General features: G+C 43.7%; 8 protein-coding genes and 1 long non-coding RNA gene across 20 annotated transcripts; 6 read left to right on the top strand and 3 right to left on the bottom strand.

The window, feature by feature from the left end:
* The first annotated feature begins 22,341 nt into the window (after nt 1-22,341).
* On the top strand, nt 22,342-37,012 carry LOC146232692 (kinesin-like protein KIF2A). Of its 2 annotated transcripts, XM_084690197.1 has the most exons (21): nt 22,342-22,554; nt 26,232-26,326; nt 26,874-26,996; nt 27,404-27,458; nt 27,586-27,702; nt 29,160-29,260; nt 29,463-29,558; nt 29,656-29,710; nt 30,104-30,266; nt 30,648-30,738; nt 31,245-31,308; nt 31,410-31,501; nt 31,694-31,836; nt 32,101-32,305; nt 32,863-32,973; nt 33,068-33,135; nt 33,480-33,596; nt 35,000-35,150; nt 35,359-35,460; nt 35,670-35,805; nt 36,024-37,012. In XM_084690197.1, the coding sequence occupies exons 1-21, from the start codon at nt 22,494-22,496 to the stop codon at nt 36,107-36,109; spliced, it is 2,232 nt and encodes a 743-aa protein (XP_084546323.1). In that variant the 5' UTR covers nt 22,342-22,493; the 3' UTR covers nt 36,110-37,012. The 2 variants fall into 2 exon arrangements, with proteins under 2 accessions (XP_084546323.1, XP_084546324.1); XM_084690198.1 differs by lacking the exon at nt 33,480-33,596 and having other exon boundaries at nt 22,343-22,554.
* A 365-nt stretch (nt 37,013-37,377) lies between these two features.
* dimt1l (DIM1 dimethyladenosine transferase 1-like (S. cerevisiae)) lies at nt 37,378-40,537 on the bottom strand. The gene is made up of 12 exons (XM_084690203.1): nt 40,357-40,537; nt 40,095-40,168; nt 39,727-39,813; nt 39,580-39,641; nt 39,386-39,479; nt 39,223-39,272; nt 38,996-39,119; nt 38,658-38,750; nt 38,464-38,528; nt 38,270-38,333; nt 37,960-38,066; nt 37,378-37,879 (listed from the first exon to the last, which is right to left on the bottom strand). The coding sequence occupies exons 1-12, from the start codon at nt 40,412-40,414 to the stop codon at nt 37,837-37,839; spliced, it is 921 nt and encodes a 306-aa protein (XP_084546329.1). The 5' UTR covers nt 40,415-40,537; the 3' UTR covers nt 37,378-37,836.
* A 45-nt stretch (nt 40,538-40,582) lies between these two features.
* dph7 (diphthamide biosynthesis 7) lies at nt 40,583-44,350 on the top strand. Of its 4 annotated transcripts, XM_084690199.1 has the most exons (11): nt 40,583-40,610; nt 40,724-40,781; nt 41,150-41,330; nt 41,482-41,615; nt 41,712-41,799; nt 41,961-42,055; nt 42,213-42,370; nt 42,642-42,714; nt 42,836-42,901; nt 43,030-43,202; nt 43,526-44,350. In XM_084690199.1, exons 3-11 carry the CDS (start codon nt 41,190-41,192, stop codon nt 43,987-43,989), a joined length of 1,392 nt encoding a protein of 463 aa, XP_084546325.1. In that variant the 5' UTR covers nt 40,583-40,610; nt 40,724-40,781; nt 41,150-41,189; the 3' UTR covers nt 43,990-44,350. The 4 variants fall into 4 exon arrangements, with proteins under 4 accessions (XP_084546325.1, XP_084546328.1, XP_084546327.1 ...); XM_084690202.1 differs by lacking the exon at nt 40,724-40,781 and having other exon boundaries at nt 40,589-40,610; XM_084690201.1 differs by lacking the exons at nt 40,583-40,610; nt 40,724-40,781 and adding an exon at nt 40,788-40,971.
* Nucleotides 44,351-44,911: 561 nt separating this feature from the next.
* mrpl41 (mitochondrial ribosomal protein L41) lies at nt 44,912-46,388 on the bottom strand. Of its 3 annotated transcripts, none has more exons than XM_084690364.1 (2): nt 46,319-46,388; nt 44,912-45,475 (listed from the first exon to the last, which is right to left on the bottom strand). In XM_084690364.1, exon 2 carries the CDS (start codon nt 45,452-45,454, stop codon nt 45,047-45,049), a length of 408 nt encoding a protein of 135 aa, XP_084546490.1. In that variant the 5' UTR covers nt 45,455-45,475; nt 46,319-46,388; the 3' UTR covers nt 44,912-45,046. The 3 variants fall into 3 exon arrangements, with proteins under 3 accessions (XP_084546490.1, XP_084546492.1, XP_084546491.1); XM_084690366.1 differs by lacking the exon at nt 46,319-46,388 and adding an exon at nt 46,176-46,285; XM_084690365.1 differs by lacking the exon at nt 46,319-46,388 and adding an exon at nt 46,157-46,272.
* Nucleotides 46,389-46,443: 55 nt separating this feature from the next.
* Nucleotides 46,444-58,375, top strand: pnpla7b (patatin-like phospholipase domain containing 7b). Of its 5 annotated transcripts, none has more exons than XM_084690359.1 (34): nt 46,444-46,530; nt 47,304-47,344; nt 47,515-47,589; nt 47,685-47,772; nt 47,915-47,997; nt 48,484-48,578; nt 48,664-48,807; nt 49,069-49,228; nt 49,345-49,425; nt 49,542-49,670; nt 49,916-49,996; nt 50,116-50,230; nt 50,385-50,468; nt 50,561-50,667; nt 50,777-50,935; nt 51,162-51,239; nt 51,436-51,641; nt 51,788-51,919; nt 52,044-52,357; nt 52,565-52,714; nt 52,799-52,862; nt 52,997-53,165; nt 53,526-53,708; nt 54,002-54,120; nt 54,552-54,708; nt 54,817-54,933; nt 55,088-55,157; nt 55,592-55,708; nt 55,865-56,013; nt 56,133-56,285; nt 56,400-56,516; nt 56,701-56,782; nt 56,962-57,077; nt 57,400-58,375. In XM_084690359.1, the coding sequence occupies exons 2-34, from the start codon at nt 47,306-47,308 to the stop codon at nt 57,463-57,465; spliced, it is 3,999 nt and encodes a 1,332-aa protein (XP_084546485.1). In that variant the 5' UTR covers nt 46,444-46,530; nt 47,304-47,305; the 3' UTR covers nt 57,466-58,375. The 5 variants fall into 5 exon arrangements, with proteins under 5 accessions (XP_084546485.1, XP_084546486.1, XP_084546487.1 ...); XM_084690360.1 differs by having other exon boundaries at nt 46,445-46,530; nt 47,286-47,344; XM_084690361.1 differs by lacking the exons at nt 46,444-46,530; nt 56,133-56,285; nt 56,400-56,516; ... (1 more) ...; nt 56,962-57,077; nt 57,400-58,375 and having other exon boundaries at nt 46,551-47,344; nt 55,819-56,003.
* Nucleotides 58,376-60,627: 2,252 nt separating this feature from the next.
* On the top strand, nt 60,628-67,171 carry LOC146232687 (coiled-coil domain-containing protein 183-like). The gene is made up of 13 exons (XM_084690536.1): nt 60,628-60,802; nt 61,056-61,174; nt 61,356-61,523; nt 61,690-61,794; nt 61,920-62,042; nt 62,286-62,453; nt 62,583-62,640; nt 62,945-63,045; nt 63,410-63,570; nt 64,345-64,507; nt 64,687-64,809; nt 65,893-65,980; nt 66,135-67,171. The coding sequence occupies exons 1-13, from the start codon at nt 60,703-60,705 to the stop codon at nt 66,263-66,265; spliced, it is 1,608 nt and encodes a 535-aa protein (XP_084546662.1). The 5' UTR covers nt 60,628-60,702; the 3' UTR covers nt 66,266-67,171.
* Nucleotides 67,172-70,037: 2,866 nt separating this feature from the next.
* On the top strand, nt 70,038-71,506 carry LOC146232686 (D(1A) dopamine receptor-like). Its single transcript, XM_084690635.1, is given in 1 exon segment — nt 70,038-71,506. A coding segment is annotated over 1 exon segment (816 nt). The 5' UTR covers nt 70,038-70,586; the 3' UTR covers nt 71,403-71,506.
* Nucleotides 71,507-72,825: 1,319 nt separating this feature from the next.
* On the bottom strand, nt 72,826-95,397 carry LOC146232685 (uncharacterized). 2 transcript variants are annotated; one of them, XR_014742317.1, is made up of 3 exons: nt 94,676-95,397; nt 94,428-94,586; nt 72,826-72,951 (listed from the first exon to the last, which is right to left on the bottom strand). It is a non-coding gene; the product is annotated as an uncharacterized LOC146232685 (long non-coding RNA). The 2 variants fall into 2 exon arrangements; XR_014742318.1 differs by having other exon boundaries at nt 94,719-95,397.
* A 758-nt stretch (nt 95,398-96,155) lies between these two features.
* nsmfb (NMDA receptor synaptonuclear signaling and neuronal migration factor b) lies at nt 96,156-116,404 on the top strand. The gene is made up of 16 exons (XM_084690651.1): nt 96,156-96,452; nt 103,575-103,636; nt 104,118-104,248; nt 104,321-104,906; nt 105,274-105,346; nt 108,420-108,488; nt 110,838-110,890; nt 111,306-111,395; nt 112,011-112,138; nt 112,283-112,366; nt 112,577-112,610; nt 112,910-112,980; nt 113,063-113,142; nt 113,233-113,335; nt 115,458-115,533; nt 116,307-116,404. Exons 1-16 carry the CDS (start codon nt 96,382-96,384, stop codon nt 116,402-116,404), a joined length of 1,809 nt encoding a protein of 602 aa, XP_084546777.1. The 5' UTR covers nt 96,156-96,381.
* Nucleotides 116,405-132,435: the final 16,031 nt, after the last annotated feature.

Genomic DNA, 132,435 nt, shown 5'->3' with positions numbered 1-132,435 from the left:
ACACACAGACACACAGACAACAGACGCTTTATCTATCTGGTGTCACACAGTTTAAGCATTCCTTTACAAATCATGGGGCACGCCTCCAATGGGAAAGAAACACCCTTTTGACATTTTGCAACAGATTAAAAAAGATGAGCTCGTTTATCGGTTTCTCCGAAACGTCATCTGTGCATTCACAGAATGTGTGCCAACAGCATTCTGTTAATATCTGAGGGCTTGGTCTCTACTCGCCAGTCAGTCACAACAATTTCCAACTGGCTAAGCAAGGCGGCAAATCTTTTGTGGTGACTTCAGGTACACCTTGTCTTACTGTCAAATTATTTTCATCTCTCCACCCTATGATCATCTTTATTTTTAATCTTTTCGCCACATTCACACCACTTCAGGTGGTGTGGATGTTGCTGTGACTGTACTCGTCTCACAGGATACGCTTGGTCGCACGGCCTTTGTATACAGTTTGGCTGCAAAGGTCCATTCCTTCTGTATCAGGGACCACGTTTAGAGACGTGACATAACCCTGAGGAACACAGAATAGCAAATGCTTCACTCCCTGTTTTGTCCAGGCCCATTAGAGGTTTCTGAGAGCTGGTTTGAAAGTCAGATTTATGGTAATGAGCTGTCCTTTGAAAGGATTTCAAAGACTTACATAATCACATCCCAGCGAGGGGGCAGAATTTTATAGCAGAGTATTTACATGCTAAAGCACAGCTGGTCCATAGTGACGATGCAAACGTAAAAGCCTGTTTCCTCCTAGCTTGTGGAGGTGCAGTTGTTAGCAGGGTTGTTTACCTTGAGTTTACCTAATGTTTACTTTGTGTCACTAACTAAGTGTTCCTTCCCTTTAGATCAAATTGTCTATCATACAGTAAAGAGTTGCAAAGCTCTGTAACCTTAGGTTTTACAGAATTACTGCATTCAGACATTCAGGAGGACTCAATGTGGACCCTTGTGACAAACAAAAGTGGTTGAAATTGAACCACTTTTGAATCAGTCAACTGAAATTGAATCAGTCAACTCAAAAACAAGTCAGATAAGGCTCTCTGCATCGAGCTATTAGAGAAACGGAGATTGAAAACCAGGAGCTGGATGGAACATGTTGTGAGCCGATAGCATACCAAGCAACAAAGATCCACTAGCCAACATCATCCATCAGCACTGCATATTCACACGGTGTCTCTGTCTTTTCACGCCTGGAGCTTCGGATGGGAAGTGATGTCATTGGACCTACTGGAGCTTTTTGAGGATGGCAGCGACCACCTTGAGGTGTCTATGCAAGAAGGAAAGTGAGGAGGCTTATCGTGAATGAACAAATTGGCCGGTCCATTCATTCATTGTGCAGCTCTCTGCGGTTCTCCTGCAGGTATCCATGGTAACAATGTCGGACGTGCTCGGAAAAGGTGATACTGGGACACGTTTCTCCCACCAACCCTCCATACTGGCTAACGACTGAGTCATAGCTGGAGCTGCAACACCACAGCAGGAGAGGTGTTGGAGAGGGGGTATCGACGCAGCCCCCTCCCTCCATCCCTCTCTCGCTCTTTATCCATCTTTCTCTCTATCCATCTGTGTATCAGTGCCTGTGTCTGTCTGTCTGTCCATCTGTCTCATCTGTCTGTCTGTGTGTTTCTATCTGTCTGTGTGTTTCTGTCCAGCTGACAGCCTGTTCACCTATCGGTCGTTCCATCTGTCTCACTCTTGTTTTCTGTCTGTCTGTCTGTCTGTCTGTCTGTTTGTATGTATGTATGTATGTATGTATGTATGTATGTATGTATGTATGTATGTATGTATGTATGTATGTATGTATGTATGTATGTATGTATGTATGTATGTATGTATGTATGTATGTATGTATGTATGTATGTATGTATGTCTGCCTCTGTCACTAACTTTTCTCTATAATAATAATATGCATATAACAGGAGTGCTGCATGGACATGTACCCATTTTTTCTCTCCCTCTGGCAGAGGCAGCTGTCTCCCGAGGAGGCGGGTGTGTGTGTGAAGATGAGACAGAGCTGGGGCTGTGTGTAAAGGCCAGAGTACCACCACCACCCACTCCCTCGGAGCCTGCGGCTCCATTTCACACAACACACAGCTCAACAGTCAGGCTGTCAAACTTCCACACAGCACCCACCACCCCTGTCCCATGTGGCGCTCTACACACACACACACAGGCACATGTGCGTACACGTGCACGTGCGGGGCGCACACGCCAAGTACACACACACGCAGACACTCACCTCTGCTCAAAGTTTGTTAGTGACGTTCAAATAATCCCGGATGCGGACAGACATGTGTACTCTCTCTCTCTCAGATACACACCAATACATACTCTGCTGCCCTTGGTGACTGCACTGGCCTCTCTCATCCAGACAGAGAGTGACATGCAATCACAGCTCGATGAGGCCCAAACAGCGCTGAAGTCCCCATCTCTAGGGAGGAAAACTCTCTTTTCACTCTCTTTTCTCCCGTCTGTGAAAGGTTACATCACTCTCCACGATTCTCTTCTTTCTTTCATCAGGCATTGAACTCAGGGTGTGGCGGAGAAAGCTCCATTTGTAATTGAAAACGGGGAGTTCTCAGGTTTGGTCACATTCCTCAGTGCTTTGGCTGGTCTGATGCGTATGAGTTGATTGGAGTGAGGGAGGATTTGCGGTGCGCTGTATTCCTCCCAAACTTCAGTCACATCTAACTCCATGATGTGAATAGCTACATAATATTACATGAGATTAATGTTTCATTTCCAAGATAAGCTCCCACGTAATTCAAAGTATTCTAAACGACCACTTTAATATGCAGCTTTGTCTATTTTCTTACACTGGTAGGTCAGGTTGTGACAGAACAAAATTAAGTTGCTTCTTACACCAACATAATAAAAACATAAGAGTTGTATGACTAAAGATGATTGACGTCTCAGAATTAAACAGTGACAGATTGTGACAGTGTAAAAAGAGTTACATTTCAATGCAGGGTGCCAGGAGCATGGCTTCCATTATCCTACCCTGGAGCAGTTAATTGCAAAATTATAATTCAACTTCCTCTGATGACTCAATGCCTAGTGGTAATGAAATGTGGAGACAATGCTGTCTGTACAGCGTGAAAAAGAGAGCTTATTAATGCTTTGAACTTTTGTTTCTCAGGTATTGCCTGAGAACATCTTGTTTTTCTTCCAATTTTCTCACTTGCCTCACTTCCTGACGACCATATACAGTATGTGGGAAATAATACGTACAAGCAAGTTAACTCCATGGTGATACAGACAACAACTACGCAAATGCAACTGTAACTACTACAGGTACACTGTACAGTACATCATGTCCAAAAATAAAGTAAATTACAAATGAAGTAAATAAAGTAAATTATAAAGCTCCACATATGAATAGAGTAGCTCAGTCCAGTTAGTTCCTGTTTCCTCTAAACCCACTGGAAGTTTGTCTCAATGCTGACTAAAAGGGTTCAAAGTCATTTTCTTCACGTGAAAGGAAAACCTTTCGATAGTGCATCGACATTTCCCTTCCTCCATGGTTAAATTGTTACCTTGGAAATCTGGGAGAAAAATAGGGGAAATGTTGTTTATGACTTGCTTCAAAACACATGATGTCATCACTCTGCGGTGGCTCTTTGTTTCTGTCAAGACAGCTGTTGCTTAGTGTAGTTCTGAGGGCTGGCTGTGGAGAGCCCCTCACACAGGTAGAGGAGAGCGACTCCCAAGGGAGGGACCGCACACTGCTACTTTCACAGCATTGTTTGCTTTTCCAGCTGCCTGCAGTCGATGAAAACATGGCCCCTCCTCTTCCTCTCCCAACCCCCATTCTCCCTCCTTCCCTCTATATACTCGTTCTCCTTCCTCGACCCCTCACATCCCTGGAAGAATTGCAACATTTGGCCTCAAAGTCTGACCTCACTTATTGTTCACCGGCTAATGCTGACATTGTCAGGCATTGCCACAGAGAATGACGTTGGACTTTAGCTAGCCAATAAACAACGGGAGAGGAAGCTTACTCTGTTTGTTTTGTGTTGAAAACTCATACACAGTCTCACAGTATACTCATGCACAGTCTCTTACACATACTGTTTATTCTCCACTTTGGACATGTAAATGTTTCAAGCCAGGTCATTTGTGTTTGTGGAGTGCATGCAATGCTGACTATCACAAGCGTAGAGGACAGTCTTGAGGAAGTGTGTGCCTGGCCTGAAACAGTGTGTTTCTGTGTGATGGTCTTCCATGTTGCCTTCATGTTCTCCACTTGCCTCTCATAACATGAAAAATGGTTGGTTGGCAGAAAGCCAAACGCTACAAGAGCAACTGAACACAGCCTTATCCTGTTTTGTTTGACTTCAGCTGTGGAAGAGATAAGAGAAGCCTTGCTTGGAAAGGCTGGGAGAACAAGAAGGTTTACCATGTGCACACTTGTTCTTTGGGCTCTGTGACAAAACCATCCACCATCTTGTATCATGGGGCTAACCCTAGAAGTAGTGATCACTAGTCACCTGGCAAAGACTCAAACTTTAACTGTAAGTTATCGAAAGTGTCCCTATGTGAGCAGGCATTGCTACATTCCAGCGTCTTAAGGAGGCTTGTGACACCATTCCATCAAGTCCACATCACTGAGACTGTCATCATGCCCCAGCAAAACACCCCATGCTTGTCAAATATGTAAGACTTCTAAATTGCATAAATAACTGAGAACTATCTTATGGTGAGTCATAAGTTTCAGTATATTTGAAGCACATCAATGAGATAGATAACAAGGGCTTTTTGGTGAGTTTATTTATGACAAAGTACATGCAGAGGTTGTTTGGAAGAGAGTTGAGATGAGTCTCCCTGATTGCCAATCAAGGAAAACAAATATTGCATGTCAGGGAATTGTGTTTTGGCCTAATGGTAGATGTTTGGGTTCCCAAGAACCCAAGCTTGTGGCACAAGCTCATAGAACACTTCACTGTCTGTACTTAAGATGAGTTGAGAACGTTAGCTGACATATGGTGTTCCCCCAGTTCCTGTTGTTTAACACTTAGTCAAGTGTGTGTGTCCCCCAACAGTCCTGCTGAAACACCTAGTCACCAATGTTATCCCGTGACGACATCATCGTCAGGTCCGGCTTCCCTACTCTCACCTAGGAGAGTGTTGGTTAGCAGTCACCAAGATTTACACACATACATATTCAAGCATTGATGCATTGACACACACTAACACACACACATGGACACGCAAACACGTCTACACTTCTCCTGGGCACATTCCTACATGTGTGAAAGGACTCTGACAAGCCAGATGGTGCTGAATGGTGAAAGCAAAGCAGTTCATAGAGAGAATATCTGAAACTGATTGGCTACAATTATACTTTCTCTGATTGATGCATGAACATTTCGTTTCCAGCTGTTCCCTTTCTATGAAGAGAGTATGACATCATTCATGTGTGTCAGGAACTGTACCGTGATTCATTCTCAAATCAGATTTGAGGAAAGAGTTAGAGTTCCTCCTAACCACTTTACAGGAGATCCAAATCCCTCATAACAGCTTAGAACGTGATTGTGTCAAACACCTGATGTGTCCCAACATTCAGTTAAGAAATTGCTTTGATTGAGTCCAGCAACAACACAACAACAGTCAACAAAAACACATCCATCAAGCACAGCCGGGTGCTGCGTGGGTGGTTTGTGGTGGTGCATTCCCTTCAACAGGAAGCCCAAGGTTGGACCACCTTCGTAGGAGGGCTTCCTCTGAAACCAGGCCACCGGTAGCTTTCTCCCACCTGCACGATGACGGGATCCCGATGATTCAACCTCGTTTTAACGAGTTCTTCAGCTCTCAGGCCCAGATCTCTGCCCGGGCTTATAAGCCTGCAGGCTGTCTCTCACTCCTCCCCCGCTTCGTTTAGTCAGAGCTGCATGTGAACACTGAGTCAAGAGCGTTCCCCCAGATCTGAGACGCCTGTGTGGGAGGGAGGTGCCCCCTAGGCTGAGGCACCAGTACTGCAGCTGTGAGCTGCCACAGGAAGGACTCGTCCCAGCTTAGTCTCAGCTGTGGAGGGGAAAAACACCAAAGAACACAAGAGGGCTTTATTTATTTTTTCCCCAATGCCAAGGTAGCCCACTGACGCAAAGCTCAGACAAAGCTCTAAGTCCTTGTCGATTGACATGCAGCGTTTGGTAAAGGAGAAGAGGCTGGGTCTGTGAGGATGCAGGCTTGACACATCTGTTATCAGGAGGGAAGAGGCCAGAGTGTTACAGGTGGACATATCAACAGTAAATCCACTGCAAAATTGACCTCCGTGAAGTCAGGACTTCCTCTTGTGTAACATTTGCTGTACTCGTACAGGGGAAGGGTTAGGCTACACTTATGAACAGAAACCGAGGCCGTTATGCAATTCTGTTAGATTAAAAGACAAAACGTCTTGTTGGCTGTCCAGAAAGCCCAGAACATTTGATTCCCAACGAATCACAGTCATCAACAGAGTCCGCCCGCTGTTCCATAAAGCGAGTTTACCGAATAAGCCAGACTTATGTCAGTTAGTCGGACTCATTTGTAGTTCATTGGGTTCCATAAAGCTAGCTCAGATTTATTTAAAACAATGTCAAAACAGTAAATTTACATGTGTTAAGAGGGTGTCTGTAGGACCTCGACCTACGTAGCCTTCACGTCAATCATGGCGCGTCGTTTCATTTTGATGAAGCGGTGGTTGAGGGAGCCAGTACAAAGCTTAAAGGGAACGTTCTTTCTGGAAGAAGTCACGTGGCCATGTGCATTGCTTTTGCGTGGTGATTTGTATGATCTATGTCCCAACTTTTCGGGCTGTTTACTGAAGAATAGGGTGCACGCGCAATTAGCTTGACTACTTAAATCTGACTTGAATTAATAAGACTGTGTGAGCTGAAATTGGCCTTTATGGAACCGCTTTAGCCCCCTTGACTTGTTAAGCTAATTCAAGTCTGGTTTGGGACCTTAAGTCCAACTTATTTGAGCGGCCTTTATGGAACAGGCCGCTGGTCCTCCGCCAATTAAAGCGTTTTTGAATGTCAAGTTCAAATTAAACAGTTGGTTAGATTCTGTGCATCTGCATGCAAACACGCACACACATAAATCTCTGTACCACACACCTCAGTCCGGACATCCCTGTTGAGCTTGTCTCGGAGGGTGTCGAAGTTAAGGAAAAGAGGAAGCATCTGCAAAGAGGAGGGGAACGGGTGGATGACATCCTTCCTTCTAAGATTGCAGGAAGCAGGAAGTACATGGAGGGAGGGGAGGATGGAGGATGTTAGCCTAAAGGGCAAACATTAGGGATCCAGATAGGATATGGACATGACGCAGACAGATCCTCGGTGGATGGACTAAGACACTTTCCGAAAGAGTCTTTTCGTGTTTCGAGAGACTACTGCTACTTGTCTTACTACTTGTTTCTTATCACTCCTTGTTACAACTTGTCTCACTGTGACTGACGCTTACAACAGGATTTCAGTTGTTAGCTGGTTAAATAATAATGTTGTTGGCAGATGAAATAAAGAATATAAAGATAGGCATTACAAAGAAGCTCAAGCTGTGTCACTGAAAGTAGCTGGAGCTATCTTTAGAAGATGGCAAGTTGGAAGCTGCATTTAGCCTTGTTATTGTTGTGATACGTAATCGGAAATTACCAAGTGCCTCTGATACGCCTGCTGTTTTTTCCCCTTAGTTGATTTCTATTTTAATCTCTGAAATATATGGGCTGTAAGAGCCTGGACAAAGTAGTGGCAGGAAACTGGAGATAAGCAGAGTACAGATGTTACATAGAGACATATAAGTTCTGAAATTCTATGAGATTCATGTGAGAAAAAGTGAATAAATCTACAAAAGGAATTCACCTGACCATTCATATATACTGAAAGTACACACTTTCAGTATATATGAAGGTTTTGAAACCTTTATGAAAATGTATGAAATGCCCAAGTGGGTTGCTAAGCATTGAGTCAACTGAGAGACACAACTATGGCCATTACCAAAGAGAGCGTATCACTTAGCCCCTGTAATAATAAACATTGCTGACATGGCAGCATCTCAATTTTTATTCTAACTCATTTTATTTTAGGGCTGACTGATCACAACAGTTGTCTTTTTTATGTTCGGGCACACAACACAACTCCATCTGTTGTGTACCTGGTCATTAGGAGCTTTCCCACGCCTGGATATAGACGACCAATCGAGAGCCCCCATCCTTACTGAATCAGCATTGGGCTATTGTTCCATATCTTGCAACGTGCAGTAGCACTGGAGCCACACTCAGGCCTGGTTGGTTAGTTCCCCTCAGTCTCCCTGATGCCTGGGAAGTGACCCTGGGCACAGGGAGCATGAGAACATGAAGGAGAGGGGGCTTGCAACATGTGAAGAAAAGTCCTGTTGGACGTTTGATTCATTTTAGAATGGACATGTGAAGACAGAAAATTGGTGCTATTGACCAGAGAGTAGCTGTGCTGAAACATTTGAACTATTTCAAAGATTCCCTGTAGGATCGTAAACGATACAAAAATCAAACAAGCTTGGCAACGCTTTACTTTAGGGTACAGTACGTAACTGCCACTTAAAGGCAGAGTAAGTAATGTTGTTGTTAAACACCATATATGCTGAAATAAACTTCACACTCTGATGGAAACCAATAAATGTAAAGTTTTGACAGTAAAATAAAATAAATCTGATATGTGTGGGCGTTGCAGAACTGTAAACTTGAGGAGTAGCTTTGAATAGAGGCGGTGAGATATTTATTGAATCCATTTGAACTCCAGCTACAATTGCTAAATTCACAAAGCTTACCAATCCTTCCTTCAACTACATAGCAATACCCATGGTACAACATTGTAGTTACACAGGAACTGCTCGGTAGTCTGATGCAAGTTATTTGGTAACACAACCTTCAACTGCCATTTATTTATTTTATTTATTTATTTACTTATTTATATTTATTCATTTATTCCTCGATTCCTTTCCTCAATCTGTGCTTTCTCACTCTTTTGTAATAACCTATACCACTAACACTTAATCCCATTTACACATACACATACCATTAGCACATACACTCCCATGTACTTACAATGTTGTACCACATGTATTGCTATCATAGTTCATGTAACCTTAATGTAAAGTGTTGCCAAAAGCTTTGGTGTTTTGCTTCTCATTAGTCGATTTTACAAGCATGTCATAAATCATTTGAACGCATACATTTTCTCAATGGTCTAGATTGGTCCAGGGAGTTCCAAGTCACTGGACTGTGGTTTAGTTAGACTGTCCATGGGCTGGACCTGGACATGGACCTGGACAGCCCCTGCTCCTTGTCGTACAGGGAGGGGGGAGGTGCTTTCTGCAGTGTTAAGTGCAGCAGCAGACGTGCTCCTGACTGCATCTCAACACCCCTGGGGGGTCATCACTAGAGGAAAGGGGGACATCCTGAGCTCACAGGCCCAGGGGAAGGAAGGGAGTGTGTGTGTGCTTGTGTGTGTGCGCATGTGTGTGGGTGCGCGTGCACGTGTGTGTGTTCATGTTTTTGTGTGTGTGCATTAAGAAAGTTCACAGTGCTGGGAACAGCTGCGGCAGGACTTCCTGTGCTGAACAGGAAACATAACTGAGGGGGAGGGAACCTGGAGAACAATGCTGTGAAAGTGGGACACCGCCCAGGTCAGGGAGGGAGCGACGCGGGAACCCGAGGGAGAGAGAGGTGTCCCAGGGTCTCCATAGGCAGCACATATCGTAACACTTCCCCAACTAAAGACTTGGCATAAACAATCAATTACTCCATAGGCTTTCATGACAGGTATCCATTGGACTTGATGAAGAATCTTGAATTTACAGTATAGAGATAATAAAGGGGGGGTAGCTGGATGGAGGTACCGTACAGTAGTATTATCAATTATTGTACGCTTCACAATACCCAGTGAGTTGTTACTTGCAGTGGTGGCATTTTACTGACTGAATGACAAATCTATTCATAGTATATTTCTTCACTGGCGCTTCAGTTCACTGTACGATTCAATGTTTCATTCACTGTTGGAGAAACAATCAGAGAAGGATATATAAGAATGGCTTTTGTTTCCTTCACATTCCTGGTTTCATTTGGAATAATGACTCTTACATCCCGAAACCAAAGAACCTGTTTGACATAGACATTCTCACGTTTCAAAACTCTTGATGAGAATGGCAATCATGCAAAACCACTTCCCTATTGTACGGATGTTACATTTGACCCTACTGAACAACAATAGGAGACTGGGGTCCCCATGACCTGCAGACTGGGGAAAGTGTCCTCAAGGACCTTCTGGGATGAAGCAAAGATGTGATACCGACCGACTTCAACACACTCACACATACAGACAAGATCCACTTAAAAAAAAAGAAACTTTTGGTACTCAGAGCCACAGTAGGTAGTACTTGGACGATGCTCTCTTTAGCACTGTTTCAGTACTGTTTCAGAACAATTAAGAGCATTGATATAACATGTTCTCCTATCACCACTGTCCCTTTGGAACAACATTCTGGGGGCAGAGAGGAAACCCAGCCAATGGAAACAACCCACTAAAGAAAGTAGACCATTATGCAACACTGCTCCCCAGTGATATCCTTTACCATATCTGAACTGCCTACTCACCCTCTGCTGATGGGGGTGTGCTGTGGAACAGGGCAGGGCTGGAAAACCGGGGGGGATTTTATCAAGAGGAGTGAAAGCAGGGTAGCAGTGTTGGTGCTCCCCCCCTGTAATACCTCACCACACAGAACTCTCCTTGAAATAACTTCAAACCTCAAGCCTTTCAAACCTTGCAGGCCTGCTGAAATGTTGCGTGGTTAGCCTGCTTTCCTGTACAGTAAATTGTTGATGGACCCTGAACAAAGGGCTTATCAATCGTAAAACAAAAAAGCATGTGTGCCGTGTATGGGTTTTTTTCAACCTTGTTCAACCTTACAAACATATAAATCCATACTTGTGAAAATAGCTGATGTTTCCATGAGATCCTCTAATTTACTAAGACATGTAAAAAATGTAAAGCTGTTCAGTGAAGTGACTGGAGGGAAATACAGAATGACTGCATGACTTCCCTGATTCACAGTGAACTGTTATATGGAATGGTCAATAAAACAAAAAGTGGATACTTCTTACCTAAGGAAACTTGTGTGCAGGAAAAGCTTGTGTGAGAGAGAGTATATTTATGTGAGAAATAATTCCTCTTTTGCTCTCTCTCTTTATATCTCTCTGTGTCTGTGTGATTGAAGGCTGTGAGAAAACCTGCTCCAGCAGACATGACTGGAGGGGAGAAAATGGACACAGACGGACACATAGAGATTCTCCCTGGGCTAGACCCTCTGGGAAGACATTCTCGGAATTAAACCGACCTGAACGTCTCTCCTGTCCTTATCTTACCACACAGGTTCCCCGCCTTCCACAAACAGACACTCAGACCCAGATGCACAAACACCTACTCACGTAGATGCACACACACACTCTCTCTCTGTAATCTCCGTCTCTAGACTAGACTGAATAAATCCCTGTCATTATGGTATTGAAAATTGCAACATTGAAATAGTGAGGTGCAGTTGTTTTCAAATGACTTAAGGTGATTTGTGCCAGCCTATTCTAGAGGTGTAAGCTACTGACAGGATAGCAAAAACTAACAAAATTCTCTTTCTCATTGCATTATTCATTGGTGGCATTATCCTTAGCTTCATACGATCATGTTGTATTTAACAGTTATTCATACCATCACTGACCACTATCAAGCTCTTCCAACTGAGCGTCCATACCAGTGGGTAAAAAAACCCTATCATCAAACAATATGTGCAGACTGTAATGCAAATAAATAGGAAAAACTCAATCACACACTCAGTAAACGAGTCAAGGCTCTCTGTGCAGAGTGCTGGTTCAGGGGGTCACATATGGACTACGGATCCCTGTGGAGACAATCACGTGCAACGGTCAGCTGACTTCATGGAGAGAGGAATATCACCCGTCCTGTTGAAAACACAAATTAGGAAGCACTCCCGTTGGGAATAGTTTTTTTCCGTCTTAATACAGCCATGCCAACTGATCTGCCCACTCACCATACTCCAGCATGACATCTACTGTCGGATGGCATCTATAGCTCAGTCTAGTTTGACATCATCATGCACAATATTCCCTTGCCAACGTTCTGTGAGAATATTTTCACTACAAAGTGCGTTAAAATTAGAAACGATATTAGTTTAAAATGTACTCAGAGGGCTGAGTGGTTGGGGAATTGGGCTAGTAATCAGAAGGTTGCCAATTCGATTCCCGGTCGTGCCAAATGACGTTGTGTCCTTGGGCAAGGCACTTCACCGTACTTGCCTCGGGGGAATGTGCGTGTACTTACTGTAAGTCACTCTGGATAAGCACATCTGCTAAATGACTTAATGTAAAATGTGCGGACTCACATCTTCACACTATCCATTGTAGGGAAGGGCATAATCTCCATCTACAGAAGTTGTGTGGGGAATTTTTGAAAGAATACGGATGCTGAACACTAAGTTATTTGTCCTCTGAGTGCAGTTGCTGTACACTGACTGGCAACCAAACAATACATCTGCTCACTGTCCTTCTGCCCACCCTGTAAACCAGTCCTTCTGTGAGAGAACAACACAGGCCTGGTTTGAGCCCACTGTGCATGCTGTGTTGGACAACACCATCCTACAGACCCTCTGTAGCAGTACTGCAAATACCTCCAAAGACCACTTCAAGCAACAATCTGGTTTGAATGTTTTCCGGTAGGATTCAGAGGAAGAGTCTAAATCTATATGGGAGAGGATGTTGTAAAGAAAAGCATTTTGGAAAAAAGATTCTTAATGGTTATTATTTTTAGCGGCTTAGTATGAAACAGTAGGAAATAGGGAGTTTGTAGTTGTGTTTTCCACCCAATACTTCCTCCCTGCTTCCCACTCCCTACATCTCACATGTACTGTCACTGCTGCCCTGATACACACACATACAGGTGCACGCACACGTACACACAACCAGCTACTTCATAAGCAGTGAGTGTCCTCCACAGCAGGGAGTGGGCACACAGAGTGATATAGGGTGGTACAGTGGGCCAGAGGGGAGACAAATAGACTATCAAATAGACAGACAAGTAGGCAGGCAGGAAGGCGGAAAGGCTGGCACAATACTGACTGAAGATGCATGATTGACTGCGTGGGCAGGCTCACATGAGCGCAGGCAGGCAGGAGAGAAAGGTTGAACAAATAGGAAGCAGTTTTAATTCCAACTGTGAAGACAATACTCAGTAAAACCCAATAAACAGAGACCATGTAAGTCCACACTGATGTCAGTTTTTTAAAACTATGGTTTTCATGTATTTTTCAAAGGGGCATGAGTGCTGTTTGTGGCCTAAAGAAAAACATGTTTAAACATGTGTTAAACGTGTGTAAATGTTGCCACAAGAGTTGGCAACATTTAAACATGCACAAACGCAAACCTGGCTTTAATTTCACGTGACCTATGTCTTCAAAGGGACATCATGGTCAGACTACCTCTAAGAAGTGGATGCACTTAGAGTGTGCATGTAGATCACATTCCCAGCGCTGTGTAGTAAACCTACCAGACACAGCCTTGGCTGAAGAGGACACCAAGGAAATGAGGTAAACCAAAGGTCTGTACAGCCACTCTGTACTTCATAGTATGTCTGTACATCTCACTGTGTCATCAGTTTGACAGCCAGGTGTGGTTCCACAGAGTGGATCTCACAGTACACACAAAACGACCAAAAACCCGGCATCAAACAATGTAGGAGGCTGTATAACGGTTGTATAATTTGTCATGTGCAAAAGTGGCATTCTCTTTCACACTCAGATGTCTTTTGGCTTCAGCAGTGATCGTGTGGGTGAGATGTCAAGTGGAAGTGCTCTTCTCTGAGCAACATGGACCGTTTGGGGCGATTAGGAGTTGACTCGCCCTTCCGTTTTTTTGTGTGCTTGTATTGAACAGATGTCGAGACTGTGTACTGTTCCTGTTTTAGATGTACTGTTCCGCAGGTTGCTATGGCGATAGCGTCCCCCTCACAACACGTCATAAAGAGTTGGTGCTTTGTCAGATGTCTATATAAGAGAGTTTCCGACTGACTTCCCTTCGTCTCTATCCTCTTTACCTCATGCCATTGTATTTTCCTGCTATAGGCCAATGCGTTTCCAACAGTGTTGGTACATGGAATCTCTGGATGAGTCATCCATTTTCACCCCCTTTGTGCAACACTGTTGCTTCACTTGTGGCATTTAAGTCTGTGGAGGAGCAATTAAGGAGATTCCGATTAAAGAAGGCAGATTTAAACACAGGCGTTGGAGTGAGCCTTACATGGTTATTTACACAACTTGGATATGTAATTTTGGTTAGAAAATGTGTGGACATGAAAGACAAATGTCTGCTGTGTGACGCAAGTACCATACACACACCTCCACACCTATCAACAGGAGCCCACAGTAGCAAACTGTTCCACAGGAAAGGAGAGGAAATGATTGCGCCCACTCACAATCCTTGCTTCGCTGGTTGTGGGTCCAGGAGCCCTCTTCTCTAATCCACTGGAGAGGTGCAGAGTCACCAAAAGAGGGTCTTTCTCTCTTTCCGTCCATCACTCACTTTCTCCCTCTTACAAATAACCAATGGAGGGGTTTAGAACATGTGTTTCATTATGGTGAGGCAGCACAATGTTGAGAGGTAAGCATGGCCTGCTGTGCTGCCCTGAGGGCCCCAGTATGGGGGGCACACAGCCCGATCTGCTAACTGACAGACTCCGTGACTAGACACGAACATTAATTCAGTCACCTGGCTTCACCTGAGGAAGTGGGAGAACAGCTTGGGCACACCACAATGTTCTAGAACCATGCTCAATACCTGTAACCATATGCAAAGTTTTGCCTCAAATTGATATGGCACAAGGTTTCTCCTTTTGTATTCGACAGTTTGAGGAAGTTTACATTTACATTTATGCATTTAGCAGACGCTTTTATCCAAAGCGACTTCCAAAAGAGAGCTTTACAAAAGTGCATAGGTCACTGATCATGACAAATGAGATAGCCCCAAACATTGCGGGTAATCAAAACATGAAGCATACATTGTGAAAATGAAATAAGTCCCAAAGGGAAGAACCATAAGAGCATATAGTTAAACAAGATACAATTAAACAACATGAACCTTGAAAAGTGCAAGGGTGTACCCATGGAAGAAGCAAGCAACAAAATCATATTACACAGCAAGTACAATAGTTTTAAGTCAGTTACAACCAACCAATAAGAGCAACAGGTCCGTCAATAAGAGTCAGTGTGATCCTGAAGGAAACATCAGGTCCAGACAAACATTCTTAAGTGCCGTTGTACTCCCGTTGTACTCTCAATTTGTCACATGAAGTTGTTTAGAAAATCATAGGGACATTTGGGAAATGTGGTGGCTGGGAATCTAACTCCCTTTGTGCCGTATGTGAAAGTAAGCAGATGACACCCGCACAAAGTCACTTGCAGTAGTAAAGGAGCAGGCCCTTTTATTGATCCCCAAGGGAAAATTGCAGCATTGCAGTCGGAAAGATAAAACATAAGAAATAGGAATACGAGTAGGAAATACAAATAAAAAACTGGTAAAAAAATACAAAATACAAAAAAAAATTAATGCAGGTGACACACCAGGAGACACACAGGTGACAAAGGTAATACTGACTGTACAAAGTGAAGAATAGTATGTGAATAGCATGAACCAATGAACAGCATGTACCAGCAAACTGTACAGATGATAGGAGTATATAAATCCTGAATCCCTAATATTGTGCGAGGTGTACCAAGAACTGTGAGATGTATGGTAATGGAACTAAACAGTGCAACCAGAGCAGCTGATCACCACACCGTCAGACACATAGCTCTGCGGGAACAAGGAACATGACCCAGGAGATCCAAGAGGGCAACCACCTCCATCTGCCTCATCTTCTACCCCAGCAGCTGAGGCTGTATGGTGTAAAGGCCAGGAGAAATCAAGAGGAATGATTCTCACCATGCACCCAGCTCCATAGAGGTGGGGGTCAGCCCTCTGGAGCAGATGGAGGACGGTGTCGTCCACTCTGATAAGATACTGCTAGGATAACTGCAGGGGTTCCATGAAGGCACTGACCAGGCACCTGAGAGAACAAGCCTCTCCAGTCTCTTTATGACGTGGGATGAAAGCGCTACCGGTCTGTAGTCGTTAAGAACATTGGGGTGCCCCTTCTTGGGCACCATGACCAGGTAGGAAGTCTTCCACATCACAGGAACACATTCAATGCTTAGGCTCAGGTTGAATAAATGCTGGAGTACTCTCCACAGCTGGCCGGCGCAGCTCCTCAGCACCCTGGGCCAACATGGACTGATGCCATCATGGCTGGAGGCCTTGCTCCTGTGAAGCTTCCCCAGCACTCTCCTCACCTGGGCAGTGGTGAATAACAGGGGAGCGGTTGTGGTGAGAGATGATGAGGGATCATGGTTGTGGAGGGAGGTAGTGGGGGGATGGTGGGGGCCAATTTGAAGAAAGTGGGGGGAGAGCAGGAAGGGCTTTTATCAAACCTGTTAAAGAATGAGTTTGGCTCATTGGCCCTTTTTAGGCTACCCTCAGCAGGTCCATTCATTCGCTGTCTGAAGCCAGTGATGGTTTTCATCCCCTGCCACACGCCCCTCACCCTGTCCTGCTATAACTGGTCCTCCATCTTGGTCATTTTTTTGCTCTCTTTCCCTCCCGGATCTGCACCTTCAGCCCCTTCTGGACACTCTTCACCTCATCCTCATCACCGACTTCAAATGCACTCTTATTCTCGAGCAGAGCCTTTAGATCACTGGTAATCAAGTGCAAGTTCTTGGGAAAACAGCAAACTTTCCGAGTGGGCACATGATTGTCCTCGTAGTTTATGCAGTCAGTAACTCAGTCACTGAGTGCACTCTCATCTTCTATAGCTCTTTGCCAATAAACTAATGTTAATACAGCATATACGCTTTTTTTTTAACCAAAAATGTAATCAATGGTTTCAGATGCTCTTTCCCTGAGTGTGTATCCTGTTTTCTAGAGAATAATGAAATGATGACCCTGACCTGGGACATATTCAGGTCTCTCGGATCAAGGCTACACAGGGACAGAGGTTGCATGATGTGTCCCTCAGCTTGCATCAACATCTAGTTTAACCTCTCCACGTAAAGCATGTGTTTGAGAAGACTTTGACCATTCATACTGTGTGCTTCAAATCCATGTTGAGACCATACATCAGTCACAGGAGAGGAAGGAGCGCCCACACACATATCTGCTCTACGTGCTTTTCCATGTCTGGGTTGCAGTAAAATCAGATAATTATGCACATTTTAAGGGCCTGTCATAAGCTGAGTAAGCGGTGTTGCATGTGTGGGGGAGAGAGTCAATGATGATTTTGATTTAATACATCACACATCTATCATCTGCAATTGCAATATATGTCACAATAATATTTGAATTGAAACACGTGGGTCTCCTGCAAGAGTGCTGTCTGTCCAGTCGCATTTTGTTTGTTGTAGGTATTTTGTTCTCTTCTCACATAACTGGAGCTAAAACCCTCTACTTTCTGAACAATATTGACTCCGCTTTAAACCCCCACAAACTTTTTTCTACCTTCTCTGCCCTTCTTAACCTTCCCTTAACACTACAGACCAGTATCACTGTTGCCCTTCTTATCAAAACAATTGAATGTGTTGTATCTAACCAACTGTCAAACTTCGTCTCCCAGAACAACCTGCTTGACCCCAACCAATCGGTCTTGAAAACTGGCCACTCCACAGAGACTGCCCTCCTTTCAGTCACCACTGCCCTCCAGTCTGCCAGAGCGTCTTCCAGGTCATCCGTCATTATTCTGCTGGACCTTTCTGCAGCGTTTGATATCCACCAGGGTAACCACCAGATCCTGCTCTCCAGACTTTCTGAGATGGGCATCACTGACACTGCACTCCAGTGGATCTCATCCTACCTGTTGGGAAGATCCTACCAGGTCTCCTGGGGAGGCAAAGTGTCAGGCCCTCGCCAACTCTCCACTGGTGTCCCACAGGGCTCCGTCCTTGGACCCCTCCTCTTCTCTCTGTACACCACCTCACTTGGACCAATCATCACCTCCCATGGCTTTCTTCTACCACTGCTATGCTGACGACACGTAGTTGTACCTGTCGTTCCCCCCGACCGATCCGGGAATCTCAGCTAGGATTGAGGCCTGCCTCGCAGAGATGAACCTCAGCTGAACCTCGCCAAAAAAGAACTTCTCATCATCCCGGCTAAACCCTCCATCTCCCACGATCTGTCAATCACCCTGGGATCTGCGACAGTGACCCCTTCATCCTCTCCAGGAACCTTGGGGTTACCATGGACGAAAAATTCTCCCCACGGCCCACATTGCTGCAGTCTCCCCGTCGTGTAGATTCACCCTCTACAACATCTGGAAGATCAGGAGATACCTGTCTGAGCACTCCACCTAACATCTTGTTGTTATTATCAGTGACCTATGCACTTTGTAAAGTTCTCTCTTGGAAGTCGCTTTTGGATAAAAGTGTCTGCTAAATGAATACATGTAAATGTATGTATAGTGTGCAGTGGTCAAGATGTTTATAATTTTCAGATATCTGAAATGTACCAACTATGAAATTAACAATGTCTGTGCAGTGAACAACATAAAGAACCCCGGATTTTCCTGATGGATATAATGTTATGCTCACAGATGTATACATTGTTTTTGCTATTCTTGTTACTCTTTATTTGTTTCTTGTTAATGTTTTTTCTACACTTGTTGAATTCAGACAAAGGTAGAACCAGGAAACAACAACATTTGCAAGTGGAGACCCTAGCTAACTCTTACACTAACTTTCAATTTCAATTCAATTTATTTTATCAAGAGGGACAGTGTACGTTAATGAACAATAAAATGTAAATGCAACCAATAATAGCCAAAAGGTTAGTTTCCGTTGGCAGTCCCCCTGCCAGAGTGAAAAAGTCTATACAACCTTAAAAAAAAGGCATTAAGTTAAAATATAACAAACGTAAAATTCCAATACACAAACCCTACTTGAACAATGGGTAACAATGGGTAAAAACAAGTGGTAAATATACTTCTACTGCTAAAAGAAAATCAATTTCTTTTTTTTACTACTCTGAAGTACAGGTCAGTAACTTGCTCTCTTATAGGTGAAGGGTATGTGTTCACAACAGAGGGTGCAGTTAGAATGCATCATGCAGGTCAGGGTACAACCTGGTTTGAGTGGATTTGATCTGACATGACACACAAACGTTGCTTTCTTGTTCTCAACCATCAGGCCATTCCTTGCTACATAACAACCGTTGTCCCTCAGCAACCAGGCCTAGTACATTTGGACATTTGAGCAAAGCCTGAACTCATTTAAACAGTAATGTCAGACATTTAGTCAAAATGTGACCTAGTCAATGCCATCAAAAACCAAGTAATTACTTATGATAATTGTTATAAAAATAATTGTTACTTTCAAAGCAACTTGGTTGGAAGAGGTTTGTTGACAGAGAAACAACTGCTTGGCTGCAGCTGCTGCCCCTTCAGTGTTTACATGTCTTTCTTCACATACATCAGCAGAATGTAAACAGACACTGGTCTATGTCATCAGCTGAAACAGCCATGTAAACCCTGCAGGGGTCTCATTCTATTGCTTACTGTGGGTCAGCCCTCAACAGAGTACACGTCTGTGGACTGAATGACAAACACATATTGCCCCCTGGTGGTTAAAAAGTTTACATAAACATCAAACACTGTGACGTAAGCTTGTGTTTTAACGAAAAACTGAGTGTTGTGTTTGTCATAAGGGATGAACTAATGGCCTCTGGCAAGATCGACACTATAACACAGAGCTCAAGCTAAAGTTTGTGTTTATATTTGCAGCTTGAAGCGGGGGTGGAGACTTCTAAACAAAGAATCACTCACCCTCTCAAGAAGAAGGCAGTAACATCTATGTCTTTGGCATTTATCTTCCAGAGGTGTCTCACGCATTGTTTCTCTAACTCTGGACTGTTTCTTACTAGCCCTTCATTATTGTGATGAGTGATAAGAGGCTGTAATCCAAGAACTGTTTATAGTATAATAGCACATGGTAACCCGTGTGCTGCATGTATAACACATTTTCCTGGAACCTGAAAGCTAAACAAACAGATGTGCTTGGCACATGTGTATAGTTATCTTAAGAAGAGCCATTTATGGTCAACTTCCCTCAACTTAGTGTTAGATTCAAGGGGATAGCATGTACACCAGCCGAGAGTGGATGCTTGCTTATACATGAAACTGCTATGAAACTGCATCCATATATATAGATGTCTCTCGCATGAAAGCATCCCCTTTAAAGAGCATCTGCAGAAATATTAGAATTTGCTCCAGGCTAAAATGGGTCTGTTCACAAAGAACCTGTCTCATACATCTGTTTAAGGGTCTTTGAATGAACAACATCCTGATTATCGTCAGAGATTTAACATTTTGGAGTAATTACTACTTTGATTGTTTGGTATGGCTAAGCACTAACATAATCACATCACGATTTTCCCACTCAAAATACAATAGTTTCTGTAAACACTTTGCAATGTCATTGCAAGCTTCCATGCTTTCAGAATTCATGTAGATCTATGACGTATGTACAATACCAGTCAAAGGTTGAATGGGAAAATGTGTCCAAACTTTTGACTGGTACTGTACTTTGAATAAAGTTTCAGCAATGATGTCAATGCATTTCCAAAATTGATGCTCTCTGCAGACCTGCTTTGAAATAAAAATTGGTTTTAAATATCCGGAAGTTATAAACATGGTAATACATTGTCTTCACTATTCACTAAACTACTTGTATCATCTGTGTGGGCATGGGGAGGGGGTGAGTCACAAACGTCTGCTTTGTAGTGCAACAATGGATTCCTACTCTGTCCCTCCTCTATTATTAGCCTACGTCATCAGTACGCCAGAAACATGACCTCTGTTTGCAAATCTAGAGGTTAGGTTACATCTTTCTGAGAACAACATGTACATTACAGTCAGTCCATGAATGAAAATACAAGCTTCATAAAGATGAAGAGGAGCAAAAGGATTTGAAAGAGAGGAATGATGAAGATGCTGAAATAACAAATCTGGAAATCCTGCCATTTTAGATTGATGACCATTTCTTCATCATTATTCGTCGAGAAGTTATCTTAAAGTTTTATGCTGAACTGTGCAGGTCTCATCGCATATTGTAGACATTAGTTGTACGTCCCCTCTGTTTTAAAGACGGTGTAAGATGGATGTGTGTTGCCTGGAGACCAGCTGCTATGTGAGTCAGATAAGTGTTTGTGCAATCCTCCTAAATAAACCCACGCAGCCTGCCTGGCCATCCTCTTAAGGACACACATGTTCGTACTTGTTGGGACCCAAAGCTTTCCAAGTACTGAAGTACACTGCTCAGTGATGGTTAAAAACCCATAAATGCATCCTAAAAATAAACATCAGTGGGCTTTGATTATAATTCAGAATCTTAAGTCTCAGTGTCAACACATCACAGCAAAGTTTTTTTTACTATTGAATGTGTGAGTTATCAAAAGCACGAGATTTGTTATGAGATGAGTCAATTTGCCTGATACTCTAAACATTATAACTCCACTGTTTATAAAACCCTGTTTTTCTCCTACATGGAGAAAGGAAGACGACATAAATGTGCTCAGCAGAATGAAGAATATAATACTGACCTGCAGGGGGTGCTACACACAACAAAATCCTCACACTTAAAGGAAGGGTAGGCAACCTACCTCTCCACAGTTATCAGGCAGCACATTCAGGTGTTTTGGATGAGTGGCTTTGAAGGGAGGGGTGGGATATTTTGGTTTGAATCCTTTCTAAAATTGTAGTTTCGCAAAATGTGTCTAACTTGAATTTAACACATGTGGGCCTAACTGCAAAGTTGCTACAGATTTTGCTCTATTTACTAACTATGTTTTTGTTTTGAACTCACTTAACATGACGTTTTACAATTGTTTCATGAGTGTGAAATTATGAAAAATACATGTCTCTAAACATCAGTGAAAGTATCAATAAAACAGATTTAAAAATAAATTGTCCAAAACAATAGGCACATTAGACTACAACCTTATTGTTTTTGCCCAAATAAATAAAGGTAAAATGTAAAAAGCTCTAGATGTGTGTTTAAAGTACCTCTATAGGGGGATATATCAAACTTGGCAACCTCTGTTCAGACGCAGTCCATATTTCAAATCATTTGAATCAGATCTTCTAAGATGACTCACTTTACCATGCAATACAAATTACGTTACTCATGAATCGTTTGGGGAAATGATTCATAGCATAGGGTTCACTACATAGATTTGTTCACTGCGTCCATGACTTGATTCATTCTTTTCAATCCTGTTTCTGTCCCTCCCTGCATCCTCCGATCAAATTTCAGTTCTGCATACTAGATTTAATAATATTTCGAAAATAAACATATTGTTAAACATTTAAGACATTTAGGTTAACTAATGAAGAATGGCAGCTAGTTTTGGGAAGATCATCGTTGGCGTTTTTGTGGAAATAAAACGAAGCGATGGTAAGTTTCTTACAGTGACCGGTCATTTTCCAACCCCGATAGATTTTTCCCTCGCTGCAAGTTATTTGAGTTACCTAGCTAGAGCTAGCTACTGTTGCTAGATACTTGCTAGTTTTAGCCTTCAGTTGATAGCTACCAATCCACTAGCAAGCTAGCTAGCTAGCCAGCTTCCTTGCATTGTTGCTGTGGTGATGTAGTTACTGATCGCACAACAACTGTTGACGCTGGGACTGAACGCTACCTCTAGCTAGCTGCTGCAAACCGGTGTAAGTTGCTGGCTAAGCAATCAATCACCAAGTCGGCCAAGTAACACCTAACGCAAACACAACATAATAACGGCAGGTAGCATTACATACGGTCTTTGTTTTAGTACTCGATACACAATCAACATAGTACTCGCTACTTTAAATGTAGCTAAGCTAGGTAACAGATTCAAGACGCTAAGGTATCTAGCCTGACGAGCTAGCTAGCTCAGGTACTGTACTTGTAGTAGCTAGACGGATTTACGTTGTTTTTTCTGGCCAAATCTATTAATTAATGCTAGTCTATCCAGCCTTTGCAAACCTGTCCCATCTTGGTAGTCAAGAGTCTAGCTTGATAGTTAGCCTGCCCGACAAAAACTTGTTGGCTCCGTCCCACATGAAACACTGCCACTTAGCTAGCCTAGCTAGCTAGTATTACTTATCATCCCTGAGGCTTGTTGATTATATAGAAATATTATTAATGTATTAGCCATAAACAAGCTAACGAAGCTAGGCTATCTCTCTTACTAGCTGACTACTCAGCCCCCTGTTGTAAATCGACTAGCTAGCTAGCTAAATTTTATTCCAGCAACATAGCAGTAAGCCTAGATGAGAACTTGTGATACCATCATTTTTTACCACTAGAGGTATATACTATAACTTGTCTGTAAGGTTTGAAAGATCGGATCTGAAATTGAGTGAAAGTGTCAGAGTAGACCAATTTTGCTTCCACGCATTGGGGGGTTAATGGGAGCTGGTGATCACAGATTCAAACCATCAACCACCACCCCATCTGTTGCAGCTCTCCAGATCCTGCCAGTACGCTCCCTGGCTTTGGCCAAGCAGTGGTGTCTTCTCACATGAACTGAACAAATGTTAGCTAGCTGACTAGTAATAGTGCATAATAGGGAAAGTAGGCAAAGATAAGTTGCGAGTTGAATAACAGCTTCTGTTCAAAATCCAGGTTATCATGACCTCTTTGACTGAGTTTTATAGCTGGCATCATGAACACTAAAGCTTTGACCAGAACAGTCTTAATGTTTTTGCTGTCTCTGAATGGGATCAGAAATATTTAATCTTAATTGTGGATTATCTACTGTATTGCATCCATTTCTGCATTGAAATGATGCCCATGTCTTAATATAGACATATTTGAAGCTCAACCATTTTAGCCGTTAAAGATGGTAGAATTCTTCTTCATTGATGTAATGGTGACACTTTTTTTTCATGGCAGTACCTGGGCATCTTTGTTGTTGTAATGAAACCAGTGTGCAGTATATCTGTAAGTATCAAGTCAGCTGCAGGTGGAGATTTCCCTCCAGCAGGACTTGATTGGCTACATGAACAGTTAATAGGCTAACAGCTCCTTAAAGTAAATTGAGTTATTTCGACAATTTAACAGCATGGGTAATAACATGAACAGGTTATACTAGTGTCTAATGCAGCATGTCAGCATGCTCTACAGTGTATTATGACCCAAGCAGTCAAGGTTGCAGGTATGTTGTGAAAGCATTTTTTTCGTCTCCATGTGTATTTGAGAGGCGGCCTCCCCTCCTCTTTTGCCCTTGCTTTCTGTTGGTGACCTTTGAACATAAAGCCTACTTATACCTAGAGATGGCAGTAGTCACTGCATTATATGACACTTATCAGCTCAGTAAGTGTAACTTTAACGTATGTGACTAGAAGACTTACCCTCCTTCCTTATCCACTTGGTAAAGAGTGGTGTGGGTGTGTGGGGATGTCTTGCATGTTTTAGGCCTGTGGATTTTCCTATTAGGTCTGTGTGTGTCAGGGAGCCTGTGTGCATGTGTGTCCAATTTAATCCTTCGTCCAGTGTTTCTTAGCCAGCTCAAGGCCCTCCTGTTCCTAAGTAGCGGTGTCGTGTCCCGTGTGCGGTTGTCAACTCTAGTACTGCCGTTGCCAGTGCGGCTCTGTAACCTACCTAACCAACCAAAATTGGATTTAAACGCCTAGGCCTACAGCTTACAGCCAGCTCTGAGGAACAGACGGTGGCATGTTCCATAGCTAACAGAAATAAGATTTTTTTTAAACATTTGGAGGGAACAAAATCAAATAAAATTGTGCTTTTTTTGACAAAAGTATACACTTAAGTTCAAGTTTAACCCTAAATTTTGAAAGCTAAAGCATGTTGCTGAATCTAGTCACTCTTCGTTAGAGAAAGCTTGTATTTGTTTTTTTCCTGCCAAAGTGAAGAGCACAAAAGGTTCTCTATCACAGCACCAGAGGCTGTCCCCATGATTAAGTCATGTTCACTGTCGAGCAGAGCAGGGCCTTGTGCAGTTCTTTGTATCAAGGCCAACCTGTCCCTTTCTCACCCCGTTGTTGTGTTTCACCCCTACCTCTTAGACTGAGTCAATTATGAACAAACCCTTGACCAAACATTGTCATCCTTGTGTTTTGGTTCTCTGTTAGCGTAAGGGACTAGACCCATGTGGTTCTGTGCATGTGTGAACATTTGGGAGTCTTTCGGAGCCTTTCCCACGGCCTCTTCTCGTCTCTCTTGCTCCCCCCCTCCTTCCCACTTCACAAGAGAAGCAGGTCTATTTGCTGATGACAGTCAGAGAACACTAAAAGCAGCGTTCAAGCCAGGCAGGAGCTCTAAATAATGGATGGCAGAACACGGCGCCTCCCTTCAACTGTGAGCCGGCAGTTTGCAGTGCTGTCAGGCCAAGGCCTTGCAAAAGACAAGACAATGAGAGGTGGAGGAACCAGTGATTATGGTGGGAGGCAGCCAAGCAGCTGGGTAGTTTGAGACCACCGACACTGTGATAGGACACGTGTTTCTCGAAAGCACTAACTTAAATGAAGCCATGTGCTGCTCCAATTGGCTAAGAGGGATGTGTAGCCTAATTGACAATAGACACTACTGTTTCTGCATTGGTTGTTAGTTGCATGTTCAAATATTTTTAATAGCAAGAGGGCGGACGGGTTTTCAGAAACAAGTTTGTCACAAAAGCGAATATCAGTTTGTTGGCACAATCGTAAACTCACGTTCACGAGGGACTATTATGAAACGTGTGTTGTAATCTGGGTTTGTCTGGGTTAGGTCACTTCCTTGCACGTCCTTGCACCCCTGCTTATTCCTCGCGGAAACCTCAGGGCCATATTAAAGGCATGTGCGATACAGATTCCTAATGGCTGTAGATGTTACACCATGCCACCATCATGAGTATGCTCAGTCACCCGCCAAAAAACCATCTATTGAGTGGTTGGTCAAATTTGAACTTTTACTAGCCATTTTGGCAGGTCGAAAAAGTAAAAATTTGCCCTGCTCGCACGTGTGTGTGTGTGTCGGCTCAGTTTGGAGGACCTCTGTCCCAGGATACAATGCCATTTCCTCCACCCCCTCAAGTCGGAATCCTCACATCCTCATCTAGAGCTGTTATCTGAACACGCGCTCTCTCCTCTCTACAGGCCGAATACACCAGGCGATGGTCACCTCTCTGAACGAGGACAACGAGAGTGTCACCGTGGAGTGGATCGAGAACGGAGACACCAAAGGGAAAGAGGTACAGGACTTGTACTGCGAGCCTCTGCAGCTTCCAGAAACATCCGCTCCACTCTCCCAGACCCATGAATAATGGATCCCAAGACATTCTAGAGCCGGAGAGATGACACAATCATCCGGCATGTTCTACAGTTCCGCTCGACAAAGCCCCTTTCCTGGTTTTTTCTTGTAGCTCTAAATATGAATGAGCTCAGAAAGCCTGTTCAGTAGACTCAGACTATACTAGACTAGTATGTGATCTTTTGTTAGCAGCTGAATACAGAATCCTCCTGTTGTATTCTCTTCTCTCTCTTTCGTTCTCCTTTTCTCTCTCCCTCTACTCTCCCTCTCTCTCTCCCCCCCCCCCCCCCCCATCCCTCTGTCCAGGCATTGATCCAAGGCATACCCGTCGATATGTCTGGTCTTTTGAACGTGTCACCTGCCTACTCATTTACACCGATATTGAACTGCGGGGTGGATCGTTTATCTTGCGCATTTCTATTTCCCTTGCATAAATGGACTTGGTGAGCGTGACAAAGTATAACCCCCAGCCCCGACCGTGTCCACAGATTGACCTGGAGAGCATATTTGCACTAAACCCCGATTTGGGCCCCGACGAAGAGATCGCCCCGAGCCCAGAGACGCCGCCCCCACCCACGCCCAGCTCCGTGAAGGTCAGCAAGATCGCCAAGGTGAGCCCCGTGTCCTCTGCTAGCGGTGGCCCACAACTCCCCCCTCCCCAGATCCAACAATGGGGCGCTTTGTTTATATTGAACGGATCAGCATAAGAGCAGCACGTGTGTTGTGAAGCGAGCCTTTGCTTTCACAGACGCCTCGGGACACCAGCAACGACTGTAGAGAACAAAGAGATCTTCAGTAATATGCAGTAATCTGATACTTTGGGCCTTGTCTCTTTTTGCGACCCTTGGTTCAGTAATAGTGGCGAGTCAGATGGTACACGAGTAATCATTGGGAGGGTGTCTGGATAACTGTGTGTCAAGGAAGGAAAGCGGGTTCCTATTCTGACCGTAGGGCCAAGAAAAACCAGGTACTCGCATTGCATTTTTGGGATCCATTCACAAACCAGTTTCTTTTGCAGAATCGGCGGACAATAGCCCCCACTAAGAATGACACTCCATCCAAGGAAAACAGAGGTGTGTTCCCACACGCCTCCATTCTGAATTGTGCTTCTGTCTCTAAAGGCCTTCTTGAGTCAATTCTGAAATGTAACAAACCTATTTTGTCAATCATTTCCAATAAAAACCACCCTTCCTGTTCCAGTGGTGTCCACACGAGCCAGACCAGTCCCTGCCCCCCAGCCGGAGCCCGCCCCCCCTCCCCCGGCCCAGCCTCCAGCCCAACCCAGCCAGGCCCAGACCCAGCAGCAGCTGCAGAACGGTAACACACACCCCCCGAAAGTTTCCCACGCCTGGCGTAGAGATAGAGAAGTCAATGCCGACAAATGATTCGACCTATAAATATTTCCGACCTGCCTGTCATCTTACACAGTCGTGTTCGGTTCAGTTGCCGCCACAGTTCGATTTGAATATGGCCTCCTTGGAAAGCTGATGGAAATGCTTATGTTGTTTTTGTTGATCACATGTTTATCACAGACTCTTCCATACATCAGCTACCCAGAAAGGAGTTTGGACAGCTTTGTATGTATCTCTCTTCCACACCCCCTCCTCTAGCTGTCTGACTTCTACAGCTATCCATTGAGCGACCTCTAGTCTTGTGACTGTGCTCCTCTACTGAAAGCCTTCTGCTGGTCTCCCCAGCTGGGGTTGGGGGAGCAGAGCACTATGGCAATCCAGCCAGCAGACAGGCCTTCTGGCTTCACACAGAGACAGATAGCGCTGCTTTCAACCCGGCTCAATGACCTGTCCCCTGTCTGGATTCAGTCAGGATGCAATCCCTCCTCCTCCCCTCCCACACCCCCACAGTCCCCTCAAACAAATCTCCCTCGCCCACTTGCCTGGATGGTTCTGACCTGGTTCTGACCTGATTTGCCTCCCCCAGATTACAACAGATTAGTCCTCCCTCTGTTGTGACATGGAGGGGGTGTTTGGCTTGCACTGCTGGGCTGCAGCTGGTCTCTGCGCTAGAGGAGGAGGGGTGCGGTGGGGTGGGGTTTACAGATTCTCTTTCTGGTGTTGAATTCTCTTCTGCAACCTGACGGTGGATACTACTGCAATTTGGTTCATTTAAATGACGTGGTAAAATGGTGAATGTGGCTGAAATTGCACTAATCAGTTGGCGTTTCTTGGGGATTTTGGCTATTTTGCGCACGTATAAATGTGTGCAAAACACATACTTTGATCCAAGTTTCATGCTACATGTGTGAAATTGACCCCTGATTCATTCCTCAGTCACAAAATGCCTAAAATCATGCATTAAGCCTAATGGTGTGAACCATGTCCGTGACGTCATCTTTTCTGAGCCCCACGTCATGAAGCAGTGGCCAAGTGTTATTGGGAACCGGCCAGACATGACGGGCCTTTTGAGGGAGACCGGTGGGGGCTGGGACACATCGCTGGCTAGCAAGCCGCTCTCGTCGGCCCTTCGTGCCCACTGTGACTTCCTGTGGGCAACAGAGCTGCCACAGAGGAGCCACGTAGAGACGTCTTTAAAGAGCCGTCGTATAAAGCTTGTTTAGAGCTGCCATTTCCTGTCTTGTCAGGCTCGTCCTAGACTAGGGTGAGGGCGAATGTTGTGAGAAAGACTAGGAAGAGGGGGGAGATCTCCTTTTAGGAGGAATGCCGTGTGCGTGTCTTGCGAGGGGAACCAGGGTTTGTGATCTCCTGCTCTGTGTGTGTGTGTGTGTGTGTGTGGGGGGGGGTTCTCCTTGTCTCCAGCACGGAGGAAGTCTAACTGTGTGAAGGAGGTGGAGAAGCTGCAGGAGAAGCGGGAGAGGCGGAGGCTGCAGCAGCAGGAGCTGAGGGAGAAGAGAGCACAGGTAACACTCCTCCGCCACCCGCCCTCCTCCGGAGCTCGCATCCCAGCCGCTCCGTTCTGTTCACGCGCATCCATACGAAACGGAGGCGCTTCGAGTCGACCACGGCCTCTTTTCGCCACGGCGTCTCATCCCAGAGCTCGATGACGTGCAGCGGGGCGAGTGAATCTGTGCTTGTGCCCCTCCCCCCCGTCTGTCTCAACAGGAAGTGGACACCACCATCCCCAACTACGAGATCTTGTACATGATCCGAGACTTCCGCGCCAGTCTGGACTACAGGCCGCTGACCACCGCCGACCTGGTGAGCGCGAGCCCGGTCCTGTCTAACCCCCCAGCTCCCACACGCGCGGCACAGCTCGGGTGTCATCAGGATGTCGAAATCTTTGTGTGTTTTACAGATCGAGGAGCACCGAATATGTGTCTGTGTGAGGAAACGGCCACTCAACAAGAAAGGCAAGTGGTACCTCACAACACTAGGGCCAATGACGCGACTTAAGGGTGTATGATACTACTGGAGGGTGAATTATATTATGAGGGTGAATTGTATTACTGGAAGGTGAATTATATTACTTGAGTGTGAATGATATGACTTGAGGGTGTATGATATTACTTTAGGGTGTGTGTTATTATGGGTATCTTTGCTTTCCAACTAAAGACGGATGACGCGTTGCGTTTGTCATGATGGTGCAGATGTGAAAAAAAAAAATACGAAGGACAATGAAAGAATGCAACGAGGTCTCTTAAACTGTTAAGACTGTTAATGCAACGAGGGGGCTTAAACTGTTAAGACTGTTAGTGCAACGAGGGGGCTTAAAATAAGGGGGGTGTGTGTGGGCGCGTGCTCAGAGTTGACGGTGAAGGACCTGGACGTGATCACCATCCCCAGCAAGGACGTGGTGATGGTCCACGAGCCCAAGCAGAAGGTGGACCTGACGCGCTACCTGGAAAACCAGACGTTCCGCTTCGACTACGCCTTCGACGACAGCACCACCAACGAGATGGTGTACAGGTGAGACAGCAGCTCACCACACGGGGACGAGGGCCTCTCTGGTGGAAATAGGCTGCTTCTAATGCCTTCATTTCATTCGCTTTGAAAGTCCAGTTATTTTGTGATGTAGATTGACTGCCAGAGACCTTGTGGAGGTGTGTGTGTGTGACTGTGTGCGTGTGTGTATATACTGTGTGACACATGTGTTCTGTGTGTGTGTACATAATCTGTGACAAGTGTGTATGCTCGGTGACAGGTGGTGTGTGTGTGTGTGTTTGTGTGTGTGTGTATATATATATGTGTGTACATACATACATACATACACACATACATACACACACTTTGTGACAGGTGTATTCTGTGTATGTAGTCAGTGACGGGTGTGTTCTGTGTCCCCTGCAGGTTCACCGCCAGGCCCCTCGTAGAGACCATCTTTGAGCGCGGCATGGCCACCTGCTTCGCCTACGGACAGACAGGAAGTGGCAAAACACACGTGAGCCACACACATCTCATCACGTCTCCTTCTATAGAAAAGGCCTATAGCTGTATTTAATATCCATATCATGGGCGGCGCTAGGTAGGGGCTAGCAGGTGCTTCAGCACCCCCAGGAAAGACCAAAGCACCCCGATAGCACCCCCAAAAAATAATTTCTGGAAAATCCGATCGGAGAATCGGATGTTAATTGTGATGAGTCTGACACGGAGCAGTCTGCTGATGCGTTTGCTGCGGATGCAGAGACGGTAGCTAGCACAACTGCAGTTTCAATCAAATTAGCATCACGAGGGGCCAAGTTTAGCTCATTTATTGATAGCATTTATACATAATATATATATATAATTGCACAGCTCCCCTGTCAATGATCTAGCACCCACTCAGCATCTGCATACAAAATGATCTGGCGCCGCCCCTGATCCACATAAACAAATTAGTTTCTGGACATTTACTTTTAGTTACACAAATTAGGATTTTGGTTTCTCATGCATGTGTTTGCGTTTCAGACTATGGGTGGGGATTTTTCTGGAAAGAACCAGGATTGTTCTAAAGGAATTTATGCATTAGCTGGTAAGTAATTCCAAGTGGATTGTGAGTGTTGTTTTGGACCGTTTAAAGCACCCTGATTGTATTATTATTGAAACACCGTAATCTCTTGACCTCTCCTGCAGCTAGGGACGTATTTCTCATGTTGAAGAAACCCAACTACAAGAAGCTGGACCTTCAGGTGTATGCCACCTTCTTTGAGATCTACAGTGGAAAGGTAAGCATTTCACAACAAAACATTTGACTTTAGATTTCTTTTTATAAAGAAATGAAAAGTTAAACTCTGTAAACATCCCCCAAGTGAACTAGAGGTTCTGTCGGACTGTATCGTCTCCAAGGTTTAGACAGTCATGCTGCTGGGAGTGTAATGTCTGTGCTGCCCGTATAAGCTTCTGGGTTGCGGTTGCAGGTGTTTGACCTGCTGAACCGCAAGGCCAAGCTGCGCGTGCTCGAGGACGGCAGGCAGCAGGTGCAGGTGGTGGGGCTCCAGGAGAGGGATGTCCGCTGTACCGAGGACGTCCTCAAGCTCATAGAAGTGGGCAACAGCTGCAGGTGAGGAGAGCAGGCCAGAGGAGGCAGAGGCCCGAATCACCTACTGCCACGTGGTCACCTTCGAACCGAGCGTCCGTTGGTCATGTCTGAACATGTTCCCTCACATTCTCGTCGTCTCATATTTACCCTCTTTCTTTCTATTTCGTTCTTTTTTTTTCTCTCGATATTTCTCTCACTTTCACTCTTCCTTTCTTTCTCTCTTCCTTTCGTCCTCTCTCTGCACACTTTTGTCCCCATCCCTCTCGCTCTCCCTTCCTCCACCAGGACGTCGGGCCAGACGTCAGCCAACGCCCACTCGTCGCGTAGCCACGCCGTGTTCCAGATCATCCTGCGCCGCAAGGGCAAGATGCACGGCAAGTTCTCCCTGATCGACCTGGCGGGCAACGAGCGGGGCGCCGACACGTCCAGCGCCGACCGCCAGACGCGCCTGGAGGGCGCAGAGATCAACAAGAGCTTGCTGGCTCTCAAGGTCAGAGGTCGGCACCGGGGAGAGTCTTAGCAGTAGCAGCTGTCTCTGTTGGTAGCGCAGGGTCGTTATGGGATGGGACAGGATGTCGGATGTGACTGCTGCACCCACTTCGGGTTCCTTGATCCTTGAAAGTTTGAATGGAAGAGAAGGATTTTATTAAGACCTAGATAGTTTGTTGAAAATAGACATAAATGGACATGGGTCATTGAAAGTGCTTGAATTGTTATGTGTTGTACACATAATAGAAATAATAATAGAAATTGAAGATCCGTGGTGTGTTCTGTAAGCCTGACAGTTCTCATGATAAGAATGACCGTAACCAGTCATTAACCTTGATCCATGTCTCAATGCTGTGTTGGGTCTTTGAATTTGAGGGAATTTGGGCGTTCCTTGAATTGTCGTTGATGTGTAAGAAGGTGTTGAAACCTTCTCATTACTGGGCCTGGGAGCAGTTGAAACCTTCTCATTACTGGGCCTGGTAGCAGTTGAAACCTTCTCATTACTGGGTCTGGGAGCAGCTTATTGATTTTTTCAATCCCTCTCTCTGTTCCTTTCAGGAATGCATCAGGGCACTGGGCCTCAACAAGCCCCACACACCGTTCAGGGCCAGCAAGCTCACCCAGGTCCTCCGAGACTCCTTCATCGGGGAGAACTCCCGCACATGCATGGTGAGCCCTCCTCTCTCCTGGCTCTCCCCCTCTCCACCCTCCCTGTCTCGAGACATCCCTGTCCTGACCCCCTGCCTCCTCTCATCCTGGTCAGATCGCCACCATCTCTCCTGGCATGACTTCCTGCGAAAACACCCTCAACACGCTACGCTACGCTAACAGGTAGGACACTGTAATACTGGGACTGACTGGAACACTCCGCAGTGATACCTGATTTCTGGCTAATGTGTCACTTGAGAATAAGAAAACAGTTTTGGGGTGGGGGTGGGATTGACCCGGTTATGTAAGGACAGGTTTGAACAATATTGAAATGGATTTACTTCAAATCATTTCTTCAATGTATAATGAATGGCGTGAGTTTTATTTATTTATATATATATATATGAAAAACAATGAATTGTCTGTCCTTCTCAGTAGTTCTGTCTTAACCCTCTCACCTTCTTTCTCTCTCTCTCTTCTGCTGTTGTCCCTGTCCTTGTGTGCGCTGGGTGGTGGTCGTTGAGCAGGGTAAAGGAGTTTGGGATCAGTCCCTCAGACATCCCTTTCTCCCAGGGAGGTCGCCCCGAACTCTCGCCCACACACACCTTTGAGTTTGATGACTTTGCTGCCACCTCTCCCAGCAGGTTGTCATGGCAAACACACACACACGCACATACTGACAGATACACGCACTGACACACAGGCAGACACACACACACATGCGGGCAGATACACACAGGCAGATGCGCACACACACACAGATACACACACTGACACACACGCACACAAACACATGTGTGCACATTTAGTACACACATCATTTCAACACTTACCGTGGCTGCATGTACTACTCACAAGTGCTCCATACTCACTAAAGAACATTCTTTGGCCTTGAACTGTTGAATGGCTGGTGCATAATGCCCCCTTTCATCATATCCCACCCTTCCAGCTCATCTCTCCACCTGCAGATGCCTCTAATCATCCACCTCCTCTTCCTCCTCCCCTGCCTCTACAGCCTGGGCATGCAGCCTCTCTTTTCATCCTGTGATATGCAATGACTTTTCATCCCTGTACAACAACAAAAATGCCATTTCTGTTTCTGCGTGTGTGTGTGCGCGTGTGTGCAATGTGCATTTGAATCATTTCCGGGCCAACGCGTCATTCCATTTTCCATATATTGTTGAGGCTACGTGACACCATAAACAGCCCGGGACTATTTCCCCCGGGTGACACGAGATGTGTCACTGTTGCAGAGTCCTCCACACACTGCGAGTCATCGGACTGCTAATAGGCGGAACGGTCGACATAGTTGGTTTCTCGGCGGTGTTTGGCTCTAGTCAGCGGCTGTTTAACGAGAGGAGGCCATGCCTGTGGTGTTGGTGGTGTGCCCAAACAAGGAATCAGACTTAGCTTGTGCCACCACATGGTGATAATCCTCCCCCCCCCCCCCCCCATCCCATCCCATCCCCAGTCTTAATGGATGAGCTCTCTACCTGCTGGGTCAGGACCAGGTCAGTATTACCTTATCAAGTCAGTATTACCTTATCAAGTCAGTATTACCTTACCAGCTCAGTCAGCCTTCATTAAACACAAGCCCCAGCCACACAGATACCCGTGTTTAAATACAGCACTGTCCAGGCCCTCTGCTCTGATCGGAGCTAAGAAGGTTCTGTGTTGTGCTGCGACCCTCGATTTAAACCAAGCTCAAGTAATAATGGTACTTGATCTTTGGCTATTTTAAAAGAAAAACCAAATGAAGTGAGGTTCGGTCACCTGGGAGCCTTCCCGAGCTGCAGAGATTGTTCCATGGACGTGGGACCACGTTGGCTTGGTGCGGTCACTACAGTCACCTCATGACTATTCAGTGGGACAACACATCACCCTCCCCAGCTCCTCAAGATGTCATTGTGACATCCGGAATGTTTTGACCCCAGTGAGGGAGACCCCATATGTGTGTGTGTGTGTCTGTGTAAACGTGTGCGTATCTGCTCGTGTGTGTGACTTGCGAGCACGCGCCCATCGTAACAAGCTCTCCCCGGGGCGGCAGGGTGAAGGAGCTGACCGTGGACACCAACCAGGTGGTGGAGGGCGGTCGAGCCAACAACCACGCCGTCAACCAGATAGACCTGCTGGACGATGAGGACTGGCTGGGGAGTTCCCCTCAGAGAGATGACCTCAAACTGCTCTGTGAGCAGAATGTAAGAAACACCTTTCCCTCTCAATACCGGCCACAGACTTTACACCATGTGCGTGTGTGTGGAAGTGACTAAGGGCGTTTTCTATCTACCTTTTGACGGGATGGACATTGTCAAGCTTAGTTATGAACCCTCAAAGCCTTTTTATTGTTTTCAGTAAGTGTTCTTCCCTGACTCTCCTCTGGGGTGTGCTGGGTTTGTCTTTTCCCAGGAGGAGGAGGTGTCCCCCCAGCTCTTCAACTTCCATGAGGCCGTGTCCCAGATGGTGGAGATGGAGGAGCAGGTGCTGGAGGATCACCGCGCTGTCTTCCAGGTCAGACCCTTCTCAGCCCAGCCTCGCAACTCACAGCAGTTTGTTTAGACGCAAACCAGAATTGTTTTTCTTTTTTTCACGGCTGTACCTCATGCCTATGACCACAGCATTGCCATGGGTTATTTGTCAATATACCACACCGTCGTGGTTTATTGCTTTAATACAGGCATGTAGTGATGTGGTTCCGTATTTCCCTGCTGTGACTGCAGGAGTCTATCCGCTGGCTGGAGGATGAGAAGGTCCTGCTGGAGATGACGGAGGAGGTGGACTACGACGTGGACACCTACGCCACCCAACTGGAACACATCCTGGACCAGAAGATAGACATTCTCACTGAGCTCCGAGGTGGGAAGAAGCAGAGACATAAGCTAATGCCACAGTAGGATGTCTTGGGAGAAACACTATCCTGGACTTCAGTTCTGCTGACTATGTTCAGTCTAAGAAGATATACTCCAGACACTCCCTAGACAGTTATTGAAGTAAACACACACTGTCATTATGGGTTAGAAATTCAGGTCAAATGAGAACATTTTATTAACTTGCATTCCTCTCTCCCTCTCCAGATAAAGTGAAGTCATTCCGCTCTGCGCTGCAGGAGGAGGAACATGCCAGTAAGCAGATTAATCCCAAGAGACCGCGGGCCCTGTAAGACGAGTGGCAGGGTCTGTGTTTGTTTTTAGCAAGCCAGCAGAGAGCGGCACGTACCGGAACATGACCACTAGAGGCCCCAGGTGGCTCTCTGAGATGTTACCGCTGGCTGCAAAGCTAAAAGGACTTTTTACAATCAAACTCAAAGTTTTCACTTTATTTCCCAGTTCTCACAAACCAAGGTTGTTTTCATAAATGGCGTCAGACACGAGGATGAAGCTTTATTTTTATCTGAACCCCCCCCCCCCCCCATTTCTTTAGATGGTTGCTTGAAACATTTTTAAAGCCTTTTGTTTTTTGGCCCTGTTTTATTTTATTTATTTACTTTTGTACTTCTTTGTACTTCCTCTCTTGAAGGAGTGTTCACAGGCTTGCACGCTGACTGATGTAGGTCACTGTTACACCGGTGCGTGGACTATGGCGCTACGGAAACATATGCATGTGTTCACTCTGATAACATAAATCCGTATGCCACCTTTCTCCAACGCCGCGGTTGATACTGTGTCCTTTCCTCCCTCAGTTGGCTGTGTATCATACGTAGCTGTAAACACACTCTTCCCCTTCTTTATCTCCTCTCCATCTTGAGTTTAGCAGTTGGGGAGCGTAATCAGTGTTTTGTTTCCTCCTTCATACCCTCCAACATGGCTATGTTCTACCGTACCTGTAGTCTGGTTGAGTTTTGTGCCATATCATGTTTTGTGGCCACTCAGTTCACTCGTTTCCCATTTTACCTGTTAACTTACTGTAAAATACATTGTTTTGTCTGCCCCATTTAACTTTTATTTTAAAAAATTGAAACATGTATAGTTAATACCACTGATAACTGCTGGGTTTGTTGCTCAGTGTTTGCACCAGATGTTATGCTGGCTGAAGTAATAAATAAAAAAAACACCTGTTTTGATGAGTCCGCTTTTGCGGTTGACATTGTTACATTCATACTGTGGCCAACGAGCACTGAAAAGTTAGATTTCCTGTGTCTGTAGGGCCCAGAGACAGCCATGGTCAGGAAGGCAGTGTGGAGAAGCAGCCCTGCAAGAACAGCAGACAAAGCCACTAGTGGGCTCATGTGAACCCAGTCACCAGCACCACCTAGACGCAGGACCAGGGACTTGCGCTGGAGGGCAGTCAATAAAACAGAATGACGTCACCAGCGCAAGGACAGAGACAGCAGTAGATAGGTTCTTAAAGTACAAGAGATAAGACCCTGGCTTAATGTTTGTCTTCTTTTGCTATCTGCACCAGTTAAAGGTTGATTTAATGAATGTTACATTTTATAGAAATGGATTATCAACCCAGGGTCTTTTAATAAACATGTGTCTCTGATACAGGTTAAGCAATTACATGCATCACAGTTCACTGCATGTAAAAATGCCATTTGAGCCTTCACTTCCCGAGTCACAGTCCCCAAAAGCTATTTAGACTCAGGTTCTCTGACCCAGACAGCAGGAAGTGATATTCAATCTGTAACTGTCATCACACTGACCAAATACCTGTATCACTTCATAGCACAGCTGTACACATTGCCTCTGATCTATTACATATGTACATTTAATATATGCCAAGATCACTTCTGTTAATTCATTGACAGCTTCTTTTACATAAAGGTACCACGTAAGGGTTCTAAGGCAGGTGGGTCATTCTATCTCAAACTCATCTGTCCAATCAGAAAAAGAATGATTGTTCCATTTGACTCAGGATGGCTTTGTATGGTGTTGCGTCTTCATCCGGTTATGAGAAATGAATTCCAGCTGAGTTGAAAGCGTGGAGAAGTCTGTGGGCAGCATATCAATGAACAACTGAGAAATGATGGAACACAACAAGTTGTTTAGTGAGCTACAACTATCTACTTACACCATGAAGTCGTCTATATCCATGGACCTGGCTCTCTTCTCACTAAACTCTGCCACCTGGAGGACACTCTCAATCTTCTTAGTGATGCTGAAGTCGGCTGGGATTTCCTGTTCCAATGACCAAGAGGAACAGAACACTGATCTAAAAATCTACTGCATACAAATTACAGTATAGCTTACCAACACTTTAGCTGACTGCTGTCCCTGACAACAAAATATTTAACTGTTGGTAGACTGTAACTGGTATAAAACACCATTTAATAATAAAATGTGTTTTCCATGAGTCCAGGGAATGGTAAGCTTGCACTCACCACGTTGTGTACAGAACAATGGATCTTGTAGTTCTTCTCAAGCAGCTGCTCAACTGCTGTGGACCTACAATTGACAACATTAGTATTATATGGGTTCCTCTCACTTTGTGTTTCATCATGATGATGATAAATGCCATATGTAGGGATCAGGAGGTTTATTTGGCCCTGGTGTTTGGACTGGGCCTGGTACTCACTTGAAAGCTGCATTGAGTGTTTTGTTTTTCCTCACAAATGCAATTCTGACAAGACCATCCCATTCCTATTGGGAGTACAAAAACACAAAATGTATTTCACAGAAATATGTACTGCACAACAACTACACTTAACACCAAGAAGTCCTATATGCTATATGCAGTTACCTACTGATTGACCTTGCAGCAGGACTCACCTGGAAGTTGACAGGAGGAGGGGGGTTCTTGGGCTCTATTCGAACAACACTTGATTCCACTTTTGGAGGGGGTCTAAAATTATTCTTCCCTACCTGAAAAAAGGATCAAGGACATTTTCATTCTCTGGCATATTCTTTTAGGTTGTCGTATGTGCACTTGTCTTATCAGTAGCACAGTACATATATACATATACGCACGCGCGTGTGTGTGTAATTTTTCGAACCCAATATATCTATGGGCAAGCCACAAACATTTTTAGAACCCCCTTTCAGTGGTTAGGTACATGTGAAAGCAGTAATGTTTTGCTGGGTTGCCAGAAAATGTAAACCACACTGACCTTCATTAAGTGATCAACACGTGCCAGAAGCTGCGTGTTGATGGACAGTCTGCAGTAAAGCTTGTCTCCTGGTTTGGCAACCAGACGCATGGCAAATTCCCTCTGGAACATCAGCACTGCACACCTGCCATGGCACAGGGTCAACATGTGGATAGGCGTGGTGGTGCGTCCAACCAGCCAATCAGGGAACACACTGGAGCAATTACAGGGCATCAGACCATATTTACCTGAAAAATGGCCTATGCAGCAGCAGCTTGAAAACAAAAGGTGACGAAATCTGACCAATTGAAAGACAAAGAAAATGTTAGATGTAGGTGCGAAACTGCTAAAAAGATCTACAGATATCTATAGTTATGGAATTATGACTTACTATAGAGTGCAAATTCTTACCTGATAAGGCAAGTTGGCCACACACACGTCGAAGAAAGGAAGCTCTGTTTTTAGGACGTCGCCCACCAATATCTGTAGTTTGGTTTGCATAGGTCTGTTGTGGATGACAACATGTCACAAAACTAGTCATGAATATTTTCAACAATTTAGTCTGATTATCTTTGGGGATTCATGTGTATTTGTTACAAACGTACGTGCACTGTACCCTCTTCTGAAGCTCTGCCACCAGCCTGCCATCCAACTCACAAGCTACCACCTTGGAACACAGACAAAATACAGCAACATCAGCTTCTAGGTCCTCAAACGACAACTTCATACATGCTGGATGGACAGAATCTCACCTTTTTAGCTTTCTCCAATAGTTTAACTGTCATGTTCCCAGTTCCAGGACCCACCTCCAACACCACATCTGTCGGCCTTAGAGCTGCCTTTAGACACAAATATAAAACAGACCGGTGTAAATAGGTCTACTACAATAAACAAGTCAAATCTCAGACTCAGATCAGCAGAGTAAAACTTGACACTATTGCATTGTCCGTGCATGGTGACTGGATATTCAATTCTAGGTTCGGATGTGTGCACGACTCAAATAGACTGCAAGCATATAGGGAAGCAATTAACTTCTGCTGGATACCATGTTAGCATTGTAATAGCAATGCTCATTCGGCAGTAACATATTTGTGTTACAATGGAAAGGGTAACGTCTTACCTTTTCGATGATTCCATTAACTACCAAGGGGTTTTTCAAGATGTGCTGACCAATGCCCGTATTGAACATGATCCCTAAACGCAATCCAAATGTTTCAAATATAATATCCAAGCAATGCAAACATTTAATTACACAAACGCGAAGCAAAACGGCTACTGTATCCAGTTTTTGGTAATCGAACATGCTAACGATTAGCTAGATAGCTATTAGCTAGATATATTCCTAAACTTTAAGGCGATGCCAGCTGGAGTTTCAAACAAACCTTGGTTTTTGACCTCTTGATGCTGCCTAGTTTTCTTCTCTGATCGAACCTTCGGCATGTTTAAACCTGTGTGATCTCTCCAAAAGAAAATTTGACATATACAGTAACGTAATCCAGAATGCAGAGGAGAGAATTGTTGGCCACACACGTGTTGATGACAGACAGCGGAGGAGGTGGATTCTAGCTTTGACGCACATCCTGTTATCAAGTGTCCACAAACTGAACAGTGTTAGAAAGGATGTATTACGTTAAACGTATGTATTGTTTTAGGAATATTTAAACAAATCAATTAACTTAAAAACAACACGGTTGCAGATTGATTTTGCAACATTGTGAAAGGTTTGGATTTTAAATGCCCACTTTTTAGTGACGTAACGGGGTTGAGGAAGTTGTCAAGTGTGCGCTGTGCAGTGGCTGCTTCACGTGTATGTTTATGTTTCTTCTTTTTCAGTACAGTAGTTAGTTATGCTTATACATTTACATAACAGTGTGCATATTATTGACGCAGTCAGATGCAGATAACAATATATATATATATTTGACGGGCAATGGCTTATGGTATTTAGATCATTTTCCTGTAACAGCGAGGAAAGTTAGCAAGCTAACGTTAGCAAGGTACACAGCATACCAGCACAACTTCACCGAATTAACAAACTACAAAATTGCAGTAAAATAATACACATTTGGACCGATCAGTTCTACCACTATATATGGTATGTGTGTCTTAGCTGCTGGTCATACAGTAAAATGTCATCCAACAGGGTGGTAATTTTTGGGGGGGACATATTTTCAGAAATCATATTGCTGCGGCACAGTATGCAGAATATTTGGATATGGCTTGGAAGTCAAGGACTCGCAGTTTACAGGTGTTTGACACAGAACTGAGTGCAGACACAGTGGAGTGGTGTCCAATCCCACAGTGGCACAATATTCTGACATGTGGAACATACCAACTGCAGAAAAGCCAAGATGGGGTGAGTGCACTGCAGTGTATTAAAATATGATGTATATGTGACTTACACATTTACTGGTATGTTTGTGACCTGGTACAGAGGAATGATGCTGGGGTGGATATCCATCCATTACCACTACTACCACTAACTAACTACTAATCTTATCCCAAAGGCTGTGGAAGGGACTGCAGCACCCAATCGGATTGGCAGACTCTACCTATTTCAGTTTAGACAAGAAGGACCTATGTGCCCACCCCTCACTGAACTGCAGCGCATTGACACGCCAGCTATTCTGGATTTAAAATGGTAAAAAACCCTTATGTCCACGGCTACACATTTAAGTTGCTATATAGCTGGAAGATTTGTCTTCAGCTAACCTTGTGTTGATGAATTTGCTCACAGGTGTCATGTGCCAGTCTCAGAACAGCCGTTACTCGGAATGGCTACAGCCAATGGGGAACTACAACTGCACACACTCACAGCCAGTAAGGTGAGGTACCCACATTGCCTTTCATTCCGATGTTAATTAATCTAGCACACTAACTATAGATCCTCAACTCGAGATAGTGATACTATAATACCATATAATGCGCATGGTGTAGATTTCAGTATAGCTCGGCCCCTGCTCTTATGGATCTGTGTCTCCGGTAGGAAGGCCGCTGTGATCTGAAACCTGTGGCAAGTGCAGAAGTAGGAGAGGACAGGTTGGCTCTGTCATTGGACTGGTCCACTGGGAGAGGTGACAGGTGACTAAAACAGAGTGCTTGTGAAATACTATGGGTATGGTTTCCATCCTGTCTACGTACAGATAATGTGAAGCTTGGTCCTACAGAGTGTTTTGTTATCCAGGTCATTGAACTCTAGTAGTAGTCCTCCTAACAGTTTTTCCGATGTCTTCTGTAGTGATGTCCGTGTGGTGGCCAGTGACTCTGCTGGCTGTCTCAGTGTTCTGTCTCTGGGGGAGTCTGCCAGTGTGTCAATCATCTCACAGTGGAAGGCTCATCAGTTTGAGGCCTGGATCTCGGCCTTCTCTTACTGGGACACTCAACTCATCTACTCTGGTACACACACCCTCTGAAGTGTACAGTCTATCCCAAGTCAGACCTTGTGTCCCTGTTTAACTGCCTCAATGTCTGTCTGCGATGTGTGCATGTTGACTTTGGCCCAGACAATGTCAGGATTATGCATTTACATCATTTTAATTTGTCAGTCCTGTTTTGGTTCTGTGACGTGGCATATACATCCTGTTCTTTATCTTCCATTGCAAATGGTTGACTTTGTGTTTGTTGTCTGCATGCTTGTCTGTGTCGTCATCTTAATGGAATGCACTAGGTGGGGATGACTGCAAACTTAAGGGCTGGGATCTTAGGATGGGTCCCTCTTCCCCCACTTTCACCAGCAAGAGGTGAGAGATGCTGTTAGTGGTGCAACGTCCATTCCTCATACCCGTCTTGGTAAAGTAAGTGGGTGCACCAACTTCACAAGGGCCAAATGTAAGCAGAACCTTTTTTTCCCCCTCTTACTAGGCACTCCATGGGTGTATGCAGTATCCACAGTAACCCACACAGGGAGCACATTCTTGCCACAGGCAGGTAAATGACAACAACGTTGCTATTTGAGTTGATTTGTAAAAAAAAAAAAAACACACAACTTAATAGAGATGGTGACCAATCTTATCAGCAAACATAATTGTGTCAATGTCCAAACTTGCCTTCTAAAGCTATGATGAGCAGGTGTTGCTGTGGGACGGCAGGAGCATGCGTCAGCCCCTCAGTGAGAGCTCTCTTGGTGGTGGAGTCTGGAGACTGAAGTGGCATCCAACCCATGAGCACCTTCTGCTGGCTGCCTGCATGCATAATGACTTCCACATCCTGCACTGCCAGCAAGCCCTTGGTTAGTCTCAGGAACATTCACTGACAACAAAATATTTCTAAATCACGGGAATGAAAGAAACTGTCCAATCAACATTTGCCTGCAGCCTGTTTCCCAATTTCAGGTGTTTCAGCCTGAAACCCAGCCCAAAAAATGTGTTGGGGCTATGACTTAGCAGTTGTACTGCCCTTTGTATCTATCTCTTTAGTCCAACTGAGGACATGATGTGCTTTCTAAGGAGGTCACAAATGTTAATAACCTAAGGAATTGCTGTGTAATTCAAGTTAGTTCATAAAAGTTATAGATGCAAAACTTCATCAAGTTTTACTCATGTGTTCCTCTAGAGGGCAGCGGAGATTCTTGTCCTATCCTCGCCTCATACATCCTCCACAATTCGTTGGCCTATGGTGCTGACTGGTCCCACATGTCTCTGGACGGGCCTCTTCCTGGCTCCCCACATGAAGCCGCGGAGCCCAAGGAGTGCTTGGCAGAGAGCGGAGGACACCTGAGGATCCAGTATGAGTCTCCCACCGCCAGCTTTGACACCTCGCTTGAGGACGATGCAGGACGATACATCCCTGAATGTGTCGCCTCCTCGCCCTCCTGCTCTGGGGCAGGTGTGCCTCCCCGCCCGGCTGCTGACAGCCCCTCTATGTCCTGCCTACTGGCCAGCTGCTCCTTCTATGACCATATGCTGCATGTGTGGCGCTGGGACTGGACTCCTGAAGAGGACAGCACCACCGAGGGACAGGGAGGGACAGGAGCAGAGGACGAGAGAGCCGGGAGCCAGGCCAGTGCGCTGAAATAGGAGACGCACAGAGGTCTTTAAGACTTGTACTGAAACCGTTTTATCAAAGGACTCATGCACAGAATGAGTACATAATGAAAAGGGAGCAATAGATTATATAATTTCTGTATGGGTCATCGGGGTGATTGATTGATTAACCTCACTTGAATGTTGAAACACACCAACCTACCAGCACCAATACCAACTCTAACATATCTGCTATGAAAGCTTCAGTCAAATTTAAAATGTATTATACAGTGGCAGGATGTCCTTTGCTGTAAACATCCTGGTATCTCTGTCTCACTGTGCTGTCAATGTGTCAAGCATTTGGCACATCTTTGTGGAGTTTTTATTGATACTTGGATAAAAAATGTAAAAATTCCTCAGTGTCATTTGTGCCCTTTCTCCACCTTCACTTTTTTGTCCACATTGTATTTAGTCCAACTATGTCGGATCAGGAGTATCACTTAACACCACCATGGTTATCCACTCATATCAAGTCAACACCATATCATTCTCTGGTATTTAATAATTATTGTAAAGATATGATAAATACGTTTTCATTCTTGGGTTTTGCATGTCAATTTTTTTCTTCCTAACCTGTACAGAGAAGATAGTTAGGATTCCTCCGTGAGAAGGATATGTGAATGTTTGACAAGCGGTTTGTTGTCATCTTCGGATCATTGTGACCCACCGTCGTATTGCGCCAACTTTACCGCATACAAAAACAAAGTGAAGCATTTTCTTCTAACCATCGGGCTGTCTCAGACCCCCCACATTGCGAAGGTTAAAATTAAATTATTTGTTTTTGTATTGGTTAAAATTGGGTAAACACAACCTAATAGTTCGTTATAACCTATGGGTCATGTGACCCGAAGGCAGCACAAGCGTTAAGAGAACATAGAGCACAACATTGAAATTGATGAACAAGTAGCCTACGTGATACAGTTTTATGTTTTATTCAATGAAATTCAACAACACGTTCAGCTTCACAATATTGGCTATAACAATTTCCAACATCTTCAATTACACAAAAACAAATAATGGTGCTCGATATCGGCCACTCAGTGGGGTCTGCTTATCGCACAAAGTTCTTTGGATGGAGCTTAAAAAGCTTTCCTTCCTGTTTGGGTTCAAATCCGTATTTCTGCAGTTGTTCCATATTGAAAGTCCCCTCCTCAAAGTCCTTCTTGATCTTTGGGGCAACGGCTTCAGTAAACAGGCTCTCAGGAGTGACCGGGGGTTCTGTTCCAGCAGGGGTGCGATATGATACGTAGGGTTTAAGCTTGAAACCCTCCAAATTAGGCACCACAAACTGTGGAATCATTTCCCGCACTTGGATGAATTTTCGACTGGACGTCAGTCGTCCTGTTGGCTGTGCTCCTCTGCCTTTGTAATGAGTCCTTGAGCCACGCTTGCTGGTAAACTCAGCCATACGATCTGCTCCTCTCACAATGCCCCGAGTAATCGCTGAGAGCACACCCATTGCATTCAAGTGTTACTCCACCTGTTTGGCAGTAATTCAAAATAAAAAAAATCAGACAAAAGTATCAAGGACTGCTGACACAATGACTGCACAATGCTATTATAATAACTATTATTACTGTTAAAAAATTGTAAGTTTACAATTTATAATCAGGAACCTTCACAATGATCCAATTCTATGTCTCCTTGCCAAACAGTGTTGGGTGTTAGCGAGGATCAATACAGTATGACATCGTATTGTGATCAATTTAGCTATCTGCTTAAAATAAAAGTGTGGGATGGGAACGTCACCACTTTAATTGCCAGTTAACATCTCGTTAGTGGCGTTAAAAAAAGACAGAATAGCCTAGCTAGAAGCCTATAGCTACTGTAGTCAAATTCTGGAATGCTGGCGTGTCTGGAAAGGCAACGTAGGGGTACAGTAGCCTACTGTAGAGTGACTGTTGATTGTGCTTTTGAGCAAGATTATTTGCAAATGTATTAGAGCTAGCTTGTTAAAGTAGAGCTAGCTAGCATTATCTAGCATTCCAGGCTAGCTAGCTAGATAAGCTAAAGTTGCCAACTTCTGATGTATTACACTCTGACCCTTGGCTTTGGTACAATTTACTAGCCTATTAGTACTGTACCAGCGTTAACCAATTGTACAGTAACTTCAAGCACACATTTGGTAGCTCAAGTTAGACTACTTGTTAGAGCTATATACCTTGTCCAATACATTTTACCTTGAAAACACATCATTCTTGACAGTGTCAGCAGCATGGCCACTGAATATCATATTACTGAAAATCGTTTGCTAATAATTCCTAAATAGATGACTAATACGTTTAATATGACAATTTTCACTATTATTACGGGGATCACTAACCTTGACAACAATGCTTCAGTTCTTTAGAGCCAGTAGAATGATATTGCCTACGAATGAAATCGCTGTTGATTGGCCTAAGCGAGTCTAAACTAGCCAATAGAAATCCTCGATGCTCATAGTGAATGGTAGGGATTGACAGGCGAGCGTGGGAAGCCAAGAAACTTGGACACAAAAGGGGGCATGCAGTAACGAATGCAGTTGAATACGTTCAAGTAAGTGTTTCTTTATAAATTAATAGATCATTCACAAACATACTACCCTAGACTACCTTGGGAATGAATTGTAGTAATTCGCCTAGTGGGTGATTACAAAGCACTGTGAAGTCCTGCGGCACTCAGGAGTGGCTGTCACCTCAAAGTTGTAAGCAAAAAACTGTTTTCCTCAACAGTGTAAAGAAATACTTATAATTTAGTATTAATAACTCATACGCGTACAAACATTTAACAAGCTCTACTTAGTCTGTTTCGCCCTTTAGCTGTGGGGTTAAAGGTGGGCATGTTATTTGATCGCATTTGTTTATCAGTTGAGTTTGTTTATCTTCTGACCTGGCAAAAGTCCAAATGCTGATAGCGACATCTCAGTTAGCCAGTTAGGAAGAAAATCTGTGCAGAATCATAAACGCATTTGGTTTCACCAAGAACACAGTGATGAATGAATAATTATGCTTTTGTGTACAAGGACCCATGACTTTCTCCTTGCTTGTGGCCCTGTGGGCGAGTCCATTTCAGTTTGTTGGTGTCTGGTTACAACTACTCTGTCAACCCAATGCCATGCGATCTGTCAGCAGTTGTTTCTAAACCTATAGTGAACCTGTGACCTGCATTTCTCAGTCTGCATTCTCTGACAGTCGCTTGGACACAGGTCCTAACACCCGACACTTTGCCTTGATTGCTTTAGAGATTTGTGTAGCATAGCTAATATCTTTGCATGAAAATAATTACGTCCTCTTCTATATCTTCTCTCTAAGTGTTCTCTCTGTCCTAAGGAATGGATGACAAAAATGAGGAGAGCTGCAGTGTTTACCCGGTATGTTGTTTGCTATGCTGTCCATTGTAATTGCCTTATTACAGCCTTGTGCTACTGCTCTACCTTTGCTCTTGCACATCTTCACCCCTCTTCAGATGTTTATTAATCCCCCATGTTTTTAAATTAGGCCTACCTTTCCTCTTCACTCTATTTGCTGTTTTTCCCCCCAGAGTCTGGTTCCATTCAGCACTGAGATCACAGCAAGGATGCAGCAGTTGATGGAGGACAGAACAGAGACCTCTGTGGTAGCCAACACTTTCAGTACCTTTGTTACTGCTTTAAGCTAGCTTTCTTCCTACTGTATTCTAAGCCTAACTGCTGTCAGCCTATCTCTCCACAGTGGACTGGTGTGCTTATCGGGGCTGTTGTATCTGTCTCTCTCATTGGCATTGTGGTGTTTCTGCTCTACAGAAGATACAAGATGGCCAGTCAGTATAATTGCGTGACTCTGTTGTCAAAGATCCTTCATGTAACAACTAGTTTGACCAAGTAACCCACTACACTTTAAGTATCATTTAAATTCATCATGTTCCTGAATGTGAATATGTGTGTCGTTGTTCTTTTTTTTAGAAGAGGATCAGGCTGGAGTTCCTCAGTATCGTTTTAGGAAAAGAGACAAGGTCATGTTCTATGGCAGAAAGATAATGAGAAAGGTCAGTCATTTCATGGCCTATTGGCACTGATGTCTTGACTGGAAGATCAAGTCCAGGAAGTTATATAGGTCATTGTGAACTCTGAAGGTTTTTGGTGGGGTCCTTTCAATGCTATAGTGCATACCACAGTAATATTCCACAGTAATATTCTAACATATATGCTATAGTGCATACCACAGTAATATTCCACAGTAATATTCTAATATATATGCTATAGTGCATACCACAGTAATATTCCACAGTAATATTCTAATATATATGCTATAGTGCATACCACAGTAATATTCCACAGCAATATTCTAATATATATGCTATAGTGCATACCACAGTAATATTCCACAGTAATATTCTAATATATATGCTATAGTGCATACCACAGTAATATTCCACAGTAATATTCCACAAAGTAAATATCTTTGTTCCACACTTTATCAGTATAGTACATAGTTATCTTAAGCCATGAAGTGAGACTTGTCTCTCTTGTAGGTGCAGACTTTGTCCTCTGTTGCGACCCCCACCTCAAACTCAGCGCCCCGGCAGCGAACCAGGAAGAGAACAAAAGTGTTATCAATAGCACGCAAGTAAGGCATTATGACAGTGTATTACAAGGTGTTCCAACCTTATCTGAACGCGATACTGACACTGTCCCGATGTGTGCCACTGTAGGATCCTGCGTATTCGTAAAGAGCCATCTCCGACCCTGCAGCCAAAGGAGCCCCCTCCCTCTCTGCTGGAGGCTGACCTCACAGAGTTTGACGTGCAGAACTCTCATCTTCCCTCTGAGGTGCTGTACATGCTGAAGAACGTCAGGTCAGGAAACACACATATTTACGCAACAATGACATGCTTATTTATAAAGCATGTCACGTTGAAGTGCGGTACAGTCAAAAGGAAAAAATCATGAATACAGGAAACACCGACTTGAACATTTAGGCATTCAACGAAACAACACATGGGCCTAGGCACAAGCCAAATGGCAGTCACATCAGGAGGTTTCAACAAACATACACCATTGACTGTAAAATATTTCCAATGTGTTTTGTGTGCTTGTACATGTGCGTGTTTGTCCAGGGTGCTGGGACACTTTGAGAAGCCTCTGTTCCTGGAGCTTTGTCGACACATGGTGTTTGTGCAGCTGCACGACGGGGAAAGCCTGTTCCGCCCCGGTGACACCGACGACAGCATCTACGTGGTGCAAGATGGCCGCCTGGAGCTCTGCATCCATGAAAGTGTGAGTCCACCGCACTCCTCTTTCTTCATATGCCGTCTGCATACTATCTCATGATCTCATACTATTATCTTCGAGGCGAGAAAATGACAGGATAACCTTTCTACTTTTCTTGTTAGGATGGCACAGACGCAGTAGTCAAGGAGGTGTTACCTGGAGACAGTGTCCACAGCCTCCTCAGTATTCTGGATGTCATCACCGTAAGTCAAGCCTTTGTCCCTGATTTCCTTTTTTGACTTAGCTGCTGACTTTACACATCGCTTTGAGTAATTCCTGTACTATATCAAGCCCTGCCTGATGTCTCTCCGTATCCCAGGGTTACCCGGCGCCTTACAAGACGGTGTCTGCGAGGGCTGCCGCCCCCACCACGATCCTGCGCCTTCCAGCGGCGGCCTTCCAGTCTGTGTTTGAAAAATACCCAGAGACTCTTGTCCGCGTGATCCAGGTACAGCATCCAATGACAAGGTGACCTTTTAAAGTCAAGGGGAAAGAGATCAATCGATCAGACGAAAAGCCTTTTCAGCGCCAAACTCCTAAGATAATACTCCTATGATAATACAATATCGCCATGCTGAGAATTTTGTACTGTCAAGGACATTGTGGCTATGCTCTGTGTGTGACTGAATTCTTAAATACAGTGCAGCCTTTTTGGCAGGATCTATATTCATGTCCACTTCCTCTTTGATGTAGATCATTATGGTTCGCCTGCAGAGAGTAACCTTTCTGGCCCTACACAACTACCTGGGCCTTACCACGGAGCTCTTCAACCCGGTACTGGTTGCTCTGAAAGTACACTCCTGCATGAGGGATACACATGGCTGCATGTCATTGTTTCTTAAGAAAGAGTAACACACTCATGTTTGATGGTTCCATGTCTGGCTCTGTTTCAGGAGAGCCAGGCCATACCCCTGGTGTCGGTGGCTAGTGTGCTGGGGGAGGGCAACCCAGGCAGGGTTCTACGGAGACAGCAGTCTGGGTCTGAGGACCCGGCAGCAGAAAACACAGGTCTGTTACACAAGGATCACTAGGAATGTCATTTCAAATTGTAATAAAAATACATAAATACTATAGCAAATGTAGGACAAAATGGTATACATACATAGTACAAAAGTCTCTGTGAGCAATGTTATCTACAAAGTAATACAATGTTCTGTTCCAGAGAGAGAAAAGTCCCACCTCTCGGAGAGCCCCACCATTAAATTCAAGAAGTCTCGTTCTCACTCCACTCCTATGGTGGTCACAGGTACAGAGGTCAAGCACAGCATGCCCTCTCAAACTAGTACACTGTGATTTACTGTATGTCCTATAACCATGACTATTTGTCTCCCTCCATAGACAACGCCACCGCAGACCTCAACGCTGCGTACGAGAGAGCCAAGATCAAGGAGCAGGAGAAACCAAAAGCACAGGAAGAGAGCCCGCCAAGCCCCTCTGTACATAAGGTCTGTGAAGGACTCCTAACATGCATTTCCTACTCGCGTCTAAGTCATAAAGACACGCCAAAAAACAATCCGTCCTTGTCGTCCATGCATCTGTCCCCCTCCCCCCTAGTCTATCCTGAAGAAGTGTGTGACCATGGTCCACACCCCCTCAGCTGTGCACCACTACACCGAGGCAGGGGGCCCCTCTACAGGCCATGTCCACCACAGCAAGGTCAACGCCATCTTCCATGCTGCCAAGAAGGACCTCCTCAAAGTCTTCCAACTGCAGGTATGGCTCCTCTTTTCTGATGGGATTGGTCTATGTGAACAATCCAGTAATTCTACCAAAAGTAGATGTCAGATGTGGGAGTTTTTCCCTTGTCTTCCTTGAAGGTTTAGGTTGGTTTAGGTGCCGTTCTATGGGTGTATGTGAAGCCAATTCTGATATCAAGAAAGTCATCAAGAAAAGATTCCAAGAGGAGGCTCCTCGTGTTTTTGTGTGTGTTCTGTGTCAGGACCTGAGTCTGCTGGAGGGCAGGGTAACTCTACGCCAGGTCAAGGCCGGATGTGTGGTGGCCAGCCAGGGGGACCAGGTCAGCCTGCATGCCAACTCACATCACTGCTGCTGCCACGCCCTGAGGCAAGGGCCTGGCTTCAACACCTTCATCTCAGCTCTGTCGTTAGCAAGCCACTAAAACATTGTTTTTTTGGCACCCATACCCAATGAGCCGCCCAGTACCTTATTAGGGTTTTTACCGTTTTTCCGTTTGTCCTCTGTGCTCGTGCCAGGACGTGAGTGTGCAGTTTGTCATCTCGGGTGTGCTGCACGTGTATCAGCGCATGATAGACCGCGAGGAGGACACGCTGCTGTTCCACACACACCCTGGGGAGATGGTGGGTCACCTGGCCGTGCTCACAGGAGAACCCCTCATCTTCAGTGTACGCGCCCACCGCGACTGCAGCTTCCTATCCATCTCCAAGGCCCACTTCTATGAGTAGGCGTCTGCCAGAATGCCCGTGTGAACGTGCAGATAGTTACACGTGCACGTGCCATGATGTACACGCACACACTTGATATCGTGTTTTTGCCGTCCTGCCTAATTGTGTGTGTGTGTGTGTGTTTCTGTCTGTCGCCATGCAGGATCATGCGTGAGGACCCCAGGGTGGTGCTGAACGTAGCTCACCAGGTGGTGAAGAGGGTGTCTTCCTTTGTCAGACAGATCGACTTTGCACTGGACTGGATGGCAGTGGAGGCAGGACGTGCTGTCTACAGGTATAGCTGTAAATCTACAGTATAGCCTCAAACAGGTTCCTCTTACTCAGCAGTGTGTGCATTTGCTTAAACTTTCCCCAACTTTCTTTCTTCCTTCCTTCCTTCCTTGTGTGCTTGCTTGCAGACAAGGAGACAAGTCAGACAGTACCTTTATAGTTCTCAGCGGCCGTTTACGGTCGGTCATAGCAAAGGATGATGGGAAAAAGGAGCTGACAGGCGAGTATGGCCGCGGTGACCTGATCGGCGTGGTGGAAGCCCTGACCCACATGAACCGGGCAACAACGGTACATGCTGTCAGGGACTCGGAGTTAGCCAAGCTGCCAGAGGGGGCGCTCAACTCCATCAAGAGGAAGTACCCCCAGGTCGTCACCCGGCTCATCCACCTGCTGGGGCAGAAAATCCTGGGGAACATGCAGCAGGTCAATGGACCCCTGGCAGGTGTGTGTGTGTGTGTGTGTGTGCGCAATGTGCAATGTGCATAAGTGCACACATGCACTGTCTGTGTGTTGTGTCTCCTTCATAAACAACATTTGCGTGCGTGTCCTCCAACACTGGTGTATCAGCAATGTTCATATTTGTTGTATTTGGTATGATATTAGTTTGTTATCTGTTCATATTTGTTGGTGGGTTTTCTCTCCCCTCCAGCTCGTAGTCTGGCCCTCCACACCCCGGGCAGTAAGTGGGATGTGGGGAACCCGGCCTCCAACCTCTCCACAGTCACCATCCTGCCCGTGTCAGACGAGGTTCCCCTCACTGCCTTCACCCTGGAGCTGCACCACGCACTGACTGCCATCGGTACACACAGACCGTCTTCTCACCGCCAGCATTTTTGTTTGTCTTCACTCATTGCAAACTAATAGGTTGTTATTGCTGCTCTAGGTCCAACTTTACTCTTGACAAGTGACATCATCAAGCAGCGACTGGGCTCTGCAGCACTGGACAGGTTGATATATTCATATAATATATTTCCCTCTCTCTTTTTTATTGGTGACAGTTTATTCCTTGTTTGAGGTAAGCTTGAGCGCCACCTTATCTGCCTCCTTCTGTGTATCCTTGTCCGCCCCGTCCGTCCGTCAGTGTTCACGAGTACCGCCTGTCCAGTTGGCTGGGTCAACAGGAGGACATCCACCGCATCGTCCTCTACCAGTCCGACGCCAGCCTCACCCCCTGGACCCAGCGCTGCATTCGCCAGGCTGACTGCATCATTATCGTGGGACTGGGCGAGCAGGACCCAGCTGTGGGGGAGGTGAGGCCAAACCGACCCCAGCTCTGTCTGTCTGGGTAAAACCTTGTGATTCACAGTAGCTAACGAGTGGCTAACTGTTTAATACAATGGAAAGTAGGCTTACGTGTTTGAAATGGGATGCAGTGTAATGAGTGCACACGGATTAGTGACATCTAAATGTCTTCTTTATAGGGCTTATTAGGCTTTAGGCCTATTAGTTATATTAAAGCTAGGGTTGCTAATATGCTAATAAGCTGCTGAGACAAACCCTCATGTTCCGCTTTTGAACAGACATCACACATACTTTTTAAAATGGAAAACAAACATTTGAGCGTGACCACATGTGTGTTGTGTTTGACTCTGCCCTGCCCTCGCCCCCAGCTGGAGCGCATGCTGGAGGGCAGCGCGGTGCGAGCCCAGAAGCAGCTGGTGCTGTTGCACCGTGAGGATGGACCCCCGCCGAGAGGCACCGTGGAGTGGCTCAACATGAGGAGCTGGATCTCCAGACACCTCCACCTGTCCTGCCCGCGCAGGGTCTTCTCCAAGAGGAGCCTGCCCAAGCTGGTACACACACACACACACACACACTCTCACACTCTCTCTGTCCAGCTCTTTCTGTCTGTCGCATGTTTTCTCTCATACCCATTTTCGATCTTGTTCGCGCACGCACACACCCTAGCCTCCTGCCTCAGTTGGGTGTCTGGGTATCTGTTAACCCTACCTCCAGCTAGTCTGTCTTGCTTCACTGCTCACAATTTCAATTGCAACAGTCGTCTAAAGCTACTGGGTATTGGAGTAGAGCTTTGGTGTAGTTTTGCTTCACTTTCTTACTCTTTTTGTGTGTGTATCACCTTCAGATAGAGATGTACCAGCGTGTGTTCCAGAAGCCTCCAGACCGTCACTCGGACTTCTCCCGCCTGGCCAGGGTGTTGACAGGCAACACCATTGCACTGGTGCTGGGGGGAGGGGGAGCCAGGTACTGCAACTGACAACACAAAAAACTGGACCTGGATAGCAACTCTGGGCTGCTTAACATTCCATTCTTTTCTAACCTTGCATTTCTTAAACCCATTCAAGTTAGATATTTGTTTATGCTTCCCTAATCTAAAAGAAATCCCATGACATTTAAGCAACAGTTTGGCCATGTGTGTTGGCATTCTCCCTGTCTATTTCCTGGTGGCCCAGTTTGTGGTTGTGCTGATATCTTCTCTGAAGGCTTCTCTCTCTGCTGTTTTTTCGCTCTGCTTTACTCTGGCATGTCGTGGAGCAGAGCTAAGGTGGGTTCTCTCCCCCACACATAGCCATGGGTGATCCCTGCTTAGACTAAACACCCTCTTCTTCCTGACCCACCACTGAGTTTGTCGTCCATGTCTTCACTGACTTGAAATCCTTCACGTTTCTTCTCAGGGGCTGCTCTCAAGTTGGCATCCTCAAGGCCCTGAGTGAATCAGGCATCCCTGTGGACTTGGTGGGTGGAACCTCAATCGGCTCTCTGATTGGGGCATTATACGCAGAGGAAAAGAGCAACAGTCGCTTGAGAGTCCGAGCTCGGGAATGGGCGATGGTGAGCGCTAGTGTTCCGATGGGTCGATGGGGGGGGGGGGATGTCTCATGGACAGCTGAACCTGAGTTTTTTCCCCCTTTGTGTTCTTCTGTATCCTCAATCACCCAGGACATGACCTCCATCTTCAAGAAGGTCCTTGACCTCACTTATCCTGTCACCTCCATGTTCTCCGGAGCTTCCTTCAACTCCAGTGTTAGCTCGGCCCTTAAGGGCAAACAGATAGAGGTGGGACTAGGTTACATTTGATTCAAAATCTTCTTTTTTTATGTACAATTAATTAATGGAGAAGACAGCAGCAAATCACAATAACATTTTATGGAAAACTTGTTTTATTAACTACACAATAAATATTACACACATTTGTATTCTCTTCTCACAGGATCTGTGGATCCCCTACTTCAACATCACCACAGACATCACAGCTTCCTCCATGAGGGTCCACACTGATGGTGTGTTCTTCACTACCTCCTCCTTGTTCTACCTCCCCCACATCCTGCCTGCTGCTCATCCTACCCATATTTCACCTCCTACCCATCTACCTTCTCCTCATCCTACCTCCTCCTTATCCCACCTCCTCCTCATCCTACTTCCTCATCCTACCTCCTCCTTATCCTACCTCCTCCATATCCTTCCTCGTCCTCATCCTACCTCCTCTTTATCCTACCTCATCCTACCCATTTTACCTCCTCATCCTTCCTTCTCCTACTTCCTAGCCATCCTACCTCCTCTTCATTCTACCCCCTCCTCATCCTAGCTCCTTCTTCATCCTATCTCCTCCTCATCATACCCATCTCCTCAGCCTGTCTCCTCATTCTACCTCCTTGTTGCTGAGTCCCCTCAGCTTTTGTTCCTAACCAACAAAGCGTGTTCGGTGCTTGTCTAGGATCCCTGTGGAGGTATGTCCGTGCCAGCATGTCTTTGTCGGGCTACCTTCCCCCTCTCTGTGACCCTAAGGATGGACACCTTCTCATGGATGGAGGTTACATCAACAACCTGCCTGGTAAGAAGTGGATTCTATCCAAAGGACCTCTGAGGTATATATTTTTTTGTTATTAGGTCAATTATAACAAGTGAGTATGCGCCATATTAGATCCATGACATTAACCTTAGTCCTCCAGCGTCATAGGGTGACACAATGTGGCTGCTGTCTACTCAGCTGACGTTGCGCGATCCATGGGAGCCAAGGTTGTGATAGCCGTTGACGTGGGCAGCCAGGACGAGACCGACCTCACCAACTACGGCGACTCGCTCAACGGCTGGTGGTTGCTATGGAAACGCTTCAACCCCCTGGCAGAGAGAGTCAAGGTGTGACCTGCCTCCATTGTACCAAGCTGTCAGTTTCACAATAAAGTCGTTCTATTTCAGCATGGTCTGATCCGAGTTTGACATGGTTCCCCCCTACCCCCCTCCCCCTTTCTCTTCAGGTGTTGAACATGGCAGAGATCCAGACCAGGCTGGCCTATGTGTGCTGTGTGAGGCAGCTGGAGTCTGTGAAAGACAGCGATTACTGCGAGTACATACGCCCCCCCATCGATCGCTACGGCACGCTGGACTTTGGCAAATTTGACGAAATCGCTGTGAGTGTCCCTCTGTTCCTCCTCATTGTCCCAAAGGCTCTCCATCTGCTTCCTCTAATCTCAGCTAATCCCACCATTGCTCAACCCCTCTCTTTCTCCCCCTATCCATCTCAGGAAGTGGGATACCAGCATGGGAAAACACTGTTTGATGTGTGGCTACGCAGCGGGGTTGTGGACAAGATGCTAAAGGACAGACACCAAGAGGAGTTTCATAAAACTAAGAGTGGCAACGTGAGTTTCACCCTGTCCTAAATGTACTGTTCTGTTTTTGTTGCTTATCCCTCTGCCTATGCCTATCTCATTGGTTGGTTCATATTGTGGATGAAGAAACGATGTACTTTCTGGATACGGTAGTGTAGCTCTTTAAACTGGAACTTGTTTGGACTTCTTTACTGAACCACTTCTTGACTTTTAGGTGACGTGTCCCAATGCCTCCTTTACTGACTTGGCAGAGATTGTGTCTAGAATTGAGCCAGTTAAACCAGCCCTGATGGATGGTGAGAGGACACGAAAAACAAATTATTTATTTAAATATTTGTAAAAAGCTTCATTGTGCAAACCATTCATGATTTTTGCAATGTTTTAAATCCACAAAGAACTATTTTAACTGCTTGAGAGATTTCGCTGACGCTTCCATGTCACTTTTTTCTTCACTTGATCGCTGTACCAATCCCAGAGGAGTTTTCGGAGGAGTACCAGACAGACTATGATGAGGAGGCGGTGGAGAGTGCCCTGTCTGATCTGGATATGTCTTGTTACAACAGTGAGCAAGGGGAGGAGACTGCTGACACAGTACGTACTGCACTATGGGAAACCATTAAAGTGAAACTCCAGCAAAGCAATAAACGATTGTGCCCTAAATAATCAGTTTTAGATGCCCTTAGAAAACTTTGTAACAAACACAACAGTGAACTTGGTATCGAAAGTATATCAAATATGGAGCAAAAAAAAGATACGTTATTTTTGGCTTGTTTTGATTTCCACTGGCCCGGTTCAGGTTTAATCAATAATACATCATCCCAACAAGAACAGGTGTGACCTGGCTTGGCAACTAATCAATTTTGTTTCTGTTTCTCTCTCTCTGTGTGTTTCTCTGGCTCTCTTCCTCTCTCAGGATGAAGAAATTCAAATTGGTGTTCGACATCGGACACCGAATCACTCCAACAATGTTGGCCTGTGACATCCATCATATACTTGACATACAGCCTGGGTCACAGTTCTGCTTAGTTATTCCAGACAGTCCAGACAGTGCAAAAAGCAGTACTTTGTATTACTTGGGGTAGGGAATGCTTGACATCCACCTATTGTCCATTCATTTGAAGGCCAATTAGAACAACTTCCTTTTTATTTTAGTTTAGTGTTTACTTAGTACATTGAAGGGATTTTCTCCCATTCAGAGAAGGGATTGATCAAAGGTTTCTTATCACACACACAAATGTAATGTGAATTATAGGCTCAAAGCTGGGCGCAAACCATGATAAGCTACACTTATAGGGTCATAGGGTGCAAGATCAACAATGAACAAGACCTTGTTTCACTTACCTGTCTGCTATACATACCGAATATATGGAAAATTGTGTTTAAACACCACAACTCCCTTACTTAGCTGCTATATGTCGATCAGTGTCGCAGTATTCATTCATTCATAGTTACATTGTACTTATGTGTACAGGCATTATCATGCAAACATATCAATGCAATTTTCTACTCTCTTTTATGCTGCCATGTGTCTTTAACAATAATGGTGGTACTTTTGATTCAAATTTAACATTAATGCATGTTTGACCTATATGTGTAATGATGAAAAAGGGACTGACATACATAAATCTAAAATAATTTAGCAATATTGATATAGATTTGAGAGTTTCTTTTGTGTTTTCCTTATGCCATTTTATCAGGGATTTGTGTTAAATTAATCATGTTATGTCTAATAATGTTGACATTTTATGTTGTGTTCATGTTCATTTAGATATATTGAACTTTTAGTTGGTGCCTTGTAAAAGAATTACTGCATCTGTTTTAAAGCCAATGGTGAAAGCACTTGCAGAATTTGCAGTAGGCCTATGATTAAAAATAATTAAACAGTTGAAGGTGGTGTCTTTTATGGTTGCTATTTATTAATAGCACTAGGCTGTTAACCCTGCTGTTATGTTCGTTTCATGTTAATTCATGTTGTGTTCCCGGTCCAATATGACCATACCATTATAGCTTTTCATAAATCTATAATAATACACATCACCTAATGTTTTTATCAACTTAAGTTCTTCATGCGAACATTACAAGTTTTGAACTTCTATTTGCTATTCACGGCCTGTAAGCCTCATTTACCTGTTTAGTCAACTGCTTACACATATTTGTTTTACTTTTCCCCTATTTTCCAAAACTTTACACACAAATCCAAGACTTGCACACACAAAATGAAAAATCAATTTCTTGCAAAATGAAGCACTGCATTCAAAATATCACAAACACGTTTCAAAAGCAAACATTTGTCTTACGTTGCAAACACCTTTGCCATAATATTACATTTGGATATATCATATACACACAGTTAGTTTTTTGCAAATGCTTACACACAAATTCCTTACTTTTCACACAATTTCTAAAACCTGACACTCAAACACCAGAACCACACCTAAAATCTGCCAAACCATACGCACATTTTGGCCTTTGACTCAGTTTACAATTTCATAAAACACTTTTTGCAAAACACAACACACAATTCTCCTCGTAGTCTACAACCCAAAATTCAAACAGGAAGCATCTTGATTTCCTTTTTCGGTAACACTTTAGAATAATGGTCCGTTGTTAATGAGTAGCTATGCAGGAAGTAATAGGTAGTACTACATTAACACAAAATGTAATACTATTAACTAATATGGAACCAAGATTAACTAAGCAGTAAGTAATAGCTAATTTACTACAAAGGTAGTTCCTTGGTAGGTATTTGATTATTATTAAATAAATATATAGCCTACTCATTGAGAACTACTTGTGAACTATGACCAATTGTTCAAAAGAAAAGAAATGACCAAAGAAAAAATAACCAATGAATTACTAATCACAAAAGTAACATGTTTAAAAAGTGAACAACTGTGTTTTTTTTACTCTTAACACTGTCATAACATTTCAGAAGCTTGTGCCTAAAATAGGCATTTCATAATAATTTCTTTGTCTGAATTAGGCCTACCGTTTTTCTTCGAATAACTGCCGCCCTCAAATAAACGCTACACCAAAAATGAACGTTAAAGTCCGCTGCGTTTATTCGAAGAAATACAGTGACTGTGAGATCGGGGTTCTGACAACCGAGTGTGGAGGCGAGAACATTTGTCCTCTTTGGCGGCCTGTCATCAGGTATTATCGACAGAAGAAAGTCAGCAGAGTGGGAAACGGTCACTATTTGCGCCCTTTCTTGTTTTTAACCTGTAGGCTAGCACTTTGAGATTTAACTAAATGTAAAGTGCATTACAAATACAATTATTATTATTATAGGGCCATAAATGCTGTCGGTTCAGAGAACCGGGCCATAGCAGAAATGAAAAAGAAATGGTCCGATGTAAAACTTTAAATGAAGAAACGAGTGGTGGGGCATCGTAACAGCATGGCAGGGTTAGCGTGACATGCATTTCCTGAGTGATTTTGTCGTTTGTTTGACACCCTAAAGTTTAACAGAAGTTATGAAGTGGTGGGGGATTAAACAGAAGGCTAAGCCTATAGCATTTCCCGTTTTGGAATTTTGATGTGATCATCCACATTAATGATCAAACTTTATTTTTATGTTTTTTGAATAGTCAACGTCATAAACGTATTAGTGGAAACTTTATTTTGTAATGTTTGGTGAGTTTCGGCACTTTTCAGTTCGAATTCGCCATGTAACAGAGCCAGACAAGTCTCTCTTCCTCATCACTGGATTGTTCCACATCAGTAGCTTCTTGGTCTGATCATATTCTATGTTGTCTTCAACTTCTGATACATTCTCCTGTAATGTGTCACTGTCAGCTTCCTGGCCTCATCTCCAGTCTCATGATCAAAAATATGACCAAAAGCCAGATATCGTTTGGTCATTGTGCTGCCACAGAATAAATTGTGAACAAAGCTTAAAAAAAGTTTCATGTAGGCCTACCAGAGCTGCGAGAAAAGTTCTACTGTTAAATTATTGAAACTACTTTGCGATTAGGCTACATTAAAATACATTAATTGTATAGTCCCCCCTTAATTTCTAATGACTAGTATTTTTGGACCGGGAACACCACAAAAGTTTAATAAAACTATCCACATGTTAGGAACATCACGGTTCACTCTGCCTCCAAAGTCGATATATTTTCGTGCTTTTTGTTGTTATACGTCATTAGAAGTGTTGTTTTTCAATGACAATTCAAGTCGTGCCAGAAGTCTGATCAAATCGGCGACAATTAAAATGGTTTCTCATTCAGACGGCCAAGATATGAAGTCAACGGAGGTAGAGCAGCCGAGGACTCTGTCTTTGCAAGAACAGCGACTCCGTATACAGCAACTAGGTAACAAGAGGCGTGAAATATTTGGGCAAAGATTTAAGATGAAAAAGTAAAATGAACATTTTTCAAACAATAACAAACTTTAATGTCATGTCATGTCATTGCTTCAATGGAAAGCCATAGCTTTTCGATTACCACTCAAGATTTGTTAAATGCTTTGTTTGTAATATGTTAGAAGTTGCCTCAGTAAACATTGCCCATTTATAATTAACTTTAGCCATCTAGCTTTACTCCTTTGCACATGATTTGTTGTCAGAGCGACAGATCCAGGCAGAATGTACTGCAGCAAAAGAGATCCTTGAGAACGACCAGAAATCCTCTCGAGACGGTAAACCATTCAGCCGGTCATTGCCCAAACCTGGAATACCACTGGAGGTACTAGTCTCCTTGGAAGGGTTAGGGTTAGGTCTACAGCCAAACAGACAGAAACGTTATGCCTATATTATTTCTCAACGAATATAATATTAATTTTCATAATTTTTATATTTCGTATTTGTTTATATATGGAAAGTCTTAGTCTGACTGTAAGGCCGCATACCTATGTTTGTAACATTAGAGCCTACTGGAGAAGGAACAGCGACGACTGTGTACTCTGATAAAGCAGTTTAATGGGCTGAAGTTTGCTGTGAAGGACAAAGAGTCCCAGCTACTGGAGTTGGAGCAGGAAAGGAAGGCTCTGAAGCTGGAGTCCACACCTGCTGACAGTGAGCACCAATATGAACAGGTGATAACATTCTAGCTGCTCAAACCACACTTCGCCATGGTCATGGCCAATATTCAAGAAGAACTAAAGCATTCAATTTTATTTTTTGGTTTGTCTCACGTCAATTCTCATAAGGCATTTTATTTGGCTCTTATGTAACTTTAAATATTATGTTGTGATTTGACAGAGGTTGAGGCAGTTGGAAAACAGTCTAGCAAAGATGACTGTCAAGATAACCGAAGCAGAGAAAATCCAGAACACCTACATAAAACTCAGCGAGCACCTCAGTTGGGTTGGTAACACAAAACAAATGCTTAAAGTGAATCCACCAAATTCGGAAAATAGAACAAATACGAATACAAAATTATCACGAAGGCACACAAGTTATTTTCAGCTTTATTTGCTGTGCTCGGTCAGGAAACACGTGAGATGCCCAAGATTCTGGATCAGCTTCAGACGTCAGTGGTGCTGGGAGAGACAGAACTGACCAGGGTGGCCCGAATGTCCCAGGTGGCTGTGACTGCTGTGGACAGCACCAAGGTACTGTAGGTCATGTTTGAATAATGCCTTGTCCGTTTTCCCCCTCTCCCCCTCCAGCAGTGACACACACACACTTTACTTACTTACTTAACTGTCTTGTATATTTCATAGAAGTGCAGAACATTGAGAAAACTGGTTGGGATGCATGCAGTAAAAGTATTTTTCACTGTTGAACCATGGGAAATTTTGTGTTAGGAATGGATCCAGGGTTTGTGTGCGTCTGTGCGTGTGTTTGCCCACCAGGGACAGCTCCTTCAGATGGAGAGACAGCTGATGGTTGAGCGCAGGCTGATGGAGGCAGAGCTGACTGGCAGGAGGCTTGAGAAAGCAAGGGAGCTGGAGGGAAGGATAGAACGAGAGAAGGAGGGAGAACGGAGGGGCAGCAGAGGGCCACATAAGTTGAAAGAGCAGGTGAGAAAAGAGGGGGGTCTGCTGGTGGGGGAAAGAACATCTCAGACAGCAGTATGTCGAAAGGAAGGGAACATTTGAGTCCAGAGGGATACATCAATGTCTCCCGTATTGAGTGTTGTTGTTTTCCAGGGCCGGAAGTCTGGGAAAGAGGCACTGACTGAAGTGACTGATTCAGCTCCTCTCAGAGGTACTGCAGACCAGGACATTACATAAGAAACATCTTATAAAATCTTCCCACAGGTCAAACAAAGTCATTTTACATTTGGCACACGTTCTGTTCCTATTTATGAACATAAAACACTCAGGGGTTGACGTAGTAGAAGTAGTGACAATCATATCATACAGTAGGTATTCCTTTTTACCACGAAAACTAAAGGCCAACTGAAATGTGAGATAGATTTTCAATGCTGCAGATGTTAAAACAAATACTTTTAAAAGTGCTTTCAAAAAGGTATCCCCAATGGTCAGATCAGGGTTGTGTGTTCCAACAGCTCAGCAGTCTACTCCCAGCCCCAGCACTCCCCAGTTCATAGTCAATCTGGTGGAGGACACAGATGCTTTGAGAGAGGCTCTAAGCTGCACTGATCTGCAAGTAAGGAATACTGTAGTTAGTAGTTAGACCCTGGTGGAATACCCAACCACCAGTACAGTCTAACATTAATCACATTTTTAATATCCAGTGAACTACCTTTGCAAACAGAGGTTTATTTATTTATTTTCCTGGCCATGCTTTTCTCATTATGTTGAGTGATGTTACGGTGCTGGAGCCGTTTTGAAGTAATTAGAAAATATTTGCAATCTTTTGCAGAAACCTTGGGGTATCTCAAACCTATTCCAGATATAAATGGTGTTGGTTGGACATGCATATAATGTGGCATGTACGTACACATTTGGTCAAAGACAGTATACTGCCAATAAGTGATCCCACATACACAACCTCCCCATGACCCTAATAGGAGCTGGAGAAACGCCTGGTCTCCCAAAACGCCACCAAAGAGCAGCTCTACAGCCAGATGATGCAGTATGAGGATGTGGTCAAGCAGAGGATGGACACCCTAGCTGCCCTGGAGCTGCAGTATGCCCAGCTCAAGTTCAGTGTGGGCCCCGGCTCTGAGAGGTAGAGAACCACCCGACAACACAGAACCAAAATGTAAAATCCTAAAGCAGAGGCATTAATTTGTTGGATATTCACATGCATGATTATATGGAGAATGTATATATTCCAAGGTAGAAGGTTTCTACGTTATTGTGCCTATGGTCCCAACATTTTTATGGAGGGTTAGAACCTTCCCAGTTCCTTGTCAATTCAAGCACTTTGATAGGATTTGGGGACAAATGAATCTATCATTTCACCAGCAACATTTCTATATACACAAGGGGTTTTAAGCTTTTTAAGACATATGGATGGTGTATTGATTACTTAGATGATGAAGTAGACCAATAGTTACCAGCTACCTATCGGCATGTGGTTTTGATAGGCCTGGCTGGCACTGCCAACTATGCTAACTGCAAACGCAGCTCTGATTGATGTCTGGACTGATTTACTTTGAAACGTTTCTCTACCCTTTTCCACCACACCTCGAGACACAGCCAAGAAAGAAGTATTGCATGGTGACATTTTCAATATCAGGTTTTACTTCTCTGCCTAATACCGTAATCTCCTATGACATCTCAGACAGGGAGATTTTGTCATTGCTTTTAGGGTCCACGCTGGTGAGGAATAAAGTATAAATAGAACAGAGACAGATGATTACAGAACAGCTTCACATTGGAGCCATTAAAAGTGCAGATACAGGTCATTTAGATCATTCATTTGCCCGGGGAGGGGGGAGGGTTTGCGCTTTTTAAATGTATACTGGAGAAAATGTGTGCTTCTTGAAATTGTCTGAAGGCACGAGCGGTTGATTGAAGGGTTGAAGGCGGGGATTCAGCAGGAAGAGGAGCGCTGTGGCCAATGGGAGGCCCAGCTGAGTAAGGCCCAGGCAGTACTGCATGTGATGGAGCAGGGAATCAATAACCTATACTTCCGAATCATCTGTGTGCCAACAGACAAGGTACCACCCCCACACCCACCCCAACCCTCATTATCTGTACATTTGTCATCCAGTTGTTTACTTATTCACCATATAATAGTTTGTCTGGTCAAAAATGTGTTAGTAGGCCTACATGAAAAAATGTCTTATGTTATTCAACAGGCTAGATAAGACTCTTTATTGTGTGGGTTTCACCATAGGAGTTTTCCAGAGAGACAAATATGAGCACCATGGAAAAACTGCAGGAAATCAATGCCCTTCTACCCATCTTGCATGAAGAGGTCTTGCGCTCAGCCGAGGATAGCAGCCCCGACCAGGAGAAGGTAACGCCTTTTTTATGTGGTGCCTATATATATATATATATATATATATATATATATATATATATATACCGGTATATATATATATATATATACCGGTATATAGAAATAATACTGTGTATTTTAAGGTGATAATGGCACGGTTGAAAAAATTGTGTTGAAAAACATTCCCCCCTACCAAAATGAAGGAAACAAATCTGACGTTGTTCCTTTGTTTTGTTTTGTTTTCCACTGTATTTTGTCTATTTTGGTTCAGCCAATCATAAAAATGTATTGTAAAAAATAAAATGTTACTGAGAAGTTTCTGGATACTTGACAGCCTCTTGTCAAATCAGGTGATTGGCTAGGTAAATTGTGTTTTGAGTCTTTGAGGGGAAAAATGAGGATTAAACTAGGATAACAAGTGTTATTGCATGTGACATTTTTTTTGCCATGTTTTGATTTTTGGGAGAGGGGGCGGTTAGTATTGTTGGACTGTAGGCTGTTGCACGTGAGGAGTACTTTGCATCTGTATCACATCTAACGCACACAGCTGCAGCAGCACTCGTGTACGGTGTTCATTTTAGGACATCCTCAAATCTCAGACTCAAATGAAAAAGCATCAGGTCTTGGACCAAAAGTCATCAGTCTCAGGCAAAACGGCATCAGCTGAAACGGCTTCAAACCAAACGGCCTCTTCAATACCTTTTGAGATACTTTGAGTCTGACACTTGAGTCTGAGAATGTCCTAAAATGAACACCGTAGTCGTGTCAGGTTTCCTAGCTTGCTCTGTTCACTTAGCTGGTTTTAGCAAATCAGTAAAATTCCTCTCAGATTGCACCAAATTGAAGCTTTAAACTGCTAAAATGTAAAAATCATTCTTTTTTTTTTGCCCCCCCAAAATGTGTCATTGCCGCCCCCCCCCCAACTTATGTGGGCTAGAACCGGACCTGCATTTGCCCTATGGTAGCAAATGTTTCTCATGAAACTGCAAGTGCAACTGCTAACGGACAAAGAAATATTGAGATTGAGGATTTCCTCAAGGTCTGTCTAGGTAACATCTAATGTAATTAAATCCAACTGCACCTCTTGTCCTTTTCTCTCAGGCGTGGCATTTCCTGGAGCAGAGCACCCTGCAGGAGCCCAGGAACTTCAAGAGGGCCAGCAGTCCAGTGTACAACAGCACCTCTGAAGGTAAGCCTAAATCGTTTTTTCTTCTAATGTTGTGGCTCACTTTCCTACGGTCTTCTTCTTTCCATTTCTCTCCATCTCTCTTCCTATATCTTCATGCACCTTGCTCCTTTTTCTCTCTTCTCCTCTCGTCTGGTCTCCTGGTTTCTGCTCTCAGACACTTTCCAGTTCCGCAGTCAGGAAGAAGACTGCTCTCTGTCCCGTGAGGAGGTCAAGCGCCGCAGCATCCAGTTGATTGAGTCCCAGCAACACAAGAAGAAAGCCCAGAAGAGCTCGAAGAAGACTTAAAGACTATAGCACACCAATAAGGACCAGGCAGCAACACAGCTGCACACTCCTCATAGTCCACAGGAAATATGTCTGAGGAAATAAACAGTAGCAGTAAACATAGTAGAATGTTAAATCTTTGTTTACTGTTTGTCTGTCTGTGATATTGTAATCAAGGGACTGGTAGGTTAAATGAAAGGTGAAATTGAATTCTATGATTATAGCCATACTGTATGTTCTGCTTGGGTCAATTGCATCCTCAGCGAAGAAACATTTGTATTTGGGTTGGGTTGTTCAAACCAATACCTAACCCTAACCCTTAAAACTACAGAGACATGTCTTATTCAGCAGCTATATATTATGAAATGCCAACTAGACTAATAGGTAGATTTATCCCTGCACATTTTTTGTTTACCATGTGGTGGAAGCATTGTGCAAAACATTTAGCAGTAGATGCGTAGCGGATGTAGTATGCAGCATGCACCAACTAATATGAGTGGACAAGGAGCTGGGGAAGGGAAGTGCATATTGCATAATGACATGGTTTGACATTTCCTTCCACAGTTAGATGATTAAATCATAATATGTGATCAACAACCCCCCCCTCCTCACCTCCTCTCATAAATAGTTGCACTACTCTTTGATTAGTCATCTTATTAGAGGAAATTGGGTCAGGAAAGAAGAAACTTGAGTGACTGGATTGAGCAATGCGAGACAGGCTTATCTGGGCAAGTGAAATCAATGAAGCACGTGACTGGGAGTCCCTGGTACGTCTTGGTCTAGAGCTGGATGATCTTTCTAGGGACTGGTATTTCTATGGGAAAACAACACTTTTTATCTACACAAGACAAAGAGAGCCCCCAGCCACCAACAGAATGAGCTGAAAACAAAGATTGGCGGAGGGATAACAATAAAGCTGAAACACACCTCGGGCTGTATTGATTGAATCTGTTTTAGTGTCAGACCCTTTAATTTGGAAATTATACCAATGATACAAATCTGGTGGTATTTTCTTTCTTTTATCAGAATCAGAAGGGATTTTATTTTGCCATGAGTGTTTCCACAAACAAGGAATTTACTTTGGCAGGGAGGTGCATACATTAAACATATAGGAATATTGAAACTTAAATATGTGGACTAACTATACAAAAGGAGCAAAGTCTAACTAATACTAAGGGGGGTTTAGCTAATACTAAGGGGAATACAATAAAATATAAAATATAAGTAGTCATAATTACAACCTAAAAAAAAAAACAGATAGTGCAAGAGAACGATACAATAGTGCAAATTGCAATGTGCAGGGTGTCATTGTGCGTTCCTCTTCCATATCCTCCAGGTCCCTGTGTCTCGTCTCATCCATTATAAATGAAAAACGGACAGTTGTTCAGGTAAGTGGGTCACCGCACAGCGAGCCTCCTGCTTGCTACGTCACTATTATGTTGTCGACACATACAACAACATGCATGTGTGCGAAGTGGCACGTTACTTTGGTTCAATGTATTCAATGAGCCGGTAAGTGTACGCAAATACAATTGATTTATTTAATGGCTTTAATTCAGTTGTTCACTGGAATAAATTGGTGGATCGTTTTATCAGATTAATTCATGGCTATTCTAGCCTACTCCTAATGAATGCTCATCAGAATTATAGTAGCCTAATACTAGTGCCCGTGAGGCAAGTGGTGCAGTCAGCACTGGAAATAATTGTTGCCAGTGGTGTAGTGGTGTTTCGTTAGGTGGGTATACTGTGAATGTATAGAACCCCAATACACACCTTCATCCGCACGTAGGAACTCACATGCCCACACCATAGGCTGTATGGCCCACATACACATACACACCACTACACGATACAGCAAACTACCGAAGAGGGCGCAGGATAGAAAGCGGGAAAGAGTGCGCTTATAAAATGTTTCATGATTGGACGAATGTCATTCCACTTATTGTCAAATCAAAGTCAAGTAGCCTACACACTGGATACCTAGATTGAATTGGCTGCGGCTTAGCTCCCAGCTCTATGGCTCTGACTCCCATTAGATTGATGGATACAGACTTGTTTCTCATGATTTGAGAGGTGTATGGTCTCTTTGTCTCTTCGGAGGTAGGTATACGGGTAAATCCTTCTCCTCAGAAGTGGGTACGTCGTATGCGTATTCCCAGCAATAAGCCTACGACACTGATTGTAGCGAATAACCTTCCAGCTATACATACTGAAATAAACCATCCACTTCAATATTATTGTCTTTTTCTTAGCTAGCCAGAATTTCATCAGTAATATAGCCTTTGATTTTCTGTATAGCACGGACATAAATAATATTGTTCCTGTCGTGCTCAGTAGGCTTTTAGTCAGCTGCAAATATGGCTTGACCCTCCAAACAATTCTAACAAAAGGTTTCTCAGTGGTTTACAGTAGCATCAGATGTACTTAAAAACATACTGAAAGTTTACCAAAGTTTGACTTCAAGAAAGGCCCCAAAGGCTTTCAAAATGGAGGCCGTCAGGTCCTTAAAATTACCATTACTCCTTTGTATTCCTCCTAGACCAGGAATACTGATACAAGTTTTGGCCATATAATATTCTAATAAGGATATTTGCATGATAGATAAGTGATGACAAGTACAATTATATATGAAAGCAATTGGTTACAAGCATATTTATCCGAAAAATAAGTACAATTTCCCTTAAGTAATTGCATTTTCTCGTTTCTTATATTGTTTTGCTTGGTTGGTGGTTGGTGGTTTCTGTGGTTCATAACCATTCTTTTGATTCTAATAAAGAATACATTCATTAGAACTGTGCAGTACTGTAAGATTAGTCAAAAACGGGCTGCCACATGAAGGCTCAGTATCGCTAACCCCTTTTATTTTTTTGTGTTTAATTGTATTTTTTAATAATTTTTATAATGCATTTTGTTTTTTTGCCTTTAGTTTTTTATATTTCTTACACTTTTTTTTATTTATACATATATTTTTCTATTTGCTTCAGTTGTTTCCTCTTGTTCTGGTTTATTTGTTATACTTTTTTGCACTGTGACCTTCACTACATTTACTATTAGTCGTCACACTCTTCCTCCCATAGAGGTTGATTATAGTGATTCTCACAATTCCCAACTTGACATGGTCCACAAGCAGGAAAGCATGGTGGTCATATGCCCTGCAACTGCACCATTGTGTTCAGCAGGGAGTTATGCAATTACAGTGGGTCATCTGCAGGAGGCTTTCTGGGGCAGCAGTCTTACTGGTCATAACTGGAAGGAACCGGTTGTCCACCAGTTTCCATCCCCAATCCTCTGTTTTTCATGTCATCTTCCTTTCCAATCCACACCATGATCTGGAAGTAAGCTCTTTGGCAGTGGTATTTGGTTGAGGACTCAGTTGGAGGCAGACGTTCTAGGGTAACAAATGATTTGGCGGTAACAATTTTCTTGCTAAAAAGGTTGTAGCGCAAACAACACTGCCGCCTTGATCCCATGGTCCTCTATGGATTTGTTAAGAAGCTCTTAACCCAAAGAGCTTTTTAAGAACGTTTGAAGAGCGCTCTAGAATGTTCTTAGAAAGTTCCTAAGAAGCTCCTAGCGTTAAGAGCTTCTTAACGAATCTGGGGAACCCGGCCATTGACATTCCTTGCTGGATGTTGGAGCAGGAACACATTTGCACAGTACAGGCTATACATTTGTATTTCATAGACATGCTTCTAAGCATTCCTAATAAGGACAGAAAAGTCATCTACTTTGCAAGCACAGTATTTATTGAATTACAGTATTAGTCCAAGGACAAAGAAAATGAGGATTAGAACACAACATTGATTTGTTCGGGTTAAATATTGGGTTAGGAAAGTTTACTGGTTATAGAAACCAAAATATCAAAAGATATCCAAATGGACAAACTGAACAAAAATCTCAGTTTTTGCCTGTAGTACCTGGCCTTAAACGAAAATGCTTCACTTTATTTTTGTCACAGTGCGTCAAAATGACTGAAGGGTCACAATGACCTGAAGGTTACACAAGAGTTATTAGGAACCCGCAGATGGTTCTCCAATAACCACTCCATGATTGAACTGGTTTGCAAAATAATACTACAAGCAGAGCATTTGTCATATATTTGAGATAGCCTACTGTACTTCAAAGTAAATTTAAGAAATTCTCAATTAGCTGGCGACAACCAGCACTCAGCATTGCTATCCAAACAACACTTGTTTACTGTTTCTTCAACATGGGTGCATGGAGCAGCAAGAGGGAAGGTAATTGATTAACGGAATCTCAAATATGAACTGGACCAATGCAGCCTTTACAGTCCGCTGAACAGATGCACCCTATACGTGCGCTATGGATGACACTCTGGTAAATGAACGTTTTGACCGTGTACAAGGGAAATGACAAAATAATGCCAATGGAGACGTTCTACAACCACAACCAAATTCATCCCTCTGACGACGAAAGGAATAATACAGGTGACAGCACCAGCATCCTTTTCATTTTGATTGTTTCCACACTTTTGGGGAACACACTTGTGTGTGCTGCGGTCATTAAATTTCGACACCTAAGGTCTAAAGTGACCAACTCATTTGTCATCTCCCTTGCGGTGCCTGACCTGTTTGTGGCCGTCCTGGTAATGCCTTGGAAGGCAGTGTCGGAAGTGGCAGGCTACTGGCTCTTTGGTGCCTTCTGTGACACCTGGATAGCTTTCAACATCATGTGCTCCACTGCTTCCATCCTCAACCTTTGTATCATCAGTATGGACAGATACTGGGCAATCTCCAGTCCATTCAGATACATGCGTAAAATGACCCAAAGATTCAATTTTGTGATGATTGGGGTGGCCTGGACGCTGTATATTTTGATTTCATTCATGGGCAGAGACAGAAAACTCAATGATGGACAATCCAGATAAGACGGGAAGTATGATTAATCCTCTTCAATAATGAGTTTTTACATCCCCCTGGTGATCATGGTGGGAGCGTACACATGCATTTACAGATTTGCGCAGACTCAGATTCTACGGATATTCTCTTTGGAGAGGGCCGTGAAACACGCGCAGAACCAGCAACACACTAACTACTGGCGACTACTGCAAGTGTACTGTAGGAAAGCAATAAAAATAGGATTAACTCAAATAGAATACAACATTTTAAATCAGCTACCAACAAGAGCAACAGTCTAAGCAAGAGTCATTGTGATCCTTGAGGAAACTAGCATTGGGTTCAGTAAACCATTCCTAAGTACCGTTGTATTCCCGGAACAAGTGCGTCTTGAGCCTTCTCTTGAAGGTGGAGAGACAGTCTGTGTCTCTGATGGAGGTGGGGAGTTGATTCCACCACTGGGGGGCCAGGCAGGAGAAGAGCTTGTGTTGGGACCGGGCGGTCTTGAGCGGTGGGACCACCAGGCGGTTGTCTGAAGAAGACCGTAGGTGGCGGGTGGGGGTGTAAGGCTTCAGGAGAGACTTGATGTAGTCGGGTGCAGTCCAGTTCACTGCTCGGAAGGTCAGTACCAGGGTCTTGAATCTGATGCGGGCTTGTAGACCAGGCGGGCCACAGCGTTCTGAATCCTCTGAAGAGGGTGGGTTGCGCATGCTGGGAGACCGGTGAGCAGCGAGTTGCAGTAGTCCAACTTGGAGAGTACAAGTGCTTGGACAAGCAGCTGGGTGGAGTGTTCAGACAGGTATGTCCTGATCTTCCGGATGTTGTAGAGGGTGAATCTGCACGACCGGGAGACTGCATCAATGTGGGCCGTGAGAGAGAGCTCGTCATCCATGGTAACCCCAAGGTTCCTGGCAGAGGATGAGGGGGTTTTCAATGAGGCAAGAAATATCAAATGTCAGTATTTTTTTGAATTTAGTTTTGTTGGCTTTATACTCAAAAACATCTATAGAGGATGCATTACCCTATTCCCTTTAAAATTGAAATGAATAACCGTTTTAGAGGGTTCACACACAGGCTGGGATGATTCAGAGTTAACTTTTACATTGAATGTCAAGTCTGTGTTTTACCAAAAAAGGGTATTTTTTGTTTCTCCGTTGGATTATAAAAAGGACACCTGCAAAATACGAAATTTGGAGAGTGCCTGATTCACGAGATAATTGCGGAAAACTCGCTGCCTTAAATCCCATTGTAAAAATGCGCTGACAAGAGACACACACAGAGATTCCTGAAATTTAGAGAGACTAGTGCAGTCGGTTATTAAGATGTCAGTGAAACATACAAATACAGATTCCTGGAATTATATAGTGCACAGTAGCCTCGATGTCGGTGACACACAGATTTCTGGAATTGTAGGTAGATAGTGCAGTGCCCGTGATGCAGCTGGTGATGACAGTTCTTCTCAGTGGATTTGGTACCTAGGCTACATTTCTCAGATCACCATTGGAATCCTCTGTCATCTCTGGAGTACTTGTTCAACCTCCACATCTATTCTTGTCAAATTGCCAATGCTGTGGTAGCCTACATTCATGCAAATGATTATGTAGCTATCCTTTGTCTGCTGTTTCCTATGTTATAAATTGCTTATGTTATGTTGATCAAAATGTAGTATATTTGTTCAGGCAGGAGGACTCAGTAGTGTTGTTAACTTGATACTTTATTCCATGCGATACAATACATTATTGTAATATTTGATTTGGCATATGGTTGTGCTCGTAGCGGCTCCTTGCCGCACCCAACTGAGACACCGTCTCCTGAGACAACCGCTCGACATCCGGGAAGAGAGCATTCCCTCTGAGGAAGAAAAAAAAATAAGAACCAGACAAAGGGTGGAGGCCGGGGAGGCGGAGGAGACCAAGAGCATCTGTGTCGCACTAGCAAATCAAGTGCCGGGATCCCTGCTATATACCCCTCCCTATTAGGAAGGTGTGCCTTGACTCGTGTTGACGATTTGCTAGTGACGCATTAGGCCTCGGGTCCCCTGCACAAACCGTCTCCGCTTGTTTCTTTGTTAAATTGTCTTACCACCACAAACATCTAAACATTTAGTTCATAACAGAAGTCATTACATGCACAATTGACAGTTGAGCCCGTTGTCATAATTGTGAGCCTAATTCCCCATACAGGGCTTGTACATTTGGAATAAGCTGGCAGCTTTGACATCAGTGAACACATTAATTTATGAAACAAAATTCACTGATCTATACTGAAAGTGTATTCAGTTTATGTTGTTTTTTTGGCTAGCCAGCCCATTTGAAAGCAGCTGATCAGGCCTATCAGTTGTAAAAGCGAATACAAATTGAATTTCCCTATTTTCTTCACTACTTAGTTTCATTGAATTGCAAATGTCTTTGTTAATTGCATTAGTGGTGATATGATATTGGTGATTATATAAAGGACAACTGTAAAATATAAATTTAGCAAACGGCCCGGTTCTCGAGATAGTCTATTCGTAGCAAACTTGCAGCAGACCAGAAGACCAATCGAAGTGAAGGGGCTGGGGACTGGAAGAGAGCAAGCCAAACTGGCAACGAAGCAAATTACTGCACTGTTGGATTATAAAGAGTAAGTAAGTAAGTAGTAAGACTTTATTTATATAGCACTTTTCATACAAGAATTGCAGCTCACAGTGCTTTACATAAAATTTACAAAAACAATAATACAAGAGTTGATCTAACTAGCCGTACTCCATCTGCGGTCTCTCAAATCCGTCTTAGATCCAAGCTGCCACTTGCAGTTTTTAATACACAAACATGACAAGGGGGTAGACAGGACGGGCATACATTTTCAGCATAACATGAGAGAGAGGAGAAAAAAAGGCAACCCCCAGACTATGCTCCTAGAGGAGTACAGTGTGGGAACAGGCAAAAAACACCTCAGCACATAAGCACATACATTGTACAACATTACAGAACCACATGACTTGCAACGGGGAGGGGGGGAGGGGTATGGACAAGCAGCATCTGGACCTGCAGCCATACTAGGCGCTGGTCACAGACCCGCCAGCCACACCTGGGGATCAAGCAGGCGAAGGCGTTGGATGGGGGAAGGGGTGTGTATGAGTGTGCCTGGGTTGGCGCCTTCGCCTCGGCCACAATCAGTCAGATTCTCAGTTCGCAGATAGTATTGCTATGGAGACATCCTTGGTCATGACCCAAGACAGAGACGCAATCCACAAGTGAAAGTTAGTGTATGAGTAGGCCTGGGTTGTCACCATTGCCTAGGCCACAATTAGACAGTTCTCAGTTCGCAGATTGTATTGCCATGGAGACAGCCTTAATTAGGTCCTAGACAGAGACAACAATCCTCAGGTGTCTGTTGGAAGGGGGTAGGGAATGCAAGAGAAGTCTCGCTGCAGCGCTCTTCAGGGGAGTTGTTGTTCCAGCAATGGCCTTGGCCAAGGCATGTGCTGGTTAGGGTGCCGAAAGCAGATACGTTTGGGGTTGTTTGGTCGAGTAGCCACATTCCAATTTGCAAGTCTACTCCTTTTTCCACCAGTCTCCGTCGGTCCAATCATGTCGGCCAGCCTTAGGGGGCTTTTTTACAGCTGTAGCCATTTCTTTAATTTTTCGATATGCCAGGGCAGCGCCTAATCCAATCAGCAAAAGCCTGTAATCGTGGTTCCAAATACGTAGATGTCTTCAATGTCCTCCACGGAAAGCACCGCTGGACACCCGACGCATCCATCTAGTAGCCAGCTGCAAACGTCCCGTCAGGACAGTCAGGTTCTCCCAAACCCAAGATTGTGTCAATTGCATTGAGACCAGCTGATCAAATCTATGATTTTTAATTCGGAGAGCGGTGCGGAGAGAGTCTCTCAGTATAAGACACAAGACACAGGACTAGACAATACAATAGAAGCCAAGCAGGGAAGGTCAGGGGAGGAGAGGGAGAAAATGCGACCGCCTTCGTTGAGAGCCAAAAAGTAGTAAAGAGGACACATGCTGAATATGAACTTTGCAGAATGCCCGGTTCTTGAGCTGATCTTGGGAAACTACGATCTAAGATCAAACACACACACACACACACACACAAACACAGATTCCAGGCATTATTAGAGAGATGCTGTTTATGCTTATTTTGACAACTGGGCTACTTGTTTCACAGTTATTTTCAATGTGGAGATAGTGAACTTTTGTGTATTGTGTACGGTAAATTGTGTTGTGTTCATTTTATACGACCCATTCTTCCTAGTTGACTACTGAATGTATCTGAAAATGCAGCTTCTTTCCAGAGGTAGTAAGAATCATGAACTCCCTGCCTTAGATACTGATATCAGAGAGACAGATACACATATAAATGTATATCTCGTTTCTCATTGTGTTGTGCTGCTTTGTCGTGAAGTTCCTCTGGTTTATGCTCTGGTTTAATATGCTAATATGATGCACTGCTTTTAAACCTGTGTCTTAGTTATTTATTTATAGGTTCTAGTTTAGTTGCCTGTTAATTCTTTTTATTCATTGTATTTTTGTATATTATTTATTTTCTAAATAGTATGTTGCTGGTCCTGAGTACATATTTAGTTCTTGCGTCAACATGTTAAGAATGACAAATACATTAATTATGATGGTATGCAGATCAATAATCTAGACATTAGTTATTTTTTCTTTCAATCTCTTTAGCCCCTCCCCCCGCCTTCCTTCTTCCATCCATATGGGAAGTGAACAACCTTGACATGTTTCCTTTGATTTATCTCATTCATGTCAATGTCACTTCAACGCAATCTTTAAAATGAACAGTGAAGGATGTTATAGATCCTGTCACTGAGTCAGTGAGCTCACCCAGCCTCACATGATGATAGACTTGATGATCTCACTTAGGCAGTCGCGCCTTTCCACACGGAGGAATGCAATGACGGGGCGCACAAGATGTTCATTAATCATGTCAGATCAGAATCAAAAGGTGAGATGAAACTCTCAGAGTTGTCCCTGGTGTTAAGCGTTACCCTCCCTGCTTTAGTTCTAGCAGTCATCGTCGAGTAAATATGAGCAACCCTGGAAGCCTAGGTGTGTCTGGATAATTACATGCACCTGCGATGGCTCTCGTGTCCCCAGGCGTTAAGGACAGTAATTAAACCCTTGTGACGAAGGGGGCACCTGCTGACTGGCAAGGGAGGGGGGTGGGAGGCAGCCGAGTGCCACCCACACAGTGACGCACATATGTGACATCAGGTGGCGTGACGGATCAGTGAAAATGAGAAGCTAAATCGAGTTTCCTTTATGGATGCTGGTGCTCCCTGGTGTGGAGAGAACTGCTTAATGTGTTCACTCTGTGAATCCCTCGGCCAGACACAAGTCCCTGACTTAATACATGGGTCCTCCCCTTTGAGAACTGCTCCCCTTTGCTTTCAGAGGCCTTTGAAATCCTCTTCTGTTTCTAGTTATCTGGTGACCAAATGGTGGATAGTCACAGTAAAATCTTGGATTGAACAAAAACTGACCATGCATTTCTAATTGACATTTGATGCATCTACACATTTCCCTGTGGAACAAAGAACAATCAAGTTCACAAAGATTGAAGTTTAAACATAACCTTGCAAAGGCAATACATGGGTTGAATCAAAACTACATAACCCAGTAGTTATTGTCATTTATTGCTCAAATCCCAGTAATTTAGTTAAATATTTGTATCCAATGTGCTTGCTTTGGGTTGGAATGAAACCCTACAGGACAATAGCTCTCTAGAAACAAGTTTGGGCAGGCTCTGGCTAAATGCATTTCCCTTTAGATTTAGCTTCCATTATTGTGTCATCTGAGGTATTGTTGATGCCCTTTGTTTTGCTTTGGAAAGTGATGCATGATAATTGAGGGGTTTTAAATAGTGATGATTACAACACTTATTAAACCTGGGACTTCTCTGTCACTGTCAGGTTCTCTGGGAAGTTGACAACAGTGGTTGGAAAACCTTGAGGAGGTGTGTTTATTTATAGTTGATACTATTGTGTGCTCTTTGTGTGTTATATTGACATTGAAATGACACATAGCAAAAAATAAAATAAAGAGATGATGGGTTCTCAAGAACTGTGAAAGTGATGAGGACCTGTTTAACATTTTATGAAATATCTGCATTCTATTTATAAGGTTCATTTATGTGTAGAGTAATTTGGCAAAGTTGGAATCTGTTGATTAACGGTATATGTTTTCGTGACCAAATTAATGTAATCTTTTAGACTTAGTTATTTAAGGCATCAACAACAACTTGGGTTGAAATGTAGTCATAAAAGAGAATATTTCATCGCAAGTGCATTTTTATGTTACTATCGTCTCAAACTGATTGTCGGAGACATCCAGACATGCAACAACAGGGGTGACCTTTACAAAGCACTACAGTGTATTCTCTTATTTTTACTTTATTTATTTGTAGTTTAGTTTAACAGCGTCCTCTATACGTTTTCGTCAGTATATTTTAAGATCTACGCACAGCAAAACAAGTATATTTGATTACGCTTGGCCTGGGAATTGCCCGCCCACCCACTAATCCATTTTGATGCAGCATCTTCCATTTATAGAACCATCAGACAGAATCCATGTGATCCAGCCTTTAACTGTTCAAATACATAACTCTATTTCTCCCAATAAATAATATAAGTATCTATCAGAGGTTATACATTCTGTATATGTCTATGGAACAGTTAGAGGTGACCTATAAATTCACTTGTATGGGGAGGACAGGGGATGCTATAATTAGAACAGGACTTGGCAGAGCCCTCCTGTTATTCATGATGACGCTGGCACTGAGGGATGGATCCTGAAAGGCCCGGTAGAACTACATGGCATCAGACAAGGCACCTGTAAAACTATATCTTACAACAAAAAACAAAAGTTCAGAGAGCTATTTCTGTCTTCCAATGTGTGTTGTCTCAGTGCAAAGGAGGATGACTTTGTGTCTCTTGATGTGTCTTCAGCAACCAATGAGGACTCCATAAACAGTTGTGAAAACACGTGGATACCCTCCCAGACCCAGTCAACCATCCACTTTCACACCCTCTCGCTGCACAAGCAAGTTTCCCATTTTACAGTTTAGCTAATTAAGATGAAACACCTAAGCTAAAACCCCCAGTATTCACACTAAACCAAGAGCAAATCTCAGGAGATTGATTCATGTTGGAAATGGGACTTGTAGTGACTTTAGTCTAAATCTGAAGTGATGGATGGTTGCTCCTGTTTCCCATCTTAGACACGAGGAGGAAACAAAAATGAGGACATGATCTCCCCAGGATGTGATAGACCCATAGGACCATATGTCAGAACACATGAGTGCACACTCATTCCAGTATTGATTGTCTCAATACAGAACGTAGGCATCGACTTAGGGGATCCATCGTCTTCTGTCCTGAATCCTCCCATCCCACCCAACCGTTCTGCCTGTGTCGTTTGGAGGCAAAATGTTTTCGTCAAGAGCATTTTGTGATTCAGAGGTGGAGCAGTCACACTGCTCCTCTCCCTCATTCTTTTCCACCTTATGTCCCACACACCTGATCTTTCTCTTTCCAATCAACATTTTTTCCCCTCATACATGTGTGCTCTTCTCTGTCACCCTCAAGACTTTGCGCAAATGGAAAAGACATTTTGTGGAAAAGAAAAACTTTTCCACATCAAAGCTAAGTCTGAGAACAAGGACAAGCATGGTTAAGATACACTCCCAGCTGGGTTCTGTCATTCAAAAGCAGCATTTAGGATGTACTCTCGTCAGTTTTGCGGAAGAACACTTGTATATGTAGCAAGCAACATCGCCCGCCCGCCTGCCCGCCTGCCCGCCTGCCCGCCTGCCCGCCTGCCCGCCTGCCCGCCTGCCTCTCGATCTCCCTCTCGATCTCCCTCTCGATCTCCCTCTCGATCTCCCTCTCGATCTCCCTCTCGATCTCCCTCTCGATCTCCCTCTCGATCTCCCTCTCGATCTCCCTCTCGATCTCCCTCTCGATCTCCCTCTCGATCTCCCTCTCGATCTCTCTCGACCTCTCTCTCGACCTCTCTCTCGACCTCTCTCTCGATCTCTCTCTCGATCTCTCTCTCGATCTCTCTCTCGATCTCTCTCGATCTCTCGACCTCTCTCTCGATCTCTCTCTCGATCTCTCTCTCGATCTCTCTCTCTCGATCTCTCTCTCGATCTCTCTCTCGATCTCTCTCTCGATCTCTCTCTCTCGATCTCTCTCTCGATCTCTCTCTCTCGATCACCTTCTCTCTCCTTTTCTTTTTTTCAATCACCCTCTCGCTCTCTCCTTACTTCCTCAACCTGAGCCCCTGTTCTGTCAACTTAGCATACATGGGTGTAGAAGTGGCCATTTGAGTCGCAGTGGTTCCAGCCTGCTCCCATCCAATCAAGCTTGCTTTTCCTGCCAGAACCTTCCGTCCCTCACTCTGCCCGCCAGTATGTCTGTCGGTCAGTCTTGCCAAGATTTTTAGGTTAAAATGATGCATTTTTTCTTGGCTGCCGAACGGGGGAAAAGGAATTCACCATTCACTAATGGGAACACTGCTTGATGCTCCTGTCAAACCCCAGCAAAAAGTAGAGCAAGATAGAGATGGCTAACATTTTAGTGTCTTTAAGATTTGTGGTATAAAAAAAGGAAATATATTCAAGAGGTTTGACGTATTTCATATTTAGGTATAGAATCCAAGTAAATGACAATGTGGAAAGTATGCTGTCAGTTGGGAGAGTTGGGAAAGCATGCCTGAGGCTTGTTAGGAAGACAGAGTCAGCTAGAGTTGGGAGGTGGCAGTGTTGACATTGATGGCTCGGTGATTCGGCAGCATGACAGAAGGCTGATCTAATTAAACATTCCACCAATCCTATTATCTGCCTACACTTGATCTGAGAAACCCCTCTCACGGACCCCCCCCCATCCCCCCAAACAGAGACAAAACACTATCTAATTGTTTTCTACTCTCCTTATCTCTCACGCCCCTGTGTCTTGACTCCATCTGCCGCTGTCTCCTTCAGAGCACGTGCTGAACTTTTCATTTACCTTCCCTTCTCCTTGGCCATCCTACTTCATCCTACTCTTCTTTTCCCACCTCTGTACCATCCAATCGCTCCCCGTGATCATTAAACGGCAACTAACCTTCGCACCAGGAATGCAGGCAGATCCATCTGTCATATTTTGTATGTCTTTATTGTTAGACTACGAAGGTTATATTTAAATGGAAACCTTCATGCTATTCCTCGCTGGAGAGTTACAGGATAGCTTTATCCTTGAAGAAGGTTAGAATAGTAATAAGTTCCATGAAAACTTGCAGTAATGTGTAGACTGAACGATAACTGTATGATGATAAATTATTGTAGAACGGGCCTATCAATGTCATGAAGGTCATCTATACAGTAATATGCATGTACTCTTTTACTTTGACAATGGTTTGTCTAGAGTCGTGGTGGCTTAGTTTATATTAATAGTAGCCTTGTATTCTAGTTACTTGTTTTTGTCTGCTTTTGTAATGGTTCAGCCATTTGTCCAGCCTTGGCGGGCTGGTGATGGGTGTTTATGTGTGTAAGTGTGTGTGTGTGTGTGTGTGTTAGTTTGTGCGGACTAAACTTCCAACAATAGTGTATACCAGACATCACACCAAGCTGAGCTAATGACACTCAGGGCCTCATGTACGTATATAACATTTGCAAACGTAGCGTTAAAGGGTGCCATGGCCAACCCGCAGATTGCACACGCTGTGATACTTCCGTTTACGTCGTATTTACGAAGCCTGCAGGTCATCGGGTAATCAGCGCATTTCTCCGCCCACTATACCGTACATTGCGAGCATTTAAACGCGCAATTGAATGGGCTTCCTTCTGTTTTTCTATCATGGATCAGCCACCAAAGTCAATACAGCAATGACTGTTTGAAATTATCCTGATGCCAATATTTGTAATGTAGCGAAGAGTTTGACAACTTCTGGCATAGAATGTGAACGCTGAGTCGGAGATTCGATGTAATCTTTGATTTCTTCCAGTAACTGTAATATTACATAGCTGCTTAATCTGTAATATGGAGGACCAAACCTGCCATATTGACAAATGAATGAATAAATGTTCACATCCATGCAATAAATGAATACATGTATTAATGAATGCACAATTGTCAATCAATATTACCTTATAATTTATATGTATTTATTTGTGTATTCATTTATTCATTAATTTGTGTATTCATTTATGTATTTGTTTATTCATTCATTCATTCCTGTATTTCTTCATCTCAATATGTTAATTAGATATGTCAATCAAAATAGGTAGGCGGTATTTGACACACCATTGGCTAATCGTTTTTAACGCTTTGTATTCGATTATGTAGCCTTACATCCATCCTTGCTGTCATGGACAACATAGCCTACATGGCCAGGCTGGCCGACCTCGTTGAAAACAAAGATTTAATTCACCATATATGATGTTTGGATAAACAAACATGTTATAAAGATTAGACTACGTTAGTTGTGGGCTATTCACTTAACACCCAACTACACTATGCCGACTGGCCAACCATTTGTTCACCCCGATAAAAACGGTATCCGATCAATTCTCAAAATGTAAACTTTTTTTTTTTTTTTTTTCTGATTGTTGATTGTCAAACCAACATATTTGTCCTGTGTGTAAGAACGAGATAGACCACCTACGGTCTCGGTTAACAAATCTTGGTTTACATAGGCGTTTGCGGACCTGTCAAGGAGTAAACTTTTGCTGTTTTCACTTCAAAATAGAGGTGCGCTTTCACAGGAGTTTGCAGCGGAAGACATAATTAGGAGCACTTTACGCATCCCCTCCCATCTGTTTATGGGAAACTCCCATTTTCCCCTTGACCCTCCCGTGAATGCATATGCATGACAGGGAAAAGCGCAATTTGCCATTTTCAGTTCCCGCGACAGGCAGACTGCGCTTTTATCTCAGTGCGGCATGTTTGTACATACCTCGCGGCATGTTTGTACATACCTCGCTAGTCTTGCAAGAAACCTTGTCTTGTTTTCATAAACTGCACTCCACATGTGCCTGTGTGTAAACAAACCTGCTCCTGCAGATTACCAAGCATTCGTTCCATCTTTTCTTTCCCATGCCTGTTTTATGTCACGACCCAGTCTTTACTGTTGTTTGTAGGCTTTCCCATCACTAGTCTGTTTTATGGAGGGCTGAGGGGAGGGAGCGAGGAGGGACTCACGGTTATAGTGACTTCTTTCTCTACCTAGACCCTTCTCGATGTTTGCATGTGTCAAATAATTTTTGCCACCCTCCGGCAGTGATGAATATGCCTGACCAAAGGGGGATGTTGGAATACTGGAGAGAGAATGGATCTCTGGAGTGCTGAGAACAGACATTTGATGGTCACCGTGCTCCCAATGGATGATCTCTGTTAGTGTGATGAATGACCGCACCTCGTGTACAGTAGACACTAGAGTATGCTAAACATCTAGTGGAAAGCTGTACTGGAGAAGCTTATCTGGTATACACACACAGGGGCACTGCCACAGATTTAGGGCCCCGCAAAAATATATCCCTCTGGGTCCACCACCCCTCCACCACAGGCCACCCAAACTCTGCACAATTGCTGTTACCACACTTTCAGAACCCATTAGATCAATTCAAAGCTTTAAATAACTTTACCTTTACAGGTTTGCAACTCTTAGTCCAATACTTACTGTACTATCTTTATGGACAATGAGCTTTGAAAATCAAACACTATGCTGACATGCATGCAACATTCTGCAGTCTGCAAACAGCGAAATTGACTATTTCGTGCAAGACTGGTACCCCTCTATCAGAAATCTTTTACAGTTCAGGTGTAATTCTATTCTATTGTTTTAAGATTGACTGTCACTTTTACAGACTGACTCACTCAATGCTTAAAACTGACCATTATCCAACACAGACAATAAGCTGTTTTTGTTTAATAAAATAATTGTTTGAAAAGAATAATTACAGTGTATGAATTCTTATCATTGAAAATTATTTGAGTTTTTCTTTATTTTAAAGTATTCTAAAAATAAATTCCCACGAACCCCCTGCAATTATGCCAACTGACATGTAATTTAACACAATGCTGTTCATCTGCTTGTTCGGTTGGGAGTTGGGCTGGTTCATTGAGGTGTGGGGAGTCAGGCCTGCTGAGCCTGAAGCTGCATCTGTTGGGCCTGATACCAGGCAGGAGGAAGGACAACTGATTTAGTATGAATAACTTGCTAAACATCTGCCTGCATTGATTATGTCGGCTAAAAGATAAGGGAAATGTAAACACTTAGGGCCTCATGTACTGACGCTTTTGCGCCCACTTCAGCTATGTACAAACATGCCGCACTGAGGTAAAAGCCTTTCGCGGGAACTGAAAATGGCAAATTGCGCTTTTCCGTGTCATGCATATGCATTCATGGGAGGGTCAAGGGGAAAGTGGAAGTTTCCCATAAAGAGATGGGAGGGGATACGTAAAATGCGGGATGTACAAAAACTGCCCGTGAAAGTGCGCCTCTATTTTGCGGTGAACATTCTGCGGCTCTTAAAAGCAGGTTTAAAGCTGGATACGCGTGGGTTCCCTTGCATATGCCTCCTAGTGAAATGACAGCAGTAATCCAAGAAAGACAAAGAAAAGGGCGAGGTGACGATCTGAAATGATTTTTGCCACAAGGATCACACTTTTTCAGTTGAGTAAACACAATCATTACGTGTTACAGATTAAGCAGCCATGCTCATCCTCATGAACAAGCACATCAATTTTGTTATCACTAAATCTTTGTTTTCGCTGTTTTGACTTTGGTGGTTGATCCATGATAGAAAGAGAGGAGGCCCATTCAATTGCGCGTTTCAATGCTCGCAATTTACGGAGAAAGGCGCTCAGGGTTTCCCGCAGCACTTTATAGTTAAGGCGGCCACCTAAGCAACACAGGCATGCCGCCTTAACTACGTTGTAAACAAAAACGAAAAAAAAAATATATATATGTATTTTGCTAAAAATATACATTTTTTTATAGCGATATCCGCCGTGTGTTACTCTGTCCTGTTTTCTCCCTTCCATTCAAAACCCCCAGACTCCCTTCATTAGGCTATCACACAAACTACCCCCTCCACTGACGGCGGCACCCCCACCCTACCACCAGAGCCTGTTTAAGGATAGCCTTGCTACTCTCTATTAAACCCCATTGTACCGAATTTGGCTGCAGTTCCACCAGAGTTCCACTGGGGGTGATCGCGAGCGAGTGCATGTTGAATTGGAGTCTATGGAGCTAAACGGCTAAATTTGTCTCTTTCGCCTGATTGTCGTTGAAAAATCTCAGATTTGATTGTAGTTTGTGCATGTTCAAAATTGATTATATGTCTGTGTTGTCGATGCCCTGAGAAAAAAAAGTAAGTGACCAGAGCTTGCCGTCAAGCAGTGGCTCTGGTCGTACGATGTGTATGACGTCAATGACATTTTCAAAAGCTTTTTAGAACAGAAAAGCGACTTTAAAACAATCTAACAGCCAGCAGTGTTAATTTTTTTTTGCCTCTCCTTTCGAATTCAAATTTCTAGACAAAAAATTTTATCCTGAGAAAAGTGGATTTTGAGGGGTACCGCTCCATAGACTTCCATTCATTCTGCACTCGCTCGTTAGCGCCCTCAGATGGAAATTCAACCAGTTCAGAACCCGGAAGTTTCCCGAGAGTGGCAGTTCTCTCCATATTAGACATTCTCTGACTGAGTGGAGCGATCGGACCTTTCCAAGATGGTGGCCCCACGTCTCGTCAGCGCCAGTAGGCAGTAGCGTTCGATGCGGCGTCTATTCTTTATTATGTCTATGACGCGGCACACAAGGGTTTTCTGATGCCGTTTAGTTTGACGTTGTTTTGTCTGAGTCTGAGGATGTCCTAAAATGAACACTAGAGCTGTCTACTACCGCGCACTTGTGCATTTCGAGCACTGACTTTCAGTGCTTAGGGCGCATCACTCACAAAACAAGCAGAATTCAGTGCACTGAAAGTACCCGGATGGCGCACTGCAAACGGTAAAAAAAAACAGTGTACAACGATGGACACTACTCGCCCTAAACGGGCGCCATCTTGGCTACGTAGCGGAAGAGGAGAAGCCCTTTCGGCAGCTTTTTCCACTTGGGGTGGAGAAGCACGTTCATTTAGGAAGGTTTCGCGGGTGTCGCGAGCAGATTTGCATCCGTCACTTCCGCCAAGTGTTTAACGCAACTGTTCCATTTGAGACAGCACTTATCAGTGACGGAGTGCACTGAATATGTAAGTGCACTGATTTGCAGTGCACTGTATTGCAGTGTACTTCGTAAAGTGCGCGGTAGTAGACACAGCCCATGTGTTCATTTTAGGACATGGTGGAGTTTGTTTGCAGTATCCATGGCAACCGGAGGACTACACATGGGTTTACGTTACATGAGTGAACTAGCTTGCAACTATTTTGTATTAGCTATATCAAAAGTAAGTTTTCTTGCTGTACCATTTAACAGAAACAACACCATGGTATTCACTTTAAAAGATACTTTAGCTAATTCAGAAAGCTAGTAAGCAGCTCCCCATCTAGCTAACCTTGACAAAAAATTTTTTGACAAAGTTTAGTTTGAGGGCGTTTTGTCTGAGAATGATGGCGTTTGGTTTGAGAAAGTTTTGTCTTAGAATGATGGCGTTTGGTTTGAGAGCGTTTTTTCAGAGAATGATGGCGTTTGGTTTGAGAACGTTTTGTCTTAGAATGATGGCGTTTGGTTTGAGAGCGTTTTGTCTGAGAATGATGGCGTTTGGTTTGAGAGCGTTTTGTCTTAGAATGATGGCGTTTGGTTTGAGAGCGTTTTGTCTGAGAATGATGGTGTTTGGTTTGAGAGGGGTTTGTCTGAGAATGATGGCGTTTGGTTTGAGAACGTTTTGTCTTACAATGATGGCGTTTGGTTTGAGAGCGTTTTGTCTGAGAATGATGGCGTTTGGTTTGAGAACGTTTTGTCTTAGAATGATGGCGTTTGGTTTGAGAGCGTTTTGTCTGAGAATGATGGCGTTTGGTTTGAGAACGTTTTGTCTTAGAATGATGGCGTTTGGTTTGAGAGCGTTTTGTCTGAGAATGATGGCGTTTGGTTTGAGAACGTTTTGTCTTAGAATGATGGCGTTTGGTTTGAGAGCGTTTTGTCTGAGAATGATGGCGTTTGGTTTGAGAGGGTTTTGTCTGAGAATGATGGCGTTTGGTTTGAGAACGTTTTGTCTGAGAATGATGGCGTTTGGTTTGAGAGGGTTTTGTCTGAGAATGACAGAGGTTTTTCTGAGACTGAAGCCATTTCGCCTGAGTCTGACGACTTTTGGTCTGAGACTTGACGCCTTTTCGTTTGAGTCTGACAATTGAGTCTGAGATCTGAGGATGTCCTAAAATAAACACCGTAGAGGCGAGCTATACTATTTCTCGTGAACCACAGGATGCCTGTGCAGCTAGCTTAACCCTTGTGCTGCCTTCGGGTCACATGACCCAAAGGTTAATAACGAACCATTGTTGTGTTTACCCAATTTTACCCAATACAATATCAAATAAAAATAATTTTCTTTTAACCCTCGCAATGTGGGGGGTCTGAGACAGCCCAACGGTTAAAAGTAAATTCTTCACTTTGTTTTTGTATGCAGTAAAGTTGTCGCAAACGACAGTGGGTCACACACTCTGACCTTTCTTCGAAAAAAAATTGCTTGGAAAAAAAGCTTGCGTACTCACAAAACGGGGCTGAAAATGTGCGTACGCCACTTTCCACGCAAAGGTTGCGATTTATAAAAAACAAACTTGACGGGAGAATGTGCGGTCTTCCACACAAACTCTGACCCTCCCGTAGGCCTACGCACATTTTGAAAACAGTTGGAATTCTCTTACCAACCGTCTCTGGAGGAGGGGATCCCTCTCTGAATTGCTCCTCCCAAGGTTTCTTCAATTTTTTCTCCCGTTGGGAGTTTTTCTGGGAGTTTTTCCTTGTCTTCCTTGAGGGTTTAGGTTGGTTGAGGGGCAGTTCTATGGGCGTATGTGAAGCCCTCTGTGACATGCTTGCGTGTAAAAAGGGCTATACAAATAAATTTGATTTGATTTGATTTGGAATTGGCGACGCAGATGACCGTACTGTAGTCAGACTGCAGAAATTGAATGTGGGAAGAACATTACTCGTAATATTTAGCCCATATATTTTGTTTTCCTCACACACGTTTTTTTCATTCAATCTTGATTATCATGAATATTACATCCAGCAGTGTTATTTGTGCTTGTAGTGATTCTTGTTCCATAAACACCTTGTACAATCCAACTCAAATTTTAAATAAAAATTCAGCGCTTCTTCACCATCAGATTGTCCACTACGGGAGTTCAGGAGGGGGAGATTTCCCGACTGCATGGAATACAGGATAACATCACATATCCTACCTTTAGATAACTGCAGAACACAGTGTATAACTAAATACATTTATTTAATACTGTGCAAATATCCTCATATGTCAAAAACTGGAAATACAGTCGTTAAGCTCCCATGCAATCGCTACACTCTACGTCCTCGTTATCATAGTAGATTACTGTTCATAACAAAACGCTTTTGTTTTCAAATTCTATCTCGACTCGCAGTATCACTGGCACAGTTGACGCCACTTGCAGTTTTTTTTTTTATTGGTGATCTACCGGCCACATCATTTTCAGAGTTTTCGGGCTCCACCAATAGGCTAACAGTGTCTGAGAAGTTGTCATGCGCTATGATTCACCGTAAAAACAATCGTATGCCAGGGTCATGATGAGATACTAGATTAGCATTCATGAGGTGCTTTGTGTAAGGCTGGGTGTCAAACCTGCCCCCACCTCTCATATGCTAAAGTCTGGAGTTTCTGGACGGTCTCAACTTGATGGCTCTCACACCCCATTCAAGATGTGGTCTGATTGGTTGTTCTTGTGTATAAAGGGAATTGTAATGCATTGTTCTTTGGATTCTTCATCTCCTGAGACCTTCTCCTCAGTTCTGCCTTGTCCTACTGTCCTACTCCTTCCTCACCTCTTGTTTTCTCTCTGATTTACAATGATCATGGTAGAGTAGGTAAGATTGAAAACTTTCATATTGTAACATGTTTGCCTTGTAATTGATTTCATTCATTTGCAAAGTTATTAAATGCGTATTTCATTTAACCATACTTTGACCATTCTTGCTCTGATTTAACTCATAGAGTCAAATACCTGGAATTCTATTGGTATTGGCATTATTTGCTTCATGCTAATACACTGTTCAGTTTCCCATCTTCCTTCAAACCATAGGGGAATTAGTTCTGGTTGTTTGGACAATATTTACCCCCCTACAGTTTTGGTGACCCCGACGACGTGATATGTTTCGAGCAATTCAGTTACAGTTAGGCAAACCGGCGTTTCAAACCATGGTGCGGTGAGTAAGCATTTACAAATGTACATTAATTGTGTTCCACCTGGTTCTGTTGGTAGAAGCCTATTACTAGTTTCTGATATTAGCTCCTGCATGAAATGAACAAAAATGGAATGGGAAACTGAAGTTAACAAATTACTTAACCTATGGGAAGAAGTTAGCGTTAACCGAACGTTATCTCAATTGAGCAAGAAAGACAAGAACGGTCTTAAAATTGATTTTACGCTAGCTGAAATAATTGAACATTGGCGAACTGTAGGAGTCCATAAAAAGAAAGCAGAAAAGAAACAAACATTGAAGATTACTGTACATTTAATTGGCAAATGTCTTCTCAACTCTGTCCTCAAAGCAGCGACACCTTTTAGTGCCACAAGGCAACACACCGCTAATAAAACCAGTGAAGAGACCAGCCATGCTGGCTCACATTCTACTAATGAGTGTTCAGACACAGAGAGTGGAATTGGTGCGCAAATTCCCAAACCGCGTTCTACAAAGAACCGTCGTGCTCCTGATCCGCCACGCATTGCTGCCATAAAAATGGCGACAGAGGCAAAACCCAAGCCCCAGCAGCCCCATCATATACAGTGTAACTTCTGTAAAAGACAAAGACACACCGAAATGCGATGTTGGGATCTTGGCAGAAATATGCCTATTCCACCCACACGCTTGTTTTATGCTAACAACAAAGTTAGATTTTGTCGTGCTTGTCTAAGAAGTGGTCACACTGAGTCCAAATGTTGGGATCTGGGAAAGGGTATAGGCCTCCCCCATTTTTCATGCAGCATAAGCTGAGCCTTTATCAAGACAACCAAATCTTAAACTTTTTAATGTGATTACATGCAATTCCAACTATCTTTTACATTTACTTAATTCAGGTCCAAATTGTGATATTGCTACATTCCTACTGTATTACCCCTGTGTTTAGTCTTTGTTGTAGTTCAAAGATTCGTTCGGGACAGTTTATTTGTTGCTGCTCCAGTTCCTTTAGCTGCATATGCATAGTGCATATGGTTTGTCCATCCATTAGTTCCTATGTTGGTTTGTGTGGATGAGTATTGGGTATTATGGATCAGTATGTACCTTTGTGTGTTTTATAGAGTTGGTGGTAAATGTTCTAGGTTTTAGCTAAACTCACATTGGTTCCTGACCTGTAAATGTAGATTGGTATAACTTGTATTTTATTTTATGATTGCTGTGTAATTTGCGTTTTGTTTATTTTGGACCCAAGAACGCTTTTGTTTTAATTGCCATTTTCATCTGTTAGATGATATGTTTGTGTACCTCTCATCTATCAAAAGGGAGGACTGTTGTTCACCTATTTTTTCCATTTGAGTTTTAGGACACTGTCTCACTAATTTCCATTTGTATCCAATCCGACTCACTCAGACCCCAGACCACTCCAAACTTTACCATTTTCATTGTTAACCAAGTGCTGTGCTCCAATTGTGTTCTGCTGTAACAGGACAAGAACGTAAGTAGCAGGAATATGCTAACCAAGGGCACGTCTGCATGCCAATACAAAGGTTCTTCCAAGTGATCCTCTGAGCAATAGCCATGATCCAAAATTGGTCCTCTGAGCACTAGCCATGATCCAAAAGTGATCCTCTGAGCAATAGCCATGACCATTAGAATCTCAATGCTGACCTGTCTGCAATCAAGTTCCTTTTCCTATGGGTGCAGGTTATCACAGGATGAACACAGCAGCTTTTCATGTGCTTTTGTGTCCAAGAGGGAGGATTGTAAGGCTGGGTGTCAAACCTGCCCCCACCTCTCATATGCTAAAGTCTGGAGTTTCTGGACGGTCTCAACTTGATGGCTCTCACACCCCATTCAAGATGTGGTCTGATTGGTTGTTCTTGTGTATAAAGGGAATTGTAATGCATTGTTCTTTGGATTCTTCATCTCCTGAGACCTTCTCCTCAGTTCTGCCTTGTCCTACTGTCCTACTCCTTCCTCACCTCTTGTTTTCTCTCTGATTTACAATGATCATGGTAGAGTAGGTAAGATTGAAAACTTTCATATTGTAACATGTTTGCCTTGTAATTGATTTCATTCATTTGCAAAGTTATTAAATGCGTATTTCATTTAACCATACTTTGACCATTCTTGCTCTGATTTAACTCATAGAGTCAAATACCTGGAATTCTATTGGTATTGGCATTATTTGCTTCATGCTAATACACTGTTCAGTTTCCCATCTTCCTTCAAACCATAGGGGAATTAGTTCTGGTTGTTTGGACAATATTTACCCCCCTACATTTGCATTGACTATTTATGGTTAAAAATGGGCGTGTTCAGGGCGGGGTACAATGCTGATTCACGTACGCACACTTGTGGGTAATCTGTGATTTATAAAGGGAACATTGCGTACTGTTGTGCGTGCACGGTTTTATAAATCTCAATTTTTGTGTGCGTACGTCATTTTAGGCTTTTGGGCGTACGTACACTTTTAGTAAGAATCCCCCCCCCCCCCCCGAGCTGTGGGCCTCTAGAATTGTCATCACCTTTCACCCCTCAACGACAGCCCTGATCAAACAGCGCATCCACTCTTTCCTAAAAACTGCGCTTCTCAGTGAAATCCCCCATTAGTACAGTATGATCTGGCAGGACACACTCCAGTTGAGTGAGACTTTGACAGCAATATCAATGTGTCTCAATAAAACTTTGATTTTCATTGACCAGTTTCTATTCACACTGTTCAATCATCTTGTGATTATGCTCTGGGTGAAGTCACGTGAATGTGCCTTGCGAAGCCAATGTGCCAAACCTGCTGGAGGCTGATGTATTATGCATGGAGGATTGCAGTATGGCTGACTGGGGAGCTCTTAGCTGCTCCTTCCTATGACAGATCCCTATGTTTCCCTTCAGCTTTTCTCCAGCTAACCTCACTCATAGTAACAGTGTGTGTGCTCCTTGTGTGGCAGTGGTGCTGGTGCACATGAGCATGCACTTCGCAGTTGCAGAGCCAGAGGGGTGGCTAGGGTGGCACTGGACCCCCCTGATATCGGACTGGCCACCCCAGGTGCCACCCCAAAATGTAATTTTCATTTATACAGCACACTTTTAAAACAACAACAGTATCATTTAGCCATTTGAAATCTACTGTAATGACCTGACTAGGTCAGAAAGGAACAATCGTCCAGGCAAAAATGAAGTTTATTAACCACACAGTACACAGGCTACTAGTAAGCCAAACAGCTGTTTGGCCTTAACCCGCTAAATAAATGAAAGGTAGTGTAAATAGTGAAATAGTGACCGTCTGTTGTGATACCCAGACTTAACAGAAAGAACAGACACTAAACCTGGTCTTAACTTCCATGCTCCATCCCCTGCCCAACCCCCCTCCATGCCCATCCGCCAACCACCAGGATGCCCAGCATCCGAAGATTTCGGGCATTCCCGTGATTGGTAGACAGCGAACACTACTGGTAAACCACCAACTAACAGCCAAACATATAACTTACACACGTCTTTCTGTTTGGGTCGCTACACAATTTTTTTACTTTAACTGCTAAGATTCCTTGATGAAATGCCTTATCAATCTATTAATGTTACAAAAGACACACTTCAGTCAGATAGCTACCCTGTTTGCTATTGTATAATGCCTGTTTGAAATATGTATTTCAGAGTAGGGCTAGCCATGATCTAGTAACTTAAAGGCTGGTAGTTGATTGAAGATAATAATGGGGATATGTTTAAGATTGAGATTGGACTCAAATGTGGGCATTTGGATGTGTAGGCCTACATGTTATTTTTGCTCACTTCAAACATTAAAAGAAAGGGTGAGACTGCAGACTTCTTCAAAAATCTAAGCAAACAGGATCAGGTGGAATTAGACCCCAGTCCTTGCATCAGCCCAAGACCTCAGAGCAGCTCCCTACCCAAGGCTACAGGCACCAGGTTAGAGCATAGGCAGTCAGTCACATGCCAAGTTTACCTTGTGTTTTTAGGCCACACATGTAAGCCTTCCAATTAAGCCTCACTTTAAAATGTTTGTTGTTGATTCACGAGTGTTCTTGTTTTGATGGCTGTGGCATTTTTTGTGTGAGTATACACTAATAGTTATGTTTAAGTAACCTCTAACCTGGTTAGACCCTGATATATTCATGAAAGTGAGTGATCAAAGTCTCTCCAGTTTGTGAGTACAGTTCAGTGTGTATAAGAAAGAAATGAGTTGCAATTCAGATGTAGAGACACAGTCTTTTCATAGTAAATGTAGAATTTGATTAAAGTAACCCTAGTCGACCATACTAGGCCACACTGAGGAACTCAGGCTTAAGTGAATTTGAATTTCTCTCAGCAATCATATGAATAATTTACACTGTTTAGATGCCAGGCTAAGGTTACACAAACATTTTCAGTCTTGGTCTGTGGACCCCCTGAAGTACCCCTGGCCACCCCTTGGCTATATGGAGCTAGAAAGCTGACAAAAGTATCTGAATTTGAATATGAAAGATCTGAAATATTTGTGTGTCGAATTTCATAAAACTGAAATATTTTGCTGTTGAATATATAATATCTGAATTATTTGTATGCCAAATTTAATAAAACGGAATTATTGTGATCCAAAAATACACATTTCTAAAATTCAGATTGCAGTAATTCAAATTCTTGAAATTCAGATTGCTGAAATTCAGATTCTTGAAATTCAGATTGCTGAAATTCAGATTCAGATTTTGTCTGAACTAGGCCAAAGGTGAAACAGCTTGCTTTCACAGGCAAAAGTAGACGATTTCAGAACGACCGAACTTTACCTCAGAACAAACTGAGTTGCTAGTTGGAGGAATACCCACATCACACACAAGTATCTGGGATAGCACACATACGTCCCGATGTGTAGAAGATACGTCGGCAAGATCTAGTATGGAGATCGTTGCCATTTGATCGAAACTGACTTCCAGACGACGTGTGGACAATGAATCCAATCACACCCGGCCGCACTACAGATATATCCTGTTAATTATAGATAACTCCTTATATCTATGCTGTTAAATACTATGTCCGATCTCTCAGACAGCAAATATTTCACTATCCATAACCGATCTGAAATGTCACTTAGGAAATGAACATAGCCTATAGGCTGAACATTGACTTTGATAGGAATAAGGAGACAATTAAAAATATGCTTGACCATCTAAAATTGGCTATTAGTAATACAGTAGCTAGCTAGCGTGACTTGATTCAACCTGGATTTTCTGTATGGGTATTATAATTAAGAGACACTATTGAAGTTCATGATTTTATATCAGGCTGGATGTTGATGCCATCAAGCTCTTAAAAGAACTCCAAAACAGAAAAGAGAACAACGGAACATAAATATATAGGCTATAGCTTTGCCAGTTGTTCCGCGTTTTCCATCGGTCTCCGCCGCCCTCTGACTCTATCTCGACTCACTTGGTAACAGTAAATGCCGATTTTGGCAGAGGAGAAGACACAAGTTTTTACAAGTTTCATAAGCACTTGCTCCATACTCTTCCTCCAACGAGCAACTCTTAGCTTTTGTTCTGGGGTAAAATTCGGTCAGAGAATGTCTATATTCGGACGTTCTGAAATCGTCTACTTTTCCCTGTGAAGGCAAGCTGTTTCACCTTTGGCCTAGTTCAGACAAAATCTGAATCTGAATTTCAACAAACTGAATTCCTGCAATCAGAATTTTAGAAATTTGTATTTTTGGATCAAAAGAATTCCGTTTTATTAAATTTGGCATACAAATAATTCAGATATTATATATTCAACAGCAAAATATTTCAGTTTTATGAAATTCGACACGCAAATATTTCAGATGTTTCATATTCAAATTCTGAAACTTTTGTCAGCTTTCTAGCTCCATATGGCTAGACCCCATATATAAAAATCTGGTTCCGCCACTGACTACGAGAATTTGGATGGGCACGCGAGCTAAACCAACCGGGACCACACAGATGGCTCTTTAAATATTCATACCTTCAATTTGTTAGCGGGTTTGTTTGTCTCTTCGTTGCCGCCTGACTGGCCTCACGTGTGGGAGAAGCAAAAAAAGAAAGAAAAACAAAGAAAGAAAAAGGGAGATGGACCGTTGTTCCCCTCCAGTGGTTGTGCTGCTCAGGCAACCCCACTCCGTTTCTGTTGAGGGAGGAGGTGGATTTAAGTGAGAGCATGTCATACTTTGAAGTTAAAGTTCAATTTCCTTTAACTTTGGTATGCTGTGGTACCTTTCAAATGAAACCATGGGGGTTTAATCCCCTCTCTAGTTACCGTTTGAGTTATTCATAAAGGTCTAAAACCTCTACCCTCCCGTCTGGTCGGTCACATGCATGCTTCTTTTGGTGTCCCTCCCTTCACAGTATCTCCAACTTTTTTTCTGTATCTTATCCAGGGGTTATGTTTCTTGTCTTTGTCAGGAATTCCTGAAAAGTAGTCTACCTCTCTTGTCTTTAGCCTAGTCAGACACATAGCCTACTATGTAAAAAAAATAAGAGACCACTGCACCATCTTCTTTCTATGACGGGGTATTAGTAGCCTGGTCCTAACCAGACTCTCGTACATTTCATTTGTACAGAGAGTCTGGCCTCGCTCCATTAAGTGTCGACTTCCTTGTAGACGGGTACTCTGTTGAAGTCTAAAAGTATTGGATCTGCCTAAAGCCACTCTGATCTGCCATAACCAATTGCTAGCTTTCGCCTTAGCCAATTCCTTCACCATTACTGCAACAGAGCTAGCTGCCTTAGCTGGAAAATCAAACTGTTCCCGAACCCCGTGGAGAGGAGGGCCACAATATTATGGCCACCAACAAAACAAAACTTGTTGAAAACTTGTTCTTGCTCCGGCTTTAGTTTATGGATATTCTGCAGTGTTGCCACAACGGACCGAATGGCTTTGCTCGCAACTTTCTCCGCCGCCATTACAGAACGACAACACAAACTAGTGCACAACATCATCGTTCTCATCCACTCCCTCTGTTCGCTGATTAGCCGGTAGAATATCAACCGAGACATCTGACTTACGTACCTGATGGCCATGGGCCAGACCTAGTACAGAAGCAAAATCAAAATTGAGCGGAAGTACGTAGGGGGGCAGAGCCAGGCTAGCGTATTAGGGCCAGTGTAGGTAAAAACAAAATTGGAGCCGGAGGAGTGGAGGAGGGGGTGTAATATTTAAGTCGTAAAATTGCGAGAGAGAAAAAATCGGAGATTCTCCAAGTTTGCTAATGCTGAATCTTATTGAAAAGTATAATTCAGACTTTTTTTTCCGCAAATGTGTGACTATAAACTCGGAGAATCTCCGATTTTTTTCCTTGCAAATTTTGTACAACTTTAATTTCGGTATATTATCCATATTTATGCTTTTATGCTGGGAGATTCTGTGTGTTTGAAATTGCTGCGGTAGATGTGGTATTGGGAGCATTGAATAGCAGTCCTATAACGATTGATGTGTAAATGTCCATGGCGAGACTAATTTACGATGTTTGGGTGGAATTAAAAGCACAATGAATTAACATTCAATGTTAAAAACATTTAGCTGTTCAAGCTATATTGACCTGTGGACCGTGCTTTAGTTTAGACGAACCCACACCTGCCCTGCAGAATTATATGTTAAGAAGGTAGTCCTTTTATGGTTGAAGGTTCCTTCCTGTCCCCTCGTCGCCACACGAGTCAACGAGGAGTGGAGAGGAGAGCGAGAGGAGCGGGCAGATGCTGCCAGTGAAGCATGTTTTTCTGCTCTGCCACTGCGCGAACAGCCAAACACTGGTCTCCAATTTAGATATACGATCTGAATAATTAGTGAAATAATTCATATAAATACGACTTAGGGAAAAAGGTTTTTTATTTATGTTGTACGTGTCTTTCTTCTTTTTTATTTTCTGCCAACCCGTGGATGGAATGATCTGCTTTTTCTTTTGTGTTGTTTCCACTTCAGCATGGGAACTGCAGTGTCCAAAAGGAAGAATTTAAGGAACGATGCGATATCTTCTGTGGCTGCAAAAGTTAGGTGAGTATCTGACAGGTATAGCAGAATATGACAGTGATTGGATGCTGAAGCGGCAAGTTATAAATGCGAAAAGTGTTTTATACATTCCTCCACTTTATTCAGAAAATGTACATCCAGATTATTTAGAAGTTTAATGAATTGTATGGTTTTATTATTGCGGGTCAGTGTGGACATTTGGTTAATCAATGTGGCTATTTGATAATATGTTACTAATATATATAGCCTACAGCGTTAGAAATGTATTTTCAATATTCCTCACCTAGTCCATGAATACAATCATAAGCCCTCAAAGTAGTGTAGCCTACCGTATCCTATACGGAAATCCTTCATCTCCAGTTTGATCAGATCCAACAATTCTTCCCTTTATTTTAGTTTTATTTAAATTTTATTTTACTATCAATACTGCAGTCTATCTTTGATTTACTTTACTACACAGCTGCTTTATGCAGGGGGTTTATTGAGCAGACTCTATGGAACAGTAATAAAACTGTTTCATTGTTATGCTAACAATGAATTGTTATGCTTGCTTATTCTATGTGAAACTCTGTTGTATGTGTCGTATTGCTATGCTGTATCTTGGCCAGATCGCAGTTGTAAATGCGAACTTGTTCTCAACCAGCCTACCTGGCTAAATAAAAGTGAAATATAAAAAAAATAAGTAGGATTTATAATGCTTGTGTGTCAGTCATGTACATGACACAAAAAAAGATTGACATCGATAAACAAATAAACACATGGTATGTGATGTTACTTGACCAGTGTTCTTTAAACATGTAGTCAGTCATGAGTCATGACCTGACACCTCTGTGTGTCAAACCACACAGAATGTTTTCTAAGACCTACACTGACTCATGTAACGTGGCAGTGGAATGCAGAGTACTCACTGACTTCACCGGACACACGTCCATGAAAAACACGGTGACCTTTTCATCCGTTTGGACTGGTATGCTTGCTGTCCTTCTCTTTTTTTTGTGCACTCACTCACAATCTCTCTCTTTTGCTCTCTCTGTTTTAAGATTAGATTTGATTATCCCGCAGGAATTTGTCTTGGACACATACAGTTTCTGCTGTTAAAATACAACTCACATAGTAGTGCATGCATTCGTTTTTACTTGTGTTTCACTCTCTCCCTCTCTCCCTCTCTCCCTCTCTCCCTCTCTCCCTCTCTCTCTTTTTCTAATACTTTTTCTCTTTATCTCCCTCACCCTCTCACTCTCTCTTACTCTCTCATTCCCTCACACCCTCACAACAACATGCCATAAATTGAAGGAATCACAGTATTAAGGAGACACATACTGGACTGCAACCCAAAAACACTGTTTATTCCTCTTGCTCTGAAAGCTTGCACGGTAGCTCCACAGACAGCTGTGTCAGTATTCTACACTCGCAATTTACTCATTTTAAACAATAAAACTCCCTGTGTGGAAGACCCCCTACTCATGATCTATAACTTCATATGCATTTCGGACACACGTCACTTCAGCCCTCTCTCTGACTATGGTCTGTTGATTGGAGATGGATTTATTATTTATTATTATTATCTGGACTTGTGTACCTAATGTAAGGCTGTTTCAGCCTTGTGTCTTTTCTAATTATTTATCCTCTTTTTTATCATTGCGGTGGTTAAATGGAATCAACATTGAGATCTTCGTCTGTTTCAGAAGAAGGCCAGAGAATGCAATCCTAGGCTCTAAATGGTTCAAAACTACTCAGATGGCTTTACTGGGGCAAATCATTTTGGTAATTCAATGCTTATTGTGACGAGTTTGTGCCACTGCCATCGGGCGAGACAGTGGTGACTCAGGTTCATTGTCAAACAGTGAGTCTGAGATGCCTGGTCTGGAAGGTCACTTCTGCTTAAGGATAGACACACAGAACAACTTGTTCTGATTATGAACCTGTGTTCGCAGACTGTACGTCTCCTAGCCAGGCACCGCATAGGTACAAAACATCCTGGTGGAAACAGACAAGTTCATTAATGTATTCTGGAGCATTCTACACTATATTGCCAAAAGTATTCACTCAGCTATCCAAATCATTGAATTCAGGTGCACAAAGCAAGGGCCATAAATACATAGATGAGCAAGTTTGGTGTGGATGAACTTGACTGGCCTGCACCTGTCCTGACCTCAACCCGATAGAGCACCTTTGGGATGAATTTGAGCGGAGCCTGCACTTCTGGAAGAGTTGAAGCTGTTACAGCTGCAAAGGGTGGGCCGACATCATATTAAATCCTTTGGTTTAAGAATGGGATGTCACTCAAGTTCATATGCGTGTGAAGGCAGACGAGCGAATACTTTTGGCAATATAGTGTATTATTTACTGCATTATTTTTTTCAGCTGGGTTGAGATTATTTGGCAAAGTTGGAGTATAAATTGAGCCAAGATGAAGTTGATTGTCTTTTCAAATGGAGAACTGGAGATGCATGTGAATGGGGAGATCAGTGAGAGGCACTGGAAGTACATTCTCATGTACTGTGTATGTGTATTGCCAGTCTAACACAGAGCTGAGTGAGAAAAGGAGAGACCGATTTCAGTTAAGGACCGTCTCAAAGTTTTCCGTGAAAGGCAACTGCCTCCTCATAACCTTTTTCCTGGTCCTTGTTGAGAAAGAGAGCTATTATAGTTGGCCGTTTTAAAACGGTGTCACTGGATATTTTTGAATTTAGATGTGGGGAGGTCAAAAGAACAAGGTGAGGCAATTGTGTTTCAATGTGTGGTTTCATTTTTAAACCCAAAATGAATACTGCCTCCACATGACTCTTCATCACATTACTTGTTTGAATCTTTTCCAGGGGTTGTTTTGGCAGAGAACAATTTTGCCATAATTGTTATATCTGTGGTAAAAGGGGGATTTCACGGCCTCTTGCACATACACACACTCACATGCACATTCACTCCAGCCTGTGTGACCACTATCAGTGCTGGCCTCACGGAGCAGATTAACTCCAGTTATGGTTTTGGGTGAGGAATACTGAACAGCTGGTCTCTTCTCTAAATTATTAGACATCCTAACAACATGCTGGATACACAGCTGCGGTTGTATACATCAACATACAAGAAATTGCCAGCCACTTGTGGGTTGGGATCAAATCCTCACATACTGTACATTTCATCAGACCTTTTCACAACCATGCCAGCACACAAGAGGAGGCTAAGTGCAGAGTCTTTGTTGGCAGCAAGCACCGCATAATGAAGTTGTCCCCCTTTCGACCCAACCTTGCCTCTGTATGTGTGTACATGCTAAAAGTGTGTGTATGTTTGTGCATTTGCACTGTGTGTTTGCGTGTGCATGTGTGTATGTGTTCAGGCATGCTCTCACACCTTGCAGCCACACTGAAACAAGAAGATATCCCAGAAAAAAAGCTTGTATGTGTGTCTCCTTGCAGTCGGACTGACTGCAGCAATAGAGGATAGAGAGTACAGTGGGGGCTGCTTTCTGTGGCTGGGGATTGCAGAGCAGGGCCGTGGGGAGGGTCGACCTGCTGTAATTGCCCTGATTACTCCCTGGCCGAGACTGTAATGATACTGTACAGGGAGAGATAGTGGGGTGCCTGGGACTCATTGATCTATGTAATTACAGTATGCCCGTCCGTGTCACTGTGGATCAGCAGACGCTGGATGGAGAGAAGGATACAGCAGGTCAACAAGTAACAATACATACTCATCAGTCGGCTTGTGTGCGTGCTAACGCTGATGAGCACAGACGGTCGAAGGCTAAGTGGAAATTGATTTGAGATGTCTGACCTCATTCGTTCGTCAAGGCAAAATGCATTGTGCTTTTGTGTTTTTTTTTCTTATGAGTTTGAATCTCTTTTTTTAAGCAAATCTAATATCAGGTTTTTTTGGTCATTGTTGAGATGGAGGTCTATCGTCTGCCTGCCAAATCCGCCATCTTCCATCCAACTTCCCAAGGTAGAGAAACTAAGTGACACTAAATGACCAACTCGTTTGTCAGTTTGTTGTTTCAACAGAACAAAGTTTGTTTTTGTTTGCGAGGGTGGGTGGTGGGGGGGTGGGGTGTTTTCCAAAATAGATGATATTAGTGATTTTTTTAAATGTTTTATTTTACCAGGCAGAATCATTTAGAACAAATTCTTATTTTCAGTGATGGCCTGACAAAAAGCAGAAGCTTTTTAAAGGAGAGGGAAGGGGGCTATGACATAAAATCAGGTTAAGAAGCACAACGGCACACAACCACAGCAGTACAACATACAGAAAAAAAGCTACAAAAACAAGCAGGTTAAACAAAGCAGGGCATTAGTACATAGGGAATAAGGGGATAAAAGGGGATACAAATGTTAAAAGCACAAAGAACACAAAGCAAGACACAGAGACGAATTACACCAAACAACAACCACAACAATGATGTAATTCTACTGTATACATTAGTGTGCATACTCTCTTGGCAAGAACTATCGAAAAATAATGTGGTCAGCTGATATAGAACATCCAGCTATAGACTAAATGTGAAATGGGAGGCACAGTGGCGATGTGTGGATATGGCACAACAGAGAGGAGCACCACCCCCCAAATGACTACAGCCCAGAGAAGAACACAGTGTCACTGGGGCACTCAGAACACCGGTGGAGAAGACACATTCACACTTGGGCTGACAGTAGAGGACCCTATAGAGCTTGTCTAATAGACCTGAATGTATTAGACCACACAAACCTTTGTACTCCCTGTACCTCCATGTCTTTGAAGCTTAGTTTTATTTGTCATCTGGGCACAATATACTGGTCTACAGGCCACACTATTGATGCCTTTCTACTGTAGTGTGCATACATTAGTGTGCATACTCTCTTGGAAAGAACGATTGAAAAATAAACTGCGTGTGGTCAGCTGATACAGAACATCCAGCTATAGGCATCTCCTTTCTTCTAGAATCCCTCTTTTCAGTTCTTCTTTTATGTGAAGTGCCTCCCCTCCTCTCATTACTTTCTATTTTGGTCTTTAAAACACATCTCCCCTTGTCACCATCATCATGTTTCTTCTTCTGCCCACTCCTCCACTCGCTCCAATATCCCACTCCTCTTTTTTTCAACTCGTCACATGGTGGCAAACATGTTGAAGAGCACACTACGGACCTGCCAAAAGACAGCCAGCACCAGGGCATGGCAGGCAGGAAGGAGCATAGAGATAAACACATCAAAAATATAGAGGTGGAAAGAAAGATGATGAATTCATTTAGCAGACAATTTTAACCAAAGCAACTTACACATAGGGGATTGGAACACACAACCTCTTGATCTGTGGTCGAATGCTTTAACACTGAGCTATGTCAATCAACAGATAGACGAGAGAGAGCGAAAGAGCCAGTGGCATGCTGACTTACTCTATTATGCTACTTCCCTTCATGCATAATTCATGTTTGAATAGCCAGGGAAAGAGCAACGTTTTGAGTTGTTCTTTAATCAGTATTCGGAGTGATGAGAATAGGGACAGATTCATTCCCTTGGTGGTCAATTGTTTTCACTTCCATGAATAGACCCTTTCTTGTAACTATTTGGATTCCTAACCCTAACCCTTCAGAGAAAGAAAGAGGAGAGAGAAAAATAGAAGGGTCAGCAAAAGGAAAAGGCTCACAGGTGTCTCGGGACCGGCAGAGGTGTGGAACAGTCTGCAGAAGCAGTAACAGAGACATCAGTGGTTGTTTTTCAATACTGGCTTTGGCCCTGCTAGGAATTCTCAGAGAGTACAGTAGTTTTTCCTCCCTGTAAGTCTGAAATATGTTTTGTCATTCCATTACTCTCTACACAGCTCTTTGGGATTCTCTCTAGCGGGGCAGAGGAGGGGTTGACAGATAAGGGATGATTGCATCCTCCTGTCCTCTCCTCATTCCTTTCCTCAGTGCTTGCTGGAGTTTCTGTCAAGCGGTAAAGTGCCTCACATGCCTCATATTTAATTACTCAAAATATTGTTGCAGGGAAGCATTGCTACCCCAGAAACACAGCAATCCTTATTCCCAACATCCCCCCGAGATATGGGGATGGGGAGCGTGCACAATCTAAGGAGGGTACAGGAATGATTATCTGCACGGCGTATCTTTCACAGTGTGTGTGTGTGTGTATGAGTGTGTGTGTACAGTATAACTGTACATTTTTGCAGCCAATCTCAATGGGAGTGCTAGAACAGTAGGAGGATTGCTTGATTGGGAGCGTTTACCGGTAATCTGTTTTTAATCAAACAACTTGCATATCTTTGTTCGTTGTTTTTTTCTCTTGACAATTAGCAAAACTTAACTATACAGGAGGTCTGGGTGTTGGGTCACAAACCTCTACCGGTAGTATTTGATTTTGATTATGAATGTTTCTCAATTGGAAACCAATTTCGATCAACTGTAGGAATCCTCTTTCCAAAGAACAACAATATGTGTTTTTTGTCAAGCCCAGCATTTGAACACAACATTGTTGATTGTAACTGGGAGAAGTCAGTTGTTTCAATCAGGGGCAAGCCTGCAGCCTCTGGTAGCAGTTTCTTCGTCTGTAAAGTCAACCAAAAGGAATGTGATGTTTCTGTGTAAACCGCACATTCTGTAAATGTACATTGCATAGCAGCGTACATAGACCAGAAGTTGACCGTTGTAGGATGAAATGAGAACCCTTTGTAGTAACACAGTTCTGTTTATTCAGCAATAAAAATCCCATGAATATCACCACAGGGGAGAATTGTGGAATATGAAACCATTGTGTTATTATATGTTTAAATGCTGATGTTGAGCATTTGTGTGTGTGTGTGTTTCCACACTGCACTGGTGGTATGACAGAAGGTGGGAGTGGATCATTCCATACCTCTACTCCCGTGTGGCCTACTGGCAGCCGCAGAGAGTAGCAACCAATCAAAACTGCAATAACCGCATGTGGCCCCACTTCATGTAGGAGTTGTCAACATAACTGCCAATTGTAGGCAGTTTATTTTTGGTTGTAATAGCCTAATCTGTTCGAGTGTGTGGTGATGTATAGCACAGTTGCATAGGGCAGTGTTTTGTTTGCCAAATGAACCCATTTTCAGGTGAACAATCAGAGAATGGGTGAAGATAAGTCACTTGACAGTTGACACCATTCTGCTTTTAACAGTGACCCTGTTTATAATCAGCGCACTGTGTGCTTGTCGTTGCAGAGCAGCCAGAGCTTTCGGAGAGTACCTGTCTCACACACATCCAGAGAACCGCAACGGGTCAGGTAGGTAACGTTCTGTACTGTACAGACAGTCCTGGAAGTACTTTAATACTGCAGTTTACTACAATGTGTTCCCTTATAAGTTACTTTTATTCTGAAGTTGTTTCTTGTGGCTTTTTGGCAACGGGCATGCTAAACTGAGAGTCTAAGACTGTTTATCTTGTCTGCCCACCAGCTCATCCTTCCTAATCCCTTTTTAGTCTCCCCTGTGTTCCTTCTCCGTCATCTATCTCTTCCCATTTTATCTGCAGTCTCATCCCCCTAAAGCTTTATTGGCTTGCTAGTGTTTACTCACATGTTGCCAAGGCCATGAGTGCACAAAATAAACAGCGTTCTCCTGTTCTCAATTGCTCTCTCTCTGTCACTCTTTCGTTCTCTCTCTCTCTCTCTCTCTCTCTCTCTCTCTCTCTCTCTCTCTCTCTCTCTCTCTCTGTCTCTTTGTCTCTCTCTCTCTTTCCCTCACACCATCTCCGTCTATTTCCAGATCATCTGTTGTCCGACACTTTCATCGGCCAGGACACAGAGTCCCCTGACATCAGCCGCCTCCACAACAATAGCCTGTGTCCCCAGAGTCGCTTTGAGCCAGTAGCCAAGACCATCCAACCCCAGGCCCAAGTCCAACCACAGACTCAGCCCCAGCCCCAGCCCCAGTCCCAGCTCCAGTCCCAAGCCCAAGCCCAAGCCCAGGCCCAGGCCCAGGCTCGGCTCCATCCCCAGCCCCAACTCCCTCCACTGCCCAGTGGTCTCCAGGCCTCAGCCCCCTCCAAGCGCCGGCTCTCTGTGGAGCGCAGCTTCTCCTGTGAGGAGCAGCCTGTTCCCAGGTGCCCAGAGGTCAGCGTGAAGCCAGCGCGGGTCTATACTATCTCCAGAGAAGGAGGCATGCCGGGGGGCCGTGGCAGCGCCGACAGCCTGGAGTTGGAGATGCTAAAGGGTTCCAGGGAGGGGCCTTTATCTCAAACCACGGCCAATCAACAGCCCCGCAACCACCATCGGGGAACCAACTCCCGCGGCAACCATCACCATGGAGCCCACTACGGGTCGTCCCAGTCTCAGCCACTCCAGAGCTCAGGCAGCGCACACAACATCCGGGACTGGGGGGTGAGGAGAGGGGGGTCCCGGGAGGACTGCAGCCCGGATTGTGTGACATGCATCCGGGCTCCGTGTCAGAGCCAGCGGTCCCTGGACCTGGACACCTCTCCTCGGGATGGAGGGAAGCAACGCAAGAAGCTGGAGAGGATGTACAGCGAGGACCGGTGCTCCACCGAGGACAGGGGTGAGGGAGGGAGCGAGGGAGTAAGGGAGGGAGACAGGGAGGGGTAGAGAGAGAGAGAGAGAGAGAGAGAGAGAGAGAGGGAGGGAGGGAGGGAGGGAAGGAGGGAGGGAGGGAGGGAGGGAGGGAGGGAGGGAGGGAGGGAGGGAGGGAGGGAGGGAGGGAGGGAGGGAGGGAGGGAGGGAGGGAGGGAGGGAGGGAGGGAGGGAGGGAGGGAGGGAGGGAGGGGGGCTTTACATAACTTGTTCTCCCCCAAGTGCCTCTCGTCCTCAGTTAATCCCTTGGCGTCCAAAAATGTGAAGGGTTGCCACCCACAAGGGGAAACACTTTGTGTTTGCTGATCCCCTTCTTTCTTTTCTACTTTTTGCAGAAGACAATCCTAATAGCTGGTTTCCAAAAGAGAACATGTTCAGCTTCCAGACAGCAACCACCACCATGCAGGCGTGAGTATGGGATAGAACACACACATAAACGCACACACTTTTTATGATGCATACGGTCTTGAAAGATCCCAGAGTGTGTGAGGCGCCCCAGTGGGTTAATTATTTTTACACACACACACACTCTCCCCGGTTTCAACTCCACTGACTGATTAATTATCACTTGTCTTGAGAGCTAATAATTATGACCCCCACACACACAATGCCCTCCCAGTGCAATTGTCTTCTCTCTCTCCTCCTCTTCTTCCCTGTCGTCTTGGATCCCAAGCTCCACATCTCCACTGCATCTCTCCAATGTTTTTGTTACCCTTTCTCTCCATCTTTTTCTGTCTCTCAATCTTTTTTCTTTCTCACTCAATAAGTTGCTGACCTGCTGGCTGTCTGTCTGTCTGGTGGATGGCTGACTGGCTCATTCACTCCCTTACTCGCCCACCCACACTCTCTCTCTGTAGAATAATGTGTTTGAGTTGATTTGCTTGCGTTTAATGAAAGTCCATAGCGTTTGAAGTCTTTAACCTTTTAATGCATAATGCCAACAAACACTTAATTGCTAGCAGAACTGTTCACAGAGTAAGGAGTTACACCCACTGCAGTTTATCTTTATAGTGTTCTTATCTGGCTTTACTGAAATATCTCTCCATGGATGGACAGCTGGGTTGTACCCCGCTGTTTATAGTGTACACAGTTTTCTGTCTATCTGCCTCTTTTAACCTAAGCATCTAACTTTTATTTCTTCTTTCTTTCTTTACTTTCCACATGGACAACTCCTGCTCCTGTAGTATATCGTGAGTAGCTCTGCATCTCTCTCTCTCTCTCTCTCTCTCTCTCTCTCTCTCTCTCTCTCTCTCTCTCTGTCTCTCTGTCTCTGTCTCTGTCTCTCTCTCTCTCTCTCTCTCTCTCTCTCTGTCTCTCTCTCTGTCTCTCTCTCTCTCTCTTTCTCTCTTCTTCTTTCCTTACTACCCTCAGATGGTTACAGTAACCTGTGTTTAGCCGTTGTCTCTCTCCCCCTGTGTGCTGCTCGTCTCGTTGTGGTCCTCACCCTAACCTCCCTCTCTGTCGGGCAGAGTGGGCTGACTGTTTGAAGTTATGGAGGAACAGATAGAATTGCTCAATGTCCCAAAAAATACCACTAAAGCAACAAACACTGAGGACGTGAACAACAGAACCATGGATCATGTGATTAACAGGTTGAATTGTATTGATTGAAAGACTTTTACCAGGTATCTACTTTTACTTGATCAGACAAGGTAGGGGCATGGCAGGCCATAGTTCAGGAAATGGTGTACTGTTTCTGTACTGTAACTTCTCAAGATTAGACCGTAATTCCATCCTGATCCCAGACACTAATGAATGTTTGCATTGCAATACAAAAATGACTTCCAGCGTTCTCAAGGAAAAAGAGAACTGCTCACGGCGACACAGTTACACAATGGTGAAGAGTACAGAAGTACAAGGAGAGGACATGTTGTAGGATTGGAAGGGGGTTCTGGAAATGCAGTTATGTCACTGGTGTTCACCCAGAAGTAAAAAGTAACATGAATAGGTGATTGGTACAGTGCCTTGAATGGGTTATTGGTAGTCTGCATCTTTCAGTATACTGAAGACCATGCATAACATAGGAACCTTTAGAAAGTATTTCCTGTCTTGCTCCTCTCCTTTCTCTCTCTCTCTTTCTTGTTTGCACACTCTTTTATTCTTGTTGGGTGTGCTTGCCTTTGGCGAGCACAACCTTGTTCTCTCTCATATATATTTATTATTATTATTTATTATTGTTTCCCACCCCTTAGAATCCCTCAAATATTGGTCCTACATTGACATCGTTGGTGTCAAAAGGTTTGTCTCGGTAGAGATTGCGTTGCTTTTATTCGATTTTACGTTCTGTTGCGCGGGTTAGGAGCTTACAAAAAGTGCCTTGTGTGCACCAAGGGACCTCAGTACTAGCCTAACATCATAACGTCCGCACACGTTAGCAACAACGCATATATACAACGTTGTAGTAAGACAGACAGCGATATCAGCGAACCCTTAGCATTAGTACTGTAGCTAAAGGTCTAGGAAAGTTTAGGCTACTTTTCGCTAGGTACCTACGAACATGTCTCAATCTGCTGGACAAGTGGAATCCCCTTCGTTCTTTTGGTGAGCAGTCTCACAAGCCCTACTTACCTGGTGTCATGGAGCCGACCAGCTAAATAGTTATTTAGCACTAGCGTTGCTACCTGCATATACCTACAGCTGGTAGCTGTGTTTCGTTTTGTTCCTAGATTTCAGACCTAGCCCCGGTAAATTGTAGAGCTAGCCAACTACTACTAACTTCTGCTGTGTGGAAATCGCAGGAGCTAACCAGTTGAAGGGCGTACAAAAATACAGGGTGTTGATATTCACAGCCTGGAAACATACCCATCTGCAACCGACGCAAGCACACCCCATTTCCCCAGAGATTGTACCCTCTCAGTTTCCCTTGCTGTTTTCTCTCTTTTTCTTTTTTTCTTATACACACAGACACATATACTGTACACACACACACACACACAGACAGGTACGCAGAGCTCTCATCAACTGTCTCTCTGTCAGCCATTAACCCAAGCTCGTAGGACATGGATAGTACCCTGACATGTGCTGTCACAGATGACGGTTACTCCTCTTGGCATCTTGTCAAAGCCTATCTCCTTCTGAGATCAACGTGTCTTCACACCCACCCTCTCAAACACAACAAACACACATGTGATCAATGACATGGGCAGTTTCCTGTCTTATCCACCCCTGTGGCTCCTTGTCTGTCTGGAATGTACCCCTTGGTCTCTAGTCAATGGTGTGGTCATGGTGCCTGTTTTTTATTACTTGTGTGTGTACCATCTTTGTCTAGTCGGATAACACGCACCTGTGCCGTTGACTCTAACCCACTAGTCTTGTTGTGCTATTCCGGGCTCACCCCCCACCCCGCTCCCCTTTGGTGAATTCCCCTTCTACTAACCCCTTCGCTCGAACCCCCCCAACCTGACACCCTTAGATTCCTCACCCCCAAATTCCCCTGCCCCCGGTCCTCCAATGGCGTTAACACTATGACACGTCCCACCAGGGCTTTCCGGGGCATTGCCGAGAAAAAGAGGAGGAAAAGGGAACAGGAGGCAACTGCCACCATGGAGAGGTATCGTGATGCTGGCTGTCCTGTCCTGTGTGTCCCCACCTTGACTCTCCCCCTAATGACATCCCCTCTCACCCCCACAAACATAAACAATCCCCACATACACACGGGCTCCATCCAAGGACCCTGCCAAAGTGACCTGTCGATCTTGATCTTCATGGCTCCTTCTTGTATTCGGTTGGTTCTTGATTGTTTAGTCTTTTCATAAATGGTTTGTGGGTTATCTTAGCATAACTGTTACTTTTGTCAATTGTGTTTCTGTGTGCATGTGTTTGTGTGTGCTTGTGTGTATTTATGTGTGTGTGTGTTGACATTACTTTGGTGTGTGAATGGAGGCATGGAATTATCAAATGATGCACCCAATCATTGGTGGGGTATGAGGGCACAGCAACATATGAGACCACAGGCTGGCCAGCAATATAGCCAGCGGTGTGTCAGCTTGTGACAATTTACTGCTGGCTGTGACAGTTTTAATCAGTTTTAAACATTGGAGTGCAGTGATGTGTAACCATGTACAGTGCATCAATAGCACAAGTTAGCTCACTGCTCTCCAATGGGGCAAGGAGTGTGTGAATCAATATTTGGCAGTGCAGCACAGTTCTCTCAAGGTTGATGTACTCCATACACAATGTCACGTCAGAGTACCAGTGATGTCTGAGACATTGGTTTGAATATGAAACACCATTTGGAAAGTCTACAGTGTCCTACACTGTACGTCGACATTAGGTTTTGTTACAAGGACCAGTTTAACATAAGGATGTATACAGTTTAGACCATCAAACAGATGGGTCTATGTGGATGAATGTTTGACTTCACAACGTCTTATACTGGCGATTCAACTGAGAGGTATATCTAAACCTATACTCAAGAAAAACAACTTATTTTGATAGTCGTGATTCGAGTCGAGGCGGTTATTTTAAATACTTGAAGTCCGCCTTTTGCAACACACCCTGAATCTGTCAGAACTCAGTGAGTCACTACTCTATTTCCGGCTCTGCATCGTGTCCTCTCATACCGCCAGTCTAATCAGCGCTCCATGTCTTTGATGCTCTGTGACACGATAATATCTCATTTTTACAAACCAGCTGTTTCTGTAACCCATAAAAAATATAAATATAATTTTCTGGATGTTTATATGAAAGACAAATAGAAAAACACAGGCATATCACATAACGCATTTTGAGAAAATAAAATAGGAAACTGTAAAATTGTAATGAGATTATTGAAGCAACACTTTCCATTAAGTAGAACGCTAAAACAGATATTCAGTGCTGCACTTTGTGTATTAGGAACACCCAGTGCTAGGTACATAACTCTGAGAATAATTCTGATACCAGTCAAACAAGCAGGTATTGATAATGGCAAAAACACCTTTCAGAGTGGGTCACTTATCCAAGTTGTTGCCAGTTAGGGCTGTTTCAATCCTTTATGTCCTCTCTCTTTCTTTCTTTCCTTCTCGTCTTTCCCTCTCTTCTTTATCCCTTCTCCTCCTCTCCCTATCCTACCCTCTATTCTCTCCCCTCTCTCCTTCTCTCCTCCCCTCCTCTCCTTTTGTCTTCCCTTTACTAAGGCAGACAGTGTTAATGGTGACCCGATGACAGTTATATTTAGCTGCCAGTACGCACACACACAAATACACACACTCACGTATGTATGTGTGTATATATACATATATATATATGTATGGGAAAATGTGAACTCTTGACTGGTACTGTATATATATATAGGATATTTTTTATCCTGGACATGAATCATAACTTTTGATATATAAGGGCCAGCTGTGATGAGAGTCAAAGTGGGAGAGGAAGAGAGGGAGGAGGGTGGAGGGAGAGAGAGAGGAAGAAAGAGGGAGAAAGAGAGAGGAAAGAGGATGGCGAAGGGAGAGAGAGAAGAAGAGGGAAGAAGAGAGAGGAAGGAAGATGGTGGAGGGAGAGAGGAAGAGAGAAGGAGGATTTGTAAGGGAAGAACAGAGTGGGAGAATAAAAGAGGGGGTAAGAGACTGAGCAGAGGAGAAAGAGGTGTAAGGAAAGCTAAGTGTGTGGGTTAGAACTTGATTTTCACTTCTTTTTTTATTTATTGCCCTCGAGTAACATTTGATATATACAGGTAATCTCTGAAAAAGTAAAAATATCATGATTTGATGTTCAAGTGAATGGAAGTGAATTGGATGACAGGTACTATTTGAATAACTTCCAACACTCATCCCTTTTAAGGCCCGTAAACAACAATAAAGCTGTTATACGGGAATAAACACTTTCTCAATACTTTCTCTCTTCCCCCTGTATCTACCTGTCTTAACCGGCATGACCCTCCTGTCCCTCTCTTCCTGCTTTCTCTACTCCCTAATGACAGAAACTTCCGGAAGCACCTCAGAATGGTGGGCAGTCGCAGGATCAAGGTTCAGAGTGAGTCTCCTTGAGCGTGTGTGTGTCGTCACCTGCACCATCATAGCATGTGTGATCGACTTCATTAGTATGTTACTGCTACAGAGTAAGCACCAGACATCTGTTACAGAACATTGGGTTGTGTGTTATCCTCTGTGCTGGATAACACTTCTGGTTGTGCATAGCATGTGTCCCATAAGTGTGGCATGGCTTATGGTGTTTTGGTTCTGGGTTTTCATTCAACTCGCAAGATCATAATGTTAATGATCTCCTTGTCTAAGCAAAGGCTCCCAGATAAGGGTTGTGGAATAAGATTTTCTTGATCAATGATGGTGTATGGGCTTGTTTGGGATGGTGATTGGTGTGTATGCATGTATAAATGGGGACACTGCTGTGTGGTGTGTGTGACTCTCTCTCCCCCTCGCTCGCTCGTCAGCATTCGCCGAACGCCGTGCCAAGAGCTTCAGCCGTTCCTGGAGTGACCCCACCCCCATCAAGCCTGACTCTCTCCATGACTCCAGAGACAGTGAGTCCATACACACGCACACACACAAGCACACACACATGCACACACAGACACACAAAAACCTCAGGCACTCACACAAGCCAGTCAAATGCATGCACACCCAATGCACATACACGTCATCCCATGTCTCTTGGCCAGGCGTTGTGACCCTCTATCCGGCTCGTACAACCTCTCCACCATCCGTCTCCTCTTCCTGTGTCCTGGATCTGTCTCGGTCTGCCTGTGCCTGTCTGATCTCATCTACATTCTCATCATCATCTCTGTCTCCATCCTGTTGTCTTTGTGCCAGTTGTGTTTTCAGGGAGAGCTGTGTATTTGGTTTGTTGTCATCGGCTTTTGTACTTGATGTTTTTCTCTAAGGAGCAGGTGCACAATGCTTTTGATCCGGCGTGCTCCACTAATCTTGTTGGTATACTCTCCTTTCATCATGTCCGTGTGTGTGTTGTATATTTGTGTGTGCGCGCGTGCATGGGGGTGTTCTTGTGTTTGTGTGTGCTTGTGCATGTGTCCATGTATGGGTGAATTCTTCCATGCGTGTGTGTGTGTTATGTCTTTGTGTGTGGGGTGTGTTCTTCTATGTGTGTGTGTGTGTGTGTATGTGTGTGTGTGAGCCAGGTGGGGACCTGCAGGCCTCCTCAGGGGCGTTAGATGAAGAGCTGTGCGAGGACACCGACTGGGAAGAGGAGAGAGAGGCGGAGCAAGCAGCATGCCAAGGAGACGACTTCATCCCTCCCAAAATCATGGTGAGACAGCTCTACTCAAAACCCACACATCAAAGAACCAGTGGGCTGGCTGAGTATGAATATTTCATACACCTGTAACTCCATGCTATTGTAGAGCCACTTTAGAGCAAGTTAGCTGACGTGTCCATGCCTTGTCTGTTACAGCTGATATCTTCCAAAGTGCCCAAGGCAGAGTACGTTCCCAATATAATCCGAAGGGATGACCCCTCCATCATCCCAATCCTCTATGTGAGTAGCTCTCATCCTCATTTTCTGTAATCAGCGATATACCCTTGATACAAGTGTCTGTATATCACATTATCAGCAAATCACATTTCCCCAGAATGTAATTTTCTTTCTCAAAAAATTCTACAGTTATGAAATCTGAATGTTTATTATGCAGTGAGATGCTGAGTGATGTTTCAGAGTATGATTTCTTGGTTCTATTCCTGTCTCTAGGATCACGAACACGCTACATTTGATGATATTATTGGTGAGTAACAAACTGTGAAACTGCCTCTGAATCAACTAGTTCATTGTATTATGAGTCATTGTTTGCCTCTGTATGTGTGACCTCTACTCCTGGAACACTTACACAAAAGCATAAGTCTGCAGAATAAATTGCAACTTTCTGTTCCTTCCTCTCTCCCTCTCTCTCTCTCTCTCTCTCTCTCTCTCTCTCTCTCTCTCTCTCTCACACTCTTTCTGTTTCTCTTATCTCACTCTTATCTCCCACTGTCTCTGTTTCTCACTCTTTTACTCTCTCCCTTTCCCCTTTATATCCAATTACAGAGGAGATAGAGAAGAAGCTGGCTGCCTATAGGAAAGGCTGTAGAATCTGGAACATGCTCATCTTCTGTCAGGTGAGATGGAGGACTGCTTGATGAGTTTACACAGTGCCATAGATCTGAGTGAGTCACCTAAATACAAGCAGCACTGTTTCAGGGCGGGCCTGGACACTTATACCTGCTCAAGAACAAAGTTGCCACCTTTGCCAAGGTGGAAAAGGAGGAAGACATGACTCAGTAAGAGCTCTTACCTCTCATGCCCGTTGTTGTCATTGTTTGTGTAAGATGTACAGGAAGTGAAGTGTTGACCTTGGCTCCTGTGGGCAGGTTTTGGAAGAGACTCAGCAGGCTGATGAGCAAGCTGAACCCTGAACCCAACCTCATCCACATCATGGGCTGCTATGTCCTTGGGAGCGCCAATGGAGAAAAGGTGCAGTTTATGTGTGTGTGTGTATGTGTGTCTGTCTGTCTGTGTGTGCGTTATTGTGTGTGGGTGGCTGGTGTATGTCTGTGTATGTGTGCATGTGTATGTACATATGTGTGTATGTATGTGTGTGCGTGTGTGTAACTGTGTATGTCTGTGTGTCTATCGTGCCTATCATCCTACAGCATGTATTAGGATGCATAAGGGACTCTTGTGTCACCCTGTCCTCTGCTTCTCTACTGAGCCTGCTGTCAGCCTGTCACATGTGATGGGCAGCCTGAGTTCTGGAGTCAGCTTGCGGGCCGTGAGGATCAGGAAGAGCAGCAGGACAGAGCCATCACACACTGTCATATACCATACACACACACTGAGGGAGTGGCGAAACATAGACTGACAGCATAACAGCCGGTAGCTCTGTCAGAGTGACAGACAGCAGCCTCTTTCACCGCTTGCTAACAATCGACACACACACACACACACACACACACACATACACACACAACCACATGTGAGCATTTTACACACATACACAAGCACGCATGTACTTTGTGACCCTTGCCTCTCATCTGAGTCAAAATAACACAACATAGGGCACACAAATACATGATGTGGACCCAAACAAACACACGCACACACACACACATCCAATCTCTTTCTCCCTCCCTTCATCACAAACACACTCACACAAGCCCCACAGGCTTAAATATTAATGAAGTCAAACCTGTGAATGCAAGTGTATGCACGTGTTCCAGTCGGCATGTTTACTCAAGCAAACACAACCACACGTGCACACACTCCACTACATGCACAAAAACAGATCCCTGCCGCCACCAAAGGTACCTTTCCCGCACACAAAAAGTTCAGCCCTCGCTCACAGAGGCAGGAACTGTCGTCCCTCCCTCTGACATTACAAGCTGCTCGGTAGTCTTTGGGCTGTACGAGTTGCAGAAGGAGAGAGACAAAGTGGGCTTCTCTTTGCTGCATTTAACAATTCTTCTCCTCGGCTACCTGCGCGCCTCTGGGGAGCCTGCCAGCTTTAGTCATCACTCTATTAATAGACCGGTTGCTTCGGAGGAGGCCCACCCAACCTATCTAAGCCCCTCTCCTAGATCCTACCTAGTCTGTTGTCATGGCTCTTGTCTCGGCTGTTATTTGTCTTCTTATATTTTCTGTCCCTCAAACTCCTCCTGAGAGGAACCTGTTTCTGAGGGTATCAAGGAAGAGAGAAAATATGTGTTCTGTAAGGCACGATGGTTTGAACATTCTTACCTGACCTGCCATGACTAAACCATATCTGGGACTGTCTGTGTCAAAAGAATCGCAAGATTTTCTGCTGCTGCATAGTGGCCTTAGACCTGAAAACAGTGACCTAGCTTGTAGAGGTCATGTTATAATTGTGAGCCTGCTTGTTGTTGACACAGTAAAGGTGGATTGGGATGAGATTTACGCCACATCCCTTTGGGGCCTTTCACCTTTGACCTCTCATATAGATTTAGATTTCCCATCTTACCACTTCTCCATAAGTCCAAGGCATTGATCTAGTCTCTGTTCACATCACTGCCTCAGTGACGTTAGCTGACAGGAAACGCTTTCAAGATAAGCATGCTGGTTGGCTGTGAAGTGCCCCATGGGGCGGTGGATGATGTGGACCACAGGGAGCAAGTGGAGGAGAGGGCAGGGGATAGAAGAGGAGAGGAAAATCTTACAGAAACCTACAGAATCCTACTGATTAATACAAAACATGTACACATACTGTACTGCACACACATGCATGCACACACACACACAAGAAATCTTCTTGCTTGCATGCACAAAAATAGACCGCCATTCTTCGTGGTCCTATAATTCAGTCAATAAAACACACATAAATTACATTTAGTGTCCTCTCATCTGGCCCCCTAGACTTACTGACGGTACTCTGCCTTGAGAATTCTAGAATGTTTGCAGTGGTTTAGTGGTCTGTTGACCTTTATCTTTATCTCTGTCAAGTTGTATTGGGAGTTATAAATTATTGAATGTCCCTAAAGATTCTCCTTATTCAATGCAGACAACACCCCCGTGGCTTTGTATGAAGGCATTTTTTGTATGAAGGCATGAGAAATCCTGAACCCTCTTTCTCTCCCTCCAGCTTATTCAAAATCTGAAGAAGATGATGAGGCCGTACTCCATTGAGTTCAAGTCCCCACTGGAACTGTCTGCACAGGGTGAGGGTTTAGTCCTCACACATACACATACACATACACATACAGGGCATGGATAAAAACACACGCATGCACACACACACAGGCACACATACTGCACGCACATTCTGTCTGTGTTGAGTACATATTGGTTTTCCCACATGCTATCTGCTGTGCAGCATGCGTCCAGAATGGTAATAGTAAGCATTAATCATGCCTGTCTAGCTGTCCTGACACAGGTAAAAAGACAGTAGGGAGTAGACAAATATAATGTTTATGGGCAAACCCACTACAGCTCTGGACACAGCCTTCATCATTCATCTCCTTGACAGTTATTGATGTCATGCAAATTATTTGCCAATTAAATTGTAATTATTTACACAGTTTTCCTCCACTCCCATTGGCCTTTTCCACCCCTCTCTCTCTCACACACTCTCTCACTCTCTCTCTCACGCACTCTCTCTCTCACGCACTCTCTCTCTCTCCCACTCTCTCTCTCTCTTTCTTTATGTTTACCATCGACCCATCCAAGCTGACTACTTGAGACAGAACACCTGCATTTCAATCAGTCTGTTGTGAACAGTTTGAACTGTGGTTGAGCTAATGACAAAGGCAGATCAAAGTGACAACTCAGAGAAAAAGAGCCGGCACATATACAATTCTAAAGCAGATTCTTCCACCCACCTGATCATTAATTTCTTTGTGAAGGAAATTGGCCTGTGCAGACCCTGCATTGATTTAGTACTCATCCTCACCTTGTCCGTCTCCTCTCCCTCTTTGTGTCCCTCTCTCCCCAGGTAAGGAGATGATCGAGATGTACTTTGACTTCCGTCTCTTCCGCCTGTGGAAAACTCGCCAACACTCCAAGCTCCTTGACTATGACGACCTTTTGTGACACGTCTGACCCTAGTTGAGCCAATTGGCGGTTAGCTTCTATCTCATCCTTTAAAAGCCTACGTTTGGGGCGTTGCTTGAGATGGCCTGAGCAGAAGTGTTCTGTACTCTGCTCAACCTACCAGACACGGTTCAGCCACTATAGCTTTGTTTAGGTGATTTGGGGTACTCGACTTCAAGTGTGAAGCCAAGTGGGTGACTGTTTGCGACTGTGGCAAGGTGTACATTTCCCCATTATTTTTCAACCTTCACTGATCTCCTCGGCAGATAGCGGAGACGGAGGGAGGGAGGGGAGACAGATGTGGAGAGACTCTTCATTTAGCCTACATGTGTCAGGAGACGCTAAATAGAGTTAGGTTTTGCATTTGCTCTCGAGATGAGGCGGAAGAGAGGGAGGCAAGAGCTTCCTGTACAAAGATGGAAGAGATTTTTATGAGGAAAGAATATGGTGGGAGATTCCCCATAGCTTACCTGTCTACAGTTTGAGGAAGGAAGCAATTGGATGAAGAGTGATTTCCAAGGTCTAGAACTAGGTCACTCCTAGAAACTAGATATGTATTTAACATACTTGACAGAGCATTAGCGAATAGATTTTTAACATCTACACATATTTCACACGAAAGGTTGGTATTTAATATACAAATAATTTACAGAATATCTATTATAGAAACACTTATTTTTCACTAACTTTATCTCTTTTGTATTTGGACTGTTGGAATAACTCAGGTTAACGTTATCCCATATTTGTTACTGAGCTTTCCACCGCACCATTGTAAAGGAACACAAGAGAATGAATTTGTTTCTGGGTGTCTCCATCTCATTGGGGATCTCAGGATGGAGGTCGGGGAAATCAATACATGTATCACTACATACAGTACATCTGTGTGAGTTTCTTAGATTTTCCATAGACTAGGTCAACTGTAGCCTTTTTTTCTCATTAGCCATTTTAATCTTATCTCCTTTGCAAGGAGATACAGACATTTTAATAGATATCTTGAGCTCTGAGGGATTGGTTGTAATCCCTTTTAGAATTTTGGACTATACTAATAAATATTAAGACTTAATATATATGACAGTGCAACCCTTTATACTATAACCAGGCTAGAACAAGGAGACAGAAGATGTGGCTTATATAGTCTCTCACTGCGTTGGTACTGTAATTATAGCTATTCTTCTATACGTTGTCCAATCCTAAATTATTCCTATTACTACTTTATACTTCAGTCTAGCCTGATGTCTTTACTTCCTTTTTGGAATACCATATGCACAGTGTCTGACAGACTTAACAGCAAACTCAAAGATAACAGATATAATACAATATTAATGTACCCCTTTGAAACAACAACAAACTGTAGAAAGAGAAGAGAGTTTTCTTATTCTGTTCTATACCTACTGTCCTACTTTGCCTAAACACATCCTCATGAAACCCACACCACAGATCTCTTATCTCCTGATACTGTAATTGTGTTGTTTATATGTAACTGTTGAGTCCCAACTGATGCTAGTGTTTCAGTTGGGGATGGAGTGGGTGTGATGCACTTATATGTACCATGGATAGGAGGGGCTCTCATGACAGCTTGATTGCTGTGAGAGTTTGCTTAAGGGTTAGACAAACACAATTAATAGTGCTATATTCTCATTTCCCCACTACAGTGTTCCACTAAAACAAATAAGAGTATAACGATTCTTCATTTGCTTGTGCCTGCTTGTGCTTGTGTGTGCCAGTGTGTTTGTGTTCCAGTGTGTGTGTGTGTGTGTGTGTGTGTGTGTGTGTGTGTGTGTGTGTGTGTGTGTGTGTGTGTGATCCAGTGTGTGTGCTGTGAGTGTATCAGTCAGTGTATCAACAGTAATGTTGCTGCTGCAAGGGCACTGAACTATGAGGGTTGTGTGTATGTGTTTATTCTTATCTGAGGGGATCAGAGAAAGACATCTTGTGTTGAGCTTGTCTTCATGCACCATTGTGGATTTGGAAAATGATAGAGAAGCAGACAACAGAGGGAACATAAACTCTATATTCTGTATTTTCAACCAATTTAATTTAAATGTAATAACAACATTTTGTTATTATTAAGAAGCAGTAATTGCATACGATTTCACACAACTGAAAATATCTACTTTCTCCAGTCTTTACCAAGCTGTCCATTTGAAGTTTGTGTTTCTTTCCTACTCTGTATTGTCAAACAAGCTTTTTAAAATAATTGTTCAATTATAAGTGTTTTCAGTAAGCCAGTAATGTAGCACTTTTTTAATTGACATTTTCAAAACGCTGTCAGTATTTGTGTGATACGGTCAGAAGACCACCTGCACAGTCCACACAGCACTGTGCAAATGTTTGCAGGCTAGCTACAATAACTATGTACTTGTTTTAGACAAGGCTGTGGTTCTTTATGCTACTTCATATATATATATATGTGTGTGTGTGTGTCTGTTAGACTCGTCATCTCCCAATTTATACCCTGTAGCAATATATAGTGTAATGTTTCTTGTACAGTTTTAGAAACCCTCTTTTACTTTGCCTTGTTTTGATCCTAACAAGACAGTTCTTGTGTCCTCCATACTTGGGAATGGAACGTTTGAGGTGAAGTACTGAAGATGGGAGTGCATCTTTGCAACTCTCACAACAAAGAACGCAATCTCTGTGTAGTCTAAATGTAATTCATGCTTCCTCTTCTGCACACAGCTGATTTTTACTCATCTCTGTCTGAAGGAAAAACCCAGACAAATTCAGAGTTAACGTGTCAAGTCATTATAACAGTAGTTAGCAAATTAACAACATACATTATTTTATATACAGTAAATTATGTGCTTATTTTGTTTTATTATGGAATTATATAGAACTGAAAAGCTTTTCACTTCATCATAGATTCATGGTGTTTGGCTACATAGGATTAATACTGTATATGTACAGTGAATTCACCAGATGTCATTAACCTCTCCCTCACTCCTTGGCATTATGTTGATGTATTTAAAAAATGTATTTGAAAATCCACATACTGTGGTGTTAACGGAGGAAGAAGCAGAGGACTGAAAATGTATGATTTGAGGACACCAGGGAAGATAGCCAACACATTAACAGCTTTGTCAGCTGGCTAGGACATCTCTGCTGCGTCTCTCTGATGGAGCTGAAGGAGAGGAGGAGGACATTCTGCTAATAAGTAGCCGGTCCTCGCCATACACCCAGATAAGATTGAATCCATTACACTAGACCTGGCCAAACAAGCCAAGCACTCTGCTCTGAATTTGACTTATAGTCCTAGGCCAGTGAAGCAGATACTTCCAATTTCTATAATTACACAAATCAAGAATACTGAATTCAATCAATACAAAACGTTCTAGTCAGCAATGAGCAAAAAATACATTTACATCCACTTCCTGTGAGTGAAAAAAAATGTGTCTGTCCCCTGTGGCTCCATCAGTGTATCTCAAGAGATTGCCTTATGATCTCTGGTGAGGATGATTGAGTTTGATGATGATTGATTGACGCTGCTTTGATTGGACTGACGCCTTGTCGGGTGATGATTATATTTTTGGAAGAAGGGAGACTTATATTGTGTAGCCATGATCTTACTTATACTGCAAAGTTATTTACAGGTAATTTGATTTTCCATTGCATACTACAAATGAAAACTACGAAAATATAAACCTTTAGTGAGGTTACTGTAAATCTCCAAATGTCTTAATCAAAGTATTATTTTAATATTATAATTATGATAGAGATGATTATAATGTCCTTCCTGTGATTTTGATACAGGACATGAAAACAGGTGATGTTCCTTTACTTAGAATAACAATGTACTATGTATGAGACTTTGAATTCCAGGTGGAAACTTGATGTTCATTCATTTATACCAACAGTGCAGGGTGTTTTCCACTGTCCAATAATGGTGGTAGTTGGTAAAAATGTTTTTAAAGCGTTTTTTCAGTAAAAATGTATCCATTGGTGTCTCTCTTTATTGTCCAATTCCCAGAGTTGGAATAGTAGTTTACAATGAAAACAGGATATTGGTTAGTTATAAAGGTAGTGGTTTTGTCTGTTAAGTCGGAGCATAGTGGCTCCATAAATAAATCCACCCATCATTTACTCTGCTACAGTGTAGTGTCTCAGTCTGTTTCTCTCTGCTTTCTGCTTTGATGCGCAATGGTTGTAACCTCCTTGCCACACACCTACGCAAACACAGACAACACACATTTTCTCCCAGGCACAAATACAAGTTATTTAGGCAGTGCTCACAGTATAGGTCGTCAGCTCAGGGCATGTTCTCAGTGGTTGCTATCGGTAGCTTGACGGTTAACAGTATGCTGAAAGTAATTGAAGGGATATGGAAGTGCTGAGACCTCACTTGAAAAACAAGAACAAAGTGGTGCTTAGCCCTGTAAGACTGGTTGCTGTGTGTTTCAATAGCAAAGAAAGGGAAAGAAAAAGAGAGGGGGTTTGGAGGGAGGTTTGGGAGGGATGGAGAGAGACAGAAGGCCATTACACGTGACCAGTGAATCTGGGCCACTCTTTCCCCTGTCTTTGGCCCCAAAAATAACATTCCCCAAAGGCCACTGGGTTGATCTACATGACAAATCCCTCAGAGTTTGTGTGTTTAATTGGTGTTGTGGCTTTTTGGGGACGTGATGTAAAGGTCCCCAGAGAATTTGCTCATAAAAAATATTGAGTCAAAGAAACATCATTAGCATGAGGATGCTGCAGTATTCCCATCAGCCATGACATATCTCAGAGTGGTGGGCAGGAGATCTTTTACGGGAGCCTTTATGAGGTGGGTTTGTCAGACATTTACACGTTGGTATGAAAGTGCTTGAGCCTAGGTGATCAATCTGGGACCCAACCCCATCTGACAGGCTGACACACCTTTGAGAGACAGATCGGGCCCTCCGCAACCCCGCTGCTGCCTGCCGTTGATGAAGAGTGGATGAGACCCCACAGCCTGCCTGCCACCAAGGGCACCGTAGAACCTCTCTCCCACTTTACTGGGGTCATCGTGACCTCTCAGGTCACACCGGACAGCCCTTTGCCAACGCCAGAGGAGACTTCAAGGTTTCTGTTAAGACCCTGACATCATTCTTGAACCTAGCCTCAGAATTATTCTCTCTTTTCTGATCCATGCACAGCTACCATCACATCAGTGCTTTATAAAATCAGGCACCACTTAAAAAATTGAAAAGCATGTCAGCCCCCCGACCCCTTTCCTATTATAACCCACACTGCATTCTCTAGCAATTGAACTCTTTCCTTATCTCCTGCACCCCTCCCTTGTGGGTTAGTTTTACCCCAACTGAACCACTGCAGTTGGGCTCAGGATAGGCTCGCTGTGACAAGGTGTTATTCTTGTACACTATAGTCCTGTGGTCACTGTATTGTTCCTCATGGGCATATCTAGCCCTGTTTTGGCTGGAGCCCCCTCAAAAGTTTCATTAGCCCCCCCAAAAAAATTATGTAAATGTTTTAATTTCTCTTTTTCTCTATTTTAATTTCTGTCAGTACATATTTCTAAAATATGTACTGACATTGATGCTTTACCATGGTTCTCGTCAGTGATTTGAATAAAGTGCATCTGAAGGTTAAAACTGAGACTCATCCACTAACCTGGCCTTCCTCTGCTTCCATCACACAGGCTCACATCAGGGCTCATGAACGCAGTTCTTCAAAATGGATGCTTCCCTCCAATCACACATGTTGTACAATGTTAATGCTCCTCTGTAGCCTTTCACCCAAACAAAACCAGTCCAGAATCATGTTGGCTGAATTAACCTTTCTTCAGGGCTAGTGTGTCGGTTCGGTCGTCTTTCTGTGCTTCGTCAGAAGGTCACCCTCCCGACATGCTGAGGAAGGGCTGTTGGACTTGTCAGCAGACCCACCATCCCCCTCCCCTCCCTTCCCCTCCCCCGGTCTGCCCCTCCTTCACCTGACATGTGAAGGTTAATTGGGATGAACCCCAGACACGCCTCATCATACAGTGGGATCAATCAACAGACCAGCAGAGTCTGGACTGGGAGGGGGTCGGGCTAGAGAGAGGGAGGGAGTGAAAGATGGAGGTGCTGAGCAGGGCTGAAGGGAGGGATTGGGGCATGGCTGGTGGGAGAGTGGGGTCCTGATGGGCCAGGGGGAGTGTGCAGGGCGGGGCTGGGGGTAAGCCTAAAGTGGGAGGGTGGGTGTGTTCCTAAGGTGCCAACAGCGCACAAGCAAACCGGAGAGCTTTTTGTTGACTGCATCGCTGGCATCAGCTTTCCTTCAGCCTCACACTATGATGCTCTCTCCTTCAACAGTGACACTGGATCACTCTGTTCTTCTTTCCTGATTGGAGTGATAGCACAATCAACAGTGACTGGATTATATATATATATGTATATATATAAGCACAATTGTAAAACATGTTGCCAATGAGAGCTCATGTGATGTGGCACATATGAATACACACTCACAAGCTCAACGGGCTGCCCAAACAAGGTCCATTTCTATGCAGTTTATAAAGCGGAATTCGGCTCACTATGCTACCATAGTGGGGGGGAGTGCTCATCTGGGCATCCATCTTGATTACCCAGGAGAGTGGAGCCCTACTCTTGCCAACCTCTACAGACATTACCATGCTAATAACTCCATGATGGCACAGTAGACAGGCTAATAACTGTGACCTGAGAGAGGACTCTGACTCAGAGCTATAGGACTGGACTGATACCAGCCTGTACTGAGAGGTACTCTGTTCAGTACGAACCCTCTGTCTGACTGGCATGGCCCTATTAGGCATTAATTGCTGTGAGGAATTATGCATAATGCTGATTACCAATAGTGCTTATGCAGTGTTGATAACCTACAACAAACATTTTCACATTTTCTTTGATCTCTGATGCAACCATTAACTTCTACATTTACATTTATTCATTTAGCAGACGCTTTTATCCAAAGCAACTTCCAAGAGAGAGCTTTACAAAGTGCGTAGGTCACTGATAATAACAACAAGATAGCCCCAAAGCATTGCGGGTAGCCAAAAACAAGGAGTACACATTGTGAACAACCAAAAAATAAGTGCTAAAGGGAAGAAACCATAAGACCGCATTTTACAGAAAACAAGCCGCCTAAACTACCCACTGTAGCCATGTAAACTAGTTTAGCTTGCTAACGCAAGAGCAGCTTGCTAACGCAAGTCTCCAGCTAGCTAGAGTCATTTACTGATTAATTATGTTTCGATATTTGAAACGTATAGCTAGCAGTGGACCCCGAGTGCAACACAACAGAATGTTTATTAAAATTACATGCTTCTACTAGGTATTTCAGGACATGCTGCTCCTACTGTATTTCTGGGGCGGCATTTATTACACAGTGTTCTTTTTGGTGCAGCGTTTAAACGAGGGCAGCGTTCAATCGAAGAAACACGGTACATTATACTGTAATTTAATGTGCTCTTGGGGGTCCTCTGGTGGCCACGGGGGCCCTAAGCAGACGCTTAGTTCGCTTATACCTTGGGCCGGACCTGCCCAGTGGCTAGAAATGTCGATAGGTGTAAACCAAGCCCTGGGTATTCTTCTCCGCCTTTGAGAAAATGAAAGCTGAAATGCTCGGTTTTGAAAATCCTCTGCTTATGTCGTCATAAGGAGGAATGTTACCTCTTCTTTCTCTGCTTTGCACACAGAGAATTTGGTCCACCAATGAGAAAATTACCTACAACCATGCGAGCGCATTATTTGTTTTTCCTCCAGACATCATACCTTGCAAACAACCGAAGCTTGGCCGCTAGCCCCGCCTCTTTCTTCCTCACAGCATTTGAAGCTACAGACACAGAAACAGTATGTCCTGAGGAAAGCTCATGGTGGGACTGCTCGTAGTGGCTGTAATTCTGCACCAAGGCTGAATTTCGGGAAAGAAACTTCAGATACAGTATTAGGGGACCACTAAGGCCTATATAAAAGCATCCAAAAACAGCATGTCATGGGACCTTAACATATTTTGCGGATGATAAAACAACCGCTGCTGAGCTGAACAAATTATTTCATGCTGTGAAACATCACCACTCTTTCAGGAGTTTAGACTGCAGTTTAGACAGTGTTGACTTACTAAAATGACTAATGTTTTTGTCTTAATGTCATACTAATGGCCCCATCCCCCCTGGTCAACAACTTTTTGGGATTGTCCTCCTTTTTGAAACTTTGTCCTCTTTTTTGGACCCAAGTGTCCTCCTTTTCAGGGTCATGCTTCTGATCACCCTACCAACAGGTCCAAGGGAGGAGAGGAAAACAGGGGGGATGGTGAGTCGGAGGAAAGGGGACAGCCAGCAGAGCCAACACACCTTCCTGCATCTCTTTGTGCTGAATGTAACGTTTTAACTTTGAGTTGCGTTGACTTGTGGTTTTCTTTCTTACAATGTCAAGTAAACTCTGCTGGATGCTCTCTCCTCCCTTAGCATGTCCTTGTCATCTACCCATGGCAGATGCAACACATTGGATACGACTGAAACTAAGAATAGTTACATTTATTTTAAGGCTAAGTTGGGCTCTAGGCTGTCGACTGACTACATTTAAATCTAGAGCTTCCGAGGGTTTGTGGTTGGAGCCGGCTAGTGTATACAATGTATTTTATTTTCATCCTAATAACTCTAATAATAAAATGACAGACCTGTTTTTGTTATCTAAAATGAGTTGTCCATTCATCTGTAGTGTATAGTCCATGGAAGCGAAATCTCAACGCCTGGTTGTTCCAGCTGAGCTCATTCACTGGTTCACACCTTTGTTTACACATTGCATCCACTTCCTCAAAGTGTTTTTCATTGCCTTGGGAGGAGAGAGTAAGCAGAGAGGGAAAGTGAAAGACAATGAATAGAGAGAGACAAGAGAACAAGCTCAGTGGGATGAGAGGAGGAGAGGAAGGCTTGCTGAGGTGGCTGGTGAAGGCAGAGTGGTGTGAGGTGGGTAACCTCGCATCGGCTTCCCACCACTAGCTGGGGAGCGAGGCGCTCACACAGAGAGGCCGGGGAGTGTAGAGAGAGCACAGAGGGAGGAAGCCTCTACACACATCCAACCCTCACTTTAATGAACAAATCTAGTTAAATGTCAAGTGGCCACATTTACAAACAGTTTTCATTGTTCACAATCCACGGAGCTGTGTAAATTACAGTTGTGAATTTGGTATTCCACGTGTATTTCATGCCTGTCAGGTTCAAAGACACTTCAAAAAATTGATCCCCAGACTCGCAGCCAGACAGTATGAGTCACAGATTCCAATGGGCAAGTGGATTTGTCAAATACATTAGTCACTTGTTCCTGAGTGCCTGAACAGAAAGGTCAAAGGGTTGTGTTATGTAAGGATTATTTGGGATGAAATGCCACCTGGCTGATTTGATTGAGTGCTGTTTGTTATCTTCCTGTCTCTGTCTCTAACTCCAACCCTGAGCAACTTGGGGAGCGCTGAGTGGCTCGCCAAGGGGCTTCTCCTCAGGTCTGTCTCTCTCTTTACCAGCTTCTCTCCTCCTGCCCTCGTATCTTTCTACCCTGCTCCATCTTTCTCTTGTTGTTGTCTCTGTCTTTGCTGTTGTCTCTGTATTTCTGTTCTCAACCCCTTCTTCCCTGGCCCCTCTTCTCCACCCGCCCCTCTCCTTCTTTGTTGGTCCTACAACAGCTGCCTGCACAGGATATGACAGAGGTGGTCTGGGCAGTGTATGATTGTGTGTGTGCGTGTGTGCGTGCTAGAACACCATGTCATTTCTCTCAGCTCTCAAGTTTATTTTCATTGCCGCTTGAGAGCCAGTCTGCTGGTGTTGGCTGTCTCTTCTGATCACGGTGCAGAACAATGCAAGATTGAGCTGCAGAGGAACAGAGCAACTCTTTTACACCATACTCACTGTACACACACCCAGTACAACCACCAAGCATCAACCCAGTACACCCACCCAGAATACACCCAGTACACCCAGCCAGAACACACTTAGTATACTCACCAAAAAAGCAAATCATCCAAATGTGTTTTGTGTCAAATGTATTTTATGTGTCAGATCTCTCATGGTTGTTATTTTTTTTGTTATTGATATAGGGTTCTCATGGAAAGGTCCAAGCAGAGACAACCCTAGCTAGTGCTTACATTACATCAGGCCATTAGGGACAATGTGCCAACCTCGTATACACATTTTCTCTTCCCCCAACACTGCAGACAGACAGGAGTCCCAAGGATGTAATATATATTAGAAGGTGTTCTCTCCTGTACCCCCTGCCTGGTTTTATGCTGTGCAGAGCATTGCTCAAACCTCAGGCCTGTAGCCAGCCAAAGGTCCTTGACGTTTGTTTAGGACTGATTAATATTTCCACGCCATCTGAACCGTGAGAAGGTTGTCCCTGAGGAGAAAGATGGGCAGACCTGAACAGGATCAAGGATGAAAAATTAGAGAGAGAGAGAAAGAGAGAGAAAGGGCGAGAGATAAAGATACAAAAGAGAAAGAGAGAGATCAAGTTTCTCTTTAGGTTTTTGCTATTGTCAAGGAACCCATGTAAATAATCTTAGATTTTGAACTTGTACGTCTCTAAGAAGTCTGGTGTTTTTGAAATTCCTAAGGTTCCTTAAAATGATCTCCTTGAGAATGACAAAGTTGCAAAGTTCAGGCATAAGATACAAGTTCCCCTGTAGATTCAGAGAGCAAATGTACCAAAGTATAATGGCATGCGAGGGATGCCTTGAGTCATGCGAAAGTGGTGATTCATATGGTTTTTCCATCAAATAATCTAATTTTTCTCTTTCTCTGGGTTTCTCTCTCTCTGTCTTTCTCTCTATACCTATCTTTGCATTCTCTCTCCATCTACTTTTTTGTGTGAGACTGCAGTCTTCAATCTACCACCAACATGGAATTAAGAGAAGCATTTAGAAACAGCAGTTAGAAACAGTAGATAACTTATTCTATTCATCCCTGAGGGAAATTAGAGCATTACAGCAGTGTATCAAAATCAGTTTTACACAAATAACAGTTATACACAAATTATAAACAGCAATGCATCAATGAAAAATGCCAAATACAAATTATACCTCAGTTTAATAAGACCCTAAGTCATGCAAAGAATGGAAAGTAACATGCAACAAGCAATAATTAACTAGTGATCTGGTGAAGCAGAGTAGCCCAGAAACTTCAAACTCATGTTTTTTTTGCTATTGGCACAGCCCAATCAAATAGATTTTCATCTGACCCGAATCTAGTCGGGCCAATAACAACTGTTTACGCCCCTTGGAAATCAAAAAGGAAATTATTGAGAAGTTTCAGAAGAACTCGCATTTGCAAATTTGTCTGACGATGTCAGGCTAACAGATGAGTACAACAAGAATGTATACCAGTGCAGCCTGTGACCCGCTTCACAATGAGACATTAGAAAGTCTCAAGGCTGCTGTCTTGTGTTCAGCATAACAAAGGGGCTAAGATTCACTGTTTAATTATTCATTATTCATTAATGATCAAAATCCACTATGGCAAAGATGAACTGTCTCATCTACATTACACCACTGCTCAAACACACAAACATCATTTCAAACTTTACTGCCATTAATTTCCCTCCTTCTCGATCTTCACCCCCATAACCCCCTCCCCTACGTTGCTCTCTCTAAGAACATACGCCTCTGTTCTGCCCGACCAGCATCTATCATCCTTGCATTGTTCTCTTTCCCTATTCCCTCAACTCCCACCACCCCTCCATACTCTCATTACACTTTCATAGCCATGGTTGCCTATTACTCTTTTTTTTAATCTGGCTGAATCTTCAATGTCATCAATTTTCAATACCCTGGCACCCCATCTTTATTTACTGTGACAATGTTTACTTCTGTTTGTCTCTGTTGAACCTTTCAGTCCACCAGTTAAGGCTCTGTGTCCACTCCATTGGTTGTGGTTACGTTTGGATTGAACTCAAATAATGAAATATCAAATAATGATGACATGAATGAAAACTGTATCTGGTGTCATTTAAAACAAGATTTAGAGTTATAGTGAGGGTTAATTGAAAGCAATTTCACATTTGCGATAATGCTGTGGATCATTGTCGAATGAGCTGTGGAGCGTAAAAAAAAAAAAACGAAATTGGGGATTTCCACCATTCCAAGGCATTTCCAGTTGTTTTAGATCCTGTCCTAACCCTTTCTCAAATCTAAAAGGCTTTTTTTTTTCATTTGCTTTTCCTCCTCACTGAAAATAGAGGAGTGTGTGTGCTCTGTACACTTAGTATTTTGGTTTCTGACTTCTGATCCACTTCTGTGTCCTTTTCCTGACCTTACTTGAATGGGATCTGACACACTTTCCTTAAACCAGAGCAGTAATTACTGCCATTACCATCTCGTCCCTCCCTCCTAGAGCAACAATGCTCTCTTCAATGAGCTGGAACACATCACCTTGCACCAAAACAATAACAATTCATCCTCCCCATGCAGATGGAGATGATGTTGATAAGAGAATAATGATGTCAAGCTGTGCGAAGTAGACTTTGTGAATGTGTACGACGTCTTTATTCTCTTTTCTCTTTTTCTCTGTCTTTCTCTTTGACTCTCGTCCCCCTTCGCTCTCTCTCTCTCTCTCTCTCTCTCTCTCTCTCTCTCTCTCTCTCTCTCTCTCTCTCACTCTCTCTATCTCTCTCTCTCTCTCTCTCTCTCACACACACACACACACGTCCCCTATGCAGTGAACCAAAATACTTCCCTGGTGGTTGTTTATCACTGTTTGCTCACGTTTTACATCCAACTCCCTCTGTTGAGTCTGAATGGATTTTGCCACTGGTCATCCGATAACAAACGGCTCTGTCAGCGACGCCAGCACAAGCTGCCGGAGCCACGCCAGCTCTGATCTATCTCCAAACGCTCGCTATTGGCACTGCAGTAAATCCCCTGTCAGCAGTCCACTTCAATTACTGAAAACAACAACAATGTGCAACCCCATTTACACCTACATGAAGCGCGAGATGGGCCGGGCAAGGGCGAGGCTGGGGAGGGGGGGGTGGAGACCTTCCAACCCCTCAACCCCCCTCAGCCCCCCCCTCCTCCCCCCACACACACAGCTTGACCTCCAGCACCACAGGGTCTAGGCTGGGGTATGCTGAAGATTTTTATGGATTTGCCTGCAACCATCACCACAGGTCCATCCCAGACAGACACTGCATTCATCCCCTATCACCCCTCCTGGGGGTTGTCTCTGGGAGATAAATGAATGGCAGTGGTTGTTTGGGGGCCCAGTTGCCATTAATTGAATGACTGACCTGCTGAGGAGCTCAATAAAACATTCACTCGTGATTCCCAGTTCTTTGAAAACGTTGTTTTAGGTGCTTAACCTAGATTGGAAACTATCAGTTTACGTTGATTGCGTGAAGGTGGACTCCTAGACTTGGAAGGACACGTTTTTAACATAAATATGTTCAAAATCACATCACATGGGGGGTAAAGGAATAGATGGCTTTTAATTGGGACAGATATTTCTGTTCTTCCCCATATCAGCTATCCTCAAGGATTGATTCTTGGTTTATCACCAGATGTCAGGTCACCTTGACTCAACCATCCCTCAGCCGTGTCCCTGCTTGTCCTACTTCAGTACTACACCACACATACAGAACACAGTATTCACTTACAGACACTCATACACTCAGCGACTGAGATAACTGAAATATCTTGTTTCCAGCACACACTGGCATGTACCTTGAACCTAAAATACCAACCACTCCTGGTATCCTTGTTATATTGATCTTTAATGGTGAAAGCTTACACAACACTTTTACGCACTATTTCACTCTCATCTTTCTGGTCTGAACCACACAGGTCATTCACGTCCATAGGGAGCTCTGAACGTGAAATGAGGCCATGAAGACTGAACCTTTCTCTTGTGGCTGGGCAGGCGTTTCCATGCCTGGGGATTGACGTTTGCAGTCTTTTTCATCAATCACTTTCTTTTATGTGTTGGCATGTGGATCAGCCAAGCCTTGTCCATACTGGAACCAGTACCCAGTACCTTGGCTAGGCACAGGGGAATGGATGGTGTGTGTGTGTGTGTGGAGGGGGTGGAGGAGCACAACTGAAGGTCAGCCTGAACACTGCATGCAGCCAGGGATGAAATATACGTGAACCATTTTACACTCTACACACAACATTAAACTTATTGACACCTGCAGCTAAGGGAAAGACTGATGATCCGCAATGGTTTGCGGAATGAAAAATAAATGTGTAAAGCATCAGGTAAAGGTTCTACATTGCAATGCTCCAATGCCCCTTTTCACACGCACGTGACACATTCACACACACACACACACACACACACACACACACACACACACACACACACACACACACACACACACACACACACACACACACAGTTAAATCATTGACATAACTCTTGCATTGGTTCAGTGAGTGTAGGCTGTCTGGTGGAAGATAGATCTCCATGGTCTTGCCCAGAAGTCCAGAAACTCATTACAGTTCATCTGCACAGTCCCAGTCCTAATTACGTTGCTGGGTAAGCCTAATAACAAGGCTTGAGATTCAAGCTGTGTTCTTACCTAACTATAACACATACACAATGGTTGCTGCTCTTGGCTCCAGTCTCCTTTGTGTTCAGCAAATCTGAGGGAGCTACTGCTTGGAATTATCTCAATTATTCAACCCAGCAAACCTGCCTGGTCATGTACTGTGCCAGCGTTAGGTAGCTGTGCTGACCTAACCCAGTCCTAGCTACATCTCAGAGAGCAACTTCTGCAAAACACAAAATGACATAATTATGATCCCACAGTGGGTCATAGCCAATGCTGTCAAGCAGAAGAAGGCATGTTGATCTAGACAATAATTTAATATAGCCTTCTGTGTGTTGAGGTTTCTTTGTATGCAACTATTAAGCTGATAATGTATAAAATGAACTGGTATTGGTAATTGCAATGGGTCCCAAGATAGTGCTTAGATATGACTCATTCCATTTACAGTGTTATGGAGGGGAATGCTGGAGGCATGGATTGAATGGATTGTTTTATATTTAGAACTCACTGCCATCTACCGGACAACTTGTGTCAATGCTTGTTCTCAGTAATGTAACCCAGTTACTCAATCCATCCTTACACCACTTTGTCTTTGTGAGATTTCCGGGAAAACCAAGCATATGGTATGTCCCACATGGAACACTAATCTATGAATATCATAAAAAGGGAGGCACGATGCACTTCTTAAATGGAAAGTTTTAGCAGCGTTGATGCCAACCGTACAGAAGGAGCACCATGTTCCAGTGCAGTGGGTGATCACACAATAATAATTGCCCATGTTAACACCACGAAGAAGCATAATACATACAAACTCACCAGTGAGAGCCCAAGGCCAGCTCAGAGCCTGCCACTAAAAGCCTTGATCTCGAGGGGGAAGGAAAAAAAAGCCCATTGGACAAAAACCCACCATTGAGGGGGCCACAGTTTCCATAATTAATCATGCTATTTGTTATTCTAATAGGGAGACAGATGCTCAAACTAAGAGCCGATGCGCAAACACTTAATGGACCTGCTGAATCTTTCATGATGGTTTAATGCAGTGCTGTGTTGGCTCATGTCAACCAGGGACAGGGTCTGGCTGAGACTGAGGGAAGGGTAGGGTTGGGACATCCATGACGCCGGGGTGTCACAGCACAGCTGTATGACCCTGACACCCAGCAGTATGACCTCATGCAGCTCACACACTCCGGCACACACACAACTGTGCGCACACACAATCTCAATACAATTTCACACAGATCCACACAGAAACGGGCACACTCACACACACGTCCAATCAGCACACACAAAGGTGAACATTTTTATCAAGCTCTATTAGGTAACAGTTCAGGGGGACAGTATGCCTCCATAATTAGTCCCACTTTACCCATAGTGAATATGCCAATAACTCAAGCTTCAAAAGAACAAGCAGATACTGTGAAATTAAATTAGCATGGTCAAGCGCACCTGACGAGGGACCGAGTTGCCAGGTAACCAGACATGAAAGAACAACCTGCTCACATACTCACTGATGATGTAAGACCTGATCTGTTTTGTGTTCTTCTGTGCAAAAAGTAACAATAGAAA

The sequence above is a fragment of the Hypomesus nipponensis genome, chromosome 24, assembly GCF_054491055.1.
Source record: "Hypomesus nipponensis isolate SF chromosome 24, ASM5449105v1, whole genome shotgun sequence".
Taxonomy (NCBI): Eukaryota; Metazoa; Chordata; class Actinopteri; order Osmeriformes; family Osmeridae; genus Hypomesus; species Hypomesus nipponensis.
Note: the sequence above shows the minus strand (reverse complement) of the source record. Positions and strands in the feature narration are given on the sequence as shown.

Excerpts from the sequence above, each read along its gene's own strand:
- LOC146232692 (XM_084690197.1), top strand. The coding sequence starts at position 22,494 with ATGGCAGCTAGTTTTGGGAAGATCATCGTTGGCGTTTTTGTGGAAATA. Across the intron at positions 31,309-31,409 it reads AGGAATTTATGCATTAGCTG|CTAGGGACGTATTTCTCATG; the intron begins GTAAGTAATTCC and ends CCTCTCCTGCAG. Across the intron at positions 32,306-32,862 it reads AGAGCTTGCTGGCTCTCAAG|GAATGCATCAGGGCACTGGG; the intron begins GTCAGAGGTCGG and ends TGTTCCTTTCAG.
- dimt1l (XM_084690203.1), bottom strand. The coding sequence starts at position 40,414 with ATGCCGAAGGTTCGATCAGAGAAGAAAACTAGGCAGCATCAAGAGGTC. Across the intron at positions 39,480-39,579 it reads CAGAAGAGGGTACAGTGCAC|ACCTATGCAAACCAAACTAC; the intron begins GTACGTTTGTAA and ends CATCCACAACAG. Across the intron at positions 38,334-38,463 it reads ACACTCAATGCAGCTTTCAA|GTCCACAGCAGTTGAGCAGC; the intron begins GTGAGTACCAGG and ends TGTCAATTGTAG.
- dph7 (XM_084690199.1), top strand. The coding sequence starts at position 41,190 with ATGGCTTGGAAGTCAAGGACTCGCAGTTTACAGGTGTTTGACACAGAA. Across the intron at positions 41,800-41,960 it reads ACACACTCACAGCCAGTAAG|GAAGGCCGCTGTGATCTGAA; the intron begins GTGAGGTACCCA and ends TGTCTCCGGTAG. Across the intron at positions 42,371-42,641 it reads CACTCAACTCATCTACTCTG|GTGGGGATGACTGCAAACTT; the intron begins GTACACACACCC and ends GGAATGCACTAG.
- mrpl41 (XM_084690364.1), bottom strand. The coding sequence starts at position 45,454 with ATGGGTGTGCTCTCAGCGATTACTCGGGGCATTGTGAGAGGAGCAGAT.
- pnpla7b (XM_084690359.1), top strand. The coding sequence starts at position 47,306 with ATGGATGACAAAAATGAGGAGAGCTGCAGTGTTTACCCG. Across the intron at positions 47,773-47,914 it reads CAGAAGATACAAGATGGCCA|AAGAGGATCAGGCTGGAGTT; the intron begins GTCAGTATAATT and ends TCTTTTTTTTAG. Across the intron at positions 49,671-49,915 it reads CTCTTGTCCGCGTGATCCAG|ATCATTATGGTTCGCCTGCA; the intron begins GTACAGCATCCA and ends TCTTTGATGTAG.
- LOC146232687 (XM_084690536.1), top strand. The coding sequence starts at position 60,703 with ATGGTTTCTCATTCAGACGGCCAAGATATGAAGTCAACGGAGGTAGAG. Across the intron at positions 63,571-64,344 it reads GTGGGCCCCGGCTCTGAGAG|GCACGAGCGGTTGATTGAAG; the intron begins GTAGAGAACCAC and ends AATTGTCTGAAG. Across the intron at positions 64,508-64,686 it reads TCTGTGTGCCAACAGACAAG|GAGTTTTCCAGAGAGACAAA; the intron begins GTACCACCCCCA and ends GTTTCACCATAG.
- nsmfb (XM_084690651.1), top strand. The coding sequence starts at position 96,382 with ATGGGAACTGCAGTGTCCAAAAGGAAGAATTTAAGGAACGATGCGATA. Across the intron at positions 104,249-104,320 it reads CCATCCAACCCCAGGCCCAA|GCCCAGGCCCAGGCTCGGCT; the intron begins GTCCAACCACAG and ends GCCCAAGCCCAG. Across the intron at positions 112,611-112,909 it reads TACATTTGATGATATTATTG|AGGAGATAGAGAAGAAGCTG; the intron begins GTGAGTAACAAA and ends ATCCAATTACAG.